Raw genomic sequence first — 144179 nt, 5'->3', positions numbered from 1 at the left:
AAGTTTAGGCTTAAGAGATTTGAAAATGAAATGCCAAAAGGTTATTTAGTTGGTCATGGATAGGATATAAATAGCCCATACAAAGATATGACCGTTTGGGGGTAAAACCGTAATAAACTAGCTAAAAGAAAACTAGTCGTTTGAGCCCTAACGGATACTTTTCGATGCCGGAGCGGTCGACCGAGGTGTCACGGTCGCCCGCCCTATCGGGCGCTCTCTTTTTATTTTGAAATTTCTTACTGCAACGGTTGACCGACCATATCGCGGTCACCCGTCGAGAGCAACCTGGACTTTTTTATTTTTATCCAGATCCCTATCCGCTATCTCCTAGCCCTATGGTGGTCAACCGGCCCAACCATGCTGGATTCCAGAAACACATCCACAGTCGCCCGGGAGGCTCCGGTCGACCGGCCCACTAAGTTTTGATAGGTGCCAGATTTCCAGCCACCTTACCAGGGTCGCCCGGGGTACCCTGGTCAACCGACCCTGTTTGAAAATTTAGTTTTAAATATTTAAATTCTAGGGACTTGGGCTATGGCTTTGGGCTTTTGTCCAACGTTTTCAAATACATTTTGGGGAGTGTCGATGGTTTATAAAGATATCAAATTTGTTTTAAGAAAACCTTTGAAAGTGCAAATACATTTAAGCAAGAGGACTCCAATACAATCTAAAAGATTAAAACCTTGAGTCTTCTTGATGTCGTGGCTCCTTAGCACTTTCTTGGACATCTTTCACTTGTGAGTGAACCCTTCAACTTTCTTCGGGTCATGTGACTTCCTCCATTCTTTGAACATCTTCAATGATCCATGAGGTGGTCACCATGCTGGTTTATCTCTAAGCTTCTTCTGGCACTTGCTAGGCATGCTTGAGGGATCTTTGGCTTGAGCTCTTTAACTTGAACATCTTCCACGGATGATGTCTCCAATGTATGTGCAAGCTCTTTGGTCCATTGTGCATGTTGATCCTCAAGTCATGTGTTGTTTTGAGTTGTGTAATGGCGATATGACATCTCAAGTTCCTGTCTAAGACACAACACTCAAAGACAACACATTAGTCCATAAAGAGTAATCAATTTAGGTTTGCTAGAATCAAAACAACAAGGAAAAGGTGAATGTATGAACCCTTGGGCTTACATTCTCTCCCTTTTTATGATGGCAAACCAAATTGATTAGGGAGGTAGAAGATATCAAAACAGTGGACAAATAAGCATGAAATGATATAACCATAGAGCATAGCTCCCCCTCACTATATGCACAAGTGTAATATAACAATATAAAGATAATACATATATAGATTATGGACTCCCTAATCAATTCACAAAATTCTCCCCCTTTTGGCAACAAAAAGAAAGGGTTTTAACAGTGAAAGTTCAAACTATAGTGCCATAATGACTCCCCCTATCTACTTATCATGGATATGAAATGATAAAAGTGAGATATGCATGATACGACCAATCAAACATAGACATATGAAATGATAGTGTGAAACACTTCTATGTTTGGGAATGGGCATAGGTAAATGGTGTTAAAATACTTTAAGTTACTTCTATGGCCCATGAATCTAATGATGATATAACATTTAAGCTCATATAATGCTTATCAAAGAGATTTTTAAAGAAATAGTGAGTACAGTGCATGATAAGCAGTTTTTTTATAATTAATTTTAGTCTAATAGATTTACATTTTAAGCATAATAAATGGGGCAATGGACATTGTGAGCACATCACTATGGTCCATATAAACATGTGAATGAGACAATTAGGCTCTCCCCCTAAGTATTTGTCATTGGCATTTGGTAAAACCTATAAGGTAATGCATGACAATACAAAATGGCTAAAGATGAGACAATACGAGCATAGGCAATGGATCTTATCATGTAGAGTGATGTACTTAGCTTCAAAAGTACATGATAAGAGACTACTTCATAGGCAATGAGATGATCAACTCAGGCACTAACCTATGAGGAAGAGTTCTAGAGAGTTTTCAAACTCTAGAACAATATACTTATCATTGAAAATGATGATACCATATGAGTTCATCCAAGATAAGTCTTAAGCCTAAGATGAAGAGACACTGAGGCTCAGGCTAAGGGTACTTGTCATAGATGAGAAATGATCTCAAAGTGAAAATATAAGACAAGCCCTAACTACAACACAAATGGAGCAATGAGGCTCCAAATAAGTGTACTTATCATATGCAATATAGTATATATATCAAGCAACATATTATAAGATAGAAATGACAGATATTACATATGTAGCTCCCCCTTTGTATGTGACTCATACAGTGTATGAATCCAAAGGGTTGTCCAATACATAGTCAGCAAGGGTTGGAGAGGTAAATAATTAAAAAACAACCTTTGGGCTACAATTACATGCTTGCTAAGGACACTCAATTGATATCAAATGAGACGGTGATGCATCCTAGCAACACATGCTCCCCCTAACTATGTGCATATAATGTGTATATATATAATTCAAGGCACATATGACTTATCATGGTGAAGATGTTGGCAAGAAGCCAAAGAGATTAGATGTCTTAATTAAAGTGAAGGTACAGTTTCCCTCTTAACTAGTAAGAAGGCTAAAAAGTACTAATTGAGTAGCTTTTAACTTTAAGGTTTAACATCTTACCAAGTAGCTAATACAACACAAGGAGGATATACATATATAGAGTGATATACTTTTTTATCAAATAAACAACACGCCTAGGAGAATGAATTCAACCATCCAAGCAAACAACCCTAGGGCAAGCAACTTTATTATAGTGTGAGGACAAATAGTTCTTTTAAGATTTTCTTGCAAAAGCAAACTAGTTTTCAACTTAAGAGAATGTTCATTTTCATGTTCATGTTCCCTATTTGCTTGTTAGATGTGTTTTGATGAATTAAGTTTAATTCAATGATTAAGTGTGATTTTCAAAACATATTTCACTTCAATTTTTCTCTTTGAAAGCCAATTTTATATATATCTCAATTTTGAGTACACTTTTGGCTTATAAAGCATAATCTCATGATTTTAAAGACGTTCACAATTTGCAATGAACTCATGAGATACAAGTTTGAGTTCAGTCAATAAAAGGGTTAAAGCATGCAAGACCCAAAATATAGATCTGAGATTCTATCCAGAAGATCATATATTCAAAGAAGTTGGGTAACTTATGATCAAAGAATGTGATATCAAATGGTAAAGCACAACACTAAGGTAGTACAAAATTACGTACCTCAATACCAAACTACTTCCTTTAATCCCTTCCTTGAAGGTCAAGTACCAAGTACCAATAATTCATTTACATCACATAAGGGCCTAAACGGTTAAGGCGAAACGAATAGACTGAATTGGAAATCTCAAAATAAATTCGTAATTTATTGGTCGTTCGGACGCCCAAACCTAACCCTTCAGACGTCCGGACCCCTTTCTGGACACCTCCTTCGGGCGTCTCAGAAAAATTTGGGAAAAAAAATCAACTCTCGGGTTCCAAAATCCTGTGTATTCGAGTATCCGGATCGGTCGTCCGAACACCACCTTCGAGCGCCCGAGAACCCAATTTCGAGTGTCTGAATGTCGGGGCTAGGTTTTCTTCCGGGTTGCGGGATTTTTCAGTTTTTTACACGATTTCACACAACTTTGATATATCATATCTTTTTCATCCGAACTTCGATTTGCGCGTGGTCAGATCCATTAGAATCGGGTCGACAAGAAGGATCTAATAAATCTGATTTCGCTCTCCGAATCACTACGATTCATTATTAGAAAATAAATCTAACTTTAGGTCAAAATCCTCCAATATTGGGGTTTCTATGGACAAAAATCAATTGATCTTGAGTTCTTTGGAGATACAACACGAAACGGATCCCAAGAAATCCAAGATCTAACATGGACTTTGCTATAGATTGAAATCAAGGCTCTAATCACATCTCTTTTCATATCAAATCTTTAGTTTAGGATTCTTTCTATTCATCTAACCAATAAATATCATAAGTCTTACCTCGATTTGCGCTTTCTTCTTCCAAATCGCATTTTCCTCTCTTTCTCCAGTAGATCTTTTCTTAGGGCTGCAAAGATGGTTTAAGGTTTCTTAATCTCTCTTAAAGATGTATTTATAAACTTTTCTAAAGAAGCCATAATCTAACTCTAACTCTTACTGACAAAATTGCCCCTCATTAATAGAGGAGAACGAATTTATAAAGGGGCAATTTTGGGTATTTACAATTAAACCCAAATTTTCTGTAGTCGACTAGTAGAAGAGAGAAGAAAACTATAATCGGTGATCTTCCTGTAGCTTTGGGTGACCATGCAATTTTAGCTAATTTTAACCGAAATATAGGTTTGGTAGGCTTTATAAAAAACGAACATATTGAAAAACTTAAAATTTTCAAATAATACTTCAATATTCTTCACAATACCTATACATCTTTTCGTTTTGAATCTTAGATTTTGACTACAAATTGTGAATCCAACACCGATTATTGATTATTGGATTACTGTTTAAGTCCAATAATCATTTTGGACTTGCAATTGGTTGTCAAAATCTAATCTAAAACGACCAGTGCCTTACCTTTTCCATTCAATTGCTTTTGAATAGAAGCTTCAAATGCTCTCACAAAAAGGGACAATTGTAATCACATCTAATATTCTAACGGTGGGGCCATACAAAGCTCTACAATTTCGTAAACGCATTGCAACCTCTAGCAAATAGGGGCAACTGTACACATCCTTATTTTCAAATTTAAACAACCAATTTTATTTTATAGAATAAAAGAGTTAAGGGAAAATTATTAAAAAAATGCAAACTTTTGCTGAAATTGTGAATCAAGGGTAGAGTTTTTAAAATCATGAAAGAGGGGTTGTCAGGTACTTTTTAAGCTCCCTTAGGACAAGAATACCCTTCTTGCTTTCCCTCCACCTTTTAGTGCTCTAATCCCAATGCCCTTTCACCTCCAACCTTTTTTAATAATCTTCCCATAAATAAATAATAAAAGGGAGGTCGGTTATCGACTTGGAGTCACGTGCGCGCGTCACCATGACACGCTAGTCATGGTGATGCTTTTTGTATTTTGTCCTTTTCTCGAGTTCTTTTTAAGCATAAATTTGGGCCCTTAAATCTAATATTCAAAAAACGTTTTCAAATGTACCCTACCTTTTCTCGGCGTTCTGGACGTAACGGTACTAGTTTCGTAACAATATGAGACATGTAGGTTGCTTTTCTGCTAATCTCTGCTTTTCTTGGGCACTAAATATTCCAACTTTTCTTGGGTTTAGGATCATAAACAGAAAAAATTCTAAACTGTACCCTAAAGTTTTTCGGCATTTCGGACACAGTGGTATAATTTTTAGAACAATCCGAGATCAGTAGGTTATTATTCTCTATGTTTCCACTATTAAAGGGCTTAGGATTTTGTCATTAGGGTTTGGGAAACACTCCTAAACTTTGATGGAATATTACGAGTACCCTAAGGTACTATGTGTATCAGTTTCGGTCAGATTGGATTAATGGACCCACTATCGGTAGCACCTTTTAAATCTTAGAACCACTATCTTGGAAACAGAACCACTATTTCTCACTTAGGAACCATTCTTTTCATACTGAAACCATTCTTTTGATATTGGAACCACTCTTTTCATAATGAAAAGGCCGCTCTTTTCATACTAGAACTACTCTTTTGATATTGAAACCACTCTTTTCATAATGGAACTACATTTTTTATATTGGAACCACTCTTTTCATTATGGAACCATTCTTTTCATACTGGAACCACTTCGTTCGGGAGTCCGAATGACCTTTCGGACTTCCGATAGGAGTCCAGTAGTTTGTGATGGAAATGGTACCCAATCGGGAGTCCGACAGAAATAATTGGCAGTCCGAGTCGGACTCCCGATTGGGTACCAGTTCCATCACAAACTACTGGACTTTTATCAGAAGTCCGAAAGGTCATTCGGACTCCCGAACGAAATGGTTTCAGTATTAAAAGAGTGGTTCCAATATTAAAAGAGAAGTTCCAATATGAAAATAGTGGTTCCTATGTGACAAATAGTAGTTCCAATATCAAAAGAGTGGTTCCATAATCAAAAGTGTGGTTCCAGTATGAAAAGAGTGTCAAAATCAAAATTGATGTTCAAAAACATGTACACCTCCGGCCAAATAGTGGCTACAAGGTCTAAATTCTACCAATATAAGTATCATGTGCAGCAACAAGGGTCCCCAAAACAATGCAAGTTTGTCCAAGGATGCAAGGTCAACATTTTAAGTGTTTCCATGTGTGGTTCCAACGTAAAAATAGTCGTTCCAAGTGTTTACTTACTGATTATGAGTGTTTAAACCACTAATGATACACTCATTATCACTTTTACAACCAATGAAATACTATTACAATATATGAACCACTATTTACACTCTTAGAACTATAATTTACACTCTTTAAGCCACTATTTAATCAATCAAAACCGTTAAATTGTGGTTCCGAGGTTTACATAATGGTTCTAAGTGTATACATACTGATTATGAGTGCCTAAACCACTATTAATACATTCATGATCACCTTTACAACCAATGAAATACTTTTACAGTGTATGAACCCCAATTTACACTCTTGGGACCATAATTTACACCCTTGGAACCACTATTTAATCAATCGGAACCACTATTTAATCAATCGAAACCACTAAATTGTGGTTCCGAGGTCTACATAATGGTTCCGATTGTATACATACTGATTATGAGTACCTAAACCACTATTAATACACTCATGATAACTTTTGCAACCAATGAAATACTATTTTAATGTATGAATCCATATTTTTACACTTGGAACCATAACTTACACTCTTGGAACCACTATTTAATCAATCAAAACCATTAAATCGTGGGTCCGATGTCTACATAATTGTTCCGATTGTATACATACTGATTTTGAGTACCTAAACCACTATTAATACACTTATGATCACTTTTGGAACCACTGAAATACTATTACAATGTATGAACCCCTATTTACACTCTTGGAACCATAATTTACACTCTTGGAACCACTATTTAATTAATTGAAACCACTTAATTGTGGTTCCGAGGTCTACATAATGGTTCCGATTGTATACATACTGATTATGAGTACATAAACCACTTTTAATACACTCATGATCACTTTTACAACCAGTGAAATACTATTACAATGAATGAACCCCTATTTAAACTCTTGGAACCATAATTTACACTCTTGGAACCACTATTTAATCAATTGAAACCACTAAATTATGGTTCCGAGGTCTATATATTGGTTCCAACTGTATACATGGGTTGTTTTGAATGTTTAAACCTATCTTTGATAATGTTTACAACTATTGAACCAGTGAACCATTGAGAGAGAGAGAGGTCAAAACATACATGTACCCAAACAAAGACATCACTGTAAAGAGGATGAAAATAAACCAAATCACAAAAAACAGAAAAACATGAAAAAGAACATGTAAAACCTAAGTAAGTGGAGGAGAATGGACCAACCGAAGCATATGTTTATCACCCGAAGCAAACTAAAGAGAACTAATGGAGGTTTTTTTTTCAAATGGCAATGGCAATGGACTTTCTAACATATGGCAATGGCAAGCTTCAATGGAGTTTCTCACATTTGGATGGCTTGGGGAAGAAGAAGGTAAAAGGTGAAAAGAGGGTAGGTGAAAAGTGCATGAGGATTAGAGCTAAAAGGTTGAGGGAAAAGCAAGGAGGGTATTCTTGTCCTAAAGCACTCTAAAAGTAACTGACTGCCCCTCTAATATGATTTTAACAACTCTACCCTTGATTCACAATTTCAGCAAATGTTTGCATTTTTTTAATAATTTTCCCAAGAATTAAATTAAGGTCTCTTCTAGTCGTGGATCCGCCTTACAAGGCTCATTTCAATTACAAGCAGATAAATCAAATGTCGACAAAGCTGCAAACATTTTAAGAAGGAAGTGCACAGCCACCCATAAAAATCAAAGAAATCAACAACACAATCCACATGAAATATTCAACTTCTTGCTGATCCAACGGTACAGATGAATTTGGCTCAAATACAACACCTTAGGAAAAGTCCCAAAATTTTCAATTGAGCAACGAAAGATATTAATCAATAAATTCAATTAACTTGGGACACCCTTCCCTATAAAGTGAAACCTTCAATTGCTAAATAAAAATAAATTTTCAGAAAATTTGAACTTTAAACTTAGGTTTTCAATATGCACGATTAAAGCTTTTAAAAATAAAAATATCTTTATAAAAAGTAATTTTTTTTTAAAAAAGAAGAAATTTCAGCTTTTGGTGACTTCAACTCTTAAATTTGTGAGATCAATCAGGACCATTGATCAATGTTGATCCAATGGTCTAGATTGAGCATTGTAAAATGATTGTTTTGTGATGATTTCAATCAAACTAGGAGTGACAACGAAAAATTTCCAAGAATACCATTCAAAACACAGGTTTTGTCTATAAATAGGGTCTCATCCCCGCTTAGTTAAGATACCCCACCTGGTAAAATGCTTCAAAAGTCCTAACGAAATCTATAATTTAGTTTTTATTCACTTAGCATTAAAAGAGACTTCGTGGATCAACAGGCTGAGATCATCTGATCAACTTTCAATTCACGAGATAGAACAATATTACTGATCACTTCCGCAAGATACACGTGGAAGCCAAAAAAAAGTGATAGTTAGGAAATATTCATCATTTAGCGAGATAATAAATGTACCTCGTTATACGAGGGACGCTCCGCCTTAGTTATCTGTTTCAGAAATAAAGACAATGGTGGTTATTAATTAAAGGAAAACACTTTCAAAAATAAAGACAGGAGTGGAATTGACCTACTAGTTGATCCTTTCCATGGTGTTTATTTTGCATTTAATGATGATCGTGCTCACTTCCTTGTCTTCTTGTGCATGCCACATCGAAATCTCATCTTTCTAGCAGCTCTCATTATTAAAATGTTCTTCTCCTACAGTTAAATTTTCAAATAAATGTCATTTTAACTAACGTTAATACTTCGTGGTCCCCTGCCATAAATGTTGACTAAGGTCTCTTTCTGGCCGTTCCGACATCGGGAAAAGTCCGGTGGGTAAGCTAAAAGCTAGTTTTACTACTGTTGAAAATTAATCTAATGATATACGGTTAATTTAAATCTATTTTATGGCGGCAAGTGGACAATCTTTTGCCACTTTGGCGCTTTGTCATAGTGTCAAGGAAAAGCTTGGCCGGTAAAAAGTGATCTGTCTGCTATTAGAAAACCTATTTAATATATGTTAGAAGATCCATTACGATGTGACCATTGGATTATTGGGTAGTATATTAGGTAATTATTTAGATTTGGCAACTTGATTGATTAGGAATGACTCTTGCCATTGGCGCTTTGTCATAGTGTCAAGGGAAAGCCTGGCGGGTAAAAAGTGATCTGTCGGCTATTAGAAAACCTATTTAATATATGTTAGAAGATCCATTAAGATATGACCATTGGATTGTTAGGTAGTATATTAGGTAATTATTTAGATTTGGCAACTTGATTGATTAGAAATGCCTCTTCATAGTTCTTATCCATATTACCTACCATATTTATCTCTCGAGTGCTTTATATAAGCACTCCTTATTGTCAGTGAATATCAGCAAAGATTACTGTAAATCTTCTTCCATTACCCTACACATATCATAGGAGGGGTGTGCCTAGTGAAAGTTGGGCTTACTTTTTCCTTTTTTTTCGATGGAGGGGAGATGCAATGAGAGAGCAACAACTGGTTTGGGGCTTTGATGATTAGCTTGGAAACATGTCTAGCAGATTATTCATATTTCAAACCTTGCTTGAAGGTACAGAAGGAAAGCGTGTAACGAATAAAGAGGCAAAATATTGGATTCCAACGTGCAAGAAAGGAGGAAATCAAAGGAGCAAGTGGAACCAGGTACATAGTTTTTGCTTGGGTTATTTTACTTCCAACCTACTTCTATTTTTACATGAGATGTCTCAGAGAATGATTACCATTCAGGAGAGATTCATGAAGATTGATAAATCCTTAAGCGATTTCTATGTTGCTTCCGTAATTGCCATATGGGTCAATGGAAATAAAACCCTTGCTCAACTTGTTTACAACGATAAGAAAGCTATTGCCCTGGAGACTGATTCTGATTGCTTTGAGGAACAATTGTGGAGAAATTGTTGCTGTGGACATGCGGAAGAACTGAATCAAGCATATCCAAATTCAAGCATAAAAAGATGTGTCTGTTCCACGAGGTAAATAGGTTGTGCCCCCAAAATCATTTCCATAGGATGATATGTAAACTTGAAAATTTTCTATAATAAATCTCTAATGAGATATGATGGGTGCATTAGGTTCTTCCCTTCTTCTCAACAAACCCTAATGGCGGATATCAACGCTGCAATCGCCGCTTCCGAGTACTGCCACGCTACCACCATCCTCCACGCTCCGGCTGCCGTCCGGTGATACAACGGCCGGATCGACGAAGTATCCAGCCGGTTTGGACGCGCGGCTTTCGAATTAGAGAAATTGGAAGAGGAGCTCCAGTCTCTCCAAATCTCACTCTCCCACTCTTTCACAGGTACATACTGCAATTCAAGAAAGGGAAAACTCATCTCTTGATTGCTTGTTAGAATTCAACAGTTTTTCCCCCTTTTCTTTCTGGCAGAGAGAAGATTCTCACTACATTTATTTGATTTTTTATTTTTCTCGAAAATCAAATCACAGTATTTCTTTACCTTCAAGATTCTGCGTGAGGGAGAAGCTTCTTCTCACATCATTTCTTTTTGTTTTTATATTTTCCAAAATCAAACCATTCTATTATTTCTCTTTCAATGGAGATTTGATTGCTTTGTTTGGGAACTGTAAATTGTAGTTCCCTGTTCATTGTAATTTTCTTTGCTGTTTCGGGGATGTTTTCTAACAGAAGGATTGGTTTTGTTGAATCCTTTGGCTATTCTTTAGGGTCTGCCCAAAGGATTACGCAGTTTCAGCTAGAGAAGAAACAGTTTGGTAAAAAAGAGAAGAGCTTTATGCTCTTTGGATGCGATTTGTTGAGAGAATCCAAATTGGTGGATGAAATGTTGGATGCGAATTTGTGAATAACATTGGTGAGAAAGAAATTAGTAATAGTGAAGGTAGAAATCTTGGCTTTGATAGTGTTGGGAATATTGGGAAGAACACTTCTGGACGAAAGATCAAAACATCAACAATAGCAGCAATGTTGAGCATCATCTTGCAAGAAACGTATCAGTTGTTCAGCAGAGCAAAGGGATCAGTACGCAATGCAGAATCAAAATGGGAAGAGAAACCTAGAAATGATATCAGGGTGGATGTTCCAAAATTAGGAACTCAAAATGTTGTTGTACCAAATAACCATAGGGAACTTTGTTGGACTCTGGATGGATTGTTGTCAATCAAGCTCCCTGCAGCCGATTAAGCTAATGGATTTTTCTCCGGCAACGAGCTACAATGAATCTGCTAACTCCAAGATTGTTTTGTACCTCGTGTTGGAAATTAATCTTGACCACTAGATCATGATCATCTATCCACTTGATTTCTTGGCTTGGAAGATTCTTGACCACATTGGAAATCTCCTTTGTGGCATTTAATGGCCTAGGGACTATGTTTTGTGTTTTGGAATTGTGCTAGTTATTTACTTTTCATGTGATAGTGTGTTAGTGGTACTTAGGGAAGCTAAGATTAGTTAAGACTTATTAAATTCGGATTTGGAATGTAGGTTATGTTTTAGACTATGTATCTTCTTCATTTGTAAGTTCTTTAAGTGAAATTGGAAGGGTTTTGAGTAGTACAACAACTTGGGTTATTTTCTTTGTGCTTTTGATATCAAGAGAACAATCTTCTTCTCTTGAAACTCATCTTCTCCCTCCAACCTCGTTGGTTTTATTCCAACAAAGTGGTATCAGAGCATAGGTTGAAGGTTGATCATGGCTTCCAATATGTTGCAACCTCAACTTCCTCGATTCAATGGCAAGAACTACAACCAATGGAGTATCCAAATGAAGGTTTTGTATGGATCTCAAGATCTATGGGATATTGTTGAGACCAGCGTTGAAGAACTGAAGGATCAAACGGCTCTCACTCCACAACAACTCAATGAGTTGAGGGACAATAGAAAGAAAGACAAGAAGGCTTTGTTCTTTACCTATCAAGCGGTAGATGAAGTCATCTTTGAACGAATTTCATCGGTGACTACGGCAAAAGAAGGATGGGATACACTCTATACATCGTACAAAGGAGAAGACAAAGTAAAGTTGGTAAGATTACAAACCCTTAGATGTGAGTTTGATGCATTAAGGATGAAAGATTCAGAATCGGTTGAAGATTTTTTCAATCGTGTTATTTCTCTTGTGAATCAATTGAGAGTAAACGGTGAAGATATTCAAGATCAAAGGATAGTAGAGAAAATCCTTAGAAGTTTGACTCAAAAATTTGAGTATATTGTTGTTGCAATTGAAGAATCAAAGGATCTTGCTTCTTTATCCATAGAAAGTTTGTTGGGATCACTCCAATCCCATGAACTACGAATGAAGCAATTTGATTCTTCTCCTCTAGAACAAGTTTTTCAAACTCAAGTCTCTTTTAGGGGAGGCTCTAGAGGAAGAGGAAGAGGAAGAGGAAGAATTTTCTTTTCGTGGAAGGGGGAGAAATGGTGGAGAAAGAAATCAAGAATATGAAAAAGATGAAGGTGGTTCTTCTACAAGAGGAAGAGGGAGAGGAAGACCTCTATCCCAAATTCAATGCTATCATTGTCAAAAGTTTGGTCATACAATGAAGTATTGTAGAAAGAAGATTGCGGAAGAAAGCAAGAAAGACTCCACCTTCATGCATGAGAAAGAAGAAAGTAAAGAAGAAGACACACTTTTTCTTGCTTGTAATGTGCAAGAAGTGGCTCTTGAAGAGACGTGGTATATTGATAGTGGTTGTAGTAACCACATGACCGGCAACAAAGGTGTATTTGTAAAGTTGGATGAATCTCTCCAAAGTGAAGTTCGAACGGGTGATGACAAGAGGCTTTCCGTAAGGGGAAGTGGTGATATTCTTGTTCAAACAAAGAAAGGCGTCAAGCGCATCTCCAATGTTTTTTATGTTCCCGGTCTAAAGCACAATCTCTTTAGTGTTGGGCAACTTCTAATGAAAGGGCACGATGTTCATTTCAAGGAAGATGTATGTGAAATCAAAGACAAGAATCATATTCTCATAGCCAAGGTGAGAATGACTCAAAACAAGATGTTTCCTCTAAAGTTTCAAAGTGAAGCTTTTCCTTGCTTCAACACTATTGTCAAAGATATGTCATGGCTATGGCATCTTTGCTATGGGCACTTGAGCTTTAGCACTTTATCTCTCATGAACAAGAAGCATATGGTGAGAGGCATGCCGAATATCGACCGCCAAGATCAAGTGTGTGAAGGATGTGCACTTGGAAAGCATCAAAGAAACTCTTTTCCCAGTGGAAAGGCATGGAGGGCATCAAATCCTCTTGAGCTAGTGCATTCGGATTTATGCGGGCCTATGCAAACAACATCAATTGGAAGTAATCGATATTTTCTCACCTTCATTGATGATTATAGTAGAAAGACATGGCTTTATTTTCTTAAAGAAAAATCGGAAGTCTTTGGATGCTTTAAAACTTTCAAGAGCTTGGTTGAAAAGCAAAGTGGTTTCATGTTGAAAACTTTGCGTTCCGATAGAGGTGGTGAATATGTTTCTCATGACTTTGAGAATTTCTTGAAAGAGAATGGGATTCGGCATCAACTTACCACTCGGTACACACCTCAACAAAACGGGGTTGCCGAAAGGAAGAATCAGACGATTATGGAATTGGCTAGAAGTATGTTGAAAGCTAAAGGGATGCCTAATATGTTTTGGGTGGAAGCCGTTGCATGTGCTATTTATCTCTTGAATCGGGCATCATCAAAAAGTGTTCAAGGTATGACTCCTCAAGAAGCTTGGAGTGGTCATAAGCCTTGTGTTTCTCACTTGAGAATTTTTGGTAGTATTGCCTACTCTCATTTGCCGGAAGAAACAAGAAGAAAGTTGGATGATAAATCTGAAATATGTATCCTTGTTGGATATAGTGAAAATTCAAAAGCGTACAAGTTGTTTAATCCCATGACTAAGAAGATTGTCATAAGTAGGGATGTGAAGTTCAATGAAGAAGAATGTTGGAATTGGAATCAAAGTGAGAAGAAGAAAGAAATTTTGGTAGATATGGATGAAAGCAAAGATACTCATGATGGTGGAATTGAAGAAAATGAAGAGGATGTGGCTCCTACTATCACTCCATATTCTTCTCCATCTTCTTCGGCTCCATCATCTTCATCGTCTTCAACAAGCCCTGACTCTCCTCCAAGGAAGACGAAAAGCATAAGAGAAATTTATGAAAAGTCTAGAAGAATTACCGATGAAGAGTTGGCAAATTTTGCTTTGTTTGCCGATGCCGATCCGATTAGTTTTGAGGAAGCATGTCAAGAAGAAAAGTGGAAGCAAGCAATGAATCAAGAAATGTGTTCAATCCAAAGGAACAATACTTGGGAGCTAACGGAGCTTCCAAATGGGCAAAAGACTATCGGTGTGAAGTGGGTTTACAAGACAAAGTTGAATGCAAGCGGTGAAGTTGAAAAGTATAAAGCTCGCTTAGTAGTAAAAGGCTACAAGCAAAGGTATGGCATTGATTACAAAGAAGTGTTTGCTCCCGTTGCTCGTCTTGAGACAATTCGTATGGTTCTAGCTTTGGCGGCACAAAATAGTTGGAAGGTTTATCAAATGGATGTCAAATCGGCATTCTTAAATGGGTTTCTTGAATAGGAGGTTTATGTTGATCAACCTCCCGGTTATGTGAAGAAAGGTGAAGAAAGCAAAGTGTGCCGATTGAAGAAGGCTTTATATGGCTTGAAACAAGCACCAAGGGCATGGTATAGTCGCATTGACGGATATTTCATGAAGAATGGTTTTAAAAGGTGTCCTTATGAACACACCTTCTACATCAAAGAGAACACTAAAGGTGAGCTTTTGATTGTTTGCTTATATGTTGATGATTTAATTTTTACCGGCAATAGTTCAAGTATGTGTGAAGAATTCAAAAGAAATATGATGCAAGAATTTGAGATGACCGACATGGGTCTTCTCCATTTCTTTCTTGGTATTGAGGTCAACCAAAGAGAGGATGGAATTTTTATTTCTCAAAAGAAGTATGCAAAGGATTTGCTAAAAAGGTTTAGAATGGAAGGTGCTACACATATTAGCACACCTATGGAAGTTGGTTTGAAACTATGCAAGAATGAGGATGAGAAAGGAGTTGATGCAACTCTTTATAGAAGTCTTGTCGGTAGTCTCATGTACTCGACGGCTACAAGACCGGATCTTATGTTTGCGGTGAGTATGTTTAGTAGATTTATGGAATCACCAAAAAGAAGTCATTGGGAAGCCGGTAAAAGAATCCTAAGGTATGTAAGTGGAACGGTTGATCATGGGATACGTTATGGAAGAGTTAAAGAATCAAGTTTGATTGGTTATTGTGATAGTGATTGGGGCAGAAGTGTTGATGATAGCAAGAGTACTTCCGGCTATGTTTTTAACATTGGTTCGGGTGCAATTTCTTGGGCATCAAAGAAGCAATCGGTTGTTGCTCTTTCTACGGCGGAAGCGGAGTACATTTCATTATCTTCAGCAAGTTGTCAATGTCTTTGGCTATGATGGATATTAGAAGAACTCAAACATCCTCAAGAATGTGGTACACATTTATTTTGTGATAATAGTTCGGCTATTTCACTCACAAAGAATCCAGTTTTTCATGGCAAAAGCAAGCACATAAGGATCAAGTATCATTTCATTCGAGACTTGGTAAATGGTGGAGTTGTCAACGTTCGTTTTTGCAAGACTCAAGATCAAGTTGCGGATATTTTTACAAAAGCTTTGAAGACCGATACATTCATCAAGATGAAGGCAAAACTCGGTATTGTAGTGGTCTAGCTTAAGGGGGGCTGTTGGAAATTAATCTTGACCACTAGATCATGATCATCTATCCACTTGATTTCTTGGCTTGGAAGATTCTTGACCACATTGGAAATCTCCTTTGTGGCATTTAATGGCCTAGGGACTATGTTTTGTGTTTTGGAATTGTGCTAGTTATTTACTTTTCATGTGATAGTGTGTTAGTGATACTTAGGGAAGCTAAGATTAGTTAAGACTTATTAAATTCGGATTTGGAATGTAGGTTATGTTTTAGACTATGTATCTTCTTCATTTGTAAGTTCTTTAAGTGAAATTGGAAGGGTTTTGAGTAGTACAACAACTTGGGTTATTTTCTTAGTGCTTTTGATATCAAGAGAACAATCTTCTTCTCTTGAAACTCATCTTCTCCCTCCAACCTCGTTGGTTTTATTCCAACACCTCGCTCTTCCTTGTTTCTCTGTATCGGAAATAAAGATCTTGGTGGATATTGATTAAAACGGAAATACTTTCAATATAGGATCTCACTTTGAAAATAAAGAAAGAGTGGATATTCATGCTCACTTGTCTTCTTGCACGTGTCTCAACATAGCAGCCCTCTTGATTAAAATAATCTTCTTATATAGTTAAATTTTCAAATAAATGTGTAGACACCCCCATTTTAATCGAACCCTAAATCATTTGATTTGAATAATTTTTCTTTAAAGAATGAAATTAGTGTCCCAAATTCCTTCCTAGAGTAGGTTAAGGTCCCAAGTAAGTGTCTGTAAAATTTTAGAAAAATCCGATGAAATTTGCCTATTAAGATGAGCTTGGTTCGTAGTATAGGTTAGTGTAGTGTAAATAGGGGGGTGAAATATCGAATATGGGTGTGCCAATATCAGTTCTTAGGGCAAGGTCATTATAAAGAAGATAAAATGCAGGTTTACCCATAGCCAAAAAATTCCTTGGTTCTCATCTGTTTGGTTCAGCGGCCATGTCCCAAAGTTCAGTTTTGTTACCTGGCAAGCCCTCCATCAAAGACTAAGCACAAGAGATCGGCTTATCTTCCTTGGAACCAGCAGAGACACTCGGTGCCCCCTCTGTCACTCTGAAAGGGAAACTACTGATCACCTCTTCTTCAACTGTTCTTTCTCATCCTGGGTGTGGAGAAATATCCTACGGCGTTTCTCCTACCGTCGTGCTCCTCATAGTCAGCTTAAAAATGAAGAATTGTGGATTCGAGAAACCTTTAAAGGGAAATCTCGAATGTCAATTGCCATCAGAATTGCGTTTGGGGCCACCATTTATCACATATGGAAAGAGAGGAACAGAAGAATCTTCGAAAACCAGAGCATCCACTAGCAAAATATCCTCTCGGAAATCCTTTCCTCTATAAAACTGAAAATCCTTTATCTGCGCCTTGAAGACCCCCCTAATGCAAGATCGATTAAATTTGCAGAGCTATTTGGATTTCCAATATTTACTAGATCTCCTCCTGTCCGCACATGTTCCTGGAAACCTCCTGATGGAGACATTCTCAAACTGAATACGGACGCTTCCTTAGCTGAAGATAAAGCCTCCATCGGAGGCATCATTCGCGACAAGGATCATATCATCAAGGGAGCTTTCTCCTTGGATTCTCCCCCTCATTCCATAAACGAATTGGAGATTGAATCCATATCGAAAGGAATCAAGTTGGCAATCAGCAAAGGAACGGATCGGCTATGGATCGAATCGGATTCTTTGCAGGCAGTGAGCATCATCAAAGGGGTGCTTAAATGCCCATGGCGGCAAATTGCAAAAGTTCACCAGACCCTCCGAGACCTCAACTCCCTGAACTACTGGCATATCTCTCATATCTGGAGGGAAGCCAATGGCGCTGCGGATTTCCTCTCTAAGACATCTTGCCCAATTAAGGGAGAATGTATCTCTGTTTTGGATCTCCCTCGGGAGCTGCTTCGTATTGTGGCTTCTGATTCTTCGGGAGTCCCCTATGTAAGGATGTAACCTTCTTTTTTATTAATAAATCCGGTGGGGGTCTTGCCTAACCCCAGCTTACCCATCAAAAAAAAAAAAATGCAGGTTATGAGGGTGTGCATATCAAATACCATCTTGCTAATATCTTTTATATAAGGAAAGCATAGGAAGAGTGAATCATCTAGTAAATGGGGTGTTAATATCAATACCAAATATAATTTGGGAACAAAGGAAAGTAAATGGTGTAATTACTAAAGCTAGAGTGTGCTGAAATCAGCACACCCTTCACTTATATAATCACATCCGGGCTAAGATTTTAGGGGAGGTTGTTTTTTTTGTCGTGGAAAAATCCAGAGCGTGAAAAAGAGAGTGGGTGCCATTATCCTTTAATATGTGTGATTAGATGGATGGCTAGGATTGATCAAGGATGAGGGAAATTGTGTAAGGTTGGCTGAAGTTGTGGAGATAGTAAATTCCCCCCTCCCTTTAAGGTAAACCAGTAGCAAAAGTGCAATTGAAGGGGTTGTCCACTTGTAAATCAAAGAATAATAATGAAGTTACACATTTGCACTAGATAAGGGGCTATACATAAGAAGGGTTGAATGCATCATTTCTCATCTTGATTTTCTTTTTTTTACCCGAGCCATTCCCTAGCAATAAAGAATGTCAAAATACATTATTAAATGGTGGGTTGTGCATGGAAGAAAAAGGAACAATACATTACTTGCCTTCAAGGGGGAGTGAATTACCAACAAGGTGGCTGAGTAGGGAACAAAAGGAAGAGAGCATTCATGTTTGTTAGAGGGATACATCTCAATCTATACAGCCCCTTTTGTGCAAAAGAATAGTTATAAATGCTAGTAGGGGCTGTCCATGAGTAAAGAAGGGGTAACCAAGTAAAGGAAAGAGAGTGAATATATATATATATAGAAAAGTGTAGCTACACATACGTGTAGCTAACTTAGCTACACCGACGGCTTCAAATACTATATATATATATATATATATATATATATATATATATATATATCACTATTTTTAAGGGTCTCTTTCTAACTTGGACCATCCCATGTATTACAAAAAGCGATTAGAAAATACATTAAAAGGGGCTGTCCTAGAAGAAATGGGGGTTAAATGCATTATTTCCATTCTTTCTTCATGCTCTTTCTTCTTACACGGACTCCTCCTTGGCTGTATAAAAGAGTAGGCATAAATATATTAAAGGGGGCTGTTCAGGGAATAAATGAGTGAATATATCACTTTATAGAGCTTTTTCACCTAAACAACTCCTAGCATTGGAAAAGAGGACAAAACACACTCAAGGGGCTGTCCAAAGGAGAAGTAGGGGGAAGCACACTCGCATTCTAAAAATGGCAACCGGACTAGGGTTTAGGGGGTATGCTTACTCATTAAGGCCGTGGGTTAGAGTACTGCTAGAAAAAAAGGAGAGTCAAAAAAAATGCAATGAAATTGTGGTACCCTGATCCCGCGAGAGGGGTGTGGGGCGCGAGCCGCCGCTCTCTCTCTCTTGGTCTCTCGTATCCACGCGATTGGCGTGTGCATTTTATTATTGATTTGAATTAATCTTTCCTGTGAACTTGGGATCACTAAGGCAATCCGAATTCCACACGAAAGAGACTGACAGAGTCGCCACCTAGATGTGGGATCTAGGACCCGTAATTAACCAGAAATCTAGACTCGCTACCTGGTTACGAGAATGGAAGGTATGGGGAGTTATCCACCACATGCACCATTCTTGCCCGATAATCGGTCTTCGATTCCAAAAGCTAACTCTTTTAAATTTATTTTAAATGGCTCATTCAACTCTATGTTAATGTGCGAACTAAGTGACATGCATCCTATGATCTAATTTCAATGTGAATCCTAAATGTGTATCTTGATTTATTAATTTGTCTGGATTCAATCTAAGTGAAAGTTCTCCTAAAATTCTAATTTCATGGAAAGTCCTAAGTGATTTGATTAAGCATTTACAAGAAAATTAATATACAAAACACCACAATTTGTTTGTGGTGCCGACTCGCGGGTGGTATGCCATCAGACATCCAAGCTGCCTACGTACCCAAGCCTCACTGGGATCAGAGTCGACGTAGTTCGGTGCACCTAAGCTAAGCTACATATGCCTAACTCAACTAGGACACCGATCTAGACGGGATTGACTGTTTCAACAGTTTTAAGAGAAGTTATTTAATTCAAGTTGAGGATTTTATTATCTTAGGATTTCATCAAAGATGCTATATGATCCTATCTAAATGCAAGTTGTCCCTTAGACTAATGCAGGTTAGCCTACATCCTAGTTTACTAGGCTTGTCCTAGGGAAAAACTGGATGACTAGTGTAACTTGACCTATGGCACGGTTGCTATACATAGCAAGCGTCCGTGATGAGGCTGGACTCCTGACTCTAGGACTCCCTAAAACCTAGGACTCCCTAAAACTTAGGACACGACACGACACGACACCAGTGTTCCTAAATTGGGCTCTAAGGGTTCCTAAAGGAATTTTGAATCCACCGGCTCTTGGGAATCTCGAATTCTTTTGGGTTTGTGGAAACTTTTAGAGTTTTCTTGAAGCTTTTATTATCTGAAGGTATTTAGTGTGTTTGGTAGCTTTTAAAGTTGTTTATTTAGAAGGTTTTAGTTTCATTTGAAATTTTTAGTGGTCTTTTGGTTAATGGCTTTTAACGGATTTTTATCAGTGGATTTTAAATGGGTGAATTTTAGTTTTGTTAATTTTAGGTTGGATGTACTTTAGATTAATGTCTTTCGATTTTGGTTTGGAAAATGACGTTAACACAACCAAGTTTTGACAATTGCACAAATTCGACAAACCATTGACCATTAAAAGATCTGACAAATGCAGCCCACTAAAACTGTCGTAACTCTTTAACCGCTTGGCCAAATTCAACGTACAAACATGCGTTGGAAAGATCTTTTATAGGGCTACAACTTTGTAGTTCTCCATTGTTTGTAAATCTGTGATTTAGAGGTTCGAATTTGTGTTGCAAACAAAAGGACAGCAACATTAAACTGGAAATGCCTAAAGGTGTGCCGCAACCATTTTGGACTTAACTTTTTAACCGCTCGCTGTCTGATCTAGCACGAATACTCGTTGGAAACGGCACGAAAATATCTACTACTTTGTAGTTAACCATTTCCCACGATTCTGTTGTTTAGAGGTCGAAAAATCTGTTTAAAGTCTAACAGCTAGCACTATGACGGGAATGATATTGGCACCCCCATGTTTTCTTTTGATAGTTCTTATTTTTTTAGTGATTAAAAGACGGTGAATATGAAAAATGGCTTGAATGGGCCTGAGATTAGATTCAAATGGGATGTTTGAAAAAGGGGTTGTTTTTATCTACTTGGCAAGGTGGGGTATGGATATTGGGTTCTTGAGATTGAGTGGGGGCTGTTGTTATCAAATTGGAGTGGGGGCTGTTGTTATCAATTGAAAGATGGAGGTTTTGTAAGCCAAATTAAATGGGTTTTGATAATTCATGTAAAATTCAAGTTTTCTTTCTTGTAAATGTTCAAAATTTTTAATGAATTGTTTTCCCAAAAGAAATCTAAATTCCCTAACAAGCCAATGATTTCAACATCCCATCGCAAATAGGTTCTAATGACCCTAACACATTAATTATATTTAGCATAAGTGAGAACATGACCAAGGCCAAACTAGTACAAAATTAAACATGACATCAACCAAAATATACGCAAAACAACACTCAATCCTACAAATATAGAAAAGAAAATAAAATTCCAAAAGACATACCTTTTTGTAGACGATATTCCATGCAAACTTATGGAGAAGAGGGATTTGGTCTAGAGAGAGGGCTTGAATTTTCTAAGAGAGGGGTTCTCTCCTCTTTTCTTTTTTTTTCCTCCTTTTCTTTGGTGAGATGAGAGGGTATTTATAGGAGAATGGGATAGGAGGTTAGGTGAGGTTAGGTGAGGTTAGGTAAGGTTAGGTGAGGTTAGGTGATGTTAGGTGAGGTTAGGTGAGGTTAGGTGAGGTTTGGATGGTTATGATGGGAGGAGAGGTTAGGTGAGGTTAGGTGAGGTTTGAATGGTTAGGATGAGAGGAGAGGTTAGGTGGTTTTGGATGGTTAGACCCAGGTCATGATCTGCCATTGATCTAACGATTTACGGAAATCGGGTCTCGGAATGGAATCAGGGTCCGGGCTATGAAGTGACCCTAGCTTATTTTGTCCCGATTGATGATCCGTAAAGTCAGATCAAGATATTAATGACCTAAAACATATAAATCAATGATAGAGGGGGTTCTCACATGGATTTAACACACTAATTTATTTGTTGATTAAAACAAAACAAAATGGGGTGTCTACAGATGCCCCTCTTTGGTAGAGATGACGTAGTCATTGAATACCAAAGTTAAAAATGACAGAACCATTTTGCGTAGTTTTAATCGACAAAGGACTCTCTAGATACAACGCACCTTAACATAATGCAAAACCTTAGATGAAACCCTAGAACTTGAATAATAATAAAAACTCGATGCGGCGCCGTTCACAAACGGGCAATTAGAGAATGAGATATCATTTTCGAATGGATTCTGAAGGGAAAGGACAAAGATCGCTCTCAAACAGTTTTTAGAAGGAGATGAGACGCCGCTCACAAGCGGGTTCAACGAGGATAAGAAGCATTCCCAAATGGACTTGGATAATGAGGCACCGTTCACAAACGGCCTCAAGGAGGATAGAAAACCATTCACAAATGGACTCGAGAAAAGAGGCACCGTTCACAAACGGGCTCAAGGAGAAGACAAGACCATTCACAAATGGACTCGAGAAATGAGGCACCGTTCACAAACGGGCTCAAGGAGGAAGATACCATTCACAAATGGATTCGAGAAAAGAGGCACCGTTCACAAACGGGCTCAAGGAGAAGACAAGACCATTCACAAATGGACTCGAGAAATGAGGCACCGTTCACAAACGGGCTCAAGGAGGACGATACCATTCACAAATGGATTCGAGAAAAGAGGCACCATTCACAAACGGGCTCAAGGATAAGACAAGACCATTCACAAATGAACTCGAGAAATGAGGCACCATTCACAAACAGGCTCAAGGAGAAGACGAGACCATTCACAAATGGACTCGAGAAATGAGGCACCGTTCACAAACGGGCTCAAGGAGAAGACGAGACCATTCACAAATGGATTCGAGAAATGAGGCACCGTTCACAAACGGGCTCAAGGAGAAGACAAGACCATTCACAAATGGATTCGAGAAATGAGGCATCGTTCACAAACGGGCTCAAGGAGAAGACAAGACCATTCACAAATGGACTCGAGAAATGAGGCACCGTTCACAAACGGGCTCAAAGAGGACACGAGACCATTCACAAATGGACTCAGAAAATGAGGCACCGTTCACAAACGGGCTCAAGGAGAAGATGAGACCATTCACAAATGGACTCAGAGAATGAGACACCTGTTCACAAACGGGTTCGAAGAGAAGACGAGACCATTCACAAATGGACTCGAGAAATGAGGCACCGTTCACAAACGGGCTCGAAGAATTTAGGGATTTTTTTATGAACTTGAATTTGACGTAGGAATGGATTTTTATTTTTATTTTTTAATTAAGGATTTGGATTTGATAAATTTTTTATTTTTGGAAAATGAGGTACCGTCCGCAAACGGGCTCAAGGAGAAGATGAGACCATTCACAAATGGCCTCGAGAAAAGAGGCACCGTTCACAAACGGGCTCAAAGAGGACATGAGACCATTCACAAATGGACTCAGAGAATGAGAAACCTGTTCACAAACGGGTTCAAGGAGAAGACGAGACCATCCCCAAATGGCCTCGAGAAAAGAGGCACCGTTCACAAACGGGCTCAAAGAGGGCATGAGATTTTTCATGAACTTGAATTTGACGTAAGATTGGATTTGTTTGAATCGGGGATTGGTTTTGATGAATTTTTTATTTTTGGGAAATGAGGTACCGTCCGCAAACGGGCTCAAGGAGAAGACGAGACCATTCACAAACGGCCTCGAGAAATGAGGCACCTTTCACAGAAGGGCTCAAAGAGGACATGAGATTTTTCATGAACTTGAATTTGACGTAAGATTGGATTTGTTTGAATCGGGGATTGGATTTGATGAATTTTTATTTTTGGGAAATGAGGTACCGTCCGCAAACGGGCTCAAGGAGAAGACGAGACCATTCACAAATGGGCTCGAGAAATGAGGCACCGTTCACAAACGGGCTCGACGACACAAGATAGCTTTGATTGATGAATTCAACAATGAAAAATTTAGAGATTTTTATGAATTTGAATTTGACGTAGGATTGGATTTTTTGAATTGGGGATTGGATTTGATGAATTTTTGATTTTTTGAGAAATGAGGCACCGTCCACAAACGGGCTCAAGGAGGACATGAGACCATTCATAAATGAACTCAGAAAATGAGGCACCGTTCACAAATGGGCTCAAGGAGAAGACGAAACCATTCACAAATGGACTTGAGAGATGAGGCACCGTTCACAAACGGGCTCAAGGAGAAGACGAGGCCATTTGCAAATGGGCTCGAGAAAAGAGGTACCGTTCACAAACGGGCTCGAAGAATTTAGAGATTTTCCATGAACTTGAATTTGACGTAAGATTGGATTTGATGAATTTTTTATTTTTTTGAACTCAATGAAATCGGGGATATTATGGATCGTGCCCGACAAAGATGTTGGAAACTAGGACTTTGACGAATGATGAAACGGCAAACCTTTGGAACGAAGAACCATTACTAGCAAGAATGGATTAGGAACATTTTTATGAAACTTCAACAAGATTTTTCTCAAAGAGACTGCTGGTCTTGTCTTCTGGGGATTTTGATAACTGAAACCTTGAACAAGACATTTGAGATTGGTAATTTAGAACAACGACTCTCTTGGATATTAACATGGAAAAGCGGGATCTGCTTCTTGACAGGTGTTTAGATAAACATTTCTTGACCAGGATAACTAACCGGAAGGGAATTATGAATTTGAATGGTTCATCTTTCTGAGAAATTGGCTCAACCACCATTGCATCTGAGGTTCTTCCAAGCTTAAGGTGCCTTCCTGGGGTATGATCTTTTTACGGAAGCTGGGCTTTCTGATGTTTCTACTTCTGAATTTTTCTGAGCTGATCTTCTTTGAAATGAAGTTGTTTGACTAAATTCTCGAGCTCTTTCAGGTATAATTGCAGGGAGCTGCCTAGGCCTGGCCTCCTTCACCAAGACAGTTACATCATTTGGACATAGGAACGACAATTGACTCTTTCTAAAGAGAAAACTTAGATGAAAGGCACTACTCAAAGGATTGAGCAGCCCTGAAGGAGTGAACTTAGAATAATAAAGATTGACTGACTATACTGACAAACATAGTGATGCTTCTGACTTAGTTAATGTTTTGTTTGGTAAGTCTATCCTTTCAAGGAATAGTTTTTCAATTGGTAAACACCGGACTTCTTCCTCGAAACAGTAATGCCTCAAGAATTTAATTACGACCCCTAAGATTGCTTAGCTTCAATGCCCCCAGTTTTGAGGATATCACTTGAATTTGCTTGAACTTCAGTTGATCTTCAGTCTTGATACCGGCTGTTGCCTTCTTATACTGATTCTCTTACCGTGACCAAGTCACCTCTTCAGGGTTTTTAACTTGGCGGACCGCGCTAGCCTTAACTTTTGCCTGAACCACCTTTCTAGGTTTTCGATCCAGCAGGCTATCCCCTTAGCTTTTGCCTAAGCCGCCCTTTCGGGTTTTCAACTTAGCAGGGGAATGATCTTAAATTTTGCCTAGACCGCCCTTTCAGGTTTTCAGTCTAGCAGATCTTCAAACTCCGTTATTTTTCTTATTCATCATCATTTCATTTTTTTATTGTATCTCAGGACCTAGCTCATTAGTTCTGAACACCAGAAGGACTTTTATAGGTAGGATAGGGCTTTTCAAAGAATGGCTTAAGGCTCAACAAAGATTTCGACCGAACCTGTGAACAGGTCGCCTACATATCCCAAGGTAGGAATCAGGTCGTGTGTAGTTCAGGGCGAATGCCCCTAGTTTGAAGATAAATTGTTTGATTTTTTTTTTCCTTTTTTCTTTTCTTTCTGGAACAATTAACTTCTCTTCTTTTGGAACTTGTCCCTCTCTTTTTTTTTTTTGAAAGGATTGAATTTCTTTTCCTTTTTGAATCGACCGAACTCGGTTCAACCGAGTTGCCTACGTACCCCAGTATAGGGATCGGGTCTCGCGTAGTTCGGGGAAATGCCCCTGGTTTGATGGGTTTTCAAGAAAATTTTATTCAGGCTCGAAGGGTTTGCAAACCGGTATTCTTTTGACATTGGGTTCTGATTTTGGGATTTAATCGGCCAAAGGAGGCCTTTCGATGTTCAGATTGGGAATCGATCTGGGTTACTAGAGTCCGTCTGGTAGTGATTATTTATTTATTATTATTTTTCTCTTTTGTTTTTTTTTTCGCGGAGTTTGACGGCATTTCCAGGTAAGAGATAATGGATCTTCTTCTTTCAAGATTCTAATACGTGCTTTTGACTTTCATAGAGCGAAACTTGTTCTTTGACATCCTCCATCTATGGATTCGTACTCTCTATATCTGATGATCACTTTTCATTGTTTGCTCTTGAACTTTTCATCTTGAATTTGTTGGCTTTATGTTATGAATTTGAGAACCAAGGTCATTGATTGGAAATATGAAAGTTGCTTCCACTCTATGCCCCTTGTATAGCATATATCTTCTCACTTTCTTCATTTTCTTTGAGCTTTCCATCTATGTCTTGCCCCTGGTATCGGTTGTAGCTTTTCTAGACAATCTTCTTATTCTTGAAATAATTTTATCAATTCTTCACACTCTTTAGAGGGTAATGTATTTTCAATCGGCATTCACTGAATCAAAGTTTCAGTGCCAGTGTTTATCATTTCAATTTCATCTTTGAAAGGTTGGGATTGGCGCTCCTCCTCTCGTTCAAGTAATTGCTGTGACTCAAGTGGAGTTTCGTCAATTTTGTCCTCATTTGAGGAGGGAGTCTTATTTTAAGATCAGAAGCACACTTAAGAACAGACACAAGTGAACTTTTTGGAACTGACTGAAATTTTATTTAAAGAAAAGCTATTACATCAGACGACCTATCCTGAACATGCTCAGGATTCACAACTCTAAATAAGAAAGGGAAACAGAAGATAACTTGCCTGGACTAGGCATTGACCTTTAACTGTAAGACCGGACTCAACAATTATACTGACCATGATGACTGACTCAACATAAAATAGTAAGTGACTAAAACTTTAACTGCTGCAACTGTTTGGCGTTGAAGGCTCGGCGAAGGCTGGTTCGTTCTGAACATCATCATGGCTGATACTTTCAATTTTGGACAATGATGACTGATTCGCATAGGGGAATGCGCCTAGCTCAAGGATTCTGAGAGTGAACTCTGAAGGACTTAGCAAAATAATCTTGAAAAAGGTAGCCCCTAGAGGAGGAAGAGACCAAGGATACAAGCAAGATTGGATCATCTGGACCAGGCATGATCAGATCATGAGATTGCATAATCAAAAAATTGTGAGATTCTGCTCCTGCCAGTTAGGGGATGGCATGAAGATACGATCGAATTGTATGACAGAAGAATGAAAGACGCACGATCAAGAGATTAGATGAGATAGCATAAGATTGCTTTCAACGGATAGATCATGAATGACTAATCCTATGAGATCTTTGGAAATGATGGGATTTATATCCTAACCCCAAAGGGAAATTATTTTTTTTTTTCCACATTTTATCAGTGTTACCTGAAGGCATCAACCATAATCCTAATCTATCGGAGTGGAGAGAGAACCTCGACTCATGACTTTGTTCGTGTATCTAAGGACCGATCGTGACCATTGGAAGATGGACCACGGCCTAATCTAGACACCAATGGGTAGGATATCCTAAACTAGGCTCACACACGTGATGTACATGTGTTCGTATACTACATGCATGTGTGGGTTAATCTAGGGGTAAGGCCAAGAGTTCCCTTAGCGCGAATCCCTGTTCGATATACTGTACCAGTGTCCGGCGTATCAGTACGTGAACAAGAGATCCGTTTACGTACCATAAAGGTACTAGGCTAAGGGTGGAATGCTTCTCTAGCACAGAGGCACCAGGTGATGAAATCCCAGTCAACCATGCTAGATAACACTCCGGGTTCCTAAAATAGGACGTGTGTGCACGTGAGATGCAAGAGTTTAGATGCAAGTGATGTAAGTGTGTGCAATAAGTTCGCGCAATCTATGATGCCTTCAGGTTTTGTTAGATTAAGTTCGAGTAAAATGTGATGAGAAAATAAAACAAGACAAACTAATCCAACAAGTATAGAGTTTTTATGAGCCAGTTAAATTAAATTCAAATGAATTATCTTTTGAAATTTTGATGAAGTTAGGTGATCCCCAGCAGAGTCGCCAGACTGTGGTACCCTGATCCCGCGAGAGGGGTGTGGGGCGCGAGCCGCCGCTCTCTCTCTCTTGGTCTCTCGTATCCACGCGATTGGCGTGTGCATTTTATTATTGATTTGAATTAATCTTTCCTGTGAACTTGGGATCACTAAGGCAATCCGAATTCCACACGAAAGAGACTGACAGAGTCGCCACCTAGATGTGGGATCTAGGACCCGTAATTAACCAGAAATCTAGACTCGCTACCTGGTTACGAGAATGGAAGGTATGGGGAGTTATCCACCACATGCACCATTCTTGCCCGATAATCGGTCTTCGATTCCAAAAGCTAACTCTTTTAAATTTATTTTAAATGGCTCATTCAACTCTATGTTAATGTGCGAACTAAGTGACATGCATCCTATGATCTAATTTCAATGTGAATCCTAAATGTGTATCTTGATTTATTAATTTGTCTGGATTCAATCTAAGTGAAAGTTCTCCTAAAATTCTAATTTCATGGAAAGTCCTAAGTGATTTGATTAAGCATTTACAAGAAAATTAATATACAAAACACCACAATTTGTTTGTGGTGCCGACTCGCGGGTGGTATGCCATCAGACATCCAAGCTGCCTACGTACCCAAGCCTCACTGGGATCAGAGTCGACGTAGTTCGGTGCACCTAAGCTAAGCTACATATGCCTAACTCAACTAGGACACCGATCTAGACGGGATTGACTGTTTCAACAGTTTTAAGAGAAGTTATTTAATTCAAGTTGAGGATTTTATTATCTTAGGATTTCATCAAAGATGCTATATGATCCTATCTAAATGCAAGTTGTCCCTTAGACTAATGCAGGTTAGCCTACATCCTAGTTTACTAGGCTTGTCCTAGGGAAAAACTGGATGACTAGTGTAACTTGACCTATGGCACGGTTGCTATACATAGCAAGCGTCCGTGATGAGGCTGGACTCCTGACTCTAGGACTCCCTAAAACCTAGGACTCCCTAAAACTTAGGACACGACACGACACGACACCAGTGTTCCTAAATTGGGCTCTAAGGGTTCCTAAAGGAATTTTGAATCCACCGGCTCTTGGGAATCTCGAATTCTTTTGGGTTTGTGGAAACTTTTAGAGTTTTCTTGAAGCTTTTATTATCTGAAGGTATTTAGTGTGTTTGGTAGCTTTTAAAGTTGTTTATTTAGAAGGTTTTAGTTTCATTTGAAATTTTTAGTGGTCTTTTGGTTAATGGCTTTTAACGGATTTTTATCAGTGGATTTTAAATGGGTGAATTTTAGTTTTGTTAATTTTAGGTTGGATGTACTTTAGATTAATGTCTTTCGATTTTGGTTTGGAAAATGACGTTAACACAACCAAGTTTTGACAATTGCACAAATTCGACAAACCATTGACCATTAAAAGATCTGACAAATGCAGCCCACTAAAACTGTCGTAACTCTTTAACCGCTTGGCCAAATTCAACGTACAAACATGCGTTGGAAAGATCTTTTATAGGGCTACAACTTTGTAGTTCTCCATTGTTTGTAAATCTGTGATTTAGAGGTTCGAATTTGTGTTGCAAACAAAAGGACAGCAACATTAAACTGGAAATGCCTAAAGGTGTGCCGCAACCATTTTGGACTTAACTTTTTAACCGCTCGCTGTCTGATCTAGCACGAATACTCGTTGGAAACGGCACGAAAATATCTACTACTTTGTAGTTAACCATTTCCCACGATTCTGTTGTTTAGAGGTCGAAAAATCTGTTTAAAGTCTAACAGCTAGCACTATGACGGGAATGATATTGGCACCCCCATGTTTTCTTTTGATAGTTCTTATTTTTTTAGTGATTAAAAGACGGTGAATATGAAAAATGGCTTGAATGGGCCTGAGATTAGATTCAAATGGGATGTTTGAAAAAGGGGTTGTTTTTATCTACTTGGCAAGGTGGGGTATGGATATTGGGTTCTTGAGATTGAGTGGGGGCTGTTGTTATCAAATTGGAGTGGGGGCTGTTGTTATCAATTGAAAGATGGAGGTTTTGTAAGCCAAATTAAATGGGTTTTGATAATTCATGTAAAATTCAAGTTTTCTTTCTTGTAAATGTTCAAAATTTTTAATGAATTGTTTTCCCAAAAGAAATCTAAATTCCCTAACAAGCCAATGATTTCAACATCCCATCGCAAATAGGTTCTAATGACCCTAACACATTAATTATATTTAGCATAAGTGAGAACATGACCAAGGCCAAACTAGTACAAAATTAAACATGACATCAACCAAAATATACGCAAAACAACACTCAATCCTACAAATATAGAAAAGAAAATAAAATTCCAAAAGACATACCTTTTTGTAGACGATATTCCATGCAAACTTATGGAGAAGAGGGATTTGGTCTAGAGAGAGGGCTTGAATTTTCTAAGAGAGGGGTTCTCTCCTCTTTTCTTTTTTTTTCCTCCTTTTCTTTGGTGAGATGAGAGGGTATTTATAGGAGAATGGGATAGGAGGTTAGGTGAGGTTAGGTGAGGTTAGGTAAGGTTAGGTGAGGTTAGGTGATGTTAGGTGAGGTTAGGTGAGGTTAGGTGAGGTTTGGATGGTTATGATGGGAGGAGAGGTTAGGTGAGGTTAGGTGAGGTTTGAATGGTTAGGATGAGAGGAGAGGTTAGGTGGTTTTGGATGGTTAGACCCAGGTCATGATCTGCCATTGATCTAACGATTTACGGAAATCGGGTCTCGGAATGGAATCAGGGTCCGGGCTATGAAGTGACCCTAGCTTATTTTGTCCCGATTGATGATCCGTAAAGTCAGATCAAGATATTAATGACCTAAAACATATAAATCAATGATAGAGGGGGTTCTCACATGGATTTAACACACTAATTTATTTGTTGATTAAAACAAAACAAAATGGGGTGTCTACAGAAATGAATGGTTTGGATTAAAAGGCAAGATGAGGCTTTGTTATATAAAGGGTAAATGAAATTGACTCAAGGGCTTCTTATTTTTTTTAAATTCGAGATTTTCTTAGAGAGAGAGAGAGAGAGAGGGAGGAAAATTGCCGCTCGCCTTCATCCGGCCATCATCTCCGGCACTATCTTCTTCGGCCAGCAATACCTTGAGCCGTCATTTCCGGCCACCACAAATCCAACTTCTTACACAAAAATCACAGAGTAGAGAGGGAAAAGTGCAGAGAACCTAGGCCTTCTTCTCCGAACCCAATTTCGGCCAACTTCTGGCGATTGCATCCATGGCCGACGAATCGGAGCTTCGGCGAGTGCCATCACCTCTTAGATCTGGCCATTGCATCTCTCTGTCTCATCACTAAACCCTATCTCTAGATCTAAAATCCTAGATCCAACCTCCTCTACTAGCTGGATCTCATCACTAATCCCTCTATTAATTTCTTACTTGCAAACCTTACCCCATAGAACCTGACCTCAATCTATTATCCTTTATTGCTGGCAATTCCCATCCGATCCGGCAAACTCTCATCAGATTCCAGCCATCCGCATTTAGATCCGGCAATCTACACCAAAATCCAACGATCCTGCGTACTCCAATGCCGATCTTCCATAGATCTGTTTTTCCTTTGACTTGAAAAGCTCAGATCGGGCAATCTTGCCTCGTATTTGATTGAATCCTTTGAGATTTCAGCAAAGGTGTTGAAATACGATCATCTTGGAGTGGAAACAGTTGAAGCTTCTCAATTCTTCTTGAAGAATTCAGATCCGAAGAGGATTTCATTGAGGTTTTAAAAGAATTTAAGAGAGAAGGAAAGTAGCGGGACTGATTTAAGAGTTTCGATTCTGTTTGGGGTTATTGGAGTGGAGCTGCAAGGGCAGAAGAAGGGATTCTCTTCCTGAGAATTTTAGGAGATCTTGATCAGCAGAAGGAAAGAGAAAAATCAAGGGGTTGTTGTCACAAATCAGGTGATTTTTTTTACTGACGAGATCTAAGGATTCGTTCGTTTTCTCAAGTCTTCACAAGGTAATCTTCTCTACTTATGTTTGCATTGATCTTAGATCATGGTTTTCATAGAATTGGTTGATTATATTTGGCTGTTGTGATATTAGTTTAGAATTTTCTTCATTATTCCATGATTTGTTGAAGTTAGAACTTTAATATGAAGATAAGTATCCTTAGTGTTGTTGACTCTTCCGTTTCTAGAAAAAAATTTAGCATAAAGCTTTTTGAAAAGAAAAATTGAGAGTCAATTTTCAAAGCTTCATGATTTTGTTGATGTTGTTGATGCTATGATTAAAATGTTAGCCAAATTGAACTTGTCTTTTCTACTTTGTATAGTTTTCTAGATTCCTTGGAGAACTTTTATGGTCCATAAAACTTTTTAACTTCAAGAAATGGGATGGGCTGGGTATGATCATTCGAACAGGGAGGTGCTGATGTCAATATTCATTTATAAGCACTGCCATGTTTTGCTAACTGAGCCAACTTGGCTCATTTTTCCCTTGTTATTAATTGACTTGTGAGAATTTTATGTGTTGGTAGAACAATTAATTTTTTTTTTTAACAATAAAATATGAGACAAAAAAGTACAATTAAGGAAACATAGTTCTGGTAGCATCATTCCTTAAGGTAGTTTTAGGGGCTGGTATTTGTACTACCATAAGTTTTTGGCACACCTCTGTTACTTTGCACTATTCTGATCAGTTTCACTTTCTTTTGATAACGGTTTCAAGTACAACATATTTCTGATTAAGTTGATATCTGAGCTGATTAGGATGTAGCAAGGCAAGTGTGAGTTGTTGTGAGAATACCGCAGTGTAAGTGTCTATAGCTCCTCTTTGATTCTCATTATTTCTTTTGTTTTGCTAGTATTATCTACCATCGAGATTGTAAAATTTGTTTAGGAAGGGACGATGAAGGCGATAGCCCAAGCCCATCCTTGGAGGACCTACCTTGTCATGGTGGTACCCTCTGTCCTCTTTCTCTTTCCTTATGTAAAGACTTTCCTAACGTTTTAGATACATTTTTTAGGGGGACTTGCTTAAGTCCTAGTAGCACTCCCCTCTTTTGTTTAGTAGGTTTGCCCAGCCTTTTAGATGTTTTTAATCATTTTTTTAAGAACATTTCTCATTGCAAGGGCGATGATAAGCATACTTGGAGCCCACCTTTGTGTATAGGAGGCATGCCTTGCCTCATTTATAGAGCCCATATTTGGAGACAAGCCTTGTCTCATTTAGAGAGTTTCCCCTTTAGGAGGTTTACCTAGCCTCATGTTAGAGCCCCCCTTTCTTCTAGAAAGAGCCTTTGACTTATTTACCCTCGCATTTTGGTAGCGTTACTAGAGAGTCATTGACTCATTTACACCCCTTCCTTTAGTGTTTTAGTTAGGAGTTTCTCCTTTAGAGTTGTTATCATTCATCTTGGTTAGAGACTAACTCAGTCTTATTAGAGTTTTGCTTATTTGGGATCTTAGATCATTTTCATTGTTCCTGAGATACTTGTTTACTTGTTCGTGGATTGTTACATCTTGTTTTGAGATACTAGTTTGTTGGTTTGGAGTTTTCCCTTTACCCTAAAGGTTTTACCCTAGGGTGTTGCATAGTGTGTTCCCTTTGGCTTTTGAGGTTGAGTGTCACATCATTCACAATGGACCTACCAGAGAAGCTTATAGGTTTGATAGCCAAAGAAAAATAAAGAGATCCAATCCTAAATTTTAGGAGACTCCCCTCTCTGCAATGGAATTTTAAAACAAACAATGGAGTTTCGTTTGGGCATGAGGAAGAAGAAGATAAAAAGTTGAAAATGTTAGCTGAAGTGATTGGGATCTGTTGCTTACTTTTTTGGAGGGAAAACCAACACAAGGGCATTTTTGTCCTAAAACACTCCTTGGGATGTGTTTCACCCTTTTTGAGAAATTAGCCAACTTTACCCTCTCTAGGATTTTCATATAACAATCATATTTTTTTTTAGAATTTTTCCTATTTCTTATCACTCACCAAATTTATCTCTTGAGTGCTTTATTTTAGTTTCTTATTTTTGCTTTCTCGTAAAATGACAAAACCAACCCTTCATATGCCATGTTGCATGTAGGCATTTGATCGGTTCACTCTACATTAAGCTGTGGGGCTTCGTAAGAGTACTCTCGGCAGTTTTTGGATCACCCTCACTCATGTGTTCCGAGTTAAGGATTGTGCCTTTTACCCATGAATGTAATCTCTTTCTATTTATCTAATAAATGGGTAGGGCCCCCCTCTAAAACCCAGCTTACCTAGCCCAAAAATAAATAAGAATACGCTTTGGTATAGATTTTTCACTTTTGTAAATTTGGCCATTTGAATTGCAGCGCTATCCTTATTACTGTCAAAAAAAAATCACCATGCCCATATTTATCAGTTGGGGATTTGCTAGGGACGACCTTCAAAGAAAACTATTTCTGGGCTCACTTTTTCAGGAGTGAACAGACACCTTATATGAAATAAATGAACAAGACAAAATCTGCTGCTAGGTCACTGTTCTTTCCTGAAAAGTGAGCCGCAAAATCGTCTTTTTGGGAATTTGCATTACAAATTACTTTAGGGCCCATTTGGATACCTCCCATTTTGTATTTGGATTTGGAATTGAGTTTTGAATACAAATTGAATAGATCCGGCAGCACATGTAGAGGGAGACAGAGAGGGAAGGGGGACTCTCTAGTGAAGGGGAAAGGTTGAGGAGCAAAGAGGGTGAAGGATACTGCCAGATCGTGGATTTCCAATTTCTTATTTCCATAGCAAATTTAGAAATCTGATGTTTGTTACTGTCAGCTGCTGAATTAGAAATCCAAGAATTTGATCCGATCCAAATTACAATGCAAAAAGGGCTGCAAATGTTAGAAATCCAAATCCAAATCTTCTCGGCATCCAAATGTGCCCTTAGTGAGTTGGTCAATTTCTTTATGTGTTAAAATTGGACAATAGATCTTTTTTACATGAACTGCATGACCCTAGTCCAATGTTGAACGACCTACCCATAAGATAAAGGAATGAAGGCTTATAACATAATTAGTTTAGCTCTTCTGAGAAGAACCCTAAACAAGGCTTGATGGCCTAAGATCATCTGAACAAGTTGGAATCAACGGCTATGGGTTGAACTTGTAGTCTTTGGTTAGATCAACGTGCCCGATCATGCTCACATGTACAACATAGGGCCCAAAAAGTGATTATTGACTAATGAGTCCGTTAAGAAAATGATAGGGAAACCCAAATGGGAATCTAGTACGGAACCCGACAATAGGCTCTTAACACGTTGACAACTACATTCTTTATTTTAGTGTTTTTATGGCTCTTCTCTTAAAATGGCAAAACCACTCAAAATGGCAAAACCACCCTTGAAGAGATATAATAAAGGCGCCTCGATGTCATATGAGGGATGCTCCTCCTTAGTTCTTTGTTCCAGAAAAGAAGGCGATGATGGATATTTATTAAAAGGAAAACACTTCCAAAACGGGATTTCTTTTGGAAAAAAAGAGACAAAAGTGGAATCGACCAATGATTTGGTCATTTCCATGGCCTTTTTTTGTATTTTATGGGAATTCAAGCCTAGTTCCTTCTCTTCTTGGGCATGTGTCACAACATAGGGTTTTGTCTTTATTTTCCCAAAGATATCCCATTTTATTAGCAGCCGAGTTAAATTTTCTAATAAATGCCATTTTAATGTTGGGTACATAATATAACCCTATTATGTTCTAATATAAACCCAATAAGATAATGGACTGGGGTAGTGGGCCTATTTGGGCTAGAGCCCATTAACTTATTAAAACCTTAGTGCAGCTCTATATATAGGGGCTGGAGGCAACAAACTTGGTATTCCAAACTAGATACCTTGGGTGTAATGCTTCAAGCAACCTCTTGCTTGACCTAATTCCTCTAACATTTAACTCATGTTACTATCGGTTGGTCCCCTACTATAAATGTTGACTGAGGTCTCTTCTTGGACATTACGACGTCGGGGAAAAATCCAGCATGTAATCTATTTTATGATGGCAATTAGTGGACTAACTTTTTTCTGTTCGGACTTTGTAATAGCATCGGAGGGAATGCCTCGCTGGTAAAAAGGTAGTCGATCCGTTGCCAGAAAACCAATCAAATATAATATACTAGATTCATTAAGATCTGACCAATGTATTATTGGGCAGTAGATTAGGTAATTATTTAGATTAGGCAACTTGGTTTATTAGGAATATCTCTTCCCTGTTCTTATCCTTACTACTTACCATAGTTATCTCTTGAGTGCTATATATTTAAGCACTCCTTGTAGTTAATGAAAATCAACCAAGATTACTGAAAATCTTCTTCCTTTACCTTACGTATATCAAAGGAGGGGTGTCCCTAGTGCAAATGGGGGCTTACATTATCACAAAGCACATGGGTAAGAAAGGAGGAAATCAAACCAGCAAGTGGGATCCGGTATAAAGTTTTTGCTTGTGTTGTTTTCCTTCCAACCCATTTCTGTTTTTACATAGAATGAATACCATTTAGTGGAGATCGGTTAAGATTGACGAATACTCAAGAGGTATCTGTGTTTTTCTCGTAGTTGCCATAGAGGTCTACGGAAAGATAACGTTTGCTCAACTTGTTTACAACGATAAGAAGATAGAGTGGCAATTGGGAGAGCTTTTGCAACTGTTACAACTTTTGACAGCTCTTAAAGGCTAAAAAACAAGAGGCTTTACTGGAAATATCGAAACAACAGGATATGAATAAAATAGGAAAACTAAAAGGTCTTCCTCCTTATCCTTAACAGAAAAGGAAGAATCAACAAAACCATTACTCCACGAAACCAGCATTGACTCATTATGCAAAACTGCACCCTCAAAAAGTTGGATTCAAAACTTTTCAGTCGAGGCAAATCAAGCATTTTTCCCTTTTAGCTATTATTGCTTACAAGCAAATTGGATGTGGAGGTCTTTCCTTCAACATTCTCAAGGCAAATCAAGCATTTTGAAATGATATAAGTTGTTCGAACTTGAAGAATGTGGCAAATGCCAAGGAAGACCACGAATGCCGGCTTGAAGAAAAAACAGCACCTTAACTGTGTAAATTTTTCTGTTCAAAGCAGTTTGTTCTTAGTGAATTGACATCAGGATTTTTAATTGTCTTCTCCTTCTATAAACAAAATATTCTGTACTACTCATTTGCTATCAATATGTGAGATGCCCTCAGCTAATACATTACAATGTGGTTTTCTTTTTCTTATTTTCATTCTTCCTTTTATGAGTGGATATCGTCATGAAATGGTTGAAAGAGATTATCAAGCCAAATTATTTTAGGGAAATGATATCCCCCCCTCTCCCCTCTTAACGGCTTGAGTTAGAATGGTTCAGTGCTTGAGGATAAATTCACCCCTTTAATGTTTTTCTTTAAAACTTAACGAATAACGTTAAAGGGGGTTTCATCCGTCAGAGAGGGGGGATATCATTCCCCTTATTTTATTCTTATGATCTTAAAACTATAACTGTTGAGTGATGAACAAGCATTTTAAGATGGACAATTACCTTAAAGATCGATCCAAATGATCAATTTTTAATCACGATAGTACTTTAGAGGCACCTTGTTGAAATGGATGTAATTAAAGGAAGCACGCCGTGTAGTTGTTATTGGATTTATGGTGCTTTACAAGGGACACTATGCAAAAACACAGTAACAAAAACTAACTTTAAAATGAGAACTGCTATTGAAGACGCACCCGTTGTAAGATGTCCCTAACATCATTTTTTTAGGCGCCGTGTGTTAAAATAGAACAATAAATCTTTTTTCATGACCGTAAAGATACCCTTACCAGGGACACCCTATATCCATGTGTAATCTAGGCTGTTGTTCTTGTAAGCCATCATGGGGTGACCCACATGATCCTGGTCCAATGCTGAATGAGCATCTACGCGTAAGATAAAGGCACGAATGCTTATAAAATAATTACTTTAGCTCTTAGCAGAAACCTAAACAAGGCTTGATGGCCTAAAATCATCTGAACAAATTGCGATCAGCGGCTATGGGTTGAACTTGTGCTCATCGGTCATCATGTTCATGGGAACCACAAAGAGGCCAAAGTGATTATTGGCTAATGACTTCTTTAAGAAAAATGATACCCAAGCCTAGATGGTAACCAAGTAACGAACCAGCAACAGATTCTTAACAGGTGGACAGCAACTCCCTTTTTATTAGTTACATTTCTTTTTTGGTTTTTTTATTAAAATGACAACGCCGCTCCTTCCTAAGCCATGTGGCATGTAGGGATTTGCTCGGTTCTTCTTTTGGTTAGGCTGTCGACATTTCATATGAATAATCCATTTTTAATATATTATAAAAAAATATAGGGCAGTGATAAATCGACTCCCCAAATGGATAAATTGACTCCCCATGTGTCTATCTCTCTCCTCTACTTCGAGCAAGGTAAAATGTAATCTTCACGAGTATGATTAAACAAATAATCCGACAATCCAAATGTTCAATTTTGGTCCCACAGTGGGTGTATATGTCTAATCAAGACCTTTGATCTTTTAGAGGCCTGCTAGGAAAGCATAAATCCGTTTTCTAAAAAAAGATGGGAACCTCTGTCCTGATACATGCCAAGGAAGACAAGGAAGTGAGCTCGAATCCACACCAAATGTTAAAACCACTAGAAATGACTAAATTGTCAGTCATTTTCGCTTTGATGGGTTTTTTTTCCAGCAAATTTCCAATTTGGAAGTGTGTTCCGGTCGTTTATGAAATGAGATAATTGTTCCTAGCCCGTGCCACACGAACATCATATACATAAGATAAAAGCCAACAGAAATCAATGATATAGCTTTTATTTGCATAACATTAAAAGAGGCTTCATGAATCAAGTTGAGTTTATGATCATTCGTTCAAGATGTGATTAAAAGATAGACCAACTTTATTGATCTCATCCGCCAGGTGCACTTGGGAGCCAAAAAAATGGTCACCTCATTGTAGGGCTGGCAACGGGGCGGGGCGGGGCCGGATGTTGGGGTCCCCTACTCCTTCCCCTCTGCGGGGAATTTTCCCCCTCCCCTTCCCCTCCCCACTGCGGGGATGGTAGGGAATCTCCCTCCCCTCCCCACGGGGAATATCTAATCCCCATCCCCTCCCCTTCCCCGCCCTGCATCCTTCGGGGACAATCACTTTACTTTCTCACTTTACTTTGTTAAATGTTAGGTTTAAAACTAAAGATTTGCAAGGGACAATCACTTCAGGCATGTTGCGACTTGGCTGTTGCATACTTGCATGTGAGAGTAGCCACACAACCCACATAGGCTAAGATTTTGTCTTATTCATTTTATTAACATGGGGACAAAGGTGGTTGCTCTCAGATTTATTTAATTGATCAATAGTCCCTAGCAGATCCCTTATTCCCAATCCCACTTGCCAAAAAGTACTGTACGTGCCACACCATAGGAAGATCCAAACCGTCAATTTGATGGGCACACCATACTACCATAGGCATAGGATGATCCAAACCTTCCACTTGATGGGCACATTGTGGGATAATCCAAACTGTCCATTTGATGGGCTACAACATAAATAGGTTGTGGCCCAAAAATCATTTCCATAGGATAATCCCAACCCTTTGATCTATAGAGGAATTGCATATTATGGTACCTTCTATAGATCGGAGGGTTGCAATCATCCTATGGAAATGATTTTTGGGCCGTAATCTATTTACGTTGTGGCCCATCAAATGGACGGTTTGGATGATCTATGGTGTGGCCTGTAAAATATTTTTAAATTGTAGCCTATCAAATGGACGGTTTGGATCATCCTATGGTGTAACCCATACACTACTTTTTTGAAAAATAATGGACTGTACGAGCGCAGACCATATAAAATCTCATCACTCATCAAAAAGATGTTACCTTTATTTGGGGGAGGGAGATTTTCAAAGAATTTAATGTTGCCTTACAGTGATGGTTCGATGGAGAGATTTTAGGGATTTCTAAGGGTAATATACTAATATAATGAGGGACAATGCCCAATGGATTATGGGTAAAAGAAAACATAAAAAGTTATTTCATGGACAAAACTGTACTAATGGAAATTATGAAAATTTTGGGGGAATCTTGTAGATATGTTTTGATCCAAGGGGTTTCTAGTAGTTTTCCCCCCAAAAAAAAAAACACTTAAAAAAATACAAGAAAAAAATGGCATTAATACGGGGCGAGGCCAACTCCATCCCCTTCTCCTCCCCTTCCCCGCACCGGGGAATTTTTTAAATCCCCTTCCCCACTCAAATCGGGGAATCCCCTCCCCAAGCGGGGCGGGGCGGGGCGGGGCGGATCCCCGCTTTTCCGGGTGAAATTGCCAGCCCTACCTCGTTGTTACACGAGGGTCACTCCTTAGTTCTCTGCTTCGGAAATAAAGACGATGGTGGATATACTGATTAAAGAGAAAACACTTCAAAAACCGGATTTCATTTGGAAAATAAGGGCCCGTTTGGATATCTCATGCATTTGTATTTTGATTTGGATTTGAGTTTTAGATACAAAACACATCAATCATCTTTATGATCATGTTTTAAGAGAGAGAGAGAAAGAGAGGGAGGGATGTCTCGCTGTTGCGGAGCAACATCGAGGAGCAGTGATGGTGAAGGAAGTTGCCATAAATATTGATTTCCAAATAATGTCTCGCAGAACAAATTTGAAAATCGAAATCTTTTGCACTGTTGTAGCTGATTTGGAAATCTAAGGATCTGATCCATTTCAAAATATCAACTAAATCTTGGTATCCAAACGTAGCCTAAAGGCAAAAGTAAAATTGAATGATGATTCGGTCATTTCCGTGGTGTTTTTTTTTTTGCATTTCATGGGAATTCGAGCTCACTTCCTTATCTTCATACACATGTGTCACAACATAGAGTTTAGTCTTTATTTTCCAAATGGAATCATGTTTGGCTAGTGGCTCTTTTGATTAAAATGCTCTTCTTATAATATATGCTATTTGAACTAATGTTACGTACGATCGGGTGGTCCCTTGCAAATTTGCAATACGTGTTGACTACCATTACGACGTCGGGAAAAGTTCGGAACGTAGAGGGTGGTTTGCTGGTTGTCAAAATATCATCTAATAATATATCATAAATTTAGATCTATTTTAATTTTAAGGCGGGAAGTGGACTATCTTTTGCCCTTCGGACTTAGTTGCATCCTGGGAAAGCTTGGCCGGTAAAAGGTAATTGGTTGCTGTAAGAAAACCTATCTATTGTATTTTAGAATATATCATATCCATTAAGATCCGAACATTGGATTATTTGGTAGTAGATTCGGTAACTATTTAGATTATGCAACTCAGTTTATTAGGATTACCTTTCCATATTACTTATCCTTACCACTTACCTTAATTGTCTCTTGAGTGCTTTATTTTAGTCTCTCTCTTTAAAACTTTTACAGGAATAAACACCGTTTATTTATGGAAACATTTTAAACAAGTTTAAAGTCATTTGAACTATATTATACACATTTTGGCCAATTTCCAACTTTATCCCCACTATATTTTGCAAATTACACAATTTTAAAAGCATTGTTTGTTTCAATTTTTTAGACTATGTTCTTTTAAACCCATACCGTATTAAACTTGATTTTTTCCCGTCAAATTATTTTGCCGAATGTTTTGCTATGGTCCCACGCCACAAGAACATCACATCCATAGGATAAAAAAGCCTATAATAAGCTATGATTTTGCTTTTATTCGCATAGCATTAAAAGAGGCTTCATGGATCAGAGGCTGAGATCATCCGATCAACTTTTGACCACCAGATAGAACAACATTATTATTGATCACATAAATGAAGTACACTTGCGATCTAAAATATTGATAGTTAGGATAGAGTCATCGTTTAGAGAGATAATAAATGTATTCATTGGTGGATATTGATTACAAGGGACCTTCTATTTCGGAAATAAAGACGATGGTGGTTATTGATTACAGGCAAAACACTTTCAAAATAAGATTTCATTTGGAAGATAAAGACAAAAGTGGAATTGGCCTACGATTTGATCATTTCCATACTGTTTTTCTTTCTTTTTTTTGTATTTAGAGGTGATTCATGTTCACTTCCTTGATTTCTTGTGCGTGTGTCTAAACATAGCGTTTCGTCTTTATTTTCTAAATGATATTTTGTTTTGCTAGCAGCTCTCCTGATTAAAATGCTCTTCTTCTAGACTTAAATTTTCAAATTTATGCTAGCAACCCTCTTGATTAAAATTCACTTCTTGTCGCGTTAAATTTTCAAATAAATGTCATTTTAACTACCGTTACTACCCAGCAGTTCCCTACTATAAATGCTGACTAAGGTCTCTTCCTGGCCGTTACATTAGGAAAAGTCTAGTAGGTAAAAGGTGGTTTGCAGGCTGTCAAAAAACTTGTGTAATAATATATCATAAATTTAGATCTATTTTATGGTGGCAAGTGGACTATCTTTTGCCCTTAGGACTCTGTGATAGTGTCAAAGGGAACGCTTTGCCGATAAAAAAGGTAGTCGATCCGCTGTCTTAAAACATATCGAATATTTTTTAGAATATATCATATCCTAAGATCTGATCATTGGATTATTGTGTAGTAGATTAGGTAACTAATTATATACGGCAACGGAGCTTAATAGGAATATCTCTCCCCGTTCTTATCCTTATTACTTACCATATTTATCTTTTGAGTGCATTATATAAGCACTCCTTACTGTTAATGAAAATCAACCAAGATTACAAAAATCTTCTTCTTAAACCATACATATATCAAAGGAGGGGTGTCCCTAGTGAAAATGGGCGCTTACATCATCACAAAGCACTTGCGTTGTTGGATTCGTAGGTAAAGAGTTTTTGTTTGGGTTGTTTTATTTCCAATCCACTTCTATTTTTATATGAGATGGCACACAGAATGAATGCCATTGTTCGGGCGAAATCGGTGAAGATTGATGAATACTCAAGATCTACCTCTGTTTTTTCTGTAGTTGCCATAGGTGCCTGTGGAAAGATAACCCTTGCTCAACTTGTTTACAACAAAAATGTGAAAGGCGGGAATTTCTTAGTTCGAGTGCCAAGTTGAATTGAGCCCTCTTTGTACCTTAGCATAGAGTAGAGAAAGTGACTTCCTCTTCTCGCACTTGGAAGAAAACCCATTTCCCCGTTTCCCAATTATCGGCGTAAAACAGTACCAACACCTGTTCTATTCCTATCGTTCGATTCCTATCAAGACTAGACTTTTGGGTTTTCAACCAACTTCAATTCCAATATGTATGAAGTATTAACATTCTTTTTTGAGCTGGAGCTCTAATGGCTGTTAGAAGAGGTGTCGGTACTATTTACGCCGAGAACTATAAATACACTCTTCTGGTAGGAGTGAAGTCATCGAGTTTTTGTTTGGGTTTGAGTGGAATGAGTGTATTTATAGTTCTAGATCTAGAGAACTCGGTTTGGTAATTTGATTCAATTTCCGATTTCTGATTCGGAAGTCCAATTCGAGATTTTCGGTTGTATTCATTAATCACTCGGAAATTCCCTGTTCTCATTCCGGCAAGACATTGAGCAATGTAGCCGGAATAAGTGAATGTCATTCTGATCGACATGATTTTGAGCTTAAGGAATGTCGAGTTAAAAACTGATACAGAGCTGATTTGGAGATCAATCAAAGATGCAGAGCTGATTTGGAGAACAATCAAAGATGAAAACGGGAATCAAATGAGAAAATAGGGTTTTGGAGAGGTGGAAATGTAGGAAGAGATGTAAAAATGAAGGATTAGGGAAACGAAAAGGAAATAAACAACACCTTCTCGATGTAAAGTTGTTCTGTTCAATATGTGAGTGAGATGCCCTCAGCTAATACATTATTTGTTTGGAATGTTGTTTTCTTTTTGCTTATTTCAATACTTTTATGAGTGGATATCATTATGAAATGTTTGGAAAAGATTACCAAGGCAAATAATTTTATTCTCATGAGCTTAAAACTATAACTGCTGAGTTAAAAACAAGCATTTTAAGATGGATCAATTTTTAATCACGATGGTACTTTAGGGTGCAACAAAAGGAAGCATGCCAGTGTATTTGTTAGTTATTGGATTTATAGTGCTTTACAAGGGGCACTAAGTGAAAACACAGTGCCCCTTGTAAATCATTCATTTGTTGGGCCACAACATATAAAGGCTGTGCATCGTAAATCAACTCCATAAGATGATTCTAACCCTCCATCAACAAGGGTGTGATGATACTAACCCTCCAATCTATAATGGTAGGATGACACTAACCCTCCGATCTATAAGGGCTGCCCGTTATAGAAACTTCTATAGATCGAGGGTTAGGATCATCCTACGGAGATGATTTACTGGGTGTAGCCTATTTATGCCGTGGCCCAACATATGAACAGTTTGGATCATACTATGAAGTGGGTCTCATAGTAGTTTTTGAAAAATATTGTAATTCACTCATACATAGTATACAAAATCTCATAATTTCTCTTCTCAGTTATTTCTTCTTTTGCCCCCGACTTCCATCGGCGAATTTTCAAGGAAGTCGAAATATAAAGAAAGAGACAATCCATATCATTTCAAGATATTCGAGCATATTCGAGGGTTCAATATGACTATTGCCACTTCGGCCAACTCCTAGTAGAAGTGATAGATATTCGAGGGTTCAATGTGACTCGTCACTTTGGCCTACTCTTAGTAGAAGTAGTAGAATTATTCCAAGTATTTCTGCAATGTACGTTTCCGATTTTTTATTCACTCATGACCAGGCCTCACATGGTCAACCCGATCACCATATTTCACTCATGATATGTACTTATCCTTTCTTTCCCTATGCTATTTCTAACCTTAACTAACCTGTTCTAATAAGCCTACCTATGAAGTCATTTTCCTCCCTTTCATAAAAGTGCCTTTATGACCTTATACCTAAATGTCCTTACCTTAATGGTTCCACTCATAAGTTCAAGATTCCTTGTCCCTACCCAGCATGGAGCAGGCAGAGATATGAAAGGACTACAATATCGTGCTTGCTTGATCGGAATCGATAATAATTGAGCCACTCTACCCAAGCTGCTTTCTATTGAATTTCTCAAAAAAACAAGAGAAGTCCTGTACCTCATGGTTTAAAAAAATATCAACATAAACGTTTTTCATAAAAACACACATGGCAAGAGAGAAAAAAGATTACAAAGAGATAGAGGCTATCTCCCACCTTTTCATATTAATCTCTTTCTATAACAAACGTAAAAACATGAACAGTGGGAACTGATGCCCTTAGCCTATTTCCAATCAATAAAGTAATATGAGCAGACCAAAAATATAAGTAGGGCACAAATGTTTACAGATCAGAACTCTACATCTTCTATAAGTATATTTACCCAATTGCTTAAAGAATAAATAAAGTGATATAGGCATTCTACTTTACTTTTAAAAGCATATTTAAATAAAATGCCCAGGGTAATTGCTACCTTCAAGCTCTTATGGATTTGTAGATGTCGATGTATTTTCCAGCTGTGTTATTCCAGCTGTTGTCTATTTCCATCACCTTCCTGACAATTTCATCCCATTGATCTTCATCTGCATCAAAGAAAAAAAATACATAAAACATATTGTGTTGAGAAAATCCGCCGGACAAAACAATTCGATCGTGCACAATTAAACAGAAAAGATAATAGCAAACACAAGCAAGACACAAGATGAACACCGAGATTTTTACGTGGTTTGGTCAAGCCTACTCCACGAGCAAGAAACACGATCTTCCACTATGAGAAAAACAAAATACAAGATTACAATGGATTAATCACAAACCCACAAACCCGTAACCCTTTCCTTGCCTCTCAACCCAAGACCGTACGCAAGAGAAACCTAAGAGAAAAAAACCCACGAGAATTCCCAAGAAAAACCCAAGAATAGAAAAGCCCAAGAGAAACCCCCCCCCCCCCCCCTCTCTCTCTCTCTCTGTGCAGCCGACACACCTCTTACCCTAGGTCTCTTTTGCCGCAACACACTGTCGTGCAAAAAGATAGCCTTCTTATATCTAGGTTTTTGGAAAAAAACCTAAAACAAACACTTTCTATATTTTGCCTTCAGCCTTCCCACAATGCACATTGAGAAATAAGGCGACTTTCCCAACAAACTCCACATTGGCTTATTTCCCAGCCACCTGAAAGTTTTCCGTTGATGTCACCACCGGTCCGCTATTACCGCAAACCACCATTGCCCTTCTGAAGTACCAGCTACACACCCTCAAATCACCTTGGTTCTGACTCCTCCCGATTCAATCAATACGGCACCCAAAGTTTGAACCACTACATCGAACATCTTTATCTTCACCGTCCCAACCCCCATGACGTCACAAGTAGACCCGTCACCCAAGGACACTATACCCGCCCTTGTCTCATAGAACGTATCAAAATATTCCCTCGTAGAGCATACATGAAGAGAGCACCTGAATCTAGAATCCACTCATCATGAGGAGGAGTGTGATTACTTATGGAGACTGTGAGAACGTCTCCAAACTCTTCATCCTGCTCATCTGTTATCGCCACCGTCGTATTCGTAGCACCATTGTCCGCCTGGTCAGCTCGCTTTGGACAATCTCACTTGATGTAGCTATATTCCTTCCAATGGTAACATTGCACACCCTTTCCGCAGACCCTGGATCTTGACCAATCTTTTCCTAATCCCGTCAGACAACCTTCCTCTTTGATTCCCACCATGAACAACCAACCCATGATCTTCACTTACACCAAGAAAAAGTTTCTTCCGCATCTCATTCGATAAGAGCGACACCGTGACTTCCTCCAACTTTATCGTATCCTTACCATACAATAAAATCGTGCCCATGTTGTCATATGAATCAGGAAGCGAAGTAAGAAGCAAAAGGGCCTTGTCTTCTTCCTTCAACTTTTCGTCAACCTTGTGGAGTTGATCCACAACCCCGTTGAACATTATAATGTGTTCCAGAAGATCCCCACCTTCCTGCATCTTCAGCCCGTACAATTACAGCTTCAAATACAATCGGTTGGCCAAGCTTTTTGACATGTAAAGCTTTTCCAACTTCTCCCAAAATTTAGGCGTATCTTCTTCTTCCATAATGTTAAACATAACGTTATCTACCGGACATAGTCGAATCATGCTGACCGCCTTCGACTCTATGTCTTCCCACTCGGCACCCGTTAACTTCTCTGGCTTTCCATCATTTCCCTTCAACGCCTTAACTAATGCTTGTTGAACTAGGATGTCCTTCACCCTGATCTGCCATAGGGTGAAACTACCATTTCTGTCAAATCTGTTGATGTTGAACTGAGTAGAACTTGATTTTACCGCCATCTCAGATTACTTCGCACTCGGTGTAGTGCTCCACCTCGAACGAGAATCTTTCTTGGACAATCTTTCAACTCCCAAAGATCGCTCTAATCGCGATCCAACCACAACACCCACGATCACTCCACCAGGCCTCAACGATCGCTCCAACCACGGCTCCGATACCACTTGTTGAGAAAATCCGTCGGGCAAAACAATTCGATCGTGCACAATTAAACGGAAAAGTTAAAAGTAAACACAAGCAAGTCACAAGATGAACACCGAGATTTTACGTGATTCGGCCAAACCTACTCCACGGGCAAGAAACACGATCTTCCACTATGAGAAAAACAAAATACAAGGATTACAATAGATTAATCACAAACCCACAAGCCCGAAACCCTTTCCTTGCCTCTCAACCCAAAGACTGTACGCAAGAGAAACCTAAGAGAAAAAACCCCACAAGAGAATTCCCAAGAGAAACCCAAGAATAGAAAAGCCCAAGAGAAAACCCCCTTCCTCTCTCTCCTTCTCTCTTCCTCTCTCCTTCTCTCCCTCCCTCTCTATCTCTCTAGAGGCAGTCTACACACCTCTTACCCTAGGTCTCTTTTGCTGCGACACACCTTTTACCCTAGGTCTCTTTTGCCGCATCACACTGTCATGCAAAAAAATAGCTTTCTTATATCTAGGTTTTTGGAAAAAACCTAAAACAAACACTTCTTATGTTTTGCCTTCAGCCTTCCCACAATGCACGGTGGGAAATACGGCAACTTTCCCAACAAGAAAGATCATTGAGAAAAGAAATAAGGAGTGATTTATAAGGTTAGATTGACTAATTTTGTTCTAAAAAATATACGAAGACATGTTCGAAAATCTGTTTCGATGTTTTGAAGTTTTTTTAAAAATAACATGACTCTAATTCGGTCTTTTCATTGAAAGAGAAGTTTAAAGTCATCATCACAGTAAGTAAAGCATTCAAATGATAATTCCATCCCTGCTACCAGCATTTCCACTCTTTTGTTTGGCTTTTGATTTTCAGGCAAATATAAACAAAAGTGGGTGGAAATGCAGTAATTTTTAGGGAAAAAAAACAAACAAAACAGGCAGATATTCTGAAAAGGGATAAAATATATTGTTATCCTTTATGAAATAATGTTGAGTGTTTGAAGAATGTGACACTCCTTATTTTTAACATTCCCATAGCAACATTCCCCACAATTACAAAGTAATATCCTCCAATGTCATCCTTTAGTTTTCCACACAATTACATAGTAATACCCTCCAATGTCATCCTATAGTTGTACATATATGATGTTCCGTCTCTAAATTCATTATGCTCTTCCCGCTTAGGTTAGTTGTACTCTCGTGTAGCAGTTAACACTTGGTGGAGGATAGGGCGAATCCCTTCCTTAAATCGATCAATGCATTCCAAAGGTCATTGTACATGACACTTTTTTTGACAAGAAGACACATTTCACATAGGTTTATTAGTACTAAGTTTAGAAACCCAACTGTATACTCAACAAATCGCCAACTTTACTTGATAAAGACAGGGATTGAATCAAGGGTATAACTCAATTTTTACGAAAATAGAGGAAACTTCAAAGTGATACTACCAAGCATGAGGCTCAATGTTTCGAAGTTACGCTTACAGACTCATTTCTAGATATTCTCATTTCACAGGTTCTGATGATTAGGAAATTATCATGAAATTTTGCAGTAAGGGATTAAAGCAGTGTTTCAGATGCGGGCCAAAATGTGGCCAGGGAACATCCTAGTCGACTCGGCACGGCACGATTGAGTACCCAGTTGATGAGGCCGAGCACTTGGTTGAGGGAGTTGATTACTAGGTTGACACGGTCATAACTCGGGAGTCGGGAGAGTCAAAGAAGTCTTGATATACTTTGTAGGGGAAAATTCAAAATCAGACGAGAACACGACCAAGGTAAAAGGGAGTTGACTCGGGTGAGTCGACGATGGGGGAGTTTCGAAACTATGGATGAAAAGGCAGACTCTTCCTAGATTCCTTTTGGCAGGTAAAGCTACCTTGCATTCTTTATGAGCAAGCATCCAGAAGACCATTGGTTTCTCAAAACAATGTCAGATAAGCACTGCATTGAGGAGGATGCTTATGCTAATTCTGAAATTTTATTGTATTTTCAATCATTTTGTAGAGAGCAGGAAGATTTGCATAATCTGCATATTTAAAGGGGAAAATATCCAGGTATAAAAAGTATGGGAACTTACATTCTGTGTAATGATGAAAAGCACGCTCCAAGGATGAATTGAAAGATCCTTCATCGATACCTTCGAAAACATAACTTGAAAAAATAGAACACAGACAACTATTAGCTAATATGACTGCTGAGAATGAAAAACATTATTTACCATTTAACTGATGAGCTCAGTTGGTAGATTTAACTTTTAAGAAGTAAAAGGACAAGGACTGAAGCATTTAATTATGTTTGATAGAATATGCTAATCAATTTTTTTTTATCTCTTACATTTTTTACCAAAGATTGGGTATGAGACACCAATGCGAAAGTCGTTGCTCGTGAACCTTGCCATCCAAAACAGTATGGTGATGAGAAGTAGGCTTCGCTGGCTTTACTATTTATTAGGTGGTGGGGTCAAGTGCCCATTTTTCCATCACCGGTTATTCAACAACAACGGTCGTGTATGGGGTTTCAATGCTTCATTTTCGTATATTTTGAGAGAGCCAACAATGTTGCAGATTTGTTGGTATAAGCAATCGCTGCCCATTCTATAATATTTTGTAATCATTTTTGTGATTTTAATAGATTCCAATTATCTTTAAAGAAAATGAGCCGAAAAAAGAAAAAATATGACATGCCAATGGAATCGGAATTGGGCCATGTACATTTCATATCTATATGTTTTAAACTTATTATACACACAACTACTTATGCAGCAACATACATGGAGCAACGCTTCCGTAGGAATTTTGACCCTTTCCATTTGCAGGCAATGAACAAATGGTTAGGATCATCTGTCCAGCATGGGACCAGCTAGCACTGGACGATTATGGTGGCATAATCACAAAAATTTGTCTCAGGAATTTTTCAGGAAGGGTGCATCTCAGGAAATTTAAAAATTTTCATTATTTTTGGGTTTACATTGTGAAAATTTTGAAAAAATTAAAATATATACAAATATAAGGTTAAAGAAAAAAAACGGACAGCAAATATTGATACCGTGAATTTATCGTTATATTTTTGTCATAAAAATAAAATCTAAAGGTATCTTGATTTTTCAAAATCATGTAAATTTTCAGAATTTTGTACTTTTATAAAAAAAAAATGCAATGATATTTTCAAAAATATCAGAGATAGCTATGACTATGCATGGTGGCCCACTAGATCAATGGCCTCAAACGACATACAATTATATGATGCACCGCCAGAGAAAAAATGGATCTTGAGGTGCAATTGTTCCCAACAGAAACCATAATTATCAATATTGTCACATAGTACATGGATGTGGTTGCCTATTGCTAGTGGTACCCATGTTTGACACCTTGTGTCCATGTCTGGGATTGACAAATTTCCTTGTTCAAAGTACAGATGTTATTATTCAGTCTCATTATAATTTAGGGACACAATAAATGCACTAAAATTTGAAAATGAAATACCCGTTTGCCTTCTCGAGATTTGATTGATCATCCATGTCAAAGACAGTGTCTGCAAGGCCCCCTGTTTTCCGGACAATAGGAACCTACGGAGAACATTACGAAGCCAAAACATTTTCAAGAAAATGCACAAGTTGATTGGCTACAGAAAATGTAGCTCAGAAGTGCCAAAATACTAATATATCATAGAATCATGTTTTCTAGAAACAACAGAAATTAAATTGGAAAACTTCCGAAGCTACCCATATATTCTTAGATGGTCAATGCACCTAATTATTAACCATACCCTTTACTCTTCCCAAAAAAGAAGAAATGATCCTACAAGGCATGCCCACATTATAGAAAAGAGATGAATTTGTATTTCTTAGGTAGGCCCCACCTTTAGTTGATGTGAACCATTATCGTGGACCCCAGCTTGGCTCTTCCACATCCCAAACATCATGCTGATTTTATTTTAATGCATAACTTAAGATCATCCAATCGATGTGATCTTTGAGACGCTGAAGATCCAAGATGGGCTTCTGTAGATGAACAAATAATCAATTAAAGGTAGACCTCATTTTATATAGGGAAGTGATATTTACGCCCTTTTGATCACCAGGGACACCCAACGCCAGTGTATCAATGACTAAACGGGGGAACTCCTGTATTTATGATGGAAATGTTATCCACACTACTGTATTTTGATGAGGGCACTCCTCACTTTATTAAAAGCACGGTATGACCCGCACCATAGGATGATCCAACCCGTCCATTAGATGGGCCACAACCTAAATAGGTTGTGCCCCAAAAATCATTTCCATAGGTTGATCCTAACCCTCCAATCTATAGAAGGTTAGGATCAACCCTCTAACATTCAGATCGGAGGGTTAGGATCAACCTATGGAAATGCTTTTTGGGGCACAACCTATTTAGGCTGTGGCCCATCTAATGGACGGTTTGGATCATCCTATGGTGCGGGCCATACTGTACTTTTAATAAAGTGAGGAGTGCCCTCATCAAAATACGGTAGTGCAGATAACATTTCCCTATATATATATATATATATATATATATATATATATATATATATATATATATATGAGAAAACGGTTCCTACACATATGTGTAGATAAGTTATCTACACACTAGCTTAAAATACAGTGGGGGCCACATTATTTGGGTGATCCGAACCATTCATTTTTAAGGCCCTCACATAGATAGGGTGCCCACAAAAAATCAGATCCATAAGATCATCCTAACCATTCGAACTGTGGAGGCAAAAAATGGACTAATTTGTGAAGGTTTAAAGACATCCATTTTACCTCCACAAATCGTAGGGTTGGGATGATCCTATGGATCTGATTTTTTGTAGACACCCTATCTATGTGAAGGCCTTTAAAATGGATGGCTTGGATCACCCAAACAATGTGGGCCTCCACTGTATTTTAAGCTAGTGTGTAGAGAACTCTCTACACATATGTGTAGGAACCGTTCTCTCTCTCTCTCTCTCTCTCTCTCTCTCTCTCTCTCTATATATATATATATATATATATATATATATATATATACACCCAAACTGGATAATTCCTCCACATTGACGCCAAATAAGAAAAATAAATTGTTTAAAAAAATTTCGTTCACTTCAGTTTCTCCGTCAACATACAGCAAGGTTTAGAAAACCCTAGAACCCAAGAGGTCATCAACAGTTTAAAAATGACCAATAAACCTACTTATGATAATCTTCTGCATTCATCAGAAGAATTAGAAAAAATCGACTGACGTTGTTTCTTCTTGTCACCATATGAAATACAAAGCAAGCTTTACCAACCCAACGCTGCAGCCCGGTATTTGAAATTTACAAGTAGTAGATTGAGTTCTTTTGGATTACGAGTAGGGCTGCAATTGAACCGAGCTAGATCACAAACATGTTTGGGTTCGGCTCATTAAAAGATGGGCTCTTTCTTTTACTAAACGAGCTGAACCCGAGCCCAAAAATTAGGCTCGTCAAATAAACGAGCCAAACTCAAGCTTTGTATAGTTCGGCTTGGACAAGCTCGTGAACTTTTTAGGCTCAGTTCATAAAGCCGAGCCGAGCTTTAAAGCTCGGATTATGTTCGTTATATTACTATATATATTAATATATATTACTTAATGGTTTTTATTTGATGTGTTTACTAAACGAGCTGAAACCGAACCCAACCAAGCTCGAGCCTGGCTCGGATCGGCTCATTAAAAGCTCAGCTCGGGCTCGTTCGTTTACTAAACAAGCCGAGCTGAGCTAGAGCTTTGTTGAATTTTGGCGAACCGAACACGAGCCCAGAGTATAAAGCTCGTCACAAACACAAGCCAAACACGAGCCGATGCTCAAACTAAGCAAGCCGAGACCGAACACACCAAAGTCTCAGCTCAGCTCATTTGTAGCCCTAATTATGAGTCAATCCCTTTAACATGAGTCTTGAACAAGTTGTATCAAATCGTTGAGCTTTTTGGTCGAGTTTTGAAACCTTGATTGAAAATTTCTTTTAAGGCAACTTGGTTACTTCAGTAACTAAAGGTTTCCCTGCCAAGTGAAAGTAATATGTGTGATAGAGATTACGGAATTTCTAAATCCTCTAATGTTGTAATGCATAACTTGGCTATAGCTTATTGACAAGAGTGTTTTCAGAGGATCTGCATGCACACTGTTAGATGTTAGATTGAGAAGAGGAAGAAGTTGGGAACGAGAGACACTGAGAGAATCGTGAGAGAGTTGTCTCTCTCTCTCTCTCTCCATTATTCTCATATTTATATTAATACATATGAAATGACAATAATGCTGCAATATGATTTAACACTCCCCCTCAAGCTAGAATGTATAGATCATACATTCCTAGCTTGTTACATGCATCCTTTAATTTTGCAGGCCCTTATGCTTTGGTGAACACATCAGCAAGTTGGTCTGTGGATCTAGTAAACATGGTGCAAATCTCTCCTCTTTGGATCCTCTGACGAATGATGTGATAGTCAACCTCAATATGCTTGGTTCGTTTATGGAAAACCGGATTGTTGGCAATTTAAATAGCTGACCGGTTATCACAATATAATTGTGATGATCCTGAAGGAGGAAAACCATTCTCTGACAGGAAGGAGCGAAACCAAATTAACTCTCCAGTTGTATAGGACATAGCTCTATACTCAGCTTCTGCACTAGATTTAGACACAATATCTTACTTTTTACTTCTCCAAGACACACCATATTACCACTAACGAATGTACAATAACAGGTCGTAGATCGCCTACCTGCTGGAGAACCTGTCCAATCAGCATCATTGAATCCTTCTATAATCTCATGACCATTCTTCCTAAAGCATAATCCCTTTCCTAGTGTGCCTTTCAAGTATCGAACAATCTAGAGTACTGCAGCCCAGTGAGATGTGTGAGAACTCATAAACTGACTGATTTGAAATAGGATGTGTCGTCGTAAGTGAACGAGTAGGACTAGCATTAGGAGAATCAGAGATAATAAGGGGATTACTTGAAGGATGATCACTTGACAGAGAAGTAGGATTGGTTGACCTGTTTCGGACGTCGGTTGTATACTTTTGGCGCATGCACAGTAGGAGCTTCCGGAGACTCTGGCACAGGTTCGGTCGAAGTGGAAGAATCTTGCATATACTCGGCCGAAGGTGACTCTATATTACTAGTAATAACATCTGGAGCAGGGAGAGGCAACATTAAACTCGGTGGCTCAACGGTAGAAACCTGAGAGCCTAAAAAATAGGGAGTATCCTCAAAAAATGATACATCGGCCGGAACAAATGTTTTTCACAGGGTAGGACTATAGCATTTATATCCTTTCTGAGTTCTTGAATAACCCAAAAAGAAACATTTTTCAGAACGAGGGTCTAATTTATCCAGTCCCGTAGCTAACTTGTAAACAAAGCAAGTACATCCAAGCACACAAGGCAATAACAGGAAAGCATTACCCAGAGGATAAAGGATAGAGGAAGGGGTCTCACCAGAAAGTACAGATGATAGCAGACGATTCCCTAAAAAACATGCCGTGAGTAAGGCATCACCTCAACAGACTTTTGGTACTCGCATTTAAAACATGATAGTGGGAGTTATATCTAAAACGTATCTGATCTTTCGCTCAGCAACCCTATTTTGTTGAGAAGAATAAGCACACGAAGACTGATGAATAATGCCTCTAGACTCAAGAAATTGATGGAAGCCACTACTACTGGAAAAATACTCCTTGGCATTATCAGTACGCAAATAAGAGATAGAGCATTCAAATTGATTCTCAATTTCAAAATAAAAACTACGAAAAAGCAGTAAACACATCAAAATGCCGCTTGAGAAGATATAACCATGTAGTACAAGAAAAATCATCAACAAATATAACAAAATACCGATGACCACATAAAGAAGTAGTTTGTGCAGGGTCCCATACATCTGAATGAATAAGTTCAAAAGGTATAGACGACCATCTACCACCACGTGAAGGAAAAGACACTCAATGGTGCTTTCCCAACCAAGGTTGCCAGAGCGGGAATCGAAACGGGAATCAAAGGCTCCCAGAATGGTTGGAAGCGGGAATCGTGAAGTTGCCGGAGAGTCACCGAAGAGTCGTTGGAGAATCGTCAGGGAGTCGTCGGGGAATCTCCAGGAATGGTTGGAGAGTTGAGAATCACTAAAGAATCTCTGGGGAATCGCCAGAAAATCGTGTTTCACATAACATTAAACCGCGGTTCCCAAAAGTGGGAATCGCGTTTCCGGCGAATCAGAACTGGGATTCCTAGTTTTTGGGTATTCCAGAAGATTCCTGTTTCGAATTCGCGAACCAGGAATCGCGGTTCCCCACTCCCAGGGAAGAATCCTGCTTCGTTGTTCCCAACTCACAAGACTCACATGAAAAGGACTCAATAGACTTATGAATGAAAGGAGATTTTCGCAATTTGTCCGTAGGAGGATGACCCAGACAACAATGCCACTGATAGGCGTCAGTAGAGGTGCGAAGTGCAGCGCCAGTAGGAACTAAATCAAGGTAGCATAAGCCACCCATCTCACGGCCCCAACCAATCCCCGTCCTAGTCTTCAGATCCTGAAAAGGTGCAATAAAAAGGAAAGAATGAAACAGAACATGTCAAGGATTGAGTTAAGTGACGCACAGATAATAGATTAACAGGGAAAGAAGGAACATAAAGGACAGATGATAGTAAAGGGCCATTAGAGATGGATACCACACCAACCCCAGATACAGGTGATGTAGTTCCATCTGCTAATGTGACAGTGTGAGGTGCAGTGGGCGGTGCTGGCTAGAAAGAAGAAAGAAGTCGAAAATTACCAATCATATAATAGGACGCCCCTGAATCAATGAGCCATGATTCAGAGGAGGGACGAGAAAGGAAACAAGACGAGCTACCTGGCTGGGCATAGGTGGCAACAGGTTGCTTGCCTTTATCACGCGGGCGGATGAGGTCTTCATATTCAGCACGATTGACGATCAGCAGTCGGGGAGACAAATGTCCAGGAGTAGCAACAGCAGAACCAGAGCCACCAGATGTAGCAATTGAAGCAGTAGATCGTGAAGGACGCAGCTCTGGATCTATGCCATAACAAAAATCAATGTCGTGGCCATCCAACGGACAGTGGGTACAGAAGCGAGACCCACATCCACGACCATTACAAGAGTCCCGACCTCGGCCTCGTCCAGTAACATCGTGACCACGGCCACGACCCCAGCCACCCCAACCACGAAGACCAGAACCTCGGCCACAATCAGTACCATAAGAGGTAAGAAGGGCAGAGCTATCAAGAGTATTAGGTGTTATCAGAGGAGCCCTCATACACTGAACCCGAGAAAATGTCTTCTAAAGCGATGGTAACCTACCATAACCAAAAATCTGTTGATGGAACTGTAGGAAATTTGGCCCTAAAGAATCCAGATATCGAACAACGCGCATCCCCTTTTGACGGCGCGTTAGCTCAACAGGGTCGACAGTAAAAGGCATGAGTAAATTTAACTGCTAACAAAGAGCTTGATAAAAGCTAAAATGGTCTGACAGAGACATGTCATCACGCTGGAATCTTAACCAGTCAGAGAACAGGTCACACATTCGTGTGAGATTATTAGCACTAGAATACAAGGTGGCAGCATACTCCCAAACTTCCTTAGAAGAGTCAAGAAAAACATATTCGCTGCCACTTGAGAATCCATACAACTCCAAAGAAAAGATCTGACTAAAGCATCCTCCTGTTCCCATTTCTCAAAGGAGGGATCCTTGGTGGGTGGAGGACGCTCTAGAAAACGTACTTTACCACGACCAAGAAGATAAGTACGAACGGCTCTCCTCCAGGGAGGGTAATTCTTCCCATCCAGTCTAATCGTCATCTGAAGAGGGGCTTCTGCATGCGGTAGCCAGTAGAAGAACTAATAGCAGAGGAAGAAACCACATCAGTTTTCAAGGACACCATCGGCGGCGAAGAGGTGCCAGTGGATTCCATAAACAATTACTGAATGAGAGAGACGGTGGAAAACAATAAGGATCAGCTAAAGAGTCAACACTACAATATAAGGCTACCACAAATATAGTCGAAGCACAAACCCGCAGAATCACAAGCAACAACATACGCGAAAAGGTACCCCTCAGCATCAATAGGCACACATCGATAGGCACATCAATCATCAAAACACTACAACCACCAACGCGTGACCATCAATATGAACAATCACCACGAGCCAAGCAACGCCCAAAAATTCCTCACACCAACCAATCACAAACAGTATCGAATCAATAATCACAATAACAACTAACACCACCAACTAACAACCATTAATACTATCACAAAGACGAAGAAACCACCACCAACCAACAAACAATGCCCAAGAAACAACAATCCGCCACAATCAAGTCATGAAAAACCTAAAAATAAGGGATTGTCAAGGTCTTCCACCACCAACCAACAAACAATGCCCAAGACACAACAATCCGTCCACAATTAAGTCATGAAAAGCCTAAAAGTAAAGAATTGGCAGGGTTTTGGGAGGGAGGAAATGGGTGTAAAGAATTGGCAAGGTTGTGGGAGGGAGGAAATGGGTGTACGATAGGTAGAAGGGAGAGCAGGTAGTATCAGAGGGATGGCTGGGGTGACGGTACACAGTGGGGGTTTGGGGGTTGCTATAAGAAAAAGAGGCTGGGAGGATTTACGGCAGGAAGGGAGGTGGGGTCTGTTGTTTACGGCAAGGAAGGGGGAAGGCTGGAAGGTATTACAGCAAGGTTTACGGCAAGGAAGGGAGGGGCTGTTGTTTACAGCAAGAAAAGGGGGGGTATTACGACACATGGGGGTGTGGATTTACGGCACAGAGGGAGGGGTATTACGGCACAGGGGAGTGTTTAGAGTTAGGGTATTACGGCACAAGGGGGTGGCTGGGGGCTATTACGACACAGGAGGAGAGGGAGAGGTTACCGCTAGGTTTATGGCACAGAGGCAGGGGTACGGGAGTGTTTACGGCACATAGAGAGATTAAGGCAAGGTTTAGTGATTAGGGTTGAGTTAGGGTTAGAATTAGGGTTAGGGATTAGTGTTCTTGTGGCTAGTGGTTAGGATTAGGGTTGAGATAGGTTAGGGTTAGGGTTAGGGTTTTGAAGATGAAGAAAGTGGGATTCATCTACATGGCTCTGATACCATGTTAGATGTTAGATTGAGAAGAGGACGAAGTTGGGAACGCGAGACACTAAGAGAATCGTGAGAGAGTTCTCTCTCTCTCTCTCTCTCTCTCTCTCTCTCTCTCTCTCTCCATTATTATTATATTTATATTAATACATATGAGATGACAATAATGCCCCAATATGCTTTAACACACGCTAATTTGCTAATTGGCAGAGTGAAATAACACACTGGCTGTTGACTTAATCGTCCATGTAGAACATAATTTATTGGTAGCCTCCATCATAGGCTTCACTATGAAAGGAAAGGCATTCTGTCTGATCAGTCTACAACATAGAAGGGTAATTCTATCAGTGAAACAAATTACCTAATAAAAAAATGAGAGCACAATCTCAAAAGACAAAATTCTACATATATGGTGTGTACTTCTAAACTTAATACATTCCATGATACTCTAATGTCTGCAAATGTATTTATTACCTGGTTGCCCTTTGCATATGTACCGAATTGACTAAAACAATGATATGCAGTATCAAACATCCGATCAAATTATGTGAGTTATCCTCCACAAGGATCGGTCAGAAAGTTTCTAGATATCCTTTTGTTTATCATATCAAAGCCTAACATTTCTCTTGATTTGTTTGTTTTCCATTTTCTCCTTAAAATACGAAATCTTTTTGGTAAGCAATAGAATATGGAAAATTCTGTAATAAGTTAAGGAAATTGTCTCTGTTGAGAAGAATGGTCATGCTATACACCTCTCGTATAGAGGGGTATTTTTGTCTTTCTGTGTAACACGTATATATATATCAGTGTGCATGAGAGAAATCTGATCTCTCTGATTCACGCATTCTCTTCTCCATTCACAATCCTTCAATGTAGATTTTAACATGGTATCAAAGCAAAGGATTGAAGATCGCGATTGGAGATCCCTAACCCTAACCCTAAACCGAGAAACCCTAAAACCATAACCCAAATCAGTATCGTGTGACCTTCCCTAACCCTAATCGCACCCTTCCTTGTCCATTCTCCTATTGCCGCACACACTAAATCACCCTTTTTGTGGTTTTCTATCACACCCAAGCCACTCGCACCCAAATAGTGTCGTAGCACCCTGAAACCACTTGTTTTTGTGATTTTACACCCCCCCCCCCCCAGCCACTCGCACCCCACGCTTTCTACCCATAGGGGTCGTTTGGATACGCGGATTTTAGAATCCAGGTTTTTAGTTTGAAAACAATGTAAAAGAGGGTTCATGATCAAGCTGTTGTATGTTGTCCTCACAGTGTTTCATGGATTTTAAGTGAGAAATTCATGTTTTAAAAATCTCTCCCGCATCATAATATTTCTAAAACCTGGAAATATGGGAGGATCTGCTACTCTATTGCTGACGGAAAGAAGGGCGAGAAGTAAAAAACGAGTCAAAAACGATAGTTGGTCCGCTTCTTCTCTCGTCTCTTAGCTACAATTTTGAAGAAATGCCGGATTCTAAAATCTGCGTATCCAAACGGCCCCTTAGTGTGCCGTATCAGCATTAAACATATTATAAACCTTCGAATACTAATCCAAACCCATTACTCCATACAAATCAGTTACTAAACTTGCTTTAATCTACTTCCATCTCTTTGTCTTGATGTTCTAGACAGCGACTCTTTGATCTTTCTCGTCTCGTAGTTGGTTCCGGGCAATTGTTCGGTGATTTTCTCATGTTTGTGGTGTATGCCTGTGGTGTTGTTGCCCCTTTCTATCCCAGAAACATGCATTAATGTGTGAGATAGAATCTGTAGATGCTTTTGTTTGTAGCCTGTTCTCGATTTGATGGTAATCAATTGTTGGTGGTGCTTGTCGTTGGTTTGGTGTTGGTTTTGGTGATATTGGTGGTTGTTTGTTGTTGGCTTGATTTTTCTGAGCTCTTCGTAGTCGCTATTCGTTGGTGGCGGATGTTGTCAGATTGACGGATCTCTCTGTGATTGTTCATCTGCTTCATTGGTTTGTGGTTGTCCCTTTCCGGTTATTGTCGTTTGTTGGCGTCGATAAGTGCACACCAACTATTTGATGAAATGTCTAAGCGATTTTTTTGTTGGCTTTGGTAGTGATCGTTGTTCCTCGTTACACGGTAGATGTTGGGCACCTCATTACCTATGTTGTTGATGGTGATTGGGTAGTAGTTGTTATTGGCGGTGGTGTGCTTCAGTCGTGGTGACCTCGTGGTGGATCTATGTTGATCAGTTGTTGGTGATTTGATTTTATGGTCTTGGTGGCGATTTGGTGGTTGTTGTTTGGTGGAAGTTAGTGGAGGTTTCTGTTGATGTTGGTGTTTGGTGGATGTGGTTGTTTGGTGCTGATAGTGGCTGAGATTTCCGTTGGTAGTGGTTGTTTGTGATCCATATGTTGCCGTATGTTGGTGGTTTATGATTCGTCGTGAATTCTTATTGGAGATTTCATAGTGTCTGTCTTCGGTGGTGATCAATTCTTGTTGGTTGGTCGTTTCTGTTGTGGTTATTCAGTATGATGATCCCTGATGATTCACCCATTGAGCGTTCTGCTCTAACCGTGCACAACGGATATGATCGGGGTGCGCGCGGTGGTCGTGGATCTGACAAAGATTCAGGGGGAGGGCGGGAGGCTATGGTGTTGGAGGTCGTGGATCCCGTTACTGTACTCGTTGTAGGTTTGAGGGCATACTGTTGGCTTTTGCTACGATCTACATCCGGAGTTACGGCCCTCCCATGTCGTTCATCATGTTTCCAGTACGATTGTTGCTAGCTCATCTGCAGCCCAACTCCCACCTTCTTATGCCGATACGCTGGTCGTTTCGCATGCTGAGTATAAGGCCTTATCCAGATCCTAGGATAGAGGAAAACAAGCCACTGTCATACTAGCTACGGAAGGTAGCAACCCATCCTGCTCTCTCAGTCGTTCCAGTTCTTAGCTCATTGACTCTGGAGCCTCTCATCATATGACTGGTAACAGTAGACTCCTCAGTTCTTTTGCAGCTTCTTCTACATCTAAACCGGTTACCTTAGCCAATAGAACGATATTGCCCTATTTCCGGTACTGGGGACACATCGCTCAGCCCTGACTTGTCTCTTCCTCTGTTTTATGTGTTCCTAGTTTTCCTTGTAACTTACTTTATGTTAGTCGGCTTACTCTCCATCTTTGATGTTCTGTAACATTCTTTCCTTCTTATTGTACCTTTCAGGATCTAGCGACTAGGAGGATTGGTTCGAGCCATGAGGTAGACGGCCTCTACTACTTTGACAGTGGACCTTCGCGTTCTGCCTTGAGTGCTTCTATCGATTCATTTATGTGGCATTGCCATCTTGGTCATCCTTCAGCGGATCGCATGCAGCACTCTGCCTAGTCCTATTAGTCCTTTCAATGTGAGTCTTGTGAGCATGCAAAACACTATCGTGTATCCTTTCCGTCTAGGTCATTTGGTCGTGTGTCTAGTTCTTTTGAGCTTGTTCATTCTGATATTCGTGGTCCCTGTAGAACTCCATCTATATTTGAATATCGTTATCTTATTGTGTTTGTGGACGACCTTTTCAGGATGTCTTGGTTATATATTATAAAAGATCGTTCAAAATTATTTGATGTGTTTCGTTCCTTTTATGCTGAAGTTTCTACCCAATATTCATGTTCTATTAAATGCTTACACTAATAATGCACGTGAATATTTTCTGCATCTAATCGATTTCAGTTCCTCTCTAGTCATGGCATTATTCATCAGTCATCGTGCGCCCATACCTCTCAGCAAAATGGTGTGGCTGAGAGGAAACTTTGATACCTTGTTGATATGGGACGCACACTTCTAGTTCAGATGCATGTCCCAAAGACCTTTTTGGGTTGATGCAGTTCTCACATCTTGCTTTATGGCGAACCATCTTCCTTCGTCTGTCCTATAGAATAGGCCACCTTTCTGATTTTCTCGGTATTACATCCATCTGGAAATCCCTTTACTTCCTAGAGTTTTTGGCAGCACTTGCTTTGTTGATAATCTTACACCTAGTAAAGATAAGGTTGATCCACGCGCCATTAAATGTGTCTTCCTGGACTACTTCGATACTCAGAAGGGATATAAATGTTATGGCTCGCAGCTTTGTCATGTCTATGTCTCTGCGGATGTTACCTTCATCGAGGATACATCTTACTTTACTAAGTCTGTTCCTACACCCTCACCTAATCCTCCACTTCCACTACCGGTACTACTCCGTCAAGTATCTTCCTCTCTTCCGTTGCCGGTACCTCCTGAGGTGAAGGTTTATTCACATAGTCCTCAGCAAGTTTTACTAACCACATGTGCAGATGGCCCCTCATGCTCATCGCCTCCTCCTCAGCTCACTGGTCCACCCACTTCTACCGAGGTAATTGTTTCTTCTTCTGCACCTGTTGAAGCTCCTGTGTCATCTCGTACACGTTCTTGTTCTACTCCACCTGTTGATGCTTCTGTGTCATCCCGTACACGTTCTCGTTCTACCCATCATCCCATTTCTGATGTGGTTTCTTTTGATCGTATGTCACCCCCTTCTAGTTCATTTTATCATATGTGTCCTCTGTCTCTATTCCTCATTCTGTTGTCGAGGCTTTAGATCATCCAGGTTGGCGAGCAGCAATGGATGCAGAGATGGGTGCTATGAAGTCAAATCATACATGGCATTTGCTTCCTCTTCCTCCAGGGGCACAGGTAGTCGGTTGTAAGTGGGTGTTCACAGTAAAGTACCTACCAAATGGGACAGTAGAAAGACTGAAGGCTCGATTGGTTGTAAAGGGGTACACACAGACCTACGACATTGATTACACGGAAACTTTTTCTCCTGTGGTGAAAATTCCTTCAGTACGAGTTTTGATATATGTTGCAGTGAATATGTCATGGCCTCTCTATCAGTTAGATGTCAAGAATGCCATCTTGCATGGTGATATGCAGGAAGAGCTATACATGGAGCAACCTCCTATAACTTATAAGCATGCTGCCTATAAGTTACAGAAGGCCATATATGGTCTTAAACAGTCTCCTCGTGCCTGGTTTGGAAGATTTAGTGAGACGACGATACATTTTGGAATGAAACAGTGTGTTGTCGATCATTCAATGTTCAGCTCTCAGGGTAAAGATGGTAGGATCTTCCTGATTGTTTATGCTGGTGATATCATCATTACAAGGAGTGATAGTGCAGGTATACAGAGACTGAAGGATTTTCTTCAGAAAGAATTATGTACCAAAGATCTTAATCGTTTGAGATACTTTCTAAAGATAGAGGTAGCACATTCACGTGAAGGGCTATCTTTATCACAAAGAAAGTACACACTGGATATATTGGAGGAGACAGCTGAGACACCCATGGACTCAAATATCAAGCTTTCCCCTAATCATGGGGAGTTACTAAAGGATCCAGGCAGATACAGACATTTAGCTGGGAAGTTGATTTACCTCACTGTCACACGTCCTGGTATCTCTTATGAAGTAGGCGTGGTGAGTTAGTATATGAGTGCACCATGGACACCTCATTGGTCAGCAGTTATCCAGATAGTAAAATGTCTGAAGAAAGCTCCTCGTAAAGGACTCCTTCAAAAAGCATAGTCACATGAGGATTGAGGGATATTCAGATGCAGATTGGGCAGGATCTCCTGCAGATAGAAGGTCTACAAATGGCTATTGTACTTTTGTTGGAGCTAACTTGATGTCTTAGAAGAGCAAGAAACAAGAGTTTGTATCAAGGTCAAGTGCAGAGGCAGAGTATAAAGCCATGGCATATACAAGTTGCGAGTTGATCTGGTTGAGGTCATTTATGTCAAAGATTGGGTTGCCCTACTCGTCACCTGCTTTGCTCCACTGTGCAACAAGTCCGCCATTCATATAGCCATGAATCCAGTGTTTCATGAGAGGACAAAACACATAGAAGTGGATTGTCACTTTATTCGTGATAGGATCCAAAAAGGGGAGATTTGCACAGCGTTCATAAGGTCAAACAACCAGATAGCAAACCTGTTTCCAAAACCCCTTGACAGGGCTAGATTGAGGGATTTATGTAACAAGCAAGGAATGTATGATATACATACTCCAGCTTGAGGGGGAGTATTGAAAATGGTCCTGTTATACACCTCTCGTATAGAGGAGTATTTTTGTCTTTCTATGTAATATATATATATATATATATATATATATATATATATATATATATGAGAAAACTGTTGGTGAGTGTAAGCCCAATGGTTCCCACCTTGGCATTCCCATCTTCTTTTGATAATTCCAAACTCAAGTGATTTTATATCACTAATGTGTTTAATTGTCTTAAGTTGTAGATCATGAATGTTCTATATCAAGGACGCTTGGATTGAGGCCAAGAAACTCTCATTGGACCACATTCGGAAGGCCAAAGTCATTGGCGATCCAAGAAGCAAGAAGACTTGAAGCAATGCAAGTGAAGATCATTCTCCTTTAAGTCTTTTAGATTGTAAAGATCCAATCCTAGTTTAGGTTTTGAGAAGCATAAATGAAGTAATCACACACCCCTAAATGGACTAACATGTTTAAGTGATTGTCCTTGTGGTGTTCCAACACTTTGGAACCCTCATAACAATCCCATTTAAGTATAGAATTGGAAACCCTTGAAGCCCAAAACAAATCAGCATTTCAAACTTGAAAACCTGCTGGAAATAGGCTTCTCGGAACTCCGAGAGAATTCTCGGAGCTCCGAGCTTCGAACTCCGAGAAAGTTCTCGGAGCTCCAAGAAATGGTTCAATAACATTTTTACATCTTCTATTTGTATTCCCGGAACTCCGAGAAAGTCTCTCGGAACTCTGAGAACACAATGTCGAGTGAAAAATTATATCCGTTGGGGTTTTCGACAGAATTACGACAATGCCCCCAAACGGTCATATTTTGAGTTTTCTATATATATGTGAGTTCTAAACTTCCCAACAATCAATCCTAACACTCTAAAATTATATTTGAACATCCTAAGAGTGAATCAAGCTTGTTTATGCCTCTCATCCTCTAGATTTAGGATTTGGATCATAGGCTCTCATTTGTACATCTTCTTCAAGATTGTAACCCTTGTGAAGGGATTTTTCCTTGTTCTTTCTTTCTTGATAAACCGTGTACTTGGGCGAGTGTTCGGAGAAGCGAAGCCCTCTCTCCGTGGTGAGGATTGCCACCAAGGTTAAAGCTATTGGACATTGTAAATGGCACCGGTCTTCGTCAAGGTTAAGAAGATCAACATAGTGAAGCCATCAACGTGTTTGGTTGGTAGAGTGGAGTAGGCCTCATGCATGAGGACCGAACCACTTTAAATCTTGGGTGCACTCCTTCTTGTCTCTCGCTCTTTTATTTGAATTTGCACTTTAGATTTAACTTAGTTGCTTAAATTATTTTTTGATCTCTTAATCTTTAATTGGGTTAAAAGTTTTCAAAAGGGTAAAAATTTATTTTTACAATTAACCTAATCTCCCTCCTCCTAAGTTGCCATTAAGACTACTTGGGCCTATTATTGGAATTTCAGTGAGCTTAAGCGCACCATTTTTTTTGTGCGCTTAAGTTGTTATAACACCTCCCGTTGGTGCGCTTAAGCGGGACCCAAACATTTAAACGAATGGGAGACGTTATAACAACTTAAGCGCACCAAAAAAATGGTGAGCTTAAGCGCACCAACAGTTCTCTCTCTCTCTCTCTCTCTCTCTCTCTCTCTCTCTCTCTCTATATATATATATATATATATATATATATATATATATATATATATCAGTGTGCGTGAGAGAAATCTGATCTATTTGATTCACGCATTCTCTTCTCCATCTTTTCTCTCCTTTCTTCTCCATCTCAATCCTTCAATGTAGATTTTAACAGTCACGTTTTTTCATAATTGTTGGCAATGTTTCTTGTACAAGGAATGCTAGAATGACTGGCGCCCTTGGTGTCATTAATGGATTTTGACCAATTGGGGTGCCCTTTGCCCTATTTTTTGCAAGGGCGCCTGTCATTCTAGCATTCCTCTTCTTATACATAACCTGTGAAAACATAAATCAGTAGACAGTATTAAAAACAGGAAGATTGATACCGCTCCATAGCGCATGCCAATCATCTGGGCAAGTCCACAGGGCTCATATATGGAAGGCACCAATACCATATCTGCTGCAGCATAGAGCAAGTGGGACAGCTCCTCGCTACATAAGACAATAAATCAAATAACAGATTCAACATAAGAAACAGTACTGAAGCAACAAAAACAAAGTTCATTCTTCTGAAAAATTAGTTCTTTTGTCTACAATTTCCGATGAAGAAGCCCCTATTGGTTGTTTGGTTGCACGGAATAGACTCTGAGAGTAGTGGAATAAGTAGTCAACAGGGAGGAGACAAGCTTGGATTTGCCTGGAACATACCTCGGAGAATAGTAGTAAGTAGTTTTTGGTTGTCAACTTCGTAGCGACATAGAGTAGTAGTAGGGGTGTCATTACCAAATATTCAGAGAGAGATAAAAAAAAGAGCATCATTCCCAAGAAATTTAAGCAAAATTGCACTTTTTTGTGGATTTTGGCTTGGATATCATAGGGAGGGGACAAGGGTGACATATCACCAAATATGCAATTATTAGCCGGGAGTCTCCTGGGATGTCAATGCTATATTGGCAACCAAACAAAGCGTTTTTCTGATGAGGCACCCAAATGCCAAGCAAAACCTTTAAACCATCCCGGCTTTTTTTGCAACCAAGCAAGGGCAATGTGCTCATTCGAAGTCAAACTAATCTTGCCCACTTTAAAGAAAGATTCCACGAATGGGTTTTTGGCTATTAAACAAGAAATTGAAGAAATTTCACTCATGTCTAGTCCTACAAATTAGTCACTCATTCCAGAAAGATGAAGGAAGTATTTCCATAGCAATAAATTGATTTCAAGGTACGGTTATACAGTCCAACCATGAAATTACCTGTATGTCAGAAGGATTCGGATGCTGCTACCTTTGTTGTGCTACAAAACACGACAGTGAATAGTTGGTCCACTATTTTCTCGTGGTAACAAAGATGAACAGTAAAATGTAAACAAACTGCTTATGTTGAAAATAAAAATTTCTCGTTTGTTTCAAGAAAGAGATTCCACTTTTCATATAGGAGTAGCCTTCAGAATCAATAGTTAGTAATGTTGGGGGTTCCACGTTTTTTCATAATTGTTGGGGGTTCTAACTGGGTCCCAACAAGTAAAAGAAATAATACAGAAAGACAGATGAGATCAAGTAACTGGATTAGGATGCATGTAAAAGTTTAAACTTCTTTAACCATGGGTTGCTAGCCAAAATAAATATAACTCAACAACTAGAACTACTCTATGAATAGAACAATGTTGTGGGAGAACCCGCAAAATCCTTCACCCCACAAGAACAGGCAAAATCAAGACCAACCAATGGATTGGAAGTATTGAATCAAAGAACAACAACAATCAACATGGTTAGGGAAGACCACAAAACCGACAGTATATGTCTAATTGAACCATGATTAAATTTCATTTAATAAGAATAATATCTTATAGATTACAAAGTGTGCCCCAAGTAGAAAACATTAGAGCTATATAATTAAGCATATAGACACCAAAATGATGAAAAAATGCATTTGAATTTTGTCTTAGTAGCCATGTCAAAAACACTTACATACTAACCTACCAAGAAAAGTTATGGAACATTTATCTTTTCCAACATTTCTGCTTAAAAATCAGGAACTCATACATGTTAATGTACTGATCCCCAACGTTTCCAAGAGACATCTCTGCTATTGTCTATCAAGCATAAAGCTTCATACGGCACAGCCCAACCACAAACTCCTCACCCATTCCACTCCAATCCAGCACCCCAAAGAATAGGAAAGGAAACAAAACACCAAAGAAATATGTCAGTCCTTGCAACGATGCTCTTGCAAAGTTTAAAGGCATCCGAACACATCTAGCTATAAACTTAAATACCTTCAACCAATGGCAAAAAAAACTATCTGATTGACACTCTTGTAATTAAGCTTGGTTTGGACAGGCTCTTATCACAGACTCCAAATTCTGACCAAATTCGACGAATTCTTCATCAAGTGATTTCCAAGTTGAATCCGAGTTTTTTAACATTAGTGAGAACAATATTATTTGTAAAGATTTGGTTTCGTCTACCTGTTTCAAAACTGGTCAAAAAGTTTGAAAGCCTCCAGTTACTTCGGTAAAGAAATTTTGAATGATGTATTTTAGGCAACGAGGCTGACTACACCACAAAACTAATTAAAGGATCTCACAGTTAAACCCTTTACCACATTTGCAAGGCCCTCAAAGTCCCTCTCGACTCGAGCATCTGAAGCTTTTCCCAATAAAACCATTTGTCCACCCTGTAAAATCACCCCAGAAAAAACAAAGGAGTTTAAGTTACACTTTAATAAACCACAGACTCTTCATGCTTGTGATCTTGGTAGAAAAACAAGATGAGATGTTAAAATGAAAGTGCAAGGCAAGTTCATAGAATTTTTTTATTTTTATTTTTGCATTCCCATCATCATTAATAATATTCTCATCATGCAAAAATATTCACACAATTCCAACAGATTCGCAAAGCTTTAAATATTACTGGTAAAGAATTTCAGGTTTTTTTATCAATATAAATTAAATCAAATTGAATGATATTGATTTTAAAATAAAAATATATGAAGATCAAATGAAATAAAATGATGGCACTTACAAGCTCTTCAACACGCTTTATTGCATAATGAATCAAATGAAGACCCTTTTGAGCAACCAATCGAGTGATGCATACAATCAATGGCACCCTGTTTGCATTATCTGTCAAATATTTACCAACCAAAGTGCCCTCTGGAGCTAAACCAAGGCCACTTTGGACATAGTGTTTGCATATCCTTTTCCCTCTAGTGTTTTGTGCTGCAAGGCAATGAAGTTAAAAAAAATGAAAAGGGAAACTAAGGAACCCTTGCATGGAACTTCTTAATAACAGAACAATTTATTGCAAAACTAATAAGAAGCACATGCAAAGACGTACAAACAAAATACATTAAAATTGCAATCACATTAGCATCCATGACAAGGCCGGTGATACTCTCAACCATAATTATGGAAGCAACTTTGACAGTGTTAACATTAGAATATGCTTTAGTGATTAGTTATATTTTAGTGGTTAATTTGATGGTTTATGATAGGGCCCATCATCATTAATTTCCTTATTGTAATTTCGGTTTTCAAATCATATGTATGTGAAGCTATAGAATTTGTGGGGTTTGAAATCCAAACCCTGCAACTTCTTCCCTTCCATCTTCTTCTCTATTGTTCCCTCTATTCCATATCACAGGTGATCTTCTCCAAGACTACGCTTTTATCTTATGTTATCTGAGGAAAGATCGGGAAGTACTTGTGGGCAATAGTTCCACGGTACCTTGGACTGATTTCCTTGTTTTCTTCTTGAAACAGTAGACTGAACTATTCTTCTCCATTTTCTTGGAGTTGCTACAACTGAACTATTCTTCACCTCTATTTTCTTGGAGGTGCAACAAACCAACTATTCTTCTTCTCTATTTTCTTGGGGTTTTCCCATTATTTTTTATTTTTTTATGATGAGAATGGTTGTATTATACATCACCCATGTGGAGGGGTATTTCTGTCTTCCCATGTATCACACCTGTAATACCCGGCACCCACATGCGTCACCATGTTGGTGACACGCATGGGCTATGTCGGTCATCTGCCGAGAAGAAAAAAAACAAGCAGAGAACGGAACACACAGAGAGAGAGAGAGAGAGAGAGAGAAAGGGAAAGAGAGAGAGAGTTAGGGTTTTTATTACCCAAGTTTAGGTTTTCTCCGGAGGAAACCCTTGACAAAAAAGCAAGGACGAGAAATTGCTGGAAAGCGTGTTGTCACCAGAAAAGCTAGCCGGAGGTAAGGAATTTGGCAAAAATGATTGTTTTTCATTTCAGGTTGCATTAGAATTGTTATTTTGGGAAGAAATATGGAATTTTATTTTGTTTCCTTCGTCCGGCAAATTTATGGTTATGTTGTTGTAACCATTGGAGAGGGCAAGCCTTGGTGCAACAGTAAGGTTGCTCCATTGTGACCTGGTGGTCACGGGTTCAAGTCATGGAAACAGCTTCTCTGCAAAGCAGGGGTAAGGCTGCGTACATCTGGCCCTCACCAGACCCCACAATGGTGCGAGCCTCGTGCACTAGGCCGCCCTTTTTTTGTTGTTGGAACCATTGGAATCCTCTCATTACGAGCTTTCCAACGAGTCCGGCCTTGGTCAATTCCGTCGAGTAATTAGGATCTAGGGAGATATGGCCTTTCGAGAGTTGTCTAGGGATTTAATTCTTTGACCATATTTCGTCTGATATTAATTCTAGAGCTTGTTTTTCATATCCGAAATATCCTAGACGCGCATGTTAATTTATGTTTCTGATTTCCGGGTAATCCTAATTAGTAGAAGGTTGGACTTTGAGTTCTAAGGAACTGGGATTTGCCCTCGAGCTAAGTGACACTTCCTTAGTGTATTCTGCCAAAACTTCCCGTTTCTGAACCTTTAGACATTGTGATATCTGATTTGAACTACTTACCTCATGAATTTGATAAACTCGTTGTAGCGTTACCCATCTATTATGAAAATCGGGTCTAGCATGCCTCGTTTGAGAGATTTAGTTATTTGAGCCATAATGCTTGGTGTAGAGATTTTAAAATGCTAGTGTTGCATATTTTGAGTAAAGGATTTTGAACTTATTTGAAATCAAGATACATTTTCAAAAACTTGTTATGCTCTTAGTAAGTGGTAAGTTTAGTACATGTTTGTGGCACTTTAATAGTAGTGAATATTTTTGGTACATCAGTGCCCCCGAGCTACCGGCTTAATAGCGGTTGTTGTTTTGTGGCACATTAGTAATAGTGAATATTTGTGGTACATCAGTGCCCCTGAGCTGCCGGCATAATAGCAGTTGTTGTTTTGTGGCACTTTGGTACCCACGAGCTGTCGGCTTAATAGCAGTTGATAATTGTGATACATTGGTGCCCAAAGCTGCCGGCTTAATCGCAGTTGTTGTTTTGTGGCACATTAATGTAATTTAATCCATGCAGTGAGATTATCAATTATCATATATGCTTTCGAGTGCTACGTCGGAGTTTTACCATTTATGTTGCAAATGAGAGTATGATATTCTGTTAGGTACTCCGTCATGATTATGAGTTTTGTATCTGCTTACGTTTAATTTTGTTGAAGGATGGACAGGAGAAGAAGATGAGAGAAAGAGTGAATTAGGGTATTCTCCCCCTCACTTATGTATTTATATAAAGAGTAAAGGTACAATGACCACTATGCCCTTAGGCAACAAACACACATACACATCTCTAACACTCCCTCTCAAGCTGGAATGAAAATATTGATCATTCCAAGCTTGGTACAAATATCACTAAGTCTAGCCTTACTTGGGGGCTTGGTAAAAACATCTGCAAGTTTGTCTGCCGACCAATTGAAAGTAGTGCATATCTCTCTTTGCTGAATCCTGTGACGTATGAAGTGGCAGTCCACCTCTAAGTGCTTCGTACGCTCATGGAAGACCGGATTGTTAGCAATGTGAATAGCTGCCTTGTTTTCACAGTATAGGTGAGCTGGGGATGATGAGGGAAATCCAATCTCAGATAGAAGTGATCATAGCCAGATAAGCTCACTGCTAGTATGTGACATGGCTCGATATTCGGCTTCAGCACTAGACTTGGCTACGACATTTTTCTTCTTGCTCCGCCAAGATACCAAGTTTCCTCCCACAAAGGTACAGTAGTCAGTCATGGAACGTCTATCTATTGGAGATCCTACCCAGTCAACATCACTGTATCCCTCTACTCTCTGATGGCCATGTCTTTTGAAAAGTAACTCTTTTCCTGAGGCACTTTTCAAATATTGAAGAATTTGACTCACAGCTGCCAAGTGGGATGTTCAAGGAGCACTCATAAACTGGCTAACAACTCCCACTGCATAAGAAATATCCGGTCTAGCCACAGTGACGTATATGAGCTTCCCCACAAGTCTTCAGTATCTACCTGGGGCATGTAATAAGTCACCTTCTTCTGGATGGAGCTTCGTATTTGGGTCCATGGGAGTAAGGCTAGTCTCATACCCAACGACCCTGTCTCCTCTAGAAGATCCATTACATACTTTTCTCTGTGAGAGGGAGAGGCTGGTGCCTGAGTAAGCTACCCTAATCCCTAAAAAATATCTAAGGCGGACAAGATCTTTTGTGGAGAACTCTTTCTGTAGAAAAGTCTTCAATTGTTGAATGTCAGTTGTGTCACTCCCTGTGATAATAATGTCATCCATATATACTATAAGAAGAACATAACCAACACCTGACTGATGGCTGAAAACTGAATGGTTAACTGCACACTGCCTCATGCCATACCTCATGAGAGCCTCACTGAACCGTCCAAACCAGGCTCGAGGGGATTGTTTGAGACCATACAATGATTTGCAAAGCCTACACAGTGAGGAGGACATCTCCCCCTGAGCAACATAACCATGAGGTTGCTCCATGTACACCTCCTCAGTCAAGTCGGCATGGAGGACGGCATTTTTAACGTCGAGCTGATACAAGGGCCAGCCATGATTGACACCAAGAGAAATAAAGACGCGCACTGATGGAATCTTGGCAACAGGAGAGAAGGTATCATGGTAATCAATCTCCTAGGTTTGCGTGTATCCTTTGGCAACCAGGCGCACCTCAAGGTGCTCAACTGTCCCATCTGCAAAGTCTTTGATCGCATAAACCCATCTACAGCCAACAGGGTGAGCACCAAGAGGAGGGGAAACGATATCCCAAGTGAGATTGGCCTAGAGAGCGGCAATTTTGTTATCCATAGCAGCACGCCACCCAGGATGAGCTAGAGCCTCCTGCACAGACTTAGGCAAGGAAATAGAAGACAATGAAGAAACAAAAGTACGAAATGATGGGGTAAGATGATCATGAGAAAAATGAGATGGGTTGAGCAGTAGTATGTGAACGAGTGCGTGAGGCAATGGGAGCATCTACAGCTACATCAGAAGAAGAAGGTACCTAAGAGGTAGAGGCCGATATCTCCGGCTGAAGAGACGACGCCTCGAGTGGAGGTGGAGTAGGATCTGCTCGCGGGCGCCGCTGATAAACTCTCGGAAGAGTAGGCGGGGGAGGAGGGGAAGGTATTGTCGAAGCTTGGGGGAAGAGAGTCCGAGACAGGTAGAGGGGCAGAGACACCGATAGAAGGAATAGGTGGGGACAACGTGTCGAGTAGAACCGGAAGAGGGAGGCAAAAAGGTGAGGAGGAGGTCCATGGGCAGAAGGAGAGACGGCGGGAAGAGTCTCAAAAATGGTAAACATCGGAAGAGACAAGAAGGCGACGAAGTCTGTGGCTGTAACACTTATAACCTTTCTGAGTACGAAAGTATCCCAGAAAGACACACCACTCAGCCCGTGGGTCTAACTTATCCAAACCCGGGGTAAGGTTGTGAACAAAGGAGACACAACCAAAGACCCATGGGGAAAGGGGAAAAGGGTCGCTCTGAGGGTGTAAAACCGAAAAGGGAGAATGACCATCGAGAACTGAAGAGGGTACATGGTTGGCTAGGAAAGAAGCCGTAAGAATAGTGTCGCTCCAATACAATTTGAAAACATGCATCTGAAAGAGCATGGTGCAAGCCATATCAAATAAATACCTCAACTTCCTCTCAGCTACACCATTCTGCTAAGAGGTATAAGCACAAGAGGATTGATGTAGAATGCCATCAGAGGCGAAGAACTCTTGGAAGACACGGGAAGTGTACTCTCGAGCATTATCTGTACGTAAACATTTAAGAGGAAAAGAGTATTGAGTAACAATCTCAGCATAGAAATGGCAAAAAGCATTAAAGGCTTCAGATCGATCCTTTAAAAAAAGCAACCATGTCATGCGCGAATAATCATCCACAAAAATAATAAAGTATCTGTATCAAGCAAGTGAGGTGGTCCTCGAGGGACCCCATACATCAGAATGAACTAACTCAAAAGAACTAGACACTCGACTAATAGCCCGAGGGCGGAAAGACACACGATGGTGTTTCCCAATGTTCACATGATTCGCACTGAAAGGGCTGAAGAGATGAAGAAACAACAGAAGTCCGCTAGAGACGCTGAAAAGAAGGACGGCCAAGACGGCAATGCCACTGATAGGTGTCCACCGAGCTATGCAAAATGGTAGGCGGTGGTGTGCACTGAAGCTGATAGAGACCATCCACCTCACATCCCGAGCCAATCGTCCTCCCAGTCGAGAGATCCTGAAACAGACGGTAAAAAGGAAAAATGAGACAGAGCAACTAAGGGCTTTGATAATTTGACTGACATAAAGTAAGTTAAAAGGTGATTTGGTGACACAAAGAACAAAGGATAAAGTAAAGCCCGGATGTGGAGTAAGAGCCCCAATATCAAAGATGGGAGTCCCATCAGCAAGAGTAACTGACCTAGATAGAGAGAGAAAAGGACGAAAAGAACTAAGTGATGAAGAGTTACCAGTCAGGTGATTAGAGGTCCCAGAATCAATAATTTAGGGACTCGACTGAGTAAGAATAGTAGATGAGCTACCTGGATGGACAAAACAAGCAGTGCGTGGGCGGCTACTAAGACGAAGGCGTTAGAGCTCCTCATAGTCGGCTCCGGAGACGGTGAGAGTATCAGTCTGGGCAGATGACAGAAACTGTCAAGGATAGAGGACGACGAAGACGCATCAATGGGATCAGAAGCAGTAAGGTGTGCAGATCGAGGAGGTCGAAGCTCTGGATGAAGGGTGTAGCAAATATCAACATGATGGCTCTCGCGTCGACAGTGTGTACAATAAGAGCGGCCTCGGCCGCCAGAGCCTCTACCACACCAAGGTCATGGCCACTGCCACCACGGCTAGAGCAGAAACCACCATCGTAGGCAGCAAGGATTGATCCCTCAGTAGGGAGGGCAGTAAAAGAGCCACCTGGGATGCACTGTTGGGCTCGTGAGTATATCTTAGTAAGAGAAGGAAGAGATCTTGATCCAAGAAGTTGCTAGCGAAAAGGTAAGAAATCTGGTCCCAAGGAGTGGAGGTAATGAATAGCTCGGAGCTGGTCCCGCTGGCGAGCGAGTACCGTGAGATCAAATGTAAGAGGCATGAAGCCATCCAATTGCTGGCAAAGAGAGGCAAAGCAGTTGTAGTGGGTGGACAGAGAGTCATCCCCACACTCAAGTCGAATCAACTCCAAATAAGTAGCAAAAATACGTGTGAGGTTATCAACCCCACAGTAAAGCAGCGCAGCATGAACCCAAATAGCCTTGGCCGAGGGCAAGCTCATCATCGGTTGAGCAACGGCAGGAATCATACTCTGCCTGAGGAGAGTGTGAATCATAGCATCGTCCTGTCGCCATCGGTCATAAGACAAATCAGAAGAGGAAGGAGGATCATGCTTAATAAGGGACACTCGACCCTTTGCAAGGAGATAGGTCTCAGCAGCCTGGCGCCAGCTAAGACAATTGGAGCCATCCAATTTCTTAAAGGTCATCCGGGAAAAAGACTCTCCAACGAGGAAGAATATGAGGAAGGAGAGCAGCTCGAGGAAGGCGCCGTAGGTAGAGTGGAAACGCTGTCAGCAGGAGGTGTGATGAAAGGGGATTTGTGACAACATGGGGATCTATTATAGCTAAAGAAAAGAGAGAGACTCAAAACCAACACGACGAATAATAAACTCGAAATGAGTACAAGAGACAAATCATGCGAGAGGCCCACAAAGGAGACCGCGACTCCGGTAGATATGGACTAAGGAGTAAGTAATAGATGTCCAAGACATAGGAAGAGAGATGAATCGAAGAGAAGGGGCTGAAACCGGGGTCGCGGACATGAGAAAGAAGTATTTCGAAGAGGATTTAGGCCATTAGGGCAAGGATTAAAAAAAGGTAGTAGGGAGTGAGGAGAGGTGGCTACCAGAGGGGTTAGAAAGGAGTAGAAAGGAGCGGGAAACAGAGGGAGGCTCTAGGGGGTGGACAAGGGTGAGGGGCTGGCGGGGGGGGATGAAAAATAAAGGGAGGCGGTCGGGAAAGGTGGAGGAAGCGTGGTGGGTAGGGGTGGAGGGGAGTTAGGGAGAGAGAGGCGAGGAGCGGGAGTCCAGGGAGGTCGCGGGAGGGGTGGGGGAATGGTCAGGGGGTTGGAATGGGGTGAGGAAAAGAGAGGCGAGGGCGAGGGGGCTAGGGAGGTCACAGGAGGCGTGGGGTTGCATGGAGGTCGCGGGGGAGGAGGCGAGGGTTGGGGAGTTTACAAGGAGGGGAGGCGAGGATCGTAGGGGATGGGGAGTGGAGATGGAGAGGAAGAAGTTGAGGATGGTGATCCTTAATGGGTCCCTAGGGTGCCACAACCCTAGGGCTCTAATACCATGTTGAAGGATGGAAAGGAGAAGATGAGAGAAAGAGTGAGTGAGGGTATTCTCCCCCTCACTTATTTATTTATATAAAGAGTAAACGTACAATGACCACTATGCCCTTAGGCAACACACACATACACATCTCTAACAAATTTCATTTCGGTTTATCAATTACGGTGAAAATGAGAACTGTTAACATATGTGTATTTATTCTCGATCGTGCATTGTTCGACTAATCTGTTTTAGCCTTGTGTATTTGGCATGCTAAGACCCAACTAGGGCAGTTGTATATAACTTACTGGCTGTGAGCTCATTATGGTTTCTTATTATTTTTTTCAGATCCATGGTTGGATTTTGCTTATAATCAAGGGAAGATTACAAATTTCATTTTGGTTTATCAATTCCGATGAAAATGAGAACTATGAACATATGTGTATTTATTCTCGATTATCCATTGTTCGATTAATCTGTTTTAGCCTTGTTGTATTTGGCATGCTAAGACCCAACTAGGGCAGTTGTATATAACTTACTGGCTGTGAGCTCATTATGGTTTCTTATTATTTTTTTCAGATCCATGGTTGGATTTTGCTTATGATCAAGGGAAGATTTTAGCACATTGAGGAATTTTAGCTGTGACCTTTTGTCATTTTGGGATGTGAGTATGTATATTTGTAGAAAGATTGTTGCATTATGAACAGTTTCAAATTTTGGTGGTTGTTTATATAAAAAGTTATATAAGTGATTCTCTGTTTCTAATGGGTTTCAAAGAGTTTCTATCTAGCCATGACATCATTCATCAGTCATCTTGTGCTCATACCTCTAAGCAAAATGATGTTGCAGAGAGGAAATTAAGGTACTGGCTAGGACTCTTCTTTATCATATGCATGTCCCAAAGTCATAATGGGCTTATGCCGTTCTCACATCCTACTTCCCGTCCAATCATCTTCCATCATTAGTTCTCCAAAATCATTCACCATTTTCAGTTTTACATCCATCTGGGAATCCCTTTCCATTACTTCCTATAGTCTTTGGTTACACATGCTTTGTTCATAATTTTATCCCTGGACTCAATAAGTTGGATCACAATGCTATCAAATGTGTATTCTTGGGCTATTCTCTTACTTGGAAGGGCTATAGATGTTATAGTTCTCAACTTGTCGTGTCTACGTATCCACCGATGTTTCGTTTTTTTAGGATACCCCTTATTTTACTGATTCTATTTCTATACTAGTTTATGTTTCTCAGGTTCTACCGCCATTACCCGTTCAAGTTCTGCCTATGTCACCTGTGGAACAATCCAAGCTGTTGAAGGTTTATTCTTGTTGCCGTCAGCAGTCTTTGCTGCCATGATGTCTAGACGGCACTTCATGCCCACCAGCTCCCTCAGAGCTCGCGGGACTCCCCACTGCTCCAGAGGTAACTGTTTCTCCTGGCTCATATTTCATCTCATTCTACACAACATCCCATTTCTGATGTGGTTTCTAATGCTCTACTCTAACCCTCTTATAGTTCATTTTTATCATTTGTGTCCTTTGTTTCTATTCCTCGTTCTGTTGTAGAGGCTATGGCTCATCCAGATCGGCGAACAGCAATGGATGCAGAGATGGGTGCTATGAAGTCAAATCATACATGGCAGATGGTCCCTCTTGCTCTAGGGGCGTAGGTAGTAAGTTGTAAGTAGGTGTTCACAGTAAAATGCCTACCAGATGGGACAGTAGAAAGGCTGAAGGCTCGATTGGTTACAAAGAGGTACACACAGACTTACGGCCATGGTTTAAAATTTCGGTTTCGGTAACCATTTCGGACCCCACCGAAAAGTGAAATTTCGGTCCGAAATTTGATAATTTGGTCGGAAATTTCGGACCGAAATTCTGTAACACTTTTTTTTAATAAATAATGACATTTAAGACCGAAATTTGGTGAAGGGTGAAAAATGAAATTTCGGTTTCGGTCCCCACCAAAATCCGAAATTTCGGATTTCGGTCGAAATTTAAAACCATGCTTACGACATTGATTGCACAGAAGTCTTTTCTCCTTGTGTCTGGCTTGGAAGATTCATTGATGGAGTGATATGATTTGGAATGAAATAGTGTGTTGTAGACCATTCAGTGTTTAGCTCTCAGGGTAAAGATGGAAGGATCTTCCTGGTCATTTATGTTGATGATATCATAATTACATGGAGTGATAGTGCAGGTACGTTTATGTTGATGACATCATAATTACATGGAGTGTCAGTGCAGCCGTGCAGGTACACAGAGACTGAGGGATTTTGTTCAATCTGAATTCTATTCTAAATACCTTGGTCATCTGAGATACTTTCTAGGGATAGAGGTAGCATATTCACGTGGAGGGAAATCTTTATCACAAAGAAAGTACTCACTGGATATATTGGAGGAGACTAATCTTTTGGGAGCAGAGCCAGCTGGGGCAACCATGGACCCAAATATCAAGCTTTCACCTGATCAGGGTGAGTTACTAGAGGAGTCAGGCAGATACAGACGTTTAGTTTGGGAAGTTGATTTACCTCACTGTCACACGTCCATATATTTCTTATGCAGCCGGCGTGGTTAGTCAGTATATAAGTGCACCACGGATATCTCATTGGTCGACAACATAGTTGTAAATTTCGTTTCAGTGGCCATTTCGTTTTGGCCACCGAAACGAAATTTTGGAAAATTGCGAACAATTTCGGACAATTTTGTTCTAAACTTTTCAGTAAATTTCGTCAAATTTCTATAAATTTCAGTCAATTCCAGTCAATTCCGGTCGAATTCGGTCAATTTCGGCCGAAATCCGGAACAAAACGAAATTTTCGTCATTTCATTCCGGTTTTCGGCCGAAACTGAAACATTTCGTCCATTTCAGACGAAACGAAACGAAATTTACAACTGTGGTCGACAGTTATCCAGATAGTGAAATATATCTGAAGAAAGCTCTAGGTAAAGGACTCATCTTCATAAAACATAGTCACATGAGGATTCTTCATAAAACATAGTCACATGAGGATTGAGGGATATTCAGATGCAGATTGGGCAGGATCTCTTCCAGATAGGAGGTCCACAAATGGCTATTGTACTTTTGTTGGAGGCACAACTTAGTGTCTTGGAAGAGCAAGAAACAAGAGGTTCTATCAAGGTCAAGTGAAGAGGCAGAATATGCCATAGCCTATACAGGCTGCGAGTTGATCTGGTTGAAGTCATTTATGTTAGCGATTGGGTTACCCTACTCGTCACCTGCGTCGCTCCACTATGACAAGAAGTCTGCCATTCATATACCCATGAATCCAATATTTCTTAAGAGGACAAAACTCATAGAGGTGGATTGTCACTGTTAACTTACCAACTTCTCCAAAAGCTTAAGCTGTTGGAGAAAGGTGTTACTAATCTTTTATACTTTAACACTCCCCCGCGCGTGTGGCCCACTTGGCAAAAACGTGGCAGTCATTTATGTTAGTGATTGGGTTACCCTACTCGTCACCTGCAACACTCCACTGTGACAAGAAGTCTGCCATTCATATAGCCATGAATCCAGTGTTTCTTAAGAGGACAAAACTCATAGAGGTGGATTGTCAGTGTTAACTTACCAACTTCTCCAAAAGCTTAAGCTGTTGGAGAAAGGCGTTAGTTATCTTTTATACTTTAACACTCCCCCGCAGGGGTGGCCCACTTGGCAAACACGTGGAACATGTGGTCCCACTTTGGGCCTACCATCGCATGTGGATTTTTGCTATCCCATAAAGCCCCTGATCCCTTTCTTTGTCTTTCATCCCCCCGTCCCGTTCTTTCTAATTCAACAAAAAAAGAGGGGTCTTTCTAATTCAACAGAAAAAAGGGGCGAAGTGCCCGTTTGAAGTGGGACCTGAGAAAGTACGTTAAGGTTAGGGAGGTTTGAACTCGAGACCTTTGGCTCTGATACCATGTTAACTTACCAACTTCTCCAAAAGCTTAAGCTGTTGGAGAAAAGCGTTATTTATCTTTTATACTTTAACAGTCACTTTATTCGTTATAAGATTCAAGGCGAGATTTGCACAGTGTTCACATGGTCAAATGACCATACATTTTTACAAAACCCCTCAGCAGGGTAGATTGAGTGATTTACGCAACAAACAGAGAACGCATGATATAAATACTCCAGCTTCAGGGGGAGTTTTGAGAATGGACGCATATTCGTCTACCATGTGGAGGGGTATTTCTGTCTTTCCATGTATCACGTCGCACACACGCATATATATATATCTATATACTATATAACAGAAGAGAAAAGGAGAAAAGGAGACATTTATTTGAAATTCTTCCAAAATTCTAATAGAATTACACATCACTTTTTTTTTTGCTTTTGTTAACAAAGGCCCCCATTGAAGCCCCATATTTTCAATCCTACCACCTTCACAATACCTATTTTACCCTTCTTTATGAATTTCTTATTATCCATTTTGTCCACAAAGTCAACATGGTGGCGGTTTTTCTTTGCAAAATTACAAATTGGGTGCATATGTTACATAATACTACGGATTTTTGTGAACACATTACATAATACTACGGATTCAGGACACCTTTCAAAATATTGACGAATTCCGGGCACCTTAAGAGGAACATATTATGGAAACCTCTATAGATTGGAGGGCTAGGATCATCCTATGGAAATGATTTTACGGGCACAACCTATTTCTGTTGTGTTCCATCACATGGACGGTTTGGATCAACCGATGATGCGCCCAATCACATGGATCCCACATTTTTTGTGGTGATCCAAACCATTCATTTGCAAGGCCCTATCATAGATAGGGTGTGTACCAAAAATCAGCTCCATAGGATCATCCTAACCCCTCCATTTGTGGAGGACAAAAATTGGCAGATTTGTGGACAAACAATGTCTGTCCATTTTGACCTCCACAAATGGATGGGTTAGGATGATCCTATGGAGCTGATTTTTGGTACACACCCCATCTATGTAAGGGCCTTTCAGATGAATGCTTTGGATCATCCTAACAAAGTGGGCCCCCATGTGATTGGGCGCTTAAGTGCACCAACACTTTATATATATATATATATATATATATATATATATATATATATATATATATATATATATATATATATATATATAAAAGTGCGTGAGAGTAGCAGACTCTCTCGTTCACTCATTCTCTCCCATCTCTTCTCTCCTCAACAACTCTCCATTCTTCAATGTAGCTTGTAACATTTTGCATGTAAAACCCATGGGGTTCTCTGTGTTTTTTCTTTACTAGTGGGTGCCATGGAAGGTTTACTATTTTGGTGATAAATCGAGTAATTGCAAGAGGATGATTATATGCATGTTGTAAGTGCAAAGAGGTGAGAGATGCAGCTTAGTTCGTGTTCCATTCGTGTGGATGGTGCTTTTCAGGTGTGGAGTTGCCTTGGTTGTGGAGAGTTGATTTGTGTGCTGCCTTATTGAGATTGTCTTGTCGCATTGTTCATGGGTTGATATTTGCAAGAGTTATAAAGTTTAAGTTTGAATTATATTTTAACATTTCATTGTGATTCCTTTAAAGCTCTGTTGCGTCACTATGGGTAAACCCCAACAAGAAAGAATCGTGGATTCACAAAAATGTTTTAATCAAATCTTAAATTTTTATTTTTATTTTACCTAATAATATGGCTATAACTATTGTTTTAAATTTAGACCAAAATCCGAAATGGGTCCGAAATCTGCAAAATTTCGGATTTCCTGCTTCGATTTCTGCCAAAATTTTGTCATTTTGGCAGAAATTGTAAAAATTCCGGCCGAAATGACTGAAATTGGAAAAAAAAAAATCAGTTTCGTACATAAAATATTTTATTTTCATTTAGGCTCTGTTTCTTTTGACGTAAATGGGAGTAAAATAAATTTTACGCCCATTTTTAAATGGATACATGGGCATAAAATTTGTTTATGAATGCTGCCTGTTGAATAATGTATGAGGGTAGATTATGCATTACATGTGGATTAGGGGTATTGTAGTCATTGTACATTGGATGCCCTATTTGGGCCTATATATCTTCTTCTTCCTCTCGTCTAACCCTAACTTTATTTCTAACATGGTACCAAAGCCAAAGGGCTGATCTTTGGGAAAGAAGGAAAGAAGAAGAGTTTATCCTCACTCCATCTTTCGTCTCACTCTCAGGTGTGTCTCTCTCCCTTGTTTTTTGTTTTTTCGTGAAACCCCATCTGTGTTTTCTATCTTTTTGTGTTTTATCGCACGTTTTTCTCTCAAATCTCTCAAATACATCAGAAAACCCAAAAATCCATCCATTCTCTCCTAAAATCTCTCTCATAGATCCCCCCATTTTCTTCGTGTTTGCCATCTTTTTCTCTGTGTTTACCGCAACCCACATCTCTCATTATTTACCCTCAAAACCCTAAAATCTTTCTCTTTGTTAATCGCAAGTTGCGATTAACTTTCATGTGCAATCGCAACATGCGATTAAATCTCATGTCCTGGGTTGCGATTATATATAATCGCATCATGCGATTACTATGGCCTTTGTAATCGTGATTACCTCTTTGGGTTGCGATTACCTCTCGGATCCCTTTCAGCTCTCTCATATGTTAATTCTTGCGATCAGATTAGTACTTTCCAGATTATGTTAGTATATTCCAGAGTATTTTCAACCCTCTCTTTTACGGCAAAACCCATCCATTAGCCGTATATCTCAAAAACAAAAACAAAAAACTCTCAATTCTTTCTTTGTTTGTTGTAAACCCTAGAACTATGTTGTTATGCTAGTTCTTTCTATTGTCTCTTATATCTTTTGTGTTGTTCATCAAAAGTGCACACTAAGTGTTTGATAAAATGTCTAAGAAAGGTGTGGTGCCTTGTTTGTCCTTGTTCCTTCGTCTTCTTCCCCACGGCGTACACCAAGTGTATGATCAAATGTCCGAGAGAGGTGTAGTGTCTTGTTTGTCTTCATTTTCGTTGCAAGTTGAAGGTATTGGACCCTCAACTTGAGGGGAAGTGCTATCATGTTTTTTTTGGAGTTGTTCCCTCTTGATGTTGTCTTTTTCTTCGTATTGTCTTCTTGGGGGAGTGTTGTTATGTTGTCTTTTCTTGAGGGAGAGAGTTATCATCTTCTCTTTATGATCTGTGTTTGTCTCTTTGGTGGTTGTTATCGTCTTCCTTGTTGTCTTTTCTTGTCTTGTCCGGGCTCATGTAGGCTCGCCCGAGGGGGAGTGTTGTGCTCTCCTTATGTTCTTCGTCATATGTCTTCTCTTGGCGTATTTTTATGCATTAGTTTCTTGCTTTATGCCTTATCTCCTCATGTCGGCTAGTTTTATGCCTTATCTCTCTTACAGGCAACGGCTTCGTTTTTCCTTCGACCTCTCTTTTCCGGACGATGGTGTCCCCATCATTGGTCGGCTCTCTTACAGGCTGTTACAAGTAGGTGTATTAGCCTTAAGGGCATAGTAGTCTTTTTGTATGTTCTCCTTTCATATAAATAAATTAGTGAGGGGGAGCTCCCACTCACAACAATCTTCTTCCTCTTTTCACACTTCAACATGGTATCAGAGCCCTAGAGTTACCCTAAGGGTCTATTGAGGACCATCATCCTCTTCCTTCTTTCCTCCCTTCAAAACCTAACCCTAACCCTCCACCTTCCTTCTAAACCTAAACCTAACCCTAACCCTATCTCTCCTCTCCCTTCTCCCCACTTCCTTCTCCCCACCTCCCCTATCCCCTCTCCCTTCTCCCCACCTCCCGTTCCCAACTCCCGCCCCTCGCCAACTCCCTCTCCTCCCCTTTTGTCCTGACCCCGTCCCCACCTCCCACTCTCCCATTCCCACTCCCTTCTATCCCAACCCCCAATCCCCATTTCCCAACCCCTGTTGCCCCCTCCTGACCCACCTCCCGCCTCCGATGACCCTCGTCCCCCTCCCCCCCCCCCCCCCCCCCCCCAACGGTTCCCACCTCTCGCCCCCCATTCCCTCTCTCCTTCTGTCCTAACCCCCCGTCCCCATCTCCCGAACCCTCGTACCCATCTCCACTCCCCTTCCCTCCCACCGTAACCCCCCCTCCCACCACTCGTACCCATCTCCACTCCCCTTCCCTCCCACCACCCAACCCCTCCTGTTTCCTTCTGACTCCTCCCCTCCCTCTCTCTCTCTTCCTCCCTATTCTCTCTATATCCCTTTCCTTATTTCATTTCTCTTCTCTTCAATCCTAGTTTCCACTAAGTTTCTCTCAGGTTTTTCCTTTATTATGGTCTAAATCCTGCCCTTTGGGTGTTCGTGCTCCTCTCCGCGGCTCCAATTCTTCTTGTGCGATCTTCTATGACATCCTTTTTCTCTTTCATTGGAGCCATGTTCTCTCCCGTCGCGTAGTCTTCGCTTTGTGGGGTTGTCTATCCGTCTATATCTATGGATTCTCCAGTCATTGAGGATTTCTCTCTTGGACAGCCTTGTACTAGTCTGACTCCTCCTCCCTCGATGGCTTCTTCCTCTAGTCGTCCTCCCTCGGGGGATGTTTCATTCCCTCCGATGACTACCATACCATTAGATGGGTCCAATTATGTCAATTGGAAGATTGCTGTTGAAACTTACCTCATTGCTAGACGTAAAATCTACTCCAACTTCCACTGATTCCTCCTATGAGAAGTGGGAGGAGGACAATGTCTTGGTCCGCACTCTCTTATGGCAGAGCATGACCACTCAGATTTCTGGCATCATGATGCATCTTCCGACCGCCAAGCACATTTGGGATGAGAATGCAGTTCTCTTTTCTGGGGTGGGCAATCTCCCTTGCATTTGTTCCACTTATTCCCAGTGGATGCATCTCCAGTGTGCTGACGCCCCTCTTTCCGCATACTACAGCCAGTTTGTCTCTCACTGTCAGCAGTTGGATGTTCCCATGCCTCTCACGACGGACTTGGCCGTGTGGTACACTGTCTTGAGACATTAGGTCCTGAGTTCCTTCCTCTTAGGTAGTAGATTTTTGGATCTGGAACTATGTCCTCCCTACAGGAGGTCTATTTACGAGCCCACCGGTGCATAGTTGGTTCTTCTCTGCCCACTCCGTCTATTGATGGCTCTGCGACGGCGGCCTACAGTACTGGCGATCGTGCTTCCCGTGGGGTGGCACCATTGGACGAGGTCGTGGACGTGATTTTGGCAGTGGTGGTCGTGGATCTGGCCGAGATATCACTGGTGGACGGAGTAGTAGTGGCCGTCCTCGTCCTTATTGTTCTCATTGCCGTCGGGAGGGACATTCTCTGGAGACATGTTATGTCCTTCATCCTGAGCGTCATCCTCCTTCTGCTCCACAGTTTGGCCGATCAGCACATTTCTCTGTCACAGACACATCAGACTCAGTGCCTTCTCCCTCGTCTGAGCCCAGCCATATTGCGCCCTCTGATAGTTTCAGCGCCTCAGGCTGACCAGTCGCCCTCCAAGTGCCAGCTTTGCTCAGCTAGGTAGCTCTCCTGGTTCTCTTCTCACTAGCTAGAGCTCCTGGATCATTGATTCTGGAGCCTCGAATCACACGACAAGTACCTCTTCCTCCCTTCGCTCTTTTTCGTCCTCTCTCCTCTCAATTTATTACCCTTGATGATGGGAGTACTACTCCCATCTCTGGGATTGGTCACATCTCACCCTGTCTGGGTCTTATCCTATCATCTGTGCTATGTGTTCCCAAATCTCCTTTTAGCTTAGTTTCAGTTACTCAGCTTACTAAACATCTTAATTGCTCTGTCTCATTTCATCCGTCTTATTGTTTATTTTAGGATCTTTCGACTGGAAAGACGATTGGCTCAGGCCGTGAGGTGGATGGACTCTATCGTCTGGATTGTGACTCCTCTCCCGCCATTTTGCACAGTTCCGTTGACGCCTATCAGTGGCACTGCCATCTTGGTCATCCATGCCTTGAACGTCTACGCCGCACTTCTATTATTTCTTCCCATGTTCAGTCATTTCAGTGCGAGGCCTGTGAACTTGGAAAACACCATCGTGTGTCATTTCCATCTAGGCTTGTTAGTAGGGCCTCGCACCCTTTTGATATAGTGCACTCTGATGTATGGGGTCCCGTGAGGATACCTCTATTTTTTGCTATAGATATTTTGTTGTCTTCATTGATGATTTTTCTCGCATGACTTGGGTTTATTTGCTTCGAGATCGGTATGAGGTTTTCTCCACAACCAATGGTTTTTAAGATTTCCTTTCCACTCGTGGCATTGTCCACCAATCTTCATATGCTCACACCTCCCAACAAAATGGTGTAGCTGAAAGGAATGCGATCTTCACTTGATGGGGCCTGTACTCTTCTTATTCAAATGCGGGTCCCCAAATCTTATTGGGGTGATGCTATCCTCACTGCATGTCACCTAGCCAACAGGCTTCCATCTTCGGTCCTTGTTGGCTCTTCTCCCTTTGCCATATTGCATCTTCATCACGACCTTTTCCCTCTCACCCCTAGGATCTTTATTTATGTGTGTTTTTTTCACAACCTTGGTCCAGGCTTAGATAAGTTGGACCCTCGGGCTGAGCGATGCATCTTTCTTGGGTACTCACGGACTCAGAAAGGTTATCGATGTTATAGTCCTCGCTTGCGCCGATCTTTTGTTTCTGCCGATGTTACCTTCTTCGAGTCAGAGCCTTACTTTGTCACTCCTCATGCGGATCGCCCCTCCGCTCTTGATTCGGATATCCCTCTTCCTCGTGTAGTCCTTCCAAATCATAGTCCTTCTCATCCTTTGTAGGTCCCTGAGCTGACTCCTATGTGTGAGCCCTCTTCACCCTTAGAGGTCCCTGCGGCTCCACCTCCAGTTACTCGGAAGACCTACCAAAGCCGGCCGAAGTCTGGAGCCCATCCTCCTCAGCCTGCGCCTTCTCTCTCTCAGCTGGAGATCATGTCTTCCTCCTCTTAGATAGCCATTCTTCCCCCTTCTACAGTTACTCCAGATTCTCCCATTGCTTCTCGTACTCGCTCTCACAGTACTGCTCATCCCATTTCCGCTGTTATTTCGTATGACTCTCTCACCCCTATGTTTCGAAGTTTTGTGTCTTCCTTGTCTTATGTTTCTTTGCTGCAATCTTTGCCAGCTGCTCTTGATCATCAGGGTTGGCGTGCGGCTATGGATCTTGAGATGGAGGCCCTTTAGGAAAATCATACATGGGATTTGGTTCCCCTTCCTCCTGGGGCTCGCCCAGTGGGTGTTAGATTGGTTGTAAAACTCCAGGCAAAATCGTTACACGTTGCGGAAGAATAAACCGTGTAGCTCTAACCCAAGATTCTTAGGTACTAATTGATTTTATTGTGATTTAATAAACATAAATATAAATACCTTTATGTAGAAAAGAACTCGTCTGCTTGATATACTCCTCGAAAATTCGTCGGCGATCTAATTGTGCGAAACCGCAAGTTGAATCGAGGGATTCCTTTTATTGCGTAAAGGATCTTGTGTACAACTCTTTGTTCAATTTATAATCAGATTATAATGTAGGAATATGTATTTAGATCAATGGAGCTTGGTTGGGTGTTTGTCTTTGATCTAGAAAATACAAAACTAGTTGATGGAATTGAAGGAGAAGAAGAGAAAGACTTTGGGGTGTCTCTACCAATTTCCAGCACATGGAATTATGGAAGAGCTCATGAAAACTCCACCAATATGTCTTATATTTATAGAGTTCTCAATTTCCATATGCACAATCCAAAGTTTCTAGAGAAATCACAAAAATAATGGAAACTAGCCACAATTGGAAGCACCAATTGGGCAAGCAAGGAACTCCCCATTATGGAAACCCATATGGGACGTCCCATATGGATTGCTTGCCTAAGCAATCCCTTGGGTTGCCCATGTGGTTCCTTAGTTTCTAATTTAGTTTGTTTCTTCTCTCTCTCTTTCCAATTTCACATGTGTTGCTTTAATTTAAGTATACAAATCAAGCAATAATATTCTAAATATTATTTGAATTCCAAATTGATAATGGCACACCAAATGGGGCGTGTGGCAATGGGTCCCACCCAAATTTGTCCCATGTGAGTCCGCTTATCAATTTCAAATTCCCATTTGCATTTCACATTTAATTCCCAATTAAATTATGCAATTCAATCCTATCCAATAGGATTAAAGCTCCAATATAATTTACGATATTCCCAAAATACCCTTATGGTTAATACTAAACCATTTTGGTATTCCCAATGTATCCAATAGTGCATATAAACTATATACATTGTATATATCCTTTCAATGCATCCAATCCCACGAAACTAGTTCGTGTAAGCAACTAAATAAATGTGGGACCTCTATTTAATAGATTATAATAGGTCAATCGAGTAGTGAGTGGGATCGTAGCAGGGATTCAACGGTAGATCCTGCAGAACACACAAGTGGTCCCCACTGTGATTATTGCTCCGTAGCCAATGCTACAATCGCATTAAGTCAGTGGCCTCCATCGAGACGTAACCCTGAAGATAACCGTCAAATCATCATACCCTAATCACATCAAATGTGCAAGTCCTTTCTCCAAGTCCACATCTACTGAGTTGAGTCCTACGGGGGGTGACCATCAACTACCCCCTGGGTTCACTCACAGTATACCTTTCAAGTAAGCAGTGTTGGCCCGCAAATGCATTTGCTAAAACCATTTCAAAACTTATTTTGTGAAATCCTATTGATATATACTTTATCAAATCCACCTGGCCAGGTATTTTTCTATGCTTACTGCTCTGACCAAAACCGTAGATGTTATCCTATAAAATAGGTGGAGAATTCCATGTCGAGTATCACTATTGACCTCGAAGGTTTGTCCAACACTCCAGTACTACCCTCTGGTGACTATAAGAGAATCATAGTTAGATAGACCAAGAATGAGAAACTCGCCAACAGACCAATATGACCCCTCAGGTCAAAGGACATGTAAAGGGTCCTGTCTGGTAAAATGGCTCAATTGTCTCCAATCCACAAGCTATTCCAATGTGATCATGTTCAGTACGCAATCTCATTGTCGTACCCATGCTATCTTGCTTAGGGTCCACTACCCGAGTGATTGAGATAAGTCACTCCACAACTCGTGCATGTTGGCAACATAGACACTAGTTGTATACAGGAGGAGGTGTCCAACCTCAACCCCAACTAGGAACTATTAAGGTCTACAAAGAACCGGAATCCCATATCTCCTTGCTCCCTAGGATCTATGAATCCATGAGCATGGGTTTCCTACTTTGCTACCTAAGGACAAATACGTGTCAATAACAAGTAGCATGTCACACATATTTAACTTTTAGTTCCCATAAATTGTCATGAAAAGAAACTTTTATTGATTAACATGAGAAATATAATAGGTTTTAGGGCACCAACTCTAACAGTCCCCCACTTGCCCTCAAAGCCGGTTATGCATATATCTCAGACCCATCCCCTCAACATGCCTGTCAAACACCTTTTGACTAAAAGGCTTGGTAAAATGGTCCACCACGTTATCCGCTGGGACAACCTTTGCAAAAGCCACATCCCCTCTGTCAATGATCTCCCGTATCACATGATACTTTGGAGGTACTTGTTTGGACTTCTGATGAGACCTCGGTTCCTTTGCTTGAGCAATCGCTCCGCTGTTATCACAGTTCAGCGTAATGGGTCTCTCAACAAAGGGAATACATAAAGGTTGACTGTCACTTCATTCGTCACATAATACATTCAGGCAAGATTCATGTTTCTTTCACTCGATCCATGGACCAACTTGCAAATGTTTTTACTAAGCCCTTAGGTAATGCTAAATTGAATGAGAATTGTAACAAGCTTGGAATGTATAATATATACATTCCAGCTTGAGAGGGAGTAGAAGAAGTAGGTGTCTTAGCCTTAAGGGCATAGTAGTCTTTTTGTATGTTCTCCTTTCATATAAATACATTAGTGAGGGGGAGCTCCCACTCACAACAATCTTCTCCCATCTTCTTCCTCTTTTCACACTTCAACACAGGTGACGGTTTCGAGTTTCCCGTCGACCTTCTTTTCCGGATGATGGTTTCCCAATTCTTGTTCAGTTCTCTTACAGGCGACGACTTCGTTGTTCCCATCGAGCTTCTTTTCCAGGCGATGGTTTCCCCTTCGTTGGTCGTCTCTCTTACAGACGACGACTTTGTTTTCCCGTCGATCTCTCTTTTCCGGACGATGGTGTCCCCATCGTTGGTCGGCTCTCTTACAGGCTACAGCTTCTTTTTCATGTCAACCTCACTTTTCCGGGCGATAGTTTCCCCATCGTTGGTCGACTCTTTTACAGGCGACAGCTTCATTTCCCATCGACCTTCTTTTCCGAGCAATTGTGTCCTCATCATTGGTTGGTTATATTCTCCCTCATTTTCTTCCTATCTTCAGGCGACGATGTTCATGTCGTCAACCTTGTCACGAGACGATAGTTTCCTCATTGTCGGTTGGTTATCTTCTCCTTTTCTTTTATTCAGGCAATGGTTTCCCCATCGACCTTGTCTCCGATAGTTTCCCCATCGGTGGTTATCTTCTATTGTCGTGGTGCTGCTTAGCAGGTGTTCCTGCTCATGATGCTTTGTCGTTTCTCATGTGTGCACCTTTGGTGTGTTTATTTTGCTTGATGGATCGCTGCTATTTCCCTGCCGGGGTGTCATCATTCAATCCTTCGTGGTTTGCAGATATATTCGTCGGGCCCTTATTCAGGGGGAGGCCCTGTTTTTTATCAGTCTCACCATCATGCTGATTCAGGAGCTGCACCGCTTTTTATGGCCGTCGATCTCATTGTTGTACTCTTGGTTGTTGCTGTCTTTTAGTTATCTTTTCATTATGTATTTACCACACCAACTTGAAGAGTGTTATACCGAGCTAGATATGTATGACCTTATTGTATTTTTTGTTGCATGGACTTTTTTGTTGTACTTTTAGTTGTTTGTTGTAGTTTCTTTGTAGCAAGCTGGAGTTCCCTAGTATATACACTTCAGCTTGAGGGGGAGGTGTTGAATAATGTATAAGGGTAGATTAGGCATTACATGTAGATAACAGGTATTGTAGTCATTGTACATTGGATGCCTTATTTGGGCCTATATAGACATCATTTACATGAAGAGCTCTCTAGCGGAGACTTCCCATCTTCTTCACTCTTCTTCTTCTTCTTCTTCTAACCCTAAGTCCATTTCTAACACTTCAATAACAAAGTTACTATCGGATGGGTAAAACTCAAAACATGGTATAATTGTAAAGTTTTGGCAGTCGTATTTAGAAAAAAAAACAGATAAAAGAGATCTAGAAGTGTCTCCACGAATACTGAAAAATTGGAATCTGAGACATGTCTGACACGGGTACTTCGTCGTTTGCCCATTTAGAAGAATCCATGTAACATGCCTTTAAAGGTTTATTTCAAGTTGTTAAAATAGGACCCATCTTCGATGTCCCTAATGGAATAAGGAGCAATTTCTTTGACTAAATGGAAATAAATACAACTATGGAGTTGGACTTCAACCTCCACCAAATTCATCTTCTCTTCTTCTCATACAAACTGGGTGAGAATAATTTCTGAACTCTTACATGGTATCAGAGCATCGTTGAAAATTATGCACATCAATTTGAATGATATTCTCTTTCAAAGAGACAATAAGGCCACGTCACCTAAGTCCATAATCCATTGTCATTTAATTCAATTGTCATAATTTCTGTTTACAAATCCTATATTTATGAAGCAATAGAATTCGTAGGTTTTGACTTCAAAACGCTACGATTGTAGGGTTTGACTTCCAAACGCTACGATTTTTCTCTTTGTTCTTTACTTCTTTCCTTCTCTTCTCTCTATAAGACATTTTGTATCTTCTTCTCCAAGACTATTCTTCTTTCTTTGATTATAAAAGAGAACATTACAGTTTTTACCAATGTACCAGTTATCTAAATATTTAGAAGGATATGGAGCAAAGTGGTCACCAGGAAAATATAAGCACAAGGTCGTACAACTTATGGTCCAAAGTAGATAGCTATTACTGGTAAAAGAAACAGAATTCACATATTGGAATAACAAAACAGTCAAAATCTCTAGCTCCCATGTTCCCGAAGGAGATTCATAAGTAGAAGTGGACACTCCTTAAACTGCCTGAACTAAAGATACAGTATGCACACATCTTACAGTGTTTTTTCTTTGATCCAGACATTCATCCAACTGTCCCAGACTCTTGAATGCAGTGCCTATCCAATTTGGCCTTGGCCACTGCTTGGACACATGCATGTTATGCTGGGTAAGTGGTCTGGACTCTGGACATTGAACAGTGCTAAGTTGGGATTACATTTTAATGGATCATTATTGGAAATATTCTATTGTAACTGTGCAATGTTGTGAATCTCAACAAATGCTTTTATCTGACATGTTTTGATATCCCAATGTATGAGTTCAATGAAATTAGGGCCATGCATTCGCTTTTGGCGTGTTATGTCTCAAGGTTTTCAAAATAATAAATCGGAACACATTTCAAGATGAACTAACCCATTAATACCTTGAACAAGCATGTATGTATCACCTTATTATCAACACATCCACCAAATTCGAAACAGGGAGCTCAACGAAATAAATTCATTCCAGACACAATCTGATCCTAGTGGTTCGGTGGATCCGGATTTACTTGGCTAAAAAGAGGTGTATATAGCCGTTGTATATGCCCATCCCCTTCTTACAGTCATCCAATTAGGTCGACACCAGATAATCCCAAGTGCCACCCTTGTATGTGAATGATCACAAGCAGACAGGGTTTAAAATTTCGGTTGTGATTTCAGACACAGCCGAAACCGAAAATTCAGCCGAAATTCAGTATAAAAAAAAAGCAAATTTCATTAATGTGCCGAAATTTCGGCCGAATTTTTGGAAAAAAATTTAAAAAATTACAATTTCCTGAAATTACTGATATTTCCCCGAAATTTCAGATTTTGGTGGTTTCGATGTCTGGTCCCAACCAAAATCCAAAATTTCGGTATTTCAGCTGAAATTTAAAACCATGCAAGCAGATGCATGATGTGCTGCAATGTTCTGACATTTAGCTCCTAAACCATAAATATTTGTATTAACATGACCAACATGGGCATACGACATGCCCAAGGAGAGTCATACGAGGAACACTTTCAACAGATAGTTTATTTTCCAGTTAAGCGAGTTTCTTTTTATCTATTTTCCTTCATTTCAGTCCAGCTAACAATCTAAATCCACATTTTGGAATCCTCGTATAGTTACCTAAAACGCAGAATGCTTTGTAAATCTTCTGAAGATATTTGTTGGTTAACTTTGCATTAGAAAACAAATGTCTAACCCATAAATGCACATTTATGCAATAAAGATGAAAATATTGAAAATATACGCACCAATGCATTTGCATATTCATTTTAAGTAGATGCACAAAAAAGAAAACAGTTACTTAAGTTTGGAAAAGTTACCATTGAAGTTAGCAGGCAAGAAAACATCTGTAGCAGGATTCCATAGTGCAATGTCAAGTCCATTTAAAATACCATGGTACCTACAAAAGAATTCATTTGCATTATCAAACATAACTGAAATAACTATACATGCAGACACAAAAGGAAAAAGAAATTAAACCTAAAAAATAGGGAGATGATATTTTCACCCCCCCTCTGCAGTACGCATTCGGCCCCCCTTATAACATGAACAGTGGGCAACTTTTAACGCTTTTTGACGTCAAATCACGTTACAAGGGGGGCAAATGCGTACTGCAGGGGGGTGAAAATATCATTGCCCAAAAAATATCATCATAGCAATAGCAAATTTTATGGACTTGGGATGCTTCCTCATATAGAGTAAATGTGGTCTTCTGTCTATTTATTTAATCTTCAGTTTATTAAGGAAAGTAGAAGGAAAATATAGGTTAAGGGTATACTGTTCATGTCACCATGTACAACCCTCACTCTGTACACACACACACATATATGCATATCATATCGGTGAGTATGGTAGACAACTCTCTCTCTCTCTCTCTCTCTCTCTCTCTCTCTCTCTCTCTCTCTCTCTCTCAAAGTCAACATGGTATCAGAGCCCTCGGGTTATTTTGCCATTAAAAAAACCCTAGGGTTGTGCCCCCTCGTTTGGGTTTTGTCTTGAAGCCGCTCTGCCCCATCCGCATCGTTGTTGTTCGTGTCTCCGGTATTCTCCGAGCACAGTCTCCTTGTTCCGATTGCTGTTCACCCTGGTTTGTGATGGTGTAAGCACTGGACTAGATCTGTGTTGACTCCGTATGACTCCGGATCAGTTGTTTGCTCTTCGTTTAGCATTGGAAGTCCGCACATATGACTGGTTGGTGTGTTTGATCCCTTCGAATGGTGTATTTGTTGAAGTTAGTCTGATTCGGAGACTTGGTATCCTTTGTCAAAGTTGTGCTCTTCTTCGAGTGGTGAGTGTTTGTGGTTGGGATTCGTGTTTTGCCATTTTTTGAGGATTGTTCATTTATGGCTGCCTCCGCTAGTTCTCCCACTATGGAGATTCTCAACATTCAGATGATGTCTATTAAATTGTATGGCTCCAATTATCCGCCATGGAGAATGACGGTTGAAACCTTCCTTCTTGCCAAATTAAAGGTTGAGTACATTGAAAAAGATCCTCCTGACAACGAAGATAAGTCCTGTAGCAAGTGGAGACAAGAAGAAGCCGGAATAGCATGGAACCCAGAGTAACAGGCCCTACGATGTACCTTAGATCCTCTAAGGACATCTAGAAACGAGCTGTGACTATATTCGGGCGTCAATAACTTGACTCGGATTTGTGATGTATAATCCGAGCTGTTGAATTTCATGCATTGTAAACGATCTGTCTCTGAGTTCTATTCTCAGTTTGTGACCCTTTGTGAGTGGCTGGATATGCATCTGCCACTTACCATGGATCCGTCTATTTTGGCTAAACGTTAGCAAGATTTACGGGTTGTCCAATGAGGTCTTAGATCTTATCCCGTGTACAATGATCTATGAGGACTGAGGGGTCTGGTGAATCCCCTGTTGATCGTTCTGCCTGTGCTACTTATTTGGGAGCAGATCGCTGTGGTCGTGGTAGAGGTCGTTGTGGCCGTGGAGGTGGTCTCAATTTAGGGGGAGGTTGTGGTATTGGCGGTCATGAGACTCGTTTGTGCACGCATTGTCTTATGGAGGATCATTCGGTTGACTAGTGTTACGAATTACCATTAGAGTTGCGACCAACACACTACGCTAACCATGCGTCAATGAGTGTACCTGAGGACCCAACACCGCCTTCATATGTTCAAGTTGAGGAGCATGACTCTATGATGGTTTCCTACGCTGAATATGATGAGTACCTGCGCCAGAGTCACTAAGGCAATCAACCTACTGCCACTTTGGCCCAACAAGGTAGTCCTTCAGCTTGCTTTCTTTCAGCAACTCCTTCTAGGTCATGGCCCATTGATCAAGAACCTCTTATCATATGAATGGTAAATCAAACATTCTTTCTTCTTTTCAATCATATTCATCACCGGGTCATAGCGTTACTTTAGCTGATAGGACTGCATCCTCTATTCAAGGGTTGGTGTAGCCTCTCCTCACTCCGCTTTCACTTTATCTTCTGTTCTTTGTGTACAGAAGTTTCCTTTTAATTTGCTCTTTGTTACTCAGTTAACCAAATATCTAAATTATCATGTTTTTCAGGATCTGAAGACTAGGAGGAAGATCAGTTTGGGTCGTGAGATAGATTGCCTTTATTAGCTTGACCAAGACAGTGATGGTACAACATTACAGAGCTCTATTGACTCATTTGAGTGGCATTGTCTTTTGGGCCACCCCTCGACTGAGAAGCTTCGGAAATCTGATTTTGTTTCTAGTCTAGTTCATTCTTTCGAATATGAGTTTTGTGAGTTGGGAAAACATCATAGCATGTCCTTTCCTTCTAGAGTCGTTAATCGTGTTTCTCATCAATTTGAGTTAGTCCACTATGATGTATGGGGTCCTTGTCAAACTCCGTCTTTATTTGGGTTTAAGTATTTCACTATCTTTGTTGATGATTACTCCAGAATGGCATGGTCATTTCTAATAAAAGATTGTTCCGAAGTTTTTACTGCATTTCATACCTTTTATTTAGAATTTTGTAATCATTTTAAGTGCTCTATTGAATATTTGAATGCTACGATAATGTCAGGAATATTTCTCTAAGTACTGGATTCCAACAATTCTTAATTCTTATACGCATGGCATCCTTCATCAGTATTCATATCCCTACACCTCCCAGCAAAATGGTACAACTGATAGAAAAATCAGATATCTTCTTGATATGGCTTGGACCCTTATGTTCCAAATGAAAGTTCCCAAACCATATTGGGGAGACATTGTCCTCACGGCGTGTTTCTTAGGGAATCATCTCCCCTCTTCTACCTTATCCAATAGGACTCTGTTCTCTGTGTTATACCCAACGGGTAACCCATTTTCCTTGATCCCACTAGTCTTTGGTTGTATGTTTTTTGTTTATAAGTTAGCCCCTGGCCTTGACAAGTTGGTTCCTTGTGCGGAAAAGTGTCTTCATGATTATTTTCACTCGCAGAAAGGATATAAGTGATACAGCCCTCTCTTAAGGGGGGAATTCATTTCGGCTGATATTACTTTCTCCGAGTCTATTTCTTACTTTTCTGATTCCGTGACTGATTTTGTGCGCGACTTGGGACTGCCTTTTCCTCTATTACTGGTTCCCTTAGATGCTCCTCCTTCTCTGCTGCAGGCTTACACTCGTGGCCCTCGTCGGATTGTGGAGCCCTACTACCGAAGCATCTTCTCCACCCAACCAATCGACTCTCCAGTACGACAGATCCTCTTTAGGTAATCAACTAACTGATGCTCTCCTAGTTATGTTCTTTCAGATTCTCCTGGTGCTTCACGTACACATTTGCATTCCATAACACACCCTCTTTCTCATTTTGTTTCTTATGATCATATCTCACCATATTATTGTTCATTTCTATCTGGGTTATCTTCTAACATTGTTCTTGAGTTTGTTATTGATGATTTAGCTCATCTTAGTTGGCGTCCTACCACGGATGCTAAGATGGATACTCTCCACTCATGACACATGGCATCTGGTCTCTCTTACGGTGCTCAGCCTGTTAGTTGTCATTGGGTATTCATGATTAAGTATCTACTAGATGGGACAGTCAAGCACCTAAAGGCGCGACTTGTTGCGAAGGGATATACTAAGACTTTTGGTGTGGATTGTAATGAGACAATCTCTCCTGTGGCCAAGATACCTTCAGTTCACATTATGATCTCTTTAGCTGTCAACCGGGGTTGGCCCTTATATCAGCTGGATGTCAAAAACGCATTTCCGCATGGTGATCATAGTGAGGCAGTATATATGCAGCAACCTTTTGATTATGCTGCTCAAAGGGAGATGTCACCGTCAATGTGTCGTCTTCGTAAAGCTATTTATGGGCTGAAACAATCTCCTCGACATGGTTTTAAATTTTCCAGAAATGACCGAAATATTCCCATTTTGATCCCCACCAAAACGAAATCTACATGCTTTCCTTTTACGAAATTTCCAGAATTCGACCGAAATTATCAGAGCGACAAAAAATCGAAAGATGTTATTGTTTGCATTTCATTTCATTTCATTGATGTATACTCGTAATTGGTAGGGGTGTAAATGGATATTCGAAAATTCAATAACCGTCTGCATCCGAATCCGTTTCAAGCGGATATTATCCAAATCCGTTTATGAGATATCCGGCTCTTAGTGGATGCGAATCTGGTAAATGGTATATCCGATCCGTTTAACATCCGAATCCGAGAAGTGCATCCTTTTTATTTATTATTAATAATAGCATTAGTATTTATTTTAAGTAATGACACACTATCTTTTGTTTCTAAAAGAAAAATGAATTTTCTTTTTAGAAAAAAAACAAAAAGTGTTTTGGGTGGGAAATGAAGAAATCTCTCATTTTAAGGTCATTCTTGGAGTTTGACATGGCTACTTTATAAAGCAACAAATGTGGGCTGTAGGATGAAAGAGACATTGCATGATGGTGATTGAAAGAAGATAGCATAGCTTCTAGAGAATTCTAAAGCAAAAAGGCCATATAGGTCATCGTGGAGTAACTCCCGATATAGCAGTAAAGGCAAGACGTGTAGGCGGATCGACTCATCAAGTTCCCATTGAAATAGGATCTACGGTATAGACGCTTATGACCTCCCCCTCTGTGCCAAGGTTATATAAAAATCCAAAATGCAATTAAAAGAAGAGACTTCTAAAGTTTGCAAGGAGAAGAAGAGAGAGGAGAGAGGAGAGAGGAGAGAGGAGGAGGCCGAGACATCATCTATGGCATTCCTTGGTGCCCCCACCCCCCACTAAAATCCACCGCCGCCCCTCTCCACTTTCTCACGGCCACCTCCATCACCGCAAGTCACCTCCATCTCTAACCCAATCCCCATCTCCATCCCCATTTCTCTTCATCTTCCACCATCAGCACTCCCACTTCCCCTGTTCAAAATAGCCCAAACCCATTCCATCATATACACCCAAAACAAAAAAAAACCCAAAGACCACCAGCACCATTGTCCATCCCCACCGCCTCTCTCTCTTTCTCTCCCTGCCTTTGTTTTAAAAGGAAGAAGAGGATCTCATATATTTTAGGATTTGAGAGTTAATTTTGAGAAGAGAAGGTAGAGGTCTGGTTTTAGGGTTTGAAAAATTCATTCGAGGAGTAAGAAGGAGAAGAAAGATAAAGTGCTGCAGTAAAATATTCGAATTTACCGGATAATATCCGAATTCGAACAATATCAGCCGGAATCGAATTTGGTAATAGATATTAAATATCAGTTGAATTTGAATCTGAATTCAGATAGTGTATATTGTAATCGAATTCGGATACAGCCATATCCGATTCGAATTTGGATATAGCCATATCCGTTTCGAATTCGATCCGTTTACACCCCTAATACTTGGTAGGCAACATCATTGAACTGCACAATAAAGTAACTGTATCTTATGCATAGGATGTCAAATAGGCATGGGACTAATATTACCTCATAACTCGATGAGGTATTGACATAGATTTGGGGTCCTTAGAGAGGAGACGGGTCATCGTACTCACTTATAGTTCATGACACTGTACTTTTTTATTAACTCTACTGTTTCAGGCATGTGTGACAACACATGTCACTTGGTGTTCAATGTGATTAAGCATTTATGAATAGCTTTCTTGCTTATGTGATGGTTTATAAGCATGTATTTGTGCTTATTCTAGCATTTCCCCAAGATTCATCTCAAAATTTCATCATTTGCATATGTTTCCATACATTTCCTGATTTTACAAGATTCCCACCAAAACCGAAATGTTTATGTTTCCATGCCGACCGAAATCAAAATTTAAAACCTTTCTCCTCGAGCATGGTTTGGGAGATTCAGTGAGACAATTATGCGCTTCGGTATGAAGCAATGTGCAGTTGATCACTCCGTCTTTAGTTACAATACCGGATATATTTTCTTGATAGTGTATGTGGATGATATTGTTATTACCAGAATAATAGGATAGGCATGCATAAGATGAAGACTTTCCTACATAAAGAATTTTGCACCAAAGACTTAGGTCGTCTCAGGTACTTTCTTGGGATTGAGATGGCTTATTCTAGTAGTGGACTTTCACTATCCTAGAGAATATATGTGTTAGATATATTAGAGACAACCAGATAGGTGCCTTGGGAGTGAAGCCTACTACTATGCCCATGGACCCAAATGTAAATCTCTATCCAGATCAGGGAGACCATTTGGTGTCGTGACGAAGTAAGAAGCAAGGCATGGTAGCCAAATCCAGTGCAAAAGCTGAGTATCGAGTCATGTCACACACATGTGGGGAGTTGACTTGGTTATGATCTCATTTATTTGAGATGGATATTCTATCGTCATCACCAGTATCGTTATATTGTAACAATAAAGCAGCAGTCCATATTGCCTCAAATCCAGTATTTCATGAGCGGACTAAACACATTGAAGTGGACTGCCACTTCATTCGTGAGAAAATCGAGAAGACTGAAATATGTATTGTGTTCACTCGATCAAGAGATTAGTTAGCTGATATGGGTTTTTTTTTCTTTTTGTAGGCAAGCTGGGGTTTGGCAGACCCCTACCAGTTCATTTATAAAACAAGGAAAAAAAAATTTACGGGCGATTAGACATTTCTCCGTTTCTATCAAGAGATACAGTGTTAAGCAGTTGAGGAAGGGATGACAATGAGGGGAATTTCATCTCCTTTACATGGGCAATTTTGTTTAGAGAGGAAGTCCGCAGCAGTGTCCGCCTCTCTCCAAATATGGGAAAACTGCCGACTTGAATTGTTGCAAATCTGACTTTATCTTTGCTAGCATTTGAGTTTTTTCCATGGCCATTTGATGATCTATTTTACACTCATTGATGGGATATAATTAAAGGGGATGTGATTGAAGCTGCGAAGGAATTATTCGAAGGATATAAGCTGTCTATATTTTATACAAATACTTGAATAGCTCCTAAATTCAAAGAATGAGAGTTCAAGGATATTTTCTGATTATACTTCAAAGTGTTAACTAAGATTATTGTGAATCTCCTTGCAACTCTTATTCCAAGGTTGATATTTGTTGAGTAGAGGAATTTTGTGAAAGTAAGACATATAATTGATAATATATCCATTAATCAGGAGCTCGTTCAGGGTATTGATAGCAAAATCAGAGGATGAAATTTTGTTCTTAAGCTTGATATGGCAAAAGTATATTCAGGCTCAGCTGGAAGTTTATGCAAGTTGTTCATGTTGAGAGGAGAGGAGAATGGCGAGAATTAGTGAGTTGGAGATGAGCTCCCCCTCACTTAAGTATTTATATATAAGAGAACAAGAGTACAAAGACCATATTGCCCTTAGGCACATATACACTTCTAACACTCCCCCTCAAGCTGGAATGTAGATATTATGCATTCCTAGCTTGTTACAAATATCATTTAACTTTACTCAAAGACTTCGTAAAAACATCAGCTAGCCGATCCACCGATCGAGTGAAGGAAATGCCCTTTTGTATTCTCTGGCGTATGAAACGGCAGAGTCTACCTCTATGTGCTTAGTTCTCTTATGAAATAGGAATGGTAGCAATGTGAATAGGAATAGCAACCTATTGTCACAATAATGCTGAACTGGGATGATGAAGAGAAGCCAATCTCAGATGGGAGAGAGCGCAACCAGATAAGCTCTCCACTCGTATGTGACATGGCTCGATATTCTACTTTTGTGCTTGATTTGGAAACTATGTCATGTTTCTTACTTCGCCATGACACTAACCCCAACAAAGGTACAATATCCAGTGGTGGATCTCCTATCTGCTGGTGACCTACCCAATCTACATCACAAAATTCTTCAGACTTCTCATCCCCATGCTTTTTGAACAGCAGGCCTTTCCCTGCGCGCTTTTCAGTTAGCGAAGAATTTGAATCACAGCTGCCTAGTGGGAAGTACGTAGCGAACTCATAAACTGGCTAACTACCTCCACTGCATATGAGCTATCTGGGCGAGTAATTGTGAGATAAATGAGCTTCCCAGCTAGTCTTCGAGACCTGCCAGGGTCATCAAACAAGTCTCCCTCATCTGAAAGCAGCTTTGTATTTGGGTCCATGGGAACAACAGCTGGTTTCATACCCATAGAACCTGTCTCATCCAACAGATCTAGCGCATATTTCCTCGGTGAGAAGGAGAGACTACTACCAAAATAAGCTACCTCAATCCCTAGAAAATAATTTTGACGCTCAAGGTCTTTTGTAGAAAATTCTTTCTGTATGAAGGCTTTCGACCTCTATATGCCAGTTTTGTCACTCCCTGTAATAATAATGTCATCCACATAGTGTATGAGAAGGACATGCCAGGCATCAGAACAACGACTAAAAACATAATGATCAACTGCACATTTCTTCATGCCAAATCGCATAATAGCATCACTGAATCTCTCAAACCATGCTCTAGGAGATTGTTTAAGTTCATATAAAGATTTGCGAAGTCTGCATACTGAGAAGCATCTCCTCCTCAGCAATATGCCCAGGAGGTTGCTCCATATAGACCTCCTCAGTTAAGTCGCCATAGAGGAAGGTATTCTTGAAATCCAGCTGATATAAAGGCCATCCTTGGTTGACAGCGAGGGAGATGAACACTCTCAAAAATGAAATTTTGGCAACGGGGGAGAAAGTCTTTGTGTAGTCAACCCCGAATGTCTGTGTATATCCCTTTGCAACTAAGCGCACCTATTCCATCTTGCAAGTATTTGACGGCGAAGACCCAACAACAGCCAACTGGACGACTAAGGGACCAAATCCCAAGTATGACTGGCCTAAAGAGTGGCCTACTAAATATCCATAGCAGCACGCCAACTGGGGTGAACAAGAGCATCTGGCACAAACCTGGGCAAAGAAATAGAAGACAACGACGAGAAAAAGCAGCAAAACGAAGGGGTGAGATGATCATAAGAAACAAAAGAGGAAATAGGATGTGCAGTCGTACAAGAACGAGTATGTGATGCAATCAGAGAATCTACAGAAGCATCAGGAAAAAGTATGAGAGGTACCTGAGATGTAGGGGCCGGTATCTCCAGCTGAGAAGACGCTGCCTCAGGCATATAGTGGGAGACATCGGGCCTCGGACAAAGCTGATAGACCTTCGAAGCAGGTGGAAGAGCCGAAAGCGCCTGCAATGGAGAAGATGATGACTCTACACGATCAGGTAAAACAGGAGGTGGGACAGGAACCTGAGAGTCGGGCTGAAGAGGAGGGTCCACGTCACCTACAAGGGAGAGGAGATGGACTCCAAAAGGCTCAGGGAGAACTGGAAGGGGAAGAGGAACTCGAGAGTCTGTGACAGGCCCCTCCGTGGGAGAGGGAAAAAAAGATATAGACTCAAATAAGGTGATATCGACGGGAACAAAGAAGCAACACAACCGAGGGTTATAGCATCAATAACCCTTCTGAGTACGAGAGTCCCCCATAAAGATACATCTCTCCGCCCGAGGATCCAATTTATTGAGGCTAGGAGAGAGGTTGTGGGCAAAGCACAGACAACCAAAAATCTGTGTTGTAAGAGGAAAGGGATCACGCTGAGGATGTAAGACCGAAAAGGGAGATTTACCATCAATGACAGAGGAGGGAAGCCAATTACCCAAGAAACAAGAAGTAAGCATGGCATCACTCCGATAAGGTTTAGGGACCCACATTTGAAAGAGAAGTGTGCGGGTCATAGCAAGCAAATTCCTAAGTTTCCTCTCGGCTACACCATTTTGCTGAGGTGTAGGCACAAGAGGACTAATGGACAATGCCATGAGCGGAGAGGAAATCCTAAGAGCCATTAGAGGTAGAGAAGTATTCCCGAGCATTTCGGTGCGCAAACATTTAAGACGGCAATTGTATTGGGTAGCAACCTCGGCATGGAAAGAAAAATAGAGGATTCGTTGATTGGCCTACGTGTCCCCAGGGTCTATTCTTTTCTTACTGTATACCTTGTTTTGACTGTATCATCCCGCCCCCTATCACGTTAGGGTGTCCTACATTACTGAAGCTAAAAACTACTAGGACGGTTTCAAAGAATGAAATTAATTTCATTGAAAAAGATTGAACCTTCGATGATTCAATCTTCATCAGCTTCATCTTTCCACTTCTTGTCTTCTTCCCAACTTCGGTGTTCTTGTCTTGACTTACGAAGGAATCGAATCTTGTTTCTCGCATATTGATGAATTTTGGACTCGGTGATATGTCGATCCCAAGGTTAATCAGTGTCCGAGATTCTGTCCCTGGAAATTAATCTATATCTTCCTTGAAAATATCTTCCACTCTATTCTAAAGAGCATGTTTCGTTCCTTAGAAACTTCAATCCTTTTCTTCCTCTTAATTTAGGAACCTTATTTTCACCAAAGGCTCTTTACGTTGATTTCCTTGGTAAAGCTTTTTTTCTCTTGTATCATGATGATTCTTTTTTCTTCTATTGTTTATCCCTTTCTTGGCCATCATTATTGTAATCCCCGGCCCCACTCCTTTCTTTTATGGTTTTTTCGAATAAATTATATTTTCTTTATTTGATAATAGGTATGTATCTTCGATCTAATTGGTTGAAAATCAACCAATGATGTACATCTTTGGGTCAGGGGCATTTCAGGAATTTGCAAAAACTAGTGGCGATGGTGTGAATGATTGGAAGTTCATGGGGGTAGTTTAAAGGGAAAGGATTTGGCAGAGAGAAGACATGATTTAAAAGGGGATGTGTGTTTTGTATTAAAAGGTGGGGGATAAATGGGTACTTATATGTTGTAATAAAAAGGGATGAATGGGATTACGGTTTTGCAAAAATCATATTGTCTTAACTCGACAACTCTTCCTTCATCCCTATTTAAGGAACCCAACCCCCCCGTACTTGCCCACCTTTGTTTTGTTGTGAACAGAGAGAGAGAGAGAGAGAGAGAGAGAGAGAGAGAGGGGAGGGAAAACCAAGGAGAAAGAGAAGGAACGGAGGAAGACTGCTCGGATCGATCGATCGATTGGAAAGCTTAATTTCACGAAGAGGTGGGTGAATCCTAACCCACTAGTTTATCACATTAATATAATATATTACTCTATAGGGACCTCTTCTCAATATTTTCGAAAATTATAAGATATTTGATTTTTCCTTCGTATATGGAACCGTAAATTCCTATCCTTAAGAGTCTCTTTGAAAAGCTTATATTAGGAGAAACTATATTTTTCTTCCCTAATTTCTCTTTGCCATATCATCTAAGACTAATACCTATAAAATGAACGGTTTATAATCATCCTAAGATGAGATCTATTTTACCATAATAGATGTGTCATTTATTACATTAGAATGCCAACCATTACAAGACATGTTTTGATTATGTGGGTCCCTATCATTTTACGCCATGCATGCATGACATGGGTCTGTAAGGCCAATAAAACTATTTTACCCTAATATTAATGCTAGTAGCAATGTGTGGTCCACCCTCTCTGTCCAAACATATGCATAGGGTGAGCCGACCTTCACACCATGTGATTTAATATTGTGGGGTTTGACCATCATTGACACAATGGTTTGATGGTGTTATGCCCACCATTTTACATCCACACATACCATGGGTATTGAATGATGTTGTATGGGTGAGTGTATATATAAATACAGTAAATATTTACATATAAGAAATGATACCAATACTAACATGTATTGATATTAATTTATACGATAGTTGTAAACTTAGTTTCGGTGGCCATTTCGTTTTGGCCACCGAAACGAAATTTCGGACAATTTCGTTCGAAACTTTTCGGTAAATTTCGTCAAATTTCTCTAAATTTCAGTCAATTCCAGTCAATTTCGGTCGAATTTCGGCCGAAATCCAGAACGAAACGAAATTTTCGTCATTTCGTTCCGGTTTTCGGCCGAAACCGAAACGTTTAGTCCATTTCGGACAAAACGAAACGAAATTTACAACTGTGATTTATACTGATGAATCTTGTCTTTTAGAATTTAAAATGCATAAGAAATGATATCAGTGCTAACATGTTTTGAGATTAATTTACACTACTGAATATTGTCTTTTAGAATTTAAAGATCTTTCAAAAAGTTATTACAGTTCTCTAATGACAATTAAAAAGAAAAGACAAGATGGACCGTACACCGATTAAAACATGGTTGTATTGAGAGATTATTTGCATACATATATACACACACATGCACCTATATTTTATATATAGAGGAAACTGTTGGTGCGCTTAAGCTCACCAAGCTTATGGTGCGCTTAAGCGCCCAATCACATGGGTCCCACCTTTTCTGTGGTGATCCAAACCATTCATTTGCAAGGTCCTTACATAGATGGGGGGTGTACCAAAAATCAGCTCCATAGAGTCATCCTAACCCATCCATTTTTGGAGAATCATCCTAACCCATCCACAAATCAACCCAATTTTGTCCTCCACAAATGGAGGGGTTAGGATGATCCTATGGAGCTGATTTTTGGTACACCCCCTATCTACGATAGGACCTTGCAAATGAATGGTTTGGATCACCACAGAAAATGTGGGACCCATGTGATTGGGCGCTTAAGCGCACCATAAGCTTGGTGAGCTTAAGCGCACCAACAGTTTCCTCTTATATATATATATATATATATATATATATAAGTATTGATTATATAGGAAATTATATTTCCACTCCTACTTGTGAAGATTTAATGAGGTGGAAATATATAGGAAGTTATATTTCCACCTCATAGCACATGTACCCACTGTAAGGGTAAAAATAATAATAATTTCCAGGAACGTTAAATATGTGTAGTTTTCTTGAAATAGAAATATACCTTGTTATATGTAAAGGGTTGAAAGATACCCTAACATAACACTTTGGTCTGGTTGAAAGATACCTTGACACGCTTGTAAAGGGTTCAAAGAACCATGAGACGTAAAAGATCTTGCAAAATTAATTATAATCTTCGAACAAAATTTACCCTGGTTTTAGTATGGAATCGTCAGTATGATTGTGTTTCGCTAACATGGTAACCACCACCTATCAGGGAGTCTATACGCTGGATGTGATCACGTAGATCATGGTCGAGATGGTGCCTGTAACGTATATTATGGCTTCCAAGCATGGTTTTCAATATATATATATATATATATATATATATATATATATATATATATATATATGTATTAATTATATAGGAAATTATATTTCCACCCCTACTTGTGAAGATTTAATGAGGTGGAAATATATAGGAAGTCATATTTCCACCTCATAGCACATGTACCCACTGTAAGGGTAAAAATAATAAAAAATTTCAGGTATGTTAAACATGTGTAGTTTTCTTGGAATAGAAATATACCTTGTTATATGTAAAGGGTTGAAAGATACCCTGGCATAACACTTTGGTCGGGTTGAAAGATACCTTGACACGCTTGTAAATGGTTCAAAGAACCATGTGACCTAAAAGATCTTCCAAAATTAATTATAATCTTCGAACAGAAATTTACCCTGGTTTTAGTATGGAATCGTTAGTATGATTGTGTTTCGCTGAAATGGTAACCACCACCTATCAGGAAGTCTATACGTTGGGGATGTGATCACATAGATCATGGTCAAGATGGTGCCTGTACCGTAGCTCGGGCCCCGGTGATGGATTTCGCTGGGTTATTCGTGTCCTTTATCAAAGACGATGGATTTTGTAGGCCACCACTAATGGATTTCAGGGTGAGTTTATATATACTTGCGCGCACTTAGGACTACGGTCCTGTGAACGTTGGTCAATGTGGTATGGCCTCATTCGTTTGGGTACTTATCAATAAAATGTGACATTGATCTCAGAGAAGTATAGTAAATCCTTGGATAATGACTTTAAACTAAGTCACGAACTTGAAAATCTCAAGTGGCATCTAATATCGTAAGTTGCTTTCCAAATGATTTTCCTTAAAAATATTGTTGATCAGAAACATGAAAAGCATGTCATTTATAGTAATTGCATAAGCCAAGATTCAAACATTGCATCGTTATTATATAAGTATGTGTGCATGATTTTCTTTATTAGCTAGTTGGTTTTGGTTTATCTACTGGGTTATTGTGCTCATTACGTTGATTACCATTTTAAGATCGCGATGATCACTTGTAGATCTGTTGAGCTATGGAGATTAGTATTGCTAGTCGGGAGACACCTTCAATCACTTACCTTTTTAAGTTTAATATTTCTTTGTTAAGGGAGGAATATTGATGTATTGAAAGACTTCTATTAGTATTTGTAATTTGAGATGTTATTTATCTTATTTAAGTTAGCTTCCGCATTAGTCTGATTATAGTGATTCTACTATAAGTAAATTGGGAAATTTTGGAAGTTGAGCCTTGCATGTTCGTGGGGGTAACTCTACGGATATTGCGGCGACTGTTACGGGCACCGGCCTAGGAATACGGGTCAGGCGTGACAATTATGCTTTCTTCAAAAGACCTTTTTTATATGATCTTCTCCAACTATATCTAATAACAACCACAGTTGTTTTTTTTTTTTTTTTGAACAAGTAACAAGTATATTATATATAAAAACTTTTATCTGATCTTCCCCAACTATTTCCAATAACAACCACATTTGTTTTTTTCGAAGTATATATTATGTATAAAAAACAAAAGAGAAATGTCGAAACCAATACAATAAGGAAGGAATGCAACCGTGCGCAACTCAACTACAAAGAAGGCATGCCATGACAAACCTTTAAGTCAGTACAAGTGCCTCCCCCCCCCAACACACACACACACACACACACACACACACACACACACACACACACACACCACAACACACTTACACAGACGAAAAAAACTATAGGTCAATTAAAACATTCCCTTCCCGATGGATGTGAGCAAATGAACATTCAGGCAAACTGGAGATGATAAAAACAATGTCTCATAAACTTCCATGGCAGAGGGGACAGATTATTAAACCCTCAAATAACGTTTAGAGTGTCACCTTTGATCCAACACTTTCCATTTATTATAATAGTCCTATATTGGACACTTTTCAAGTTGATTGAAAGCTACTTTCCAAGAAACCATCAGGGTTTTTCTTTCATTTTCTCCAATGTTTACTATTACAGGGTCATGGACTCATGGTAAGATTTAAACCAGCTACTAAAATCCGTAAATATTTATATCATGTGTGAAAGGGCTTTCAGTGAAGCAAAAGTATAGCCCCACCCCCAAGCTTTTAGTCCCATAATTCAGTTACAAATGTTTTGGCCACAAGGAACTTCGGGTGGGACTAAATTTTAGCTCTACGACCAAACTTTAACCAAGTATATACCATAAATTTGGAGAATCCTCGGTGGGGAAAAGTTTTAACCCCAGCCTCATCTCTTTGGCAAGTCACACGTTTAAATAACTTAGTATTGAATGCAGGGCTAAAAAGGAGCCCATGCCATGTCATCATTTAAATAAATTCTTGTTTGAGAATGGACCTAAAAAGAACCCACATGTCATAGCATCCATTGCCATATAAGCTGTTAAAAATGAGGCTAAAAAAATGGTCCCAATAATCAAATCCTATTTTAACTCCTCTTTCTATAGTAAACAGTAGACCTGACAAGAAGTGACCCGGACCCGTGTGTCAACCCGGCCCACCCGTAATTTCTGGGTCCAGGTCCCAATAAAGTGACCCATTTCAATTTGACCCGTGGGTCCACCCGGCCCGTCAAAACTGGTCCGGGCCGAATGGACCCGCGGGTGCCCGTTAAAAAAGCAGAATACTTTTTGGGGAGGAGGAATAGAGGATATGTGACGACTATGAGGGTATTTTCATCAAATTATTAAAATCTCACTTCCCCAAGTTGAGTTGTCGTTGTCATGGCAGTAATGATCCCTGAGTACCCAAACTACCCTTCTTTTAGTTGATAAGTGATTAAATTCTTTCTTGGTGGGTCAAGGACAATTTGGTCACTGCAAATTTTCCTCTACTTTTTGTAGAAAAAATGTCGGCGACCTTTTTGAGGGAAGTGATATATTCGCAACATGTCTGACGTCACATGTCTGACGCATGTCTTAGCATACGGCACGTGGCAGAGAAGTTTTTGAAAAACAAAACAAACATTCGTTACAATAAAGCAGGTGAGCAGCGGGTCGACCCGGCCCGTGCGGGTGGGGTCCAGGTCCACCATTAGTGACCCGTAAATTTTGCGGGTCATTTTTTACCCGGCCCGTTTGAACTGGACCCGTACGGGTCAGGTCAAACCCGGCCCGGCCAACTCGTTTGCCAGGTCTAGTAAACAGCCCTCTCCTAATTTCACTTGTGGGCCCACTTTAAAAAGAGATTAACAAAAAAAAACTGTCCACAGTAACTAAAAAATAATGCAAGAGTCAGGAGAGCTGAAGATAATGACAAGGAGATAGATAAATTTAAAAAAGTAATACAAGAATTGAGAGTCTTACTTGTCACGATTTCTTATCAAAACGCCTGCAAGCCAACCAGAACACAATGTTTCCTTAAGATATGTTGGAGAAACTGTGCTGAAAGAAATAGAAAAAATCAAATATTTGATCAAATGAGAATACATCTGCAACTAATGCAAATATCAAACATGCCACCATGGAGCTTTTTACTGGGACAGTCTTAAAAATTCAGTCTCCTAACAGATATCAGCATCATAACCATGAAATTTAAACTAGAAACTAAGTCTCAAAAGAAGGGATTTAGATAATGTATGATACAGGAAAGTTTTTTCTAATGTAAAATACATTGAGATTTAGTCTGTGATGCTGATTTTATTTATTTTTTACTTTTTTTACTCATGGAGCCAAAATGTGACTGCTTGTCCTAAAAATCCCAAGCCAAAATCAGTTTTGCCAAAATGTAAGTCCTAGGTAAGCAGCCACAATATGGCGAAAACATGAATAAGCCAAAGATTATTTGGGTAAAGAAAGATAAAGCTGCTTCCTGCATATCCAACTCAGCTTCAAGTCAATGATTTATTTGAGGCACAAGCAGGTAATGTTGACACTGGTTCAGCCCCTTCCAAAAGCAAGGTTTTAAATTTCGGTTTCGGTTTCGATCATTACGGAAATTGAAACATTTCGGTTTCAGTTGGAAGTTTCAGTGGAAATCCTGTAAAATCAAGGAGACGTATGGAAACATATCCAAATGATAGAATTTAAAGATGAAACTTTAGAAATGCTAGAATAAGCACAAATACACACTTAAAAACCATCACATGAGCAAGACTACCATCCGTAATGGTTTAAAAATATCGAACACCTAGTAACATGCAATGTCGCGTATGTCTGGTAATTTAGTACATAGAAAAGTTCACATGTAATTCATATAAATATTTGTGCATAATATAGCACCACATTTTGCAAGTGATTCGTCTACATATTAATTATATAATACATAGTAGTATACTACTATTACACTTACGGTTTTGGTTTATGCATTTCGGTCATTTCGGTTTCAGTTTTGATGGGGATGGAAATGAAACATTTCGGTCATTTCGTGTTGGTTTCGGTGGAAATTTAAAACCATGTCCAAAGGTCCAAATTCATCTTTCCCCTTTTTGGTCGGTTAGTTCTGAGTTCGGACTAAACCCTTGAAAACCAGTATTATGGGCAGAGTGTAGCTCCTTCATAGCTGTCTTTGTTGGCACAGGGTTCATGAGTTAATCTATTATATTTTATATTTCCAACTATTCTTTGTAGATGCATGGGTAACAGAATGTGTCCAAGAGTATTTTCTCTAGGCAAAAGTGTAAACTCTGGGGTCCTGTCAGTTGTCTCTTGTGTTTATTATATAGGCTTTACATAAGTTTTATGTACCCATGCCAATGTCCCATCCCTCACCAATCTTATGAAATGGTACGAAGTGGCCTCTAAATTAAGGGGCATATGCTTCATTTTAACTCAGCCCATCACCATGAGGAGTGATGATGTCAATCAGTATTATAATATCTCTGACATTCCAACATCGAACTAAAAAATTGTGAGATTTGAAATAAAAAGCTCCTTCGCTCCCTCCCTATAGGATAAAGTGCAAACTCTAGAGTCTTATATGTTGTCTCTTGTGTTTATTATACAGGCTTTATATTAGTTTTATGTGCCTGTGCCAATGTCCTATCCCTCACCAATCTTATGAAACATGCCATCTACCTTAACTCTATAATGTTATAATTTAATTACAGCTTACGTTTCTAACCCTATATATTTACACGGCTCTACTTTTTCATATTTTGTTTTTATTTTCTAAATTGTTATATTTTCATCTCATTTTTATCCATATTTAAAAGAAATATTTTTCCCTGGTATTTTCCCAATTAACTTTAAGAAACCCGGAACTTTAAAATCTTCCAAGAAACTCATTGCAAAGAAATTCCTGAGAAACAAGATTTGTGACTATGCTCGCAACTTAAAATCTGGCTTTACCACTTGCCTGTATGGCTTACTCGCTGGCGGATCAAAAACTGGTGCTTGAATTTTTCGAATCTTGCATACGGCTGTGTGACGTTCTTTTATGACCATTTAGCACTCTGAAAAGCACTGAAATACCTGTTTTTAAGGTTTTTTAGAACCCCCAAAACTGAAAGAAATTTCTTTGCCCTATTTGTAGCCCATTAGATTTAGAGTAAAGGGATTAATGGAGTATTATGCTAAGAGTTAGAAAGGCTAGAAATGAATAAATACAAAACATAGAGTATTATGGGTTTTTTTTTTTTTTTAATGGTGAACATGGAGTATTATGTTAAGAGTTATTAAAACTATTCTTGTTCCTGTTAAGTTTCAAAAGTTACAAGTGAATGAGATCTTGAAACCATATTATCCACAAAATTTCTGAAGCCACTTACACCACAGCATTGCTGTACACAATTCCACCTTTCAACAAGCTCAACCTTTCAGGATTATGGCCAATTGTTCGATCATCAATTGCCTGTAACGAGCAATCTTTAGATGTTAAAATACTGAGGAATCTAACACAACAGAATATTTTAGTTGTAAGGAACATTATTCACCTATAGTATTTGATGAATAGTAAATGATCCCTAAGAAGAATAAAAGAGCAGATCTACATATTATCTGCATATCAAATCCATACCTTCAGGATATTTTTTTTATCATTTGAAGCATAAAAGTACTTTCTCAGCAAGTTATTCTTACAGATATAACTCCATTTAATACATTTTCTTTAGAAGGAGGTCTATAGAAATACTTGGGAGTAGAAGAGTATCTCTTAGGGTATCTTAGGGTTTATTTTCTTTTTTCTCTATCTGTTCCTCTTTCTCCTTTTCCATCTCGATCAAGCTCTTCCCGTTTTACGAAACTCATTAAGATCAGGGAAACAAGGATTTTCCATACTCACTCTTAGGTATTTATCAAATTGAGATGCCTTGAACTGAGGGATTAGCACTGTATGTAGAATATTAATGTTATTGGGTTATCTGAATTACCGTATGTAGAATATTAATATTATTGGGTTATCTGAAGTAGTGTTTGCTTACAAAGAATCTAATTTGTTTATATAGATAAGCTCCAAGTGCATGATAGGAATTACATAACGAGGATTCTTTCATAGCCCGGAGGTCAAACCTTACCATCAATGTGACTCCACAGTACATCAGACTAATAAATTTCATATTATGTAAATTTGAACTTGCTCTATTCATTCAGTTGTTCAAATAAACAAATTATCCATGTTTATTCAAAATGTAACACTCTAAGAGCTACTAGTAATGACAATAGGCATAAAAAAGCCAACAGCCAAAACCTAAAATCAGGGACTGATCTAACATGGATGAAAACATGTTTTTTTTATATAATAGTTTCCCATTCAAGGTCGTATTAAACCCATACTTTCCACCAACCTTTTTTGTCATTGTTGGTTTTTTTAACATTTATTTTGTCCTTTTTCTTGGGCCAGAGATGTTAAACTCTTATTTTTGGCTCTCCATTTTTTTCCGTAGCACACGTTTTGCTAGTGTGTAACAGCTTGTTCTTATCAGACCATCTTTTAGAAATATCCCCCACTTCAACCGAGGACAATCTCAGAAGAGTACAATCTCAAGGCACCGCTCTGACTCTTAACAACTAACAATGACGGTTATCTATGAAGAAATGGAGGATATGTCACAGCGGCAAACTATAACAAGCCTAGTTCAAAGAAATCCTATTATACATGTTTAGCAAAGAGACTATTTTGAACATTAAAATTTTTTTGTGTATTGAAGATCAACCATAACCTATCATGAAACACAGACTCTTTCATAATGGTCATACCCTTAAAGTGAAGACTGGCACTTAGTTACAAGATGATGAAGCAAGAACAAGAACAAAAAGGTAGAAAACAGGCTAATTTAGGACCAGAGGCATCTAGAAATCTAATATTACAAAGTAGGAGTCCAGCCCCAAGTACAATATTCATGAAACTGTAGACTAGGATGCTACCTAGAGAATGTATGTCATTGATGCTAACAATGAAAATAACACATATGTTTGCTAGTTTTAGCATCAATTAGAGAAATCCTTGAAGGCAAATCGCATTGATGGTATTTTAACAGAAAAGATGTGGTACTCCAGTGAAGTATACAATCAGTACTCCGAGGAGCTCCCATGGTGGAAATGATGGGACCCCACTCGTGAAATGTGTAGATTCACACATAACAGAGGTGGGTCCCATTGTTTCCACCAAATGGCACCAGTGGAGTAGCTAAGTTGGCACTCCCAATGATTGGCAAGCAAAGCTGTTATTTCACACAACAGTATTCATCTAAGGAGTTATTAGTCAATAACTCATTCAGTTTATCCATATAACGATCAAACCTTGTCAATACTCAGCTCAACTCAACAAAGCCTTTGTCCAAAACTAGTTTGAGGAACAGGATGGACTCCATAGTTAGGAGATGCCAAATTTTGATCAAGCCGAGGTTTTAATGAGACGGTACGGGGATCAGACACACAAGACTCCATAGTTAGGAGTAGAAAGCAATGACTCCATAGTTAGGAGGGGATTACGATCTCACCTTGTCAATGGTGCCATATAAAGATCCGTCAAGACCACACTTGTTTAGTTGCTCTGTGCTGAAAACAAGAGCAAAGACAAATTTATTAGGGGAAATAATAAATCAAAGTCTGCCTGCTTTAAGCCAGCTCGAAAGAGACTTCAGGAAAATACACAGCTACATATGCCATGCAATTAAACCAGTCCTCTTTGCTTACATTAGTATGTGCCACACTGCCACCCACAATATCCAGGCATGACAAGGATTTGCAAACACAGTAAAAGGGAAATGATAAATTCGCCCCTTTTCATCACTTGGGACACCCAGCTGCATTGTATGGGGCAATCAGGTCACTTCATTCCTTTAGATGTGAAGTACCTTACTAGTTACTACCTTTTCAGTCATAGATACACTGTAGCTGGGTGTCCCTAGTAATGAAAAGGGGCGCAATTATCAGTTCCCAAGTAAAATAAAGAATAGGTTTTGTTAAAGTTATTCTCTATTGAGTTTATTCGATCAGATTTTGTACATTGGCATGGCCAAGTACTAAGCATTCAGAAAATACAAATGATAGTTCAGATTCAGGAAAATAGAAATGCACTTTATAAAGTTCAACAAAATGGAGAACTTGATAACCCACTAAAACAAACCTTGGTTCATAAATAACAGATGTCAGGCATTCGCTTCAATTTCATCGTCTTCTTCCTCTATGTTTTTTTTTTTTTTTTTGGGTTTTAGGCAATAAGCTAGGATTGGACTTGCTACGTCAAAGTCGTGAAATTGAGCAATGTCCAATTCATTTGACGCAAACCCATTGGCTTCAATAAATATTATCCCATAACTACTAAAACGATCTTATGTTGCTTCTAGGAAAAAAATTATATAACAAACCCAATTCTATGCTTTCAACTGTAACCACAAAACACAAGTACTATACTACTGAAATAGATCTGTCTACGATATCAACTATAAAGGGCCTAGAGTGATTTTCCAACAGAGCATCCAAACATATCTTGCTGTGGATGTCAGATACTTCTGCAAATATAATATAATAATTTAACAATGATTTACAAGAAGCTTGGAAAGAGACGTCAAACAAAACAATTTCATGTGGAAATGTTTTGGTCACCCAGCCGTAGTGTTTTAAAACAAGGATGCAGGTCAAAACACTGCCAAAGCAAATCCTAGTCGACTCAGCACGGCGCAGTCGAGTACTCGGCTGAAGCGGCTGAGTACTCAGTTAACGCGGTCATAATTTGGGAGAGTCAAAGGAGTTTTGATTGACTTTGTAGGGCAAAATACAGACTGGGAGAAAAAAAAAAGGCCAAACAAAAAGGGATTCAACAAGGGGGAATTGACAATGACGCAGATGCATTTTGAAACTAGGAGCTCAGGGGCCATTAATGAGTTTACCACAGATTATCATTGACTTGAAGCATAAATCCTAATTCTAGATCGGGGATTCAGGATTTTTCTAAACATCGAAACAAAATAACAAACTAAAAGATTTTCTCTCTGAAGGTTCTTATTCGAACATATTTTGATTTTCAAAAAAGGCTGCATTCCGGTGTTCGATTCAGAACAAAGATGGTGTGAATATGACAGATAAATCCATGGTTATTAAGATCTATGGTCTAATCACCACTCCATGCTAGATCTGTATTAAGAATGTTAGGGGCCCGATTGTCCATATCCACACAGTTTCCCTCTTTGCGGACCATTTTACCATTGGAAGAATGAAATTTCAGCTGTTTGTTGCTTTCCATGTGTGTATCCATATAACTAAAGTTCAAACAAGCTATGGCCAACAAAAAGCTCTATAGATAACCCAATTCATCCCAGGGGGGTTCAACTTGGTCCAGGTTTTCGAACTAGTTTCCACCAAGTTGGTTGAGTGGGAGGAATTGTGAAAACTATATATGAAGGTGGTCATCAAAGAAGGAAACATATCGAATAGTTACCTGCACTCACCATAATGCTCCATGTTGTGGATTGTCAAAACTAACCTCGGTTTCTACAAAGCCCAAAATGTAGATGTTGAGATACAACAAAAAACAAGTTTTCCATGAACTTTTGCGACCGAAATACCGTACTTGCAATGTTAACCTCAAGGAACATAAAAAATCACAAGAAAGGAAGCGCTTACCTTAATCGAGAGATACTGATACATATCCCAGTAAAGTAGGGGTAAAGCACTAGTCTGCCATTCATGGATGTGGATGATATCTGGCTGAGTGCCACTCACCTGATACATTGTTACAGCCTGTTGGAGGTCACACACTTACACCCAAGGTTTGAAATTTCTGTTTCGGTTTTGGCCTCAGCCAAAACTGAAATTTCAGTGGAAATTCGGTAATTTCAGTGTAAATCTTAAAATTTAGGCCAAAATTTTTAAAATTTCAGTTTCGGTCCCAGCCGAAAAAATTTCGGTATTTCGGCCAAATTTTAAAACCATGCTTACACCTAATAACTCAATACCACTGAAAATGATATAACATGAGCATAAACTCACTGACCTGCATCCATTCAAGGCAAGCACGAGTGAAAAACAAATAAGCCTCTAGTTCATTATAGGAACCTCCATATACAAACTGTCCTTTAAAAAAGTGGTTGTCTGGCTCGATAAATGTTACAGGAATGCCCGAAACTACGCCTTTATATGCATTAGTACGAACCCAGTTTCCATCATGATATGAATTATATGTACTGGCTAACTGGAAATCATTAACTTGCTGCTTTTGAATGCACTCATAAAGAGGGAGCATTATATCTACTTTATGGCCGCGTGATATACAAGCACGGGCAAGGCCAGTTACAACATCTCCCAGGCCACCAACTTTTGCTATCGGTGCCATTTCAGCAGTGATATGAATGATGTGCATAAGATCAGGATCCTTTTCCACATCAATTGGAGCATTTGCACTCACATTACACGAAGGAAAGTCCTTTTTCCAGAACTGGATTTCATCATCAGGAGAGGGCCAATTGATATCTTCAAGAACAGAAGTACTGCTTTGGTTCCTAGAATTTACCTGCAAGAAAAGACCGAGGTGAAAGTTTCGATCTAAACAAAAGTTCTTACCACTCCAAATCTCACCCTTCTACTACCAACAGAAAAATGAGTTGGAACTTCACATCCATCATTAGTTCACATAATAATAATAGTGTAACGACCCGGATTTTCAGAAAGCCCTAAACCCGGACCGTTAACAAGAGACTGAAATCATATAACATAAAACACTATAAATTATATATATGAGGAATTAGCTGACAAAAATGCCATTTTGCCACGCCCCGACCCCACTGTGTAAATATTGTCCAGTTCTGGGTTTTCCCACCCTCCCCGATTTTGTTCTCCACGGGACCCACCCCTTGGAGATGCTGAAAACGGATCTACACAAAGAGAAGGGGAGTTCACATATTTAGCCTGGGAACTTTCTCTCCCTTTCCGATGTGGGATCTTACAACTAGTATGACAAGGAAGGACGTCTAAAAGCAACTGGCTGCTGCCTAAAAAAACCACATAAGACAAACACAAGTATGATAAATTGTATAATATGATACTTCATAAATTTGCATTCTACAACTTTCTATTCTGAACCGGAAAGTCTATCACGTTAAAAAAAAAGGAATAAAAAAAAGCAATCAGAAAACATATAAAGAGAAATACCTTTTCAGAGAGACCCAAACCAGCCTCCATACAGAAAGGATCAGCAGTTTTAACTGCTTGCAATTTGCATCCATACGAGAGCCTGATTTCAAATGTTTTCTGTTTAAGGATCTCTGGGCAGCATTTCTTAATACTTGTAATGTTCTTAAAATCTGTTTCTTGCAAGCCTAATGAGCTTCCATGGAGCTTCATGAAGGGACTTGTATGAACTGACGCAAGAAATGCATCCATTAGCATTGTAATACCCCTTGTTCTGACCCTAGCCCAAAATCTGCAAGAACTTATACAATTACAAACCCGGACAGTAGCCTACAACAAAGGTTGTCCATCTCCATTAATAAAAAAAAGTATGTCCTTTCGCTTCACTCCTATTGTTTATCATTACATAAGTACAAAAACCATGCCAGGACCTGCTGAATTTTTAGAAGCATAAAAGTGTCTAAATGACAAGAAAATTCTAAGGGGTGCATACAGGTGCTAGCAATAGGAATTTTCATATTATGCCATGAATTTTCTATTGTGATGAACTTTAATTTAGTTGCATAAAGCGGATTAGAACCATAACCTAGTGGTATGAATCCACATTCAACAGCAATGCTCTAAAAATTGAATCCTCACTCCTACGGTTCCAATATCATGCATGAGTTGAACGTTTCGTATTCACGACCGATAGTTCGATATTAAGTGTAAGAGCTGCCAGTACTCATACTGTTCCCATGTCCTATCCATGCCACATCCAGTTATCATAGGCCTAGTTTTAGGGTTATAGTGCAAAAACAAACCATTATGTACATGTGAATTCCCCTGAAGATACAAATAATGTTGAGAAAATCTGCCGGGCAAAGCAATCCGATCGTGCCCAAATTAAATGGAAAAGTAAAACAAAACACAAGCCACAAGATGAGCACCAAGATTTTGCGTGGTTCCTATGTCCACGGGCAAGAAACACGATCTTCCACTATGAGAAAAACAAAATACAAGGATTACAATGGATTAATCACAAACCCGCAACCCTTTCCTTGCTTCTCAACCAAGACCGTACACACAAGAGAACCCAGAGAAAATTCCCAAAAGAAAACCCAAGAAGATCCCGAAGAGGAACCCAAGAAGAAACCCTCTCTCTCTCTCTCTCTCTCTCTCTCTCTCTCTCTCTCTCTCTCTCTCTCTCTCTCTCTCTCTCTCTCTCCTTGGAGTAGCCCACACACCCAAGTCTCTTGTGCAACCAACAAAGAGGAAACTGATACTTTTATATTAGGTTTTCTCCAAAAAACCCAAAACGTCACTTTCCTCTTTTGCCTCCCACCGAGTGGTGGGAAATTAGGCAACTTTCCCAACAATCTCTACCTTGGCTTATTTCCCAGCCACCTGAAGATTTTCCGTTGATGTCGCCACCGGTCAGCTATTGCCGCAAACCACCATTGGTCGTCTGAAGTACCAGCTACACACCCCTAGAATCATCCTGGTTCTGACTCCTCCCGATTCGATCAACACGGCCAATACACATGTGTAGTTGCCAACCCGTTGACTCACCCAGTCAACCTTGAAGAGGGATCTCGATCCATCATTGCCAACTCAGGTACTGTCATCCTCTCACCATCGTCTGCAACCTAGAAACATGTCTATGCACCAACTGCAAAAGTGACCCTACGTGTGCGCACACAATTACCATGTTTCCAACTAGCCATCGAGATCTTAGGAACACTAGTCACCGTGTCCCCGACCAGACGATATAATCCGCTACACTCCTCGCCTTTCATCAGAACCATACGGCAGAGTATGAATTTCATAGCTCCACCTGCAACTAAATGCCTGCAACCCCTGAAGTCCAACAGGCCAAGAGATACTAGATTCTTTTGCATCTTTGGAACATACGCCACACCACACAAAGTAAGAACCACTCCATCGAACATCTTGATCTTCACCGTCCCAACTCCAGTGACGTCACAAGTTGACTCGTCACCCAAGGACACTACACCCGCCCTTGTCTCCTGGAACATATCAAAATATTCCCTCCTAGAGTATACATGAACAGAGTACCATGAATCTAAAATCAACTCATCATGAGAAGTGTGATTACCTGTGGAAACTGTGCGAACGTCTCCAAACTCTTCGCTCTGTTCTTTCGTTACCGCCACCACAGTATTCATAGCACCATTGCCAGCCTGGTCAACTCGCTTCGAACAATCCCGCTTAAAGTGGACATATTCCTTGCAAAGGTAATATTGCACGCCCTTTCCGCCAACCCTGGATCTTGACCTGCCTTTTCCAGATTCCCTGTTAGACAACCTTCTTCTTTGATTCCCACCATCAACACCCAACTCGTGCTCTTCACTTCCACCAAAAACAGGTTTCTTTCACATCTCATTCGATAAGAGCAATGACATGACTTCCTCCAACTTTATCGTATCATTACCATACAATAAAGTCATCACCAAGTCGTCATACGAATCAGGAAGTGAAGTAAGAAACAAAAGGGCCTTGTCTTCTTCCTTCAACTTTTCGTAAACCTTGTGGAGCTGATCCAAAAGCCCGTTGAACACCGTGATGTGTTCCAAAAGATCCCACGCTTCATGCATCTTCAGCCCGTACAAGTGCCGCTTCAGATACAACCGGTGGCCAAGCTTTTTGACATGTAAAGCTTTTCCAACTTCTCCCATAATTTAGGCGCATTTTCTTCTTCCATGCCATTAAACATAACACTATCTGCCAGAAATAGCCGAATGAGACCGCCTCCGACTCAATATCTTCCAACTCAGCATCCGTCATCTTCCCCGGTTTGCCATCCTTTCCCTTCAACCCCTTAGCCAATCCATGTTGAACTATGATGTCCTTCACCCGCATCTGCCATAGGGTGGAACTGCCCTTTCCGTCAAATATATTGATGTTGAACTGAGTAGAACTTGATTTTAGAGCCATCACAGATTACTCTGCACTTCACAGTGTAGCGCTCCACCTCGAACGGAATCTCTATTGGATAATCTTTCTACTCCCAAATATCGCTCTAGCCGCGATCCAACCACAACACCCACGATCACTCCATCTGTACTCGACGAACGCTTCACCCTGGCTCTGATACCACTTGTTGAGAAAATCTACCAGGCAAAGCAATCCGATCATGCCCAAATTAAACGGAAAAGTGAAACAAACCACAAGCCACAGGATGAGCACCAAGATTTTATGTGGTTCGGCCAAGCCTACGTCCACGGGCGAGAAACACGATCTTCCACTATGAGAAAAACAAAATACAAGGATTACAATGGATTAATCACAAACCCACAAACCTGCAACCCTTTCCTTGCTTCTCAACCAAGACCGTACACATAAGAGAACCTCGAGAAAATTCCCAAGAGAAAACCCAAGAAGATCCTGACGAGGAACCCGATAAGAAAACCCGAAGAAGAAACCCTATTTCTCCACCTCCTCCTCCTCTCTCTCTCTCTCCCCTTCTCTTTCTCTCTTCTTCTCTCCTTGGGGTAGCCCTCACACCCAAGTCTCTTGTGCAGTCAACAAAGAGGAAACCGATACTTATATATTAGGTTTTCTATAAAAAAAACCCAAAACCACACTTTCCTCTTTTGCCTCCCACCGAGTGGTGGGAAACAAGGCAACTTTCGCAACAAATAAACTATCTTCTATTTACCAAGCTTTTAAATTTCATTTTCAGTCATTGGTGAAACCGAAACATTTCGGTTTCGGTAAGAAATTTCAGGCCGAAATCTCGCAAAATTATGGAAACATTTCAGCATCAAGTCACGGACGAAATGATTTTTCTTTTAATTTTGTCCTTTTTAAAAATATCTTAAAAGAATCTCATGGTTCTTCTCTTTTCTATGAGTTGAGTTGATTTTTGTCACGGTTTCTGTCAAAATGCCCTTGTATGTTATCTGAAAAGTTGCATGTGTCGCATAGTTCAACTGAAACATTAATGAAATCTCAAAAAATCGAGAGTACTCTTGTATTTTTCTGAACCCAAATGAATTTCATATCGGTAGCAGCCAAAATCAAAATATTTTGGCAAAAACAAAATATTTCGGCCGAAATTTAAAACCATGCTATCTACTGAAGGTCTACAGACTTGGACATCAATGCCCTTTTACACTCAAGCCACTGAAAATTAAAGACTAACATGGAAACAGCTGATCTTTCAGTAACAGTACAAATTTATCAGTTAAATCATAAGTCAAATGAAAAAGAAAGAACTAGCACTAACATCTCGACTAGTTCTTCAAATTTCAAATGGTCAATCGAATTCACCATTTCAATAAGAAACCAAAGAAAAGAACATTAAATTAACTATATAACTTTAAGTTTCAATCGCTCGATTGATTATTTACTCTATTTCTCGATCTAATAGTTTTGATCTTTAGAGTCCTCTAACGTAATTCATTCTTCTGTAAATAATGTCAAAAGAAGAGTTTCTGAATGTGGATGTAAAAGGAGATTACCTTTCTTTCGGAGATTTGACGAGAAGAAACTGGAAAGGAAAAAAAGTGAAATCTCCGGTCGGGTTGCAAGGGAACGGAAGGAGGAAAAGTCAGGGGAAGTTTCAGTGGGAGAACGAAGATGGGATTTTGGTAGGCCCCTTCTGTAAAGGACCACACAAACTAATTGTAATGTATTTTTGTTTGGGGTACGCGGGTCATCTTTTCTATGAACGGTCCATAGGTCCCCCTAATGACTACCTCATCAGATATCATATGATACGAAGTGAAAGAGGCGTTTACATGGTCGGCGCATGGAAAGATTGAGCCCATAACAAATTCCACCCCTCTTGTTTGTCTTTTTATATAGAGAGGGAGCTTCTACACCATAGCTTAGTGTAAGCGTCACGCGACGTAGTCTTATCGGTGGAGAAGTCATGATGGCGCTGCACCAGATTGGAAAGTCCCTTTTCACACTCCCTAACAGTATGTCAAAAGAGCGGTGGATAGGGACACGGGCCTGAAAGTGTGCTGCTGGCATGTGCCAGGGTGCTGGACGAATTCCCGGTTTTATCTCCAACATCCATAAATTTATAATCTCTTAAATCTTATGGCTCATACAAGGAACTGTCACTATTCTTGTGTTGATAATTTATACTCACTTATTTTTTTCTATTTTTGAATGGTAACTCTTATTTCCTATACTTAAAACAAAATTTCAATAAGATATGAGAGATTACCTTCTCAGAAAACATTGTTCCTAGTACATACAAGTGAACACTAACAAAACTAATGTTGTTTAAAGTATATATACTATATGTAGGTGCTTAGGAAACATTCTTCCGTTGTGGTAGTCGCAACACCCATGGTCTCTTGAGTGGCAGAGATAGTAGCACTAATAGTAGGTAGGGAGACTCTCGTCTAGCGGTGACAGTAAGAGATCATCGAGTTTTCTTCTTGCGAGCTAGACAAGTATTAAACTTGGTGCACCAAAAACCATAGGAAGAGAAAGAACAAAGAATTAGATGAAGGAACTGCTTACATGACTAGGAGTAAGGCGAGAGCGTGATAGGAAACACCCATATGATAAATAATACAAGGGAGGGTAGAATAGCTAGAACAAAGATGGAAATATATTTCTTCAAATCCAATAGTCCTTGTAAGTGGGATAATGCTTGGATAGGATGGAAATATCATTTTCCATAAATAAAATACATTTACAAAGTATTTAATGTCAGACTTTTATGGACTTGCATAACACATGTTTTACTTATGTAAAACCGAATTGTAGAGAATGTTTAATTATGGTAAAGAGTAATCCAGATTGGCTCTTATACGATTAGTGATCAATAAGCTTTGAGCCGGGAACACCTTAATGACGTGCGCTCACGTTGGAAGGGGTATGGTAATGGGTTAATAATGTGCGGAACCGTTGTAAGCCCAATAAGGTTTCTGGGCTTATTTGAGGAACAAGAGTCTGAAACGGGTTGACTCTAGGGTTTCCTTTTTGTTATTATAAATACTGGAATGGTCCCTACTCTCACACATAAGGTTGTTATTTCTCCCATTGGAATACACATAAGCACGTGGAGAGAGTAGAAGACTGACCTAGTTTGTTTGTTTTGTAGAGTCTCCAAATATCCCAGATCGTTATGACATCTTTGAAACGGATCAAAAGCCATGAACGGAGATATTTATGCTCAATCGTTTGTTTAATGTCTTGATTCACATGCTTATGATCTGATCACTTAATATTAATGTTTACATTTAATATTTATAAGGATATAAATATTTATAAAGATTTATCTAAAGGCTTGTCATGCTAGGCAATTTCGCCGAAAGGCACTTCCCGGATGACTTTTGAATGAGAGAACGGCCACACATGTTGACTTTTAGCAGATTTTGTCTTATTCATTTTATTTGTCTGATATGGTTCTCTCTTGGAAATGTCATCCGCAAAATGGCTTTCCACAAAATTGCCTAGCAAATCCATATATATATATATATGAGAAAAGAGTTTCTACACACTGGTGTAGATAACTTATCTACACACTAGCTTAATATACAGTGGGGGCCACATTGTTTGGGTGATCAGCATTCATTTGATGGGCCTTCACATAGATTGGGTGTGCCCAAAAAATCAGCTCCATAGGATATCCAAACATTTCAAACTATGGAGGCAAAAAACGGACAGATTTGTGAAAGTTTATACATGTCCTTTTTTACCTCCACAAATCGTAGGGTTGGGATGATCTTATGGAGCTGATTTTTTTGGCACATCCTATCTATGTGAGGACCCATCAAATGAATATGTTGGATCACCCAAACAATGTGGCCCCCACTGTATATTAAGCTAGTCTGTAGATAAGTTATCTACACCAGTGTGTAGACTCTCTCTCTCTCTCTCTCTCTCTCTCTCTCTCTATATATATATATATATATATATATATATATATATATATATATATATATATATTATAGCAGAAGAGAAATTAGAGAATTTTTTGAATATTTCCAAAATTCTGTGAGATTTACACGTCACAGTTTTTGACTTTTTTGAACAAATGCACCCATTCAACTATATAATTTCAATCTTACCCCATATACATGCAGCTTCTGTGTATACCTCCTGTTAAAGAGAAAGATATACACTGCATTTCTGTGTATAGAAAGGAATACGTCCCCTCAATTTACCCCATATACATGCAGCTTCTGTGTATACCTCATTTTAAATAGAAAGATATACATTGTATTTCTGTGTATAGTTATGTCAGAGATGTTTGACTTTTTTCCAGTAATTGTCATATATTACTACATGTTGTTCGTATTTTTTTCGTAATTTAAAAACTTTGTAACCATTTATAGGTAATTTTTCATTGAAAACTTTATAACTTTAGCTTATTTACTTTTTTTTGTAATGATTACGTTTTTGTTTTGCTACCAACATTTGCCATCACATTTGCCATCATTTGCCATGCGCATCTTTGCACGAGGATCTTTTATTTGTAATGATTACCTTTTTTTTTGTTTTCTAGCAACAGTTGCCATCCGCATCTTTTCACCGAGAAAATTTCAATCCTACCCCACTTTATGCTTTTAACAAAGGCACCCATTAGATCAAATAATTTCAATCCTACCCCCTCCTTTATGCTTTTAACAAAGGCACCCATTAAAGCCATATAATTTCGATCTTACCCCCCTCCTTTATGGTTTTTTAATTAAAAAACTATAGGGTGATCTTGACCATCGGATTTAAGATAAGAGGAATTATGGAAACATCTATAGATTGGAGGGCTAGGATCGGCCTATGGAAATGATTTTTGGGGCACAACCTATTTATGTTGTGTTCCATCACATGAACGGTTTGGATAGGTTTGGATCAACCCGTGATGTGGTCCGTACAGTCCTTTGTCGGCCCGTGCATCGCACGGGGTTTTTTACTAGTATATATATATATATATATATATATATATATATATATATATATATATATAAAAAGTGTTTATGAGCTCGAGCTCAGATAGCTTACATGAGCTCGAGCTCAGATAGCTTACATGAGCTCGAGCTCAGAAACACCTCTCTCTCTCTCTCTCTCTCTCTCTCTCTCTCTCTCTCTTTATATATATATATTGAGAGAGAGAGAGAGTAATGTTTTTGAGCTCGAGCTCGGAAATAGATGTGGGCCCACATTGACATTGTTGGGGGATCCAAAGCATTCATTTGGAAGCCTCTATCATGGATAGGGTGTCCACAAAAAATCAGGTCCATTGGATCATCCTAGCCCTTCCATTGGTGGAGGGAAAAATGGGCAGATTTATGGAGAAACAGTATATATCCATTTTTCCCCCCACAAATGGAAGGGCTAGGATGATCCAATGGACCTAATTTTTTGTACACACCCTGTCCACGCTAGGACCTTTCAAATGACTGCTTTGGATCCCCTAAAAACATGGGCCCACATGAGTTTTTGACGCTCGAGCTCAGATAAGCTATCTGAGCTCGAGCTCAGAAACACTATTCTCATATATATATGAGGAAAGTGAAGCTACACCACCGGTGTAGCTAACTTAGCTACACCGCCGGCTTAAAATACAATGGGCCCACATTGTTTTGGTGATCCAAAGAATTCATTTGATTGGCCCTCACATAGATAGGGTGTCCACCAAAAATCAGCTCCATAGGATCATCCCAACCCTTCAAACTGTTGAGGCAAAAATGGACAAATTTGTGAAGGTTTTTACACGTCCATTTTTGCCTCCACAAATCGTAGGGTTGGGATGATCCTATGGAGCTGATTTTTTGTGGACACCCTATCTATGTGAGGGCCAATCAAATGAATTCTTTGGATCACCAAAACAATGTGGGCCCATTGTATTTTAAGCCGGCGGTGTAGCTAAGTTTGTGCGCTAGAGCTCACAAACCATATATCCCATAGTTGTTTAACTTATCTAGTCCAGTCAGTTTATAGGTTATGGTTATGATTTGTGGAGGTTTAAAATGGATGGCTAGAAAATGGGCTTCTATAGATTGAATGGTTAGGATTATGGTATGGAGGTGGTTTCTTAGGAACACACTATCAATGTGATGTCTTATAGAATGAATGGGTTTGATGACTCAAAGAACATGGAGGTGGTGTATTTGTGAGCTCTAGCTCACATACTGCGGCCCTATATATATATATATATATATATATATATATATATATATATATATATAAGAGAGAGAGAGAGAGAGGAAAATGTTTCTATTCGGTACCAAAAACACAATGGGCCCACGTTGTTTGGATGATCCAAATCATTCATTTGTTGGGCCCTGACATAGATAGGGTGTGCCCAAAAAATTAGTTCCGTAGGATCATCCTAACCCTTAGATTTGTAGAGGTTAAAATGGACGCGTATAAACCCTATAGATAGGGTGTGCCCAAAAACATAGAGGGCCCATGTTGTTTGAATGATCCAAGTCATTTATTTGATGGGCCCTGACATAGATAGGGTGTACCTAAAAAATCATCTCCGTAGGATCATTCTAACGCTTCGATTTGTGGAGCTTAAAATGGACATGTATAAACCTCCACAAATCTGTCAATTTTTAACCACCACAAATCGAAGGGTTAAGATGATCCTACAGAGCTAATTTTTTTGGGCACACACTATCTATGTCAGGGCCCATCAAATGAATGATTTGGATCAACCAAACAACGTGGGCCCATTGTGTTTTTTGGTAGGCAGACTACAGAAGGAGACACTTTCCTCACAGATATATATATATATATATATATATATATATATATATATATATATATATATATATATGAGGAAAAGGATTGTACGCTCGACCGTACCTAAGGTTAGGTACGGTAGAGTGCCAAATCACATGGGTCCCACATTTTTTTTGGTCATCTAAACCATTCATTTGCAAGGCCCCATCATAGATAGGGTGTGTACCAAAAATCAGCACCATTGAATCATCCTAACCCCTCCAAAATTGGAGGGCAAAATGGGCAGATTTGTGGACAAACAGTGTCTGTCCATTTTGACCTCCACAAATGGATGGGTTAGGATGATCCTATGGAGCTGATTTTTGGTATGCACCCTATCTATGATGGGGCCTTGCAAATGAATGGTTTAGATGACCCAAAAAAATGTGGGACCGATGTGATTTGGCACTCTACCGTACCTAACCTTAGGTACGGTCGAGCGTACAATCTTTTTCCTCTATATATATATATAAGCTTAGGTGCGGTCGAGGGTGCCAAACTCATGTGGGCCCACTTTGTTAGGATGATCCAAAGCATTCATTTGAAAGGCCCTTACATAGATGGGGTATGTACAAAAAATCAGCTCCATAGGATCATCCTAACCCATCCAAAAGTGGAGGGCAAAATGGACAAACACCGTTTGCCCCAAATCTGCCCATTTTTGCCCTCCACTTTTGGAGGGGTTAGGATGATCCAATGGACCTGATTTTTTGTACACACCCTATCTATGATGGGACCTTGCAAATGAATGGTTTTGATCAGCACAAAAAACGTGGGACCCATGTGGTTGGGCCCTCGACCGCACCTAAGCTTAGGTGCGGTCGACCGCACAATCTTATTCCTCTCTCTCTCTCTCTCTCTCTCTCTCTCTCTATATATATATATATATATATATATATATATATATATATATATATACAGACACACACACACATACATAATAGTAAAAAAACCCATGCGATGCACGGGCCAACAAAGATCTGTACGGACCACATCATAGGTTGATCCAAACCGTCCATGTGATGGAAGACAACATCAATAGGTTGTGCCCGTAGAATCATTTCCATAGGCTAATCCTAGCCCTCCAATCTATAGAGGTTTCCATAATTAAAAAAGCATGAAGGACGGGGGTAGGATTGAAATTATGTGGCTTTAATGGGTGCCTTTGTTAAAAAGCATAGAGGGGGTAGGATTGAAAATATGTGAGTTGAATGGGTGCCTTTGTTAAAAAAAGTCAAAGTGAATTGTAATTCTCATAGAATTTTGGGAGAAATTCAAATAATTCTCTCCTTTTCTCTTCTGCTATATATATATATATATATATATATATGAGGAAAAGGATTGTACGCTCGAGCGTACCAAACTTATGGTACGCTCGAGTGCCCAATCACATGGGTCCCACATTTTTTGTGGTGATCCAAAGCATTCATTTGCAAGGCCCTATCATAGATAAGGTGTGTACCAAAAATCAGCTCCATTGAATCATCCTAATCCGTCCAAAATGGAGGGCAAAAAATGGGCAGATTTGTGGACACACAGTGTCTGTCCATTTTGACCTCCACAAATGGATGGGTTAGGATGATCCTATAGAGCTGATTTTTTGTACACACCCCATCTATGTAAGGGCCTTTCAAATGAATGCTTGGGATCATACTAACAAAGTGGCCCACATGTGATTGGGCACTCGAGAGTACCATAAGCTTGGTACGCTCGAGTGTACAATCCTTTTCCTCTCTCTCTCTCTCTCTCTCTCTCTCTCTCTCTCTCTCTATATATATATATATATATATATATATATATATATATATATATATATATATGAGGGAGTGGTTTCTGAGCTCTAGCTCGGGCCGAGCTAGAGCTTAGAATACACCATCTCCCATAGTAGTTTGACTCATCCAACACATTCATTTTATACGACCTCACACAGATAGGGTGTTCCTAACAAACCAGGTTCATACCATAATCCTAACCATCCGATCTATAGGACCATAATTTCTAGCCATCTATTCTAAACCTCCACAGATCATAACCCTAAGCATAACCTATAAACTAAATGGGTTGGATGACTCAACCAACTATAGGAGTAGTGGTTTGTTAGATCTAGCTCAGGCTGAGCTCGAGCTCAAAAACCTTTTCCTATACATATATATATATATATATATATATATATATACTAGTAAAAAAACCCATGCGATGCACGGGCCGACAAAGAACTGTACGGACCACGTCATAGGTTGATCCAAACCGTCCATGTGATGGAACACAACATAAATAGGTTGTGCCCCAAAAATCATTTCCATAGGCTGATCCTAGCCGTCCAATCTATAGAGGTTTCCATAATTCCTCTTAAATCAGACGGTTAAGATCACCCTATAGATTTTTTATTAAAAACCCATAAAGGAGGAGGGTAAGATTGAAATTATGTGGCTTTAATGGGTGCATTTGTTAAAAAGCATAAAGGAGGGGGTAGGATTGAAAATATGTGAGTTGAATGGGTGCATTTGTTAAAAAAAGTCAAAAAAAGTGAAGTGTAATTCTCATAGAATTTTCCAAAAATTCAAAAAATTCTCTTCTTTTCTCTTCTCCTATATAGTATATAGATATATATATGAGAAAATTGTTGGTGAGCTTAAGCGCACCATTTTTTTAGTAAGCTTAAGTTGTTATAACGCCTCTCAATGGTGCGCTTAAGAAGGACCCAGCGGGACCCAAGCATTTAAACGAATGGGAGGCGTTATAACAACTTAAGCGCACCAAAAAAATGGTGAGCTTAAGCTCACCAACAGTTTTCTCTCTCTCTCTCTCTCTCTCTCTCTCTCTCTCTCTCTCTCTCTCTATATATATATATATATATATATATATATATGTGTGTGTGTGTGTGTGTGTGTGTGTGCGTGCGTGCGTGCGTGCGCGTGTGCTAGGCAATTTTGCAGAAAGCCATTTTGCGGATGACTTTTGCAAGAGAACAGCCATATCAGACAAATAAAATGAATAAGGCAAAATCTGCTAAAAGCCAACCTGTGTGGCTGTTCTCTCATTCAAAAGTCATCCACGAAGTGCCTTTCCGCAAAATTGCCTAGCATGACAACCCTTTAGATAAATCTTTATAAATATTTATATCCTTATAACTATTAAATGTAAACATTAATATTAAGTGATGAAATCATAAGCATGTGAATCAAGACATTAAACAAACGATTGAGCATGAATACCTTTGTTCATGGCTTTTGATTTGTTTTCAATTCACGATCTTGGATAATTTGGAGACTCCGCAAACAAAGAACAAACTAGGGCGGTCTTCTACTCTCTCCACGTCCTTATGTGTATTCCAATGGGAGAAATAACAACCTTATGTTTGACAATAGGGACCAATCCCGTATTTATAATAACAAAAAGGAAACCTTAGAGCCAACCCATTACGGACTCTTGTTCCTCAAATAAGCCCACAAACCTTATTGGGCTTACAACGGGCCCACACATTATTAACCCATTACCATGCCCCTTTCAACGTGATCACACGTTGCTAAGGTGTTCTTGTCTCAAACCTTATTGATCACTAACCGTATAAGAGCCAATCTAGATTACTCTGTACCATAATCAAATATTCTTTACAATCCGGTTTTACAAATGTAAAACATGTGCTATGCAAGTCCATAAAAGTCTTACATTCCCCCACTTGGACTGCATAGGGCATTGATAGAAAATTTTACCATAAAATCTTTAGTTTGAAAACTTAATTCAAAACATTTAGTTTGAAAACGACTCTCCGGATTGCAATGGCCACAAAAGAATGCCGATAAAAGTAACACCTCAAACTTTGCCTTAATCAAACAAAGCTACTAATACCCAATATGAAGGTCGTTAAATCATATTACGACATAGGACTATACATGTCAAAGCACTAGCAACTTCATTGATACAAGCTAAATGGCATGGCTGTGTGGTATGGAAATTACATGTAAATGTGATCTTTCATGCCTCTTTCGAAATTGATTCAAACATTATGTCCATTACCAAACCCTTATGCTTCAACAAGTGAGGCTCTAAAAACTTTATGTCCATTACTGGACCCTTATGCTTCAACACGTGAAGCTCTTAAGATGGGTGATCCTGATGTCTTAAGATACCTTTATACTTTACTCATAGGTAAGGAACCTTTATACCGTATGAGCAAAGCATGCCCTAGTAAAAGCTTAAGACTTTAAGTATCACATCTCCCATGAGGCAATACCTCCCATAAGCATAATTGACCTCCCATGAGGTATTAAGTGTGCACAAGATGGCAGTAGTGACCATAATAACATTCTCGAGAACATATAAATTGTATTCATATAAAGTAGCTGCAAACAATAGAACCATGCAATTCTACCAAACCAAGAAACTCCCACTAACCAAAAAAACAAAATATAATATAATCCCATACGGGTAACATGCCCTTTAAAACCTTTATGCAATCCTTATGTAAGTGGGTCAGCAGTTATGATATGGCTCATCTTGCCATAACATATATACTGACGTAGAACTCATATAATCTAGACAACCAGTTAAAACTGCATCCGCATGGCTGATCACCTAAAGGTGATCTGACTGACTGTATGTGAGCATAATGTCCTTAATCATCTACAAATAATGCATAACCTTTATTGTTGATGTCCAATGATCCATCCCGAGAACACTCTACCGTCTGCCAAGTACACTGATCGCAAAACGATATTTGGATAAGCATACAACTGTACGTAAATCAAATTTCTCACGATTGACTCGTAAGAAATTTTCTTCATTTAATTTCTTTAGACCATTTCTGAGGTATTATGGTTTTGTGAACATATCAACCTTATAAAACTGTACTGCCCCCTAGAGAACAAGCATGCAGGCTAAATCACAAAAAAACCTGGTTGATCTACACTCTACGACCATTTAAGTATGCCACGATGAATCTATACGCCAAACAAAAGATGTCTCAACTAGATCTTTCATTTGAAAATGACTGGAAAACATTTACTTTGTCTCACGCAAGAGACCAATATCAGTGATATCAACATAAAATTCAAGAAAATAAACCCGCTCCCCCTGATCTTCAGATAAATATACTAATCAATTGTATTTTCTTTAAATCCAAAAGAGGTAACAACCTCGTCAAACTTCAAGTATCACTGTCTTAAAAACTACTTAAGCTTATGAATAAACCTCTTTAGTTTGGGCACCGAGTGCTCTTTATATTAGTCAATGAAAAATCTTATGGTTGCACTATGCAAGTATCCAATCAATTAGATGAGTTAGGGTTTTCAACCACATCTGTCAACTGAATTTACTCTCTATGAATAACTGGAGAATCCTTATGATTAGGATACTCAATGAGAATTACATTATACTCAATTGGCGAATGAACAATTGTACTCACCGAAACTATATCCATGGGAATAACAATTTGCTATCACTCAAGAAATATCTCAAGGCTTAGAACTCCCACTGATGTTACCACTTTCTAAAGCACTGCATGATAAGTCACTATGACCCTATTGGAGTAGGACGGATGGTGAAAACAATAACCCTTTGACTTATCGGGATACTCAGTGAAGTGAAAAGTGACGGTTCTAGAATCCAGTTTTTCTAATCTGCAGACTATAAGGCCTTGCTTCCGTTGCACATACCAAAACGTGTATAAGGAAGACACTTAACCAGAAAACTAGAAGAAATTTCAAAACTCCTACAAATTTAACTTTTGCCTGTATCCTACGCCCCTCGCGAAACGCTAAAGAAGTCATCTCATATAAACCCCACTCAGCCTTTTGAGTGTTATTATATGACGTCTTAAGTGCATCAACTACAAAGGCAGAAATTGTGGCAATGGGGTTTGCAAGATCATTCACCCTAAGAGCAAGATCAAGTCTCATGACACCAAAAAGGCTCCATGAAGGATAGCATTCCATTTCTCGAAGTTGGTTCCATTCAATGTCTTGATGGCAGATGGACTTCACGAGGGGAAGTTGCCACGTACACTGGAAACGGCTATCCCATGCAAACTTTGAATAGTGTGCCCGTCATTTATGGTATGCAACTTTCAAAAATGGAAAAGTTTCCTTCCTTTTAAGAAAAAATAATATTTATTGCTATTTACGGAACGTGGAAGAGACAAATTTTGGAAAGCGTATGGGTTTATTTTTGGAAACGCCATATCTTCTTTCTCAAAGCACTAACACAAAGGAAAAATAGGCGCTTAACCAGCTTTAGTCTTCCACACGACTATCGACAACCTAAGCATTGCCGGCCAACACCAGACAGAACTTCGCTGGCCTATACCGGCAACGCTGAATGGAAAATCAACAATCACCAAATGGTCGAATTTCAATGGGTCCACGGTGTTCCAACTAGGGTTTCGGCTCTCATGCCTTAGGGATGGGTTTTGTTTAAAATTGCATCTTATTTTCTTTTAACAAAAGTCTGCTTGCCTGCTTCCGCGGCAATACAAATGGTGCTGCGAAAAGAAAAGAAAAACAGCTAACCATCAGAGACCCAAGTTACTCTTAAGTCCTATTGATAGGGAGATGGATGCCAACCTCAAATCCGCCCCCAAAGAAACCACCAACCTATCACCGGTTCTCTGCCACAAAATTGAAGGAAGAAAAGGGTTGCAGTTAGCAATGTCGAAAAAGGAGAAATATGGGTCGAATATGTTTTTGTAAAAGGATTATTCACACTCGAAAAGATCACGTCTTTAATGGAAAATAGCTTTATTCCAGTTGTCTACTTTAGTGATACAGAGAGATCTTCAAATCAGAACAAGAACACAAGATTGAAGAACTAAAACTTGGAGAAAGACTTTCAATTTTTCTCTCTCTCTCTCATTTTTTTTCTTTTAAATTCACAAACTATCACAACCTATGATTTGAGCACACCGGCTTTGATACCGTATGTAAACATTAATATTAAGTGATCAAATCATAAGCATGTGAATCAATCAAGACATTAAACAAACGATTGAGCATAAATAGCTCTGTTCATGGCTTTTGATCCCTTTTCAAAGATGTCTTCACGATCTTGGATATTTGGAGACTCTCCAAAACAAAGAGCAAACTAGGGCGGTCTTCTACTCTCTCCATGCCCTTATGTGTATTCCAATGGGAGAAATACAACCTTATGTGTGATAGTAGGGACCAATCCTGTATTTATAATAACAAAAAGGAAACCCTAAAGCAACCCATTACTGACTCCTGTTCCTCAAATAAGCCCACAAACCTTATTGGGCTTACAACGGGCCCACACATTATTAACACATTACCATACCCCTTCCAATGTGATCACACGTCGTTAAGGTGTTCCCGGTTCAAACCTTATTGATCACTAACCATATAAGAGCCAATCTGGGTTACACTTTACCATAATCAAACATTCTCTACAATCCAGTTTTACAAAAGTAAAACATGCGCTATGTAAGTCCGTAAAAGTCTTACATTAAATACCTTGCAAATGTAATTTATTTATGGGAAATGATATTTCCACCCCTTCCCAGCATATCCCACTTACATGGACGATTGGATTCGAAGAAATATATTTCCATTCCAGCAATTCTACCTTCCCTTGTTTGTCTTTTCCTAAAATAGCTGCATTTCCACCTATGCTTGAAAGGAGTGGAAATATTATTTCCCATAAGTAATTTACAATTATAGTTGGGGCTCTAATAATTAATATTGTTGGTGGCCACATTTTATATAAGGTAATAAAGAATATTATTTATCATATGGGTGTTTCCTATCACGCTCTCCCCATGTAGCAGTTCCCTCATCTAACTCCGCGTTCTTTCCCTTCCCATGTTTTTGGTGCACCAAGTTTTATACTTGCCTAGCTGGTAGGAAGGAAACCCGGTGACCTCTTAATGCCACTCCTAGATAGGAGTCAACCTACCTACATCTAATATTAGTGTCACTATCACTGCTACTCCAGAGACCATGGGTGTTGCGACTACCACAACAGAAGAATATTTCTTATGTACCTGCATATAGTATGTATTTTGAACAACATTAGGTTTTATTAGTGTTCACCTGTATGTACTTGGAATAATGTTTCCTAAGCACGTACTCTCTTATATCTTATAGAAATTTAGTTTTAAGTATAGAAAATAAGAGAGTTGCCATTAAAAAAAGAAAGGAATATGTGAGTGTAAATAATCAACATAAGAATAGCGATAGTTCCTTGTCTGAGCCACAAGATTTAAGAGATTATAAATTTATGGATGTTAGGGATAAAACAGGGAATTCCTTCAGCACCCCGGCACATGCCAGGAGCACACCTTCTGACTGTCGTGTCCCTATCCGCCACTCTTCTAACATACTGTCAGGGAGTGTGAAAAGGGACTTCCAATATGGCGCAACGCCATCATCACCTCTCCACCGATGAGACTACGCAGCGTGGCGCATACACTAAGCTACGGTGTAGAAGCTCCTCCCTCTCTATATAAGTCCCCATGCTTAAAGTTACCTGCATCGAATCTTCTCTAGCCATTACTTCACCTTGAACATAAGCCCTGAAGCTAAGCTCCCTCTCACTCCTTATTTCTGTTACTTGGCTTTACCTGATATATCGATTTCTGACTTACCGAAGTGACTTACCGGAGCCAAACCTCTGTGACGCCTAGTGCTTTCTCTGTGATCGCAGGATATCACAGATTGGAGCTCTACCAGCCCTTGGATTAAAGGACCAGATTTCGACATCACCAATGGGGCATAATTATTAGAACCCCATCTATATCAGTTGTGTAATAGTTATAAGGAAAGCCAAGCATAAAGAGGTGAAAAATACATCTATTTATAGAAAAAGACAAACAAGAGGGGTGGAATTTGTTATTGGCTCAATCTTTCCATGCGCCGACCATGTAAACGCCTCTTTCACTTCATATCATATGATATCTGATGAGGTAGTCATTAGGGGGACCTATGGACCGTTCATAGAAAAGATGACCCGCGTACCCCAAACAAAAACACGTTACAATTAGTTTGTGTGGTCCTTTACAGAAGGGGCCTACCAAAATCCCATCTCCATTCTCCCACTGAAACTTCCTCTGACTTTTCCTCCTTCCATTCCCTTTCAACCCGACCGGAGATTTCACTTTTTTTCCTTTCCAGTTTCTTCTCGTCAAATCTCCGAAAGAAAGGTAATCTCCTTTTACATCCACATTCAGAAACTCTTCTTTTGACATTATTTACAGAAGAATGAATTACGTTAGAGGACTCTAAAGATCAAAACTGTAAAATCGAGAAATAGAGTAAATAATCAATCGAGCGATTGAAACTTAAAGTTATATAGTTAATTTAATGTTCTTTTCTTTGGTTTCTTATTGAAATGGTGAATTCGATTGACCATTTGAAATTTGAAGAACTAGTCGAGATGTTAGTGCTAGTTCTTTCTTTTTCATTTGACTTATGATTTAACTGATAAATTTGTACTGTTACTGAAAGATCAGCTGTTTCCATGTTAGTCTTTAATTTTCAGTGGCTTGAGTGTAAAAGGGCATTGATGTCCAAGTCTGTAGACCTTCAGTAGATAGCATGGTTTTAAATTTCAACCGAAATATTTTGTTTTTGCCAAAATATTTTGATTTTGGCTGCTACCGATATGAAATTCATTTGGGTTCAGAAAAATACAAGATTACTCCCATTTTTTGAGATTTCATGAATGTTTCAGTTGAACTATGCGACGCATGCAACTTTTCAGATAACATACAAGGGCATTTTGACAAAAACCCTGACAAAAATCAACTCCACTCATAGAAAAGAGAAGAACAATGAGATTCTTTTAAGATATTTTAAAAAAGGACAAAATTAAAAGAAAAATCATTTCGTCTGTGACTTCATGCTGAAATGTTTCCATAATTTTGCGAGATTTCGGCCTGAAATTTCTTACCGAAACCGAAATATTTCAGTTTCACCAATGACTGAAAACGAAATTTAAAAGCTTGGTAGATAGAAGATAGTTTATCTGTTGGGAAAGTTGCCTTATTTCCCACCACTCGGTGGGAGGCAAAAGAGGAAAGTGTCGTTTTGGGTTTTTTTTATAGAAAACCTAATATATAAGTATCGGTTTCCACTTTGTTGACTGCACAAGAGACTTGGGTGTGAGGGCTACCCCAAGGAGAGAAGAATTGAGAAAGAGAAGGGGAGAGAGAGAGAGAGGAGGTGGAGAAATAGGGTTTCTTCTTCGGGTTTTCTTATCGGGGTTTCTCTTCGGGATCTTCTTGGGTTTTCTCTTGAGAATTTTCTCAGGGTTCTCTTATGTGTACGGTCTTGGTTGAGAAGCAAGGGCCATTGTAATCCTTGTATTTTGTTTTTCTTATAGTGGAAGATCGTGTTTCTCGCCTGTGGACGTAGGCTTGGCCGAACCACATAAAATCTTGGTGTTCATCCTGTGGCTTGTGGTTTGTTTTACTTTTCCGTTTAATTTGGGCATGATCGGATTGCTTTGCCCGGTAGATTTTTTTAACAAGTGGTATCAGAGCCAGGGTGGAGCGACCGTCGACATTGAACTTGTGTTGACTATCTCACGTGTGGCTTATATCCTTCTATTATGTTACGAACCTCTCTTTTGTAGCATGCATGATCCCACTTTTGTAATGCGTTATTATGTACTTAGCTTTTCAACTAACTGTGGTTATATTAACATTTTCAGTGTTTGATCCTCGTGAGGTGAACGAGGAAGAAAAAGCTTAGTTTCTGAACCGTAGGAGCTTGGAAATTTTATTTAGCTTATTTGCTTTGGTTTCAGACAGTGAGTATTGAGTATTGGTAAACAAATGTGTAAGACTACGTCTATGCTTATTTATATTGATTCATGTGAGAGTTGAGATTTGATTTGGCTATGTTGGGTCCACAATATTTGAGAATTTGATATTTTAGTTATGGAATGCCAGGTTTATTTCTGTTATTGTTTTGTAGCCTTGTATGGTTGTGGGATTTATCTTGCAGGTGTACAGCGTTGTCACATCCTACGCCCAGCGTGGGGTTTGGGGCGTGACAAATATTTTTTCAGCGTTTCCAAACATGGCCTTTTTGTTTTTTTCTAGTTTTTATATTATTATCAATCTTATACTTAAATATATATTAGGAATGCTAAAGTGAAGAGCCCCGCGCACATTAGTCTGTGGTGCTTGATGATGTCAGAATATAAGAAGATATTTGCATGTCAGAGCAACCGCATGCTCACTTTTCAGGAGATTTAATCTTATTCATTTAATTCATCTAAGGTGGCTGCTCTCACATGCAGCCAACTATGAAATGCCTTTTTCTGCGATGGAGGAAAGTGTTCCTAAGCTATAGCTTAGATAATCTTATGTAAGCTATAACTCAAAAACACATGTGGCCCCACATTTTTGGGGATCCAAAGCATTCATTTGGAAGGCCCTTCCATGGATAGGGTGCGTACCAAAAATCAGCCCTATAGGATCATCCTAACCTGCAATCTATTTGAGGGAAAAAATGGGCAGAAACATGGACACACAGTGTCTGTCCATTTTCCACTCCACCTTTGATTGGGTTAGGATGATCCTGTAGGGCTGATTTTTGGTACACACCCTATCCATGGAAGGGCTTTCCAAATGAATGCTTTGGATCCCCCAAAATATGTGGGGCCACATGTGTTTTTGAGCTATAGCTTAGATAAGCTTAGATAAGCTATAGCTTAGGAACACTTTCCTCATATATGAGGAAATGAAGTATGTGCAGCTGCACAGATAAGCTATATGTGCATGGCTGCACAAGCCATACTGGGGGCCACATTTTTTGGGGGATCCAAAGCATTCATTTGGAAGGCCCTTCCATGGATAGGGTGTGTACCAAAAATCAGCCCTTTAGGATCATCCTAACCCTGCCATTTGTGGAGGAAAAAAATGGGCAGAAACAGTGTCTGTCTATTTTCCCCTCCAACTTTGATTGGGTTAGGATGATCCTATAGGACTGATTTTTTGTACACACCCTATCCATGGAAGGGTCTTCCAAATGAATGCTTTGGATCCCCCAAAAAATGTGGCCCCCCACTATGGTTTGTGCAGTCATGCACATATAGCTTATCTGTGCAGCTACACATAATTCATTTCCTCATATATATACACATACTAGTGTCACACCCGTGCAATGCAAGGGACAACAAAAAAAAGTATGCTTTAACACTGTTTTTTTCCTAAAGATACATTAGTAAAGAAGATAAGGATTCACCCTACACTCAGCTAAGAATGGGCACTAAAATTATAGATAAGGAAAGTTGATTATTCAAACCAAAAAGGGCTGCACAATATAGGGAAAATAAAGCCCATTACACTCAGTTTCGAATTTTGTATTGTAAAATTATATAGTAATGCAGAATTATATAGTAAAAATCTCACTACTTGTAGGTATAAAAAAAAGATCAAAAAGATCAAAAAAACCATAAAAACGGATAGACTTCCTTTTAGATAGAGACTTCTTTTACTAATCAAATTCAGAAAACACTCTCTCCAGTTCCTGAGCAGTTTAATCTATGCATCTTGAATATCCTATGTATAGAAAAGGAGGGCAAAAACTGTAAAAATGGATCTAATTCCTTATTAATCTTGGTAGTGAAGGAGAATCTTCTCATTGCCTTCCTCATATTATCGTAAGCAAACATGATCATTTAAGAACGATGTAGACAATGCGTGGAGGAATTCTAACTTTTTTTTGCATCCAAGCTATAAGAGAATCAATGGTTTCTGCCACAGGTTAGTTGTATCTTATGAATTATGAAGTACAAATCATTTTTTCAAAATGAACAAAGCTCGGAAATTTACATCGAAAATGGACAATGTTACAAAAATATCACAGTTCTTGATTTGGTCATGGTTAAAAAAACAACATAAGCCCTATTTACATAACATCTTTGTTCTTTTGCATATCACACCAATTACAGAGAAGAATACATTATTATCTTGAAATGGGCAAAGCTTTCGAAATCCCATATAGAAGACTCCAAAATTATAGAACTGGAGTATGCTATTAGCATTTCAAATGAACTGCAAAAATACCCCAATTTCTTAGAATAATTTTAAGTTAATGTATTCTTACATAGAATACACACCACTATGAAGAAGATGAAACACAAAAGCATGGAAAAGCCTAATGAGTGTAAACTGTCATGTATCAACAATTATGGGTGTATGTATGGGGTAAATGAGTGGCCACCAAGGTTACTTACCAAATCAGTAATCACCATGGCACAAATAAACGGTGCCGGCACCAAAATGATATGAATCGAACATTACAACTAAAACAGATCCAAAAAAGAGGTGTGCTTGAACAAAGCAGCTCCCACCTAAACTACAAATCTAATAGGAAACTTAAACAAATTTGTTAAGTAATTCTTTCTAAACATAAAGCATACCACAATTAGTTGCCCTTTCAATCCATAAATAGGGTGTTGCATGTGTAGGGCTTAATGTATTTATGGGTTTGAAGTTTCAACACACGGATATGGATGGGGAGACTATTTTGAGTATTTTAGCCTTTTAAAGATGTATAGTTTGTAACGCCACCATAAATTTCAAGAAAAAAGAGGCATAAAAGACAACTCAAATATCCATATTATAGGCTGGACTTCATACATGCACATGTATCTTGGCCTGCAAGTGCAAAATTTTCACGAGCTATAATTAGTAAGCCCACCCCAAAAGAAAGGAAGTAATAAATAGAAAAAAATGATCAACAGTAAAACCACTGAACCACTTCTCACATAACAACATGAAGAGTTTGTAGGCGAAGGTTTGTATATGATAAATACTGAGACATTGATCTATACAAAATCGTTTCACAAAATATCCAGCCGAAAAAAAGAGATAGAGAACGGTGTTTTTTACCTGTCGATCTGGAAGGAAAAATTCTATCACTCAAACGGCACAGCTCAAAAGGTTTTTGAAACCCTAAATGCCGATTGGGATTGGGACGAATAGGCTATATTTGAGAGAGGAAGAGAAATTTTTGAGGGTTTTGAAGTGAAGAGATGAAGAGTCTGTGGGGAGTGGGGGAGAAATTTTTGAGGGTTTTTAGGTAAAGAGATGAAGAGTCCGTGGGGAGTGGCAGAGGTGAAGTGGGGGAGGAAAAAAGAGGAAACGGAAGTTGTGGAATACAAAAAGGAATATGAAAAGGCAAGTTCAATAGGAAGAGTCGGTGAGATTAAGAGGGTAAAAAAAAGGGGAAATGAGTCAGTATCCCGTTGTAAAGTTAGGCATTCATAGACTGTTGTAAGCTTACCAAATAAAGAAGAGCAGGCTGAGGGGAATGAGTCAGTATTCCGGCTGCTAGAGCAGTAACCAGTCCAATGGCATACCCAGAGAGTCCATACCACACATATTTGTGCCCTTCGGAGGAAGATGCGTCCATAAGACTAATGGAATCCCTACTCTTTTTATAATCGAAACGAACCACCAAAGTTAGGAGCATGCCTGGAATAGTAAAATCCAAGCAACCACAGCCACTTAGCAACTTGAGGAAATCCTTATTCAAGAAACCTATTGTTAACTCTGACTTGGGTAAAAGAAATAAAGGTTCCCACCATACCATGCAATGTGCGTAGCACACAATGATGCCAAACTATATCGCACTCAGTTAATTACTATCACCATTCTTCATTAGTATGCATATTTGACGAATTTTCAATTCTTTGCTGATAATAAAATTAAGAAACTTTGAGAAACTTCGGACTCGGACTAGTACTTGACTTGATCAGAGACTAAATAGTGGCTTGCAAACCGACACAATGACTCATACAAGTCAAAGATTTTTGTTTCAAGTACTTGATAAATCTGGAACTGCGTATAAAATACTAGGGCCTAAATTTAGACTATGGCGGGGTGGCGCTTTGAGAAGTCAAGTTTTTTTATGAAAATATTTGATAATATGATTATAACATATAAATAATAAAAATCAGCAAAGAAAAGGAAATATACAAAGAAGACATATGAATTTTATATCATAATATTTTGAACCCATGACCCCAAAATTTTAAAAAGTTACAAGTAGACCCCCTGCGGTTTCATTGGGTTTTTTTAACGGGACGAAGCTGATGGTGTGAGGGAAAAGACCAAAATGCCCTCGTCTTCTCCAACTGAAAATTAGGGTTTTCAT

General features: G+C 39.5%; 2 protein-coding genes across 6 annotated transcripts; one reads left to right on the top strand and one right to left on the bottom strand.

The window, feature by feature from the left end:
* The first annotated feature begins 9639 nt into the window (after window positions 1–9639).
* LOC143862113 (uncharacterized) lies at window positions 9640–11488 on the top strand. The gene is made up of 4 exons (XM_077373106.1): window positions 9640–9913; window positions 9998–10242; window positions 10342–10568; window positions 10952–11488. Exons 1-3 carry the CDS (start codon window positions 9782–9784, stop codon window positions 10451–10453), a joined length of 489 nt encoding a protein of 162 aa, XP_077229221.1. The 5' UTR covers window positions 9640–9781; the 3' UTR covers window positions 10454–10568; window positions 10952–11488.
* A 34012-nt stretch (window positions 11489–45500) lies between these two features.
* Window positions 45501–143450, bottom strand: LOC143860546 (uncharacterized). Of its 5 annotated transcripts, none has more exons than XM_077371232.1 (17): window positions 143307–143450; window positions 135618–135661; window positions 119380–119650; window positions 118226–118741; window positions 117856–117972; window positions 117671–117723; window positions 115731–115788; window positions 113562–113644; window positions 111160–111237; window positions 94661–94740; window positions 69599–69795; window positions 69177–69251; window positions 67829–67869; window positions 66963–67068; window positions 51276–51358; window positions 49871–49944; window positions 45501–45895 (listed from the first exon to the last, which is right to left on the bottom strand). In XM_077371232.1, the coding sequence occupies exons 1-17, from the start codon at window positions 143433–143435 to the stop codon at window positions 45789–45791; spliced, it is 2112 nt and encodes a 703-aa protein (XP_077227347.1). In that variant the 5' UTR covers window positions 143436–143450; the 3' UTR covers window positions 45501–45788. The 5 variants fall into 5 exon arrangements, with proteins under 5 accessions (XP_077227347.1, XP_077227348.1, XP_077227351.1 ...); XM_077371233.1 differs by having other exon boundaries at window positions 117856–117954; XM_077371236.1 differs by lacking the exon at window positions 143307–143450 and adding an exon at window positions 142913–143290.
* Between the last annotated feature and the right edge of the window lie 729 nt (window positions 143451–144179).

Source organism: Tasmannia lanceolata, unplaced genomic scaffold, assembly GCF_043159265.1.
Source record: "Tasmannia lanceolata isolate RefF3 unplaced genomic scaffold, GAP_Taslan_0.1 ptg000037l, whole genome shotgun sequence".
NCBI classification, from domain to species: domain Eukaryota; kingdom Viridiplantae; phylum Streptophyta; class Magnoliopsida; order Canellales; family Winteraceae; genus Tasmannia; species Tasmannia lanceolata.
The sequence above is the reverse complement of the archived record's forward strand: the minus strand, read 5'-3'. Positions and strand labels throughout refer to the sequence as shown.

Bases quoted from the DNA above. Each gene is read 5' to 3' on its own strand.
- LOC143862113 (XM_077373106.1), top strand. From the start codon at position 9,782: ATGTCTAGCAGATTATTCATATTTCAAACCTTGCTTGAAGGTACAGAA. The intron at 9,914-9,997 runs GTACATAGTTTT...ATTACCATTCAG, and splicing joins AAAGGAGCAAGTGGAACCAG to GAGAGATTCATGAAGATTGA. The intron at 10,243-10,341 runs GTAAATAGGTTG...TGGGTGCATTAG, and splicing joins AGATGTGTCTGTTCCACGAG to GTTCTTCCCTTCTTCTCAAC.
- LOC143860546 (XM_077371232.1), bottom strand. From the start codon at position 143,435: ATGGACGCATCTTCCTCCGAAGGGCACAAATATGTGTGGTATGGACTC. The intron at 117,973-118,225 runs GTCAGTGAGTTT...GACCTCCAACAG, and splicing joins CTTGCCTTGAATGGATGCAG to GCTGTAACAATGTATCAGGT. The intron at 113,645-115,730 runs GTGAGATCGTAA...TGCTCGTTACAG, and splicing joins TATATGGCACCATTGACAAG to GCAATTGATGATCGAACAAT.